Raw genomic sequence first — 108,550 nt, forward strand, 5'->3', positions numbered from 1 at the left:
AAATGGATTATAAAATGACTGCTTTATGCCCTGAGCCAAACTTCTGTGTTTGGGCAGCTCCACTGATCTGCTGCCTGAGGATAGGTGGGTGTCTGTCACACTCAGGTAGGTTTCCACAAATGCATGGGAACACCTGCATTTTGCACATTGATATAATTCACATGGCAAGTTTTATACAAATAATAACAGAAGCTTTTATACACTGGCGGAAGAAAGACAGCCATAAACTGTTGCTTGAGAAATTACATTTTAGGAAATAGCGTTTTCCTTGGAGAAAACATCAAAATTAATGGCTTAGTAACTTTATCAAAATAATGCACTGAAGACAATATGGTGTCCTTAAGCCTAAAAAACCCATGCAGGTTGCAAACCCAGAGTCGATCATGGCTATTTAAATGGTATAGAAGTGGATTTTTAAAATGTGGAGAGGCAAATTTTACAATGTTACTGTGAATAGTCATACCAAGCCAAGAATTTAATATGCTTTCTTTTATAATGTTGCAGCTCCTTCCTAAAGGGATGTGATTCTATGCTCTCAAAAGGCATTGTTGAAAAACTCCCCCAGGGGCCAGACGCGACCCGGACACACTTCTCTTGTGATGGCTACCTAAGTAATTTACAAATTGATGTGATTCAATCATTCACAATGTATTCAATCAAAACATTTGCAGTTATTGACGAATCTCAGAACTTTGTTATCAGAAACAAAATAATTTGGGGCTATGAAAGAAAAGCTGGTTCAGGAAAAAACCTGCAAAATAAATTGGCCCAAGTCTGGGAAAGTTGGTAAATAAGATCCTAAGGGAAGGGCAAGGCTGCTCTGCTGACCTTCATAGGCCCCCACCAGAGTGGGGGGGGATAGCTCCGTAATAGAGCCTGTGCTCAGCATGCACAAGGTCCTGGGTTCAATCCCCAGTACCTCCATCAAAACAAACAAACAAACAAACAAACACAAAACCTTTAGGCACAGATCCCTTTTGGATACAGCTACATGGTCCACACAGGAATGGGGAGAAACTCGTCTCTGAGCCCCCAAATTACAAAGTCTTGATCAAAACCCATTCCGTTTGCTTTTTAAAAAAAATTTTTTTTATTGAATTGTAGTTGATTTACAGTATTAGTTTCAGGTGTATAGCAAAGTGATTCAGTTATACATATACATACATATATATTTTTTCAGATTCTTTTCCATTATAGGTTAATACAAGATACTGAATGTAGTTCCTTGTGCTATATAGTAGGTCCTTGTTGTTTATCTATTTTGAATATAGTAATGTGTGTCTGTTAATCCCCAACCCCTAATTTGCCCCCTCCCTACCCTTTCCACTCTGGTAACCACTGTTTGTTTTCTATGTCCATGAGTGTTTTTGGTTTGTAAATTGAATCTGTATCTTTTTTTTTTTTTGGTTCCACATATAAGTGATATCATGACATTTGTCTTTGTCTGACTTACTTCACTCAATATGATAATCTCTAGGTCCATCCATATTGCTGCAAATGGCATTAGTTCATTCTTTTTTATGGCTGAATAATATTCCAGTGTGTATATATACATATACACACATCTTCTTTATCCAGTCATCTTGTTGATGGACACTAAGTTTGCTTCCATGTCTAGGCTATTGTAAATAGTGCTGCCATGAACACTGGGGTGTATGTGCCTTTTCAAATTAGTTTTCTCTGAAAATGTCCCTTTTGCTTTTGACTTAGAACTCTACTTTCTGAAGGAGACCTCAGGGAGGGGCTGGGCTCCCCACATCCTCCCAGACTGTTCTCCTGGTTCCTTCCAAGCTTCTTCCCCAGGCCCCAAGCACCATCTCTTCCTTTCTCCTTTAACTCCAATGCCACCCTTTACAACTGTCTTATGAAAATGAATGCCTGGGTGGGGTGGAAGGAACCCCAGTCCCCCACCTCATCTGCACATGAGCTCCATTTGGACTCCCAGCTACAGTGAAGTGAAATATTTAGCACAATTCTTGGTATGGAGTAGCAGCTCAAAAAATAAATGAGGGCACACAGTGGACCAACGCTTGGGTTCCTTGCAAATTCACTCCCATGCCCTGCAATGCCTCACCCACATCTACAGCATAGGAGAGAACACGGCCCTCAGCGACAGGGAATGGTCTACATAACAATCTAGTTGGTAGGCTATGTCTGTCACCCTGCAGGTGTGAAATATGGCAGCTAAGACCCTGGGGTGCCTGTACAGGTCTGGATGGCCCGTGTGCGGAGTTCCTCTTGTCTGCTGTCAGGGTGCCTGGGCTCCCGGCCACGGGCACTGCTGACTCCTTCCCCAGAGTGGAGCTGCCTGGATGGGCTGAACGGACAGACCCTCAGCTGCTCCCTCTGCAGCTTTCCCCCTGCCGGGGAGACTTCTCCCTGTGCTTTTCTTTTCTTTTCTTTTCTACTTTCTTCCTCCTTATACCTTCTGTGTTTCTTACTCTCCTGAGAAGGGCTGGTTTTCCACAGGTACTCAACCAGCTAGACCACAGATTTCTACAAGAACTGAGCGTAATCTTTGGAGCCTTGGTTCTTCTCTGATTTTGTCTTTTGATGCTGAAGACCTGCTTCTTCCAGATTAAAATGACTTTTGGGGTGGAAGCTGGAGGTGGGGGTGTGTTATAGGTTGAATTATGTAACCCCAATTCATAGACTGGAGTCCCGATCCCCTAGTACCTCAGAGAGAGGCTGTTTTGGAGACAGGTTTTTACCAAGTTAAAATGAGGTCATTATGGCAGCCCTTCATTCAATATGACAAGTCCTTATAAAAAGGGGAAATTCGGAGACAGACTTGCTGATGGGGAGACATCCCGTGACCATGAAAAGAGCCATAGACAAGCCAAGGAGAGAGGCTGGACCAGATCTTTTCCTCACAGTCCTCACAGGGAATCAACCCTGCCAACACCCTGATTTCAGATCGTAGTCTCCAGAAAGATGAGACAACGCGTTTCTGCTAGTTAAGCTGCCCAGTCTGGGCTACTCTGTTATGGCAGCCCAAGAACAATAAAACGGGGTGACTAACAGACTCAGAGCTATTTAGGAAACCTCGTGTTCAAGGTACGTGTGATGGCAAGAAAGAGGGATGTCTATGTATGTATGTATATTTGCAGATACATACATTTGTATAGTCTCATTTTATTTATGTATTATGAATGGGGTATCCTTTAAAACAGGAAAATATGCAAACCCCTCAGTAGGTGTATTTGGCTGGGGGCTCACCCACCAGCATCTGTCCTTCAGGAAGGGTGGGTTCGACAGCAACATTCTGAGCAGCTTCTTCAGAATTTCAGCTTGGATAGCTGCCCAGAAGACCGAATAACTCATTAAAAATGATTTTTGTAAATTTTGATTGAGAACATCCTGTTTGCCAAACATGACTACGTCTGAGGCTTCTGATACTTCTGCCATAAAAGCTCATTTGACCCTTCAGATTCAGTAAAGACTGTCTCAAAGAAATCCTCACATCTTAAGAAGATACATACAGAATTGTTCACCGTGGTTGTCTCTGGGTAGCGATCATGGCATTTGGGGAACTTGGCGCAGCTCCAGAATCTTTGGATTATTCCACAGCGAGCGTGTGTACTTTTGATGTTTTTAGTGCAAGTGTGGGAAAAACCCTGTGCCGTTTCGCTTTCATTCCCAAATACCCCTTTTACATTCCAATGAAAATAGAAGTGGCTTCCTGCTTTTGATGTGCTTGTATTAGAAATTCTGAATATGCTCGCTCTTCGTGGCCACAAACTTCTCAACTTATTTTCTTGGCATCCCCTCGACTTGATCTCTTGCTAGTATACAACTTTCCCTCCTTCCTGGATTTTTTCCTTCTCTTTATTTTAAAGAAATGTTAACATTCAGCAATCTAACTCCAGACTCTGAAAAGGGATATTTACCCATAAGGAATAGAAACTTTGAAAAAATAAAATGATGAATTAGAACTCACGAGTAATACTAAAGGGAAAGGCACCTAGAGAAGACAGAAGGCTGCACAGGACGGTCTTTGAGCTCAGCTTTATGAAATAATGTACAAAGGATGAGGGGAGGTGCTCTGTATAAATGGAATAAAACTCTTTGGCAGGGACCTGTAAGGAGAAGGTCAGGTGACTGAGAAGTGTAAGACCTCAGTGAGGAAGATGTTCTCGCGCCCTAGGTAGAGGAAAGCCAATGGAATCACTCAATCTGTGGTCTTCCAAAGAAGGTCTTCTGGCTGGAAAGAGTGGGACAATATATAAAGGGAGGGAGACACAGGAGAGATGAAAAGATAGTCAGAAAATTAATCCAGCATTTCAATGACAATGGACGCTTCAGCTCCAGATCAGTCACATCCCAGAGTATTTCTCAGAGCTCCTACCGGGCACCTGTGAGAAGCCGCAGTCGTGGGCAGTGACGGGGTCCAGACGAGGGGAAAAACAGAGAGTCTCTGTGCTGTTGAACTTAAAGTCAGTTCCTGGGAAACAGGTGGCATCTGAACATTTACAAGAGGAAATAGCGACCACCCTGGATAAAGAGTCTTGATCCTCCCTGTCTTCTGTTGTTCAAATATGCATAAAAGCTGCCGTGAAACAGAAGGTGCAGAATCATTTAACATTTATGAGGCCCTTTCAACAGTGTTTATCTTCTCAGGCAACAGATGCCATCAGGTGGGGGGAACAGAGGATATTTGTTTTATTTAAAAAAAAAAAAAGCAAACATTTCTCTTACCTACTATGTGGGAATCCTTGAACTTGGTTTTCCACGTAAACCCTGGAAGACCTCAGCACCTTCACCTCAAGGGGTGCCTTCCACCCTCACGTTGACCCTGCTCTCAGGTGTGGAGACCTCACTGCCTTCCTGCCAGAAAAACACATGCTCCTTTTGTCAGAGCGGGCAGACAGCTAGATATGAGCAGAGAAAGGGGGACACAGACCAAATGGCAGGAATTGGGCAGAAAGGAGGGGCACAAGCCAAATGCAGGAAACCATACATCATGTAAGCACCTGGGGTCCCTGGGCAGAGAAAGAAAAGCGGGAGCCTTTGGGCTGATAAGTGGTCACCACTTTTGGGATGATGAATGGCCTGGAGATCGATAAAGAAAGGTAGGAATTCCCAGTGTCCGAATGTAACCTTTTGCTCATTATGCCCGCATTTCAATAAAGTTAGCCTTGTGAATTAGAAGTACCCATCATGCACCGTTGTCATGACACTTCCAATTGAGACTAAATAAGGACAAAAATCCCTCCTCCCTTTGGGAAGGTGGAGTTGGGATGATAATCTGGGAATGTGACCCCAAAACCTCCCCTCCCCAGTGAATATTCCGCCCATTCATTTTTATACCATATGTAACTAACTTGCCAAAGAAACACAGGGCAGCCACTTACCTGAGCCTGCCCACTCTCCCCTTGAGCGTGTACTGTCCATCCCTTAATAAATCCTCACTTTACTTTTTTTGATCACTATGTCTTGCCCCTGAATTCTTTCTGGGATGGGTCAAGAACCTGGAACACCTGTTACATCCATCGGCAACACTTTGGGTTTTAACTCTACATGCCATGGTTAATCTTCATGTGATGTTAGCTAGCAATAAAACATTTCAATAAAATTTTACCTTTTTTTTTTTTAATACTTTTTGCTCTGGATCTCAGCCCATCCTACACTCATTCATTCATTCACTGGCTCACTTGCTCACCTAGCACTTGCTGAAGGCCACTGTGGGCCAGGCCCCATTCTGATTGAGTCCACAGACAGCCCTGAGGTCTGACACCATCACAGTGGCTTGCCCAAGGTTAGGAGCTGGTACACGGAAGGGCCTTGCCTTAGATTCCTGGCATAAGGCTCTCTCATTTTATTGTACATATTTCTATTTAACTTCCTTTCTTTACTTGACAAATCTTTATCTAAATGGTTACTTGTTCCATATTTCCTGTACTTTATCAAAGGAGTTTTGCCTTTCTGTAACTCTTTTTTTGCTGGAGGCAATCTGGTCTGCTGTGAAGTCAGTCCAGGGACGAGGCAGATGGGGTCCCTGACAGTGTGGGGGACAGAAAGCTCAGGGTGGCTTCTAGCCCTGCCAGGGACACAGCTTAGGGTTGTCTCCAAGGACAGGGGCTCGAGTCCGAGCTGGAAGGATAAGTAGGCTTGGCCGCTGGGCAGCCTGGGTCTGTGTCTGAGAGAAGTGATTGGCTGAACACACTTGAAGCAGAATAGAGCTTCTGGCCCTCAGACCTGAGGGCCGTCCAGGGGGAGATGAGATTTGAGGGAAAATGGGTTCCAGAGGCTTTGCCAGCTCAGTCTGAGTTTATGCCTGGGGTCTCAGTGTCCTGCCCAATGAGCATTTGTGCTCTCTGTAAAGCAGCAGAATCTGAAAGATGACAGGTCAGTCTTCCTGACCTTTCTTGCCAATAAACGCAACCAGGCAGCTGGGCTGAGGGGCTGGGACTCACCTCCTGGGAGGTGCTGGCCGAGCTGTTGGCTGCTGCTGTCCCTGCTGGCCACTTCATGTACTAGCCAGTTGGCCAAGGTCCAGGCCAAGACCCGTGAACAGATGAACGGGACCCCTGCGCAAAAGCTGGAGAGACTCCGGGAATGTGGGATGTTTGTAAGTCAGATCCGAATGAGGGTGACAGTTTCTCTTGTCTACAGTTTTTATGAGAGTTAAATGGGAAAATGTACAAATTAGAGAATAAATAAATACCTAAACAAATAAACCACCAAGCTAAACCATCACAAACAGAGTTTATTATTTGCAGGTGGGAAAAGTGAGGGTTTTTTAGCTGCCAGAAAGGAGGCGTTCAGGTGGTTGGGGTGATTAGGCACTGAGAGCTGCCCTCTAGGTAGAGTGGGTCAAAAGAAGACCCATTGTTCATGGGGTAGGAAATAACAGTCAGTTTTGATAACTCCTAGACAAGCGAGGCTGTAAGTAGGTTGGATTCTTTATAATTTCCCCTCTTGGGCCCACTTCCTGAGTCGATGGGGTGACCACATAAAAGGAAGGCAAATGGTCACACTTTCAAATCTCCACTGTCATCTTGGTTTTGGTCTGTCATAGATTTAGGATGGTCAGAAAAGTTGGAAATAGAAACTTCATAACTAAACAATAGTGAACAAGTTAGATGTAAGTCTTATCTATTTGGAGTTATAATAATAATATCAGAATGAAAGAAAATTGTTTTCTTTAAGGCATAATGTATATAAATTTATAAGAATATTGTCAATAATTACCTTAAAGTAGGAACATTATTATAGACAGCAAGGGTATTGACAGATTCCCAGCTCTTTATCTTAAAATATAAAATGTGTTATAATTGTCCTTAACTGAAAGGTACTTAAATGTAGAAACAAAATCTTTCTTAAAAAAAAAAAAAAGCAGTGGGTAGGCGGTTAACATGTCAGCTTTTCTACATGAACATGACTCCTCAGCCTGAAAATTATGTAATCACTGACATAGCTTAATTAGCAACAAATTAATCCTATAAAATTAAGCTCAGGAAAATTAAATTTCTCTTTTAATTCGTTAGGTTTTTCTTATACACCAGGTTTGATAAACGAAAGAGCTCTCATGATAGTTTTGAATTAATTAAAGTCTGGAGAACACCAAACAAACTCAATTATTTTTGTTATTTCTTGTTTTATAAAGTGAAGGAGCCAATATTTATGTTTACTTAGAGGCTGTCCAGAAAACCCCAAAGATATTTTAGGTGTCAGAGACATCTTAACAGCTTCACGATTCTAAAATTGGTCTGAATTTGGGAGAATAATATTAAAATGACATGTTAGAAGAGATTGGTCACAGAACAAGAAACAGTCGTTGTCTTGGCATCCTCAGGAAGAGTGAAAAGACAGCATTTAAAATGAATACGACGGAAGCTAACATGACAGTAATTAAGAAGTAATATTAATATTAACCCTTACTAAGGGAGAATCTGTACTGCTTCATCTAAAATGGCCTGACACCACCTTCTGGGGCTGGACCATGGGGTAAGCTTTTCTCCACCGCAGATTGCAGCGGTGAACTCCTGACAAAAGGCAAAGCAGTTACCTAACGCCTCTGGAAAGTGAAACTAGCCAGCGGGTTCAGCAGAGGGGTCAAAGCTTGAAGAAGTGACCCACATGGGGTGAATTTTCTGTTCTGTTTAGTTTTTTTAGTTTGTGTGTGTGCTGGGGGGGAGTAATGGGGTTTATTTATTTACATTTTTTTAGAGGAGGGACTGGGGGGTGAGCCCAGGACCTCGCACGTGCTAACTAAGCATGTGCTCTACCACTTTGCATTATACCGTCCCCACTGTTTTTTTGTTTTTCTTTTATCTTTTCACCATTCAGCTCTGGCCTGTGGGTTGTCCTAGGTGTGGAACCGTGCACTGAGTGTCGGCAGCAAAAACTTGAAGAAAAGCCCCCCCCCCTTTTTTTTCCTGGCCAGAGTGCTGGGAAAAGAGGCCTCTGTAAACCTGACAGTGTGGTTGCAGGGACCTCCCCATATGGTTTCCCCTTTGACCATGTCCCACGTGGTGGTCCTAGTGTAGAGCTGTCTGAAGGTAACGCTGGTAGCTAACACTGTGGAAGAAACCCCATCTTCCTGGCAGACAGGAAAAGTTGGAGAAAGGGGCTCCTGTGTTCCAGAAAGTTATTTTTTCTCTCTCCTTTCTCTCACTGCTTTGCCCTAATAGAACTCCAGTTGCATAGAACTGCATGACAGCAATGCAGGCATCTAAAACTCTTATAGAAATGTATTTTTTTTTTTGAACAAAAAAACCAGGAAAGGGTTCACTGGAAGCTGGAGAATGTAGAGATAATTCTGACTTTGAAAACTGAACCAACATTGAGACCATTGCCATAGGTTGTGAGACAAAACTTGTAGTCTGAAATTAACCAGGCTGATTGACTGCTAAAATGATAGCAGCAGCAGCAACAACAACAACAACAACAACAACAACAACAACAACGTCAATCTTCTCCAGAAGATTTTAACATAACCCAGAGTCTCCACATAATATTCAAACTGTCTGGGAAGTAATGCATGTTTACTTAACATATAAAGAACCAGGAAAATGTGACCAATTCTCAAGGGAAAACGCAATCAACAGATGCCAGCCCCATGATGACCCAAATGTTGGAATTACTGGCAAAGATGTGAAAGCAGCTGTTGTAATCATACTCCATGAAGTAAAGGTAAACAATCTTGAAATGAATGAGAAGTTAGAAATTCTCGTCAGAGAAATAGAAAGTATAAAAAGTAATCTGAAAAGTTCAGAACTGAAAAATGTGACTATCTGAAATTAAAAAAAAATTACTGATGAACTCAATAAAGATGACATAAAAAAAGAGTGAGGGAACTTGAAGAAGGATATAAATAGTGGCCAAAAACTCATCAAATTTGGTAAGACATAACTGAATAGACTCAAAACACTCAGCAAACTTCAAATAGGATAAAATGAACAAAAAACATATCCAGACATGGAATAACAAAATTGCTAAGAACCAAAGAAAAAGAAAAAAAAATTTAAAGCAGCCACAGAACAATGAAAATTTACATATAGGGGAGTAACTGTTCAAATGACTTTAGATTTCTTATTTGAAACCTTGGAGGCCAGAAGACAGTGGAATAACATCTTTAACGTGTTGAAAGAAAAGAACTGTCAACTCAGACCTTCCCCCCATCCAAGTACTACCCAGGCCCAACCCTGCTTAGCTCTGGAGATCAGATGAGCTCAGGCACATTCAGGGTGGTTAGATTCCTACACCCAGTGAAAACATTCTTCAAGATTGATGGCAAACAGAAGATATTCTCAAATGACTGGAAACTGAGAGAGTTTGTCATCATCAGACCTGCTCTAGAAGAATTGCTAAAGGAAGTTCTTCAGGCCAAGGGAAAATGATACCAGAGGGATACTTAGAACAGGAGCAAAGGAAGGGTAGTAAAAAAGGTAAATATCTGGGTAAATGCAGTAGACTTTTCTTCTCTTCTTAGGTATTTAAAAATATGCATTGCTATTGAAATACAAGGTAATAAGATTGATTATACTGAGTAAGATTGAAGAGATAATCCATATGACAACTACAAAATAAAGTAAGTTTATAATATAGACCATTTATAACTGTACGGTTATAAATAATATACATTTTACTTAAAGCAGTAAAATATTAACTCTAGGTAGACTGTGAAATCTTTATATACATATATATATAAATTTATATTATAATACCTAGAGAAATCACTAAAACATACTATGCATATAAAATATAGCCCAAAAGCCTACAGATAAGTAAAATGGAAATGAAAAACCACTGGAATAATCCAAGAGAAGACTGAAAGGAGGAAAACTGGATCAATAAACAAAAGGATAAAAATAGTCAATAAAATGGCACTTAGCCATATTAATAATTATGTGAGATGTAAATGATCTAAAAAATCAATTAAAAGTCAGAGATTGTCAGATTGGCTAATAAAACAAAACCTAACTGTATGATGACTGCAAGAAACCAATTGTTAAATATAATGACATAGTTAGGTTAAAGAGATGTAAAAGATATATCATGAAAATCCGAATCAATAGAAATGCAGAGTGGCTTTATTAATATCACACAAAGTAGACTGCAGAGCAAAGAAACTTACTGACATTTTGCATTGATAATGGCCAATCACCAAGAAGAATAACAATCCCAATACGTATACAGTTAAACTTGAAAATACATGAAGCAAAACTGGACAGAATTAAAAGTAGAAGTAGTTAAATCCATACACTTGGGCACTTCAACACTCCTTTCTCAGCAGTTGAGAGAACAAATGACTCAGCAAGGACACAGAGGTTCTGAATAGCACTATGAACCAATTTGACATAAGTGACATTTATAGAACACTCCACGCACATATACATTGATTGCAAATGCACACAGAACACTGACCACGATAGACCATATTTTGGGTCACAGAACAAACATGAGCACGTTTAAAAGAATTAAAACCATTGGAAGTGTATTCTCTAATCATAATCGAATTATACTAGAAATCAATAGCAGAAAGTTACCTAGAAAACCCCCAAATACTTGGGAATTGCAAGTAATTACTTGAAGTTACTGACGTGACAAGGGAAATTAGAGTGTATTTTGAACTGAGTGAAAAGGAAAATATGGCTCATCAAAATTGGTGGAATTCAGCCAAAGCTCTGCAGAGAAGGGATTTTTCTGGAATGAAATAGTCTAGTACTAAATGCTTTTGATAGGAAGAAAGAGCTCTTATATCAACATTTTAAGCTTCCACCTTAAAAAACTAAACAAAGCTAAAAGTACATATAAAGGAAAAATAGATTATTCTAAAATTTATATAAAAAGGCAAAAGAACTAGAATAGCTATGACAATTCTGAAAAAGAATAAAATGGGAAGAGACAGTCTACTTGATTTCAAGATTTATTATATAGCCACAGTAATCAAAACAGTGTGGTACTGGCAGAGGGATGGACCCACAGATCAATAAAACAGAAGAGAAATCTAGAAATAGACCTGCATAAGTAGGCTCAACTGGTTTTTGACAAAAGTGGAGCATTCAGTGAGGAAAGGCAGACTTTTCAGGAAACGGTTCTGGAACAATTGGACATTCATAGGAAATTAAGCATAAATTAAGCACAAAAGTAAGCCTTGACATAAGTCTCACACTTTGTACAAAAATTAAGTCCAAATGGATCCTGAATGTAAATGTAAAACTACAAAAAATTTAAGAAAGAAATACAGAAGAAAAGCTTTGGGATCTAGGACTAGGCAAAGGGTTCTTAGACTTTGCATCAAAAGCAGAATCCATAAAAGGAAAGGCTGACAGACTGGACTTCACTGAAATGCAAAACTTTTGCTCCTTGAAAGACCCCATTAAGAGGATAAAACTACAGACAGAGAGAAAATATTTTCAAACCACACATCTGACAAAGGACTAATGTATATAAAGTAAAAATACTAGCAAATTATACACATATACATAGATGTACACATGTATAAAGAACTCTCAAAACTCAACTGTAATGTGAATGTCTTTAGACGTGATTAACATTTAAATCAGAAGGCTGTGAGTAAAGCAGATTTCCCTCAATACGTGGGTGGGCTTCGTCTAATCAGTTAGTGGACTGCCAGCCTACCTTGCAGATTTTGGATTTCCAGCCTTCACAATTGCATGAACCAATTCCTTAAAATCTCTGTCTCTTTCTTTTTCTGTTCACATCCTACTGGTCCTGTTTCTCTAGAAAACCCTGGCCAATACAAGTAGCTGCTTGAGGGGAAAATTCAGGGAGTTTTAAATTCCAGAAAGGGGAAGTTCATGAAAATCACGCTAATGAAGCACTGAATCTTGTCTTCTGGATAGGATGAGATGTTAGGTCTGTACACAGTTGGTCAAAAGAAGTCCCATTGTTCCTTGTTCAGGGAAGTGTCTTCAATTAAGTCCAGTGGGTTCTGACCCCCAGGTCCCTTCAGCTGGTCGAAGCCACTTGAGATGAAACATAACGTCTATTTTGATAAGTACTTGACAAGTGCTGCTGTGAAGTGGGGAGATTTTCTTTCTGTATGTTTGAAGCCCAGTGTCCAGCACACATTAGTTCTCAATAAAAGTTACGTTCAACTTTTCCCTTAAGATTCAAGCCATAAAATTGCCACATCAGGAAAAGAAGACTAGATCAAAAGGAAGGTAAGAAATAAACATGAAAGAAATTGAATAGGACCTTCCACTCTTTCCTCTTGATATGCTGATGTTAACCTTGGTCAGAAACCCTCGGAGTAGGAAGAGTTCAGATGACCTTTGGGCTTCATACTGTCGGAACCCTCAGCTCAGAAACCTGCGTGTTATGGTCTGAATTATGCCCCCTGCCCATTCTTATGTTGAAGCCCTACCCCGCAATGTGACTGTATTTGGGCCCACCAGGAGGTAATAAAGGTTAAATGAGTCCATAAGGGTGGGGCCCTAATCTAATGGGATTGACGTCCTTATCAGGAGAGGAAGAGAAACCAGAGAGCGCTCTCTCCAAGCATCCACGAGAAAAGGCCACGTGAGGACTTAGCAAGAAGGTGGCCTGGCTACAAGCTAGGAAGAGAGGCCTCTCCAGGAACTGACCCTGCTGGCACCTTGATCATGGACTTCTAACCTCCAGTTCCATCAGAAAATGAAGACCTGTTGTTAAGCCACCATTCTGTGGTACTCTGTATGGCAGCCCTAGCAGATGAGTATACTGAGATGACTTCCCCTTTGGACCAAGATCAGGGGAGCTAGACCTCTCCGGCCGGCCCACTAGTTAGGCTCCCGTGCACACAAGGCCAAAGATACATCTAATCCATCCTTCCACCATGTTTTACTTGAAAAATTCAAAGGTCCACCACTCCCTTGATTTAAGTCTTTCAGTGCTTTCTCAAAGGCTGCAAGATCACATGTTAAAAAAAGTTTCCTTAGTAAAAGATGTCATTTGCAGCAACATGGATGGCCCTGGAGATCGTCATACTAAGTGAAGTCAGCCAGAAAGAGAAAGAAAAATACCATATGATATAACTTATGTGTGGAATCTTAAAAAAACAAAAAGACACAAATGAACTTATTTACAAAACAGAAACAGACTCACAGACATAGAAAACAAACTTACAGTTACCAGGGGAAGCGGGTGGGAAGGGATAAATTGGGAGTTCGAGATTTGCAGACACTACTATATCTAAAACAAATGAACAAGTGTCTTCTGTACAGCACAGGGAACTATATTCAACACCTGGTAGGAACCTATAAGGAAAAGGCATATGAGAAGGAATATATGTCTGTACATGCATGACTGAAACATGAAGCTGTGCACCAGAAACTGACACCACATTGTAAACTGTCTATACTTCAATAATAATAAAAAATTTCCTTAGAAATCCTTTCAAAGGCCTCCACATGGTACCAGGTGCAGACCTTGGCCTGCACCCCTTCCACTCCATATACTCAGTCCCCCTGTGGGCGGATGCTGGGTGTGGTCAGCAGAGTCATGGTCCCCAGAGATGCCCACGCCCTCATCCCCCACACCAGTCGATACGCCACCTTTCATGGCAAGAGGGGCTTTGCAGGTACAATTCAGTCCACAGACCTTACGGTAGGGAGATTATTCTGGATCCTCAGGGTGGGAGCAGTCTAATCACACGGGCCCTTAAACGTGAAGGAGGAGGCAGAAAGGCCAGAGGGATGCTGAGAGAAGAGGCAGGAGAGGCTCAGAGAGGGACGGAGGCTTGACTGACTGATGCTGGCTGTGAAGACGAGGTGGGCCGCGAGCCGGGGCGGGAGGCAGCCTTCAGAAGCTGGGAACGTCCCTGGCCCCCAGCCAGCAAGCAAACAAGGCCTTCATTCCTATCACTCGATTCTGCCCACAGCCTGAGTGAGCCTGAGACTGGATTCTCCCCTAGAGCTCAGTCATGGCCACACCTTGATTTTTGCCTTGAGAGACTCCAACCAGCAGAGCCCACTGGACTTCTCCCCTCCAGAGCTGCAGGGAAAGAAATCTGTGTTATTCGAAACCACTAGGTTTGTGGGGGTTTGTTTCAGCCGCAGTAGAAAACCGCACCCTGTACATTTGGGTATCTGTGGGCCTTTGCTCTTGTTACATGACTGCCAGGAACACCTTTGATGTTTCTCCACTTCCTGTGACGTTCCACCTGCCCTGCAAGGTCCCCTGAGCAGCCCTTCCCTCGTCCCAGGGCCGGGCAGAATCAGTCACGCCCTGCTTTTTATGTCAGAAGTCCTCCTAGGTCTGCACGCGATCACTCATTTGCACAATGGCCGCTCCTTGCCCTCTCTGACCTTCAGTGGCTGGTGTCCTTACCCCCAGCCTAGTGCCTGACAATCTGTCAATCAAGTATTTATCGAGGGACTGTGTTGTGCAGGGCAGATGCATCTTGGGGGGTGGGGGGGGCGTGACACAGTGACCCTGGAATCAGACCTGAGTCCCGTCCCCGTGGACCTTACAGGCTACACAAGGCCAGTGCCCAGAAACATTTGCTGAGTTAATGGGAGCAGTATGTTCCAGGTCAGCAGGAAGCAGGCTGGCCAGGTGTGCCTGTCGGGCAGCCTTCCCCCGGGCGGCGCAGCGTCTGCGGGCTGTGGGACCGGGTGCTGACTGGCGGGCTTTGTAGAAGCTGCCCACCACGATTTGCCTGGCGCGTAGTGATCGGCGCGCTGCTTTCTTTCTTTTTTTGTTAAACTTCCTTTTTCATATGATGGCTGAAATGAGAATATTTAGTTTCCAAACGGCTTTTCCACATTAACCTTACCATTGAATTTTCACAGGGTTATACACATACAGCTGAGAAATCTGATCCTTGAGGAGAATTTCTGAATAGACCTGAAGGGTATTGTGCTACGGGAAATAAGTCAGAGAAAGACAGATATGGCATGTTATTACTTGTATGTGGAATCTAAAAAATAAAACAAACAAATGAACATAACAAAACAGAAACAGACTCACCAATGCAGAGAACACGCTAGGCTGCTTCCATGTCTTGGCTATTGTACATAGTGCTGCTGTGAACACGGGAGTGCATGTGTCTTTTCGAACTAGAGTTTGTCTTTTCCAGATATATGGCCAGAAGTGGGATTGCTGGATCATACGGTGAGTCTGTTTTTAGTTTTTTAAGGAATCTCCATAATGTTCCCCATAGTGGCTGTGCCAAATTACATTCCCAGTTGTCTTTACTTCTTCACTTGCGTTTGTTTTTGTTATTTTAATGGGCAACGGGAAGTTCTGACTTGAGTCCCGAGAAGTTCTGCCTCAGACATGGAGTCTGGCGGCCTTGCTGGGCACACGGCCTCTCCATCCCAGAAGCTCTGCTCCTTTCTGTTCGCGGTGAAGCCGGGGGAAGGGTTGAACACGCCATATCCAAGATAACAGCTTCTGACAACGTGGGAGCGTAGCTGGGAAAGTGTTTCCCTTCAGAGAGCAGCAAGCCAGCCCCACAGACAGTTCAGGAGGGTGAGGCCAGGGCCTCTCGTCTTTGTAGGGGTACACAGTTAGCCCTAGAGGGGCCGTGCCTCTCCTCAGCCATTGGTAACCTCCCAGGAGGAAAGATGTGGAAATCTGTACCCGAGGAAGGGCGTTCTGAGGTTATATTACATGGCTCTGTTTGTGGGAGCTGAGGGGGATTGCAGAGGATGCTCAACAAAGCCACGCTTGGCTCCAATGCTTTCAGGCCCTCTTGAGGCAGCTCCGGTGCAAAGACGGTGAGAACGTGGTTCCGCCCTTGCTTGTTCGGAGGAGCCCCATGGGGAGGAACCAGGCTGTGTAAGTAATTGAACAGCAACTTCTCTCACCGATGGGGAGCTCTGACCAATTTCAGAACGGCAATTATCATCACTAAAAACACAGAGGCAGTGAAATTTATAGTGCTCCCTTTAGAGACTGGATCATTTAGGCGTTAAGCACTGATGCCATTTTCTGACACTATAAATGAGATTAATGATGTATCCTTTTTATGATCTTTTTTCTAAGATCAAAACCTTTGATGTGTCCCTGTTTTAAGACCGGCTGAATTACTTTAACCTCTCTGTCCACCACAGACGCCCACGTCCACTGTGAACTCTACCCTTCTTTTGTTTAAGTAAATAAAACTGATTATTCAGTTTTTGAGGTTTTCTAACTTATTAACTCCAGTGGTTCGATTCATTCCAGAATTTTATTCACTAACAGCATGACACTGCACTTTCTTGCTTGAGGAAGTTCTTTCATTGTTGGCAATGATTCTATCACCAGGAATACATGAAAATATCTTATTTATAGTTTTATAGGTGGAACTTGGTTAACCTAAGGCGTCCTGATTTGTTTGTCTGTGGCTTCCCATAAGGTACACAGCTAAAATAAAAAGGTACACAATTTTACTGCTTTTGAGCAGATAAATAAAAACTGATAGTTCACAGGGTCAAATAACTGCACTATGACCAAGGCTTGAAGTACGTGGCAACATGAACAAAAGCATCATTCCTCAAATATTGACCATGATGAAGCAAGACATCCCTCCCAGGCCCCTGTCACTGGCATTCCCTCCCCTCCTGCTGTCCCAGCCAGCAGCCCCTGGCACTGCAGGGGCTTCACCAAGGCCAAGGCTGCCGTCTCTGGTGCAGCTCGGCACGGCCCAAGCCATCGCTTCCCACTGAAATGTACCTGCCTTGAGTCTCAACACACACCCTAATGTGCCACTCCTTCTGCAAATAACACTCTATTTTTCAACATAGCTCTTCCACATTTTAGCCTAAATGACTGACAGCTGGCTGTGTCCAGTGATGAAGGTGAGAAACCCAGAACACAAAGAAACGTTGCTGCCTCTTCCTCCTCTTCCGTCTGCATGATGCAGCAGCTGGGCTTCTGGGGGGTCACAGCAAGGCAGGCAGCCATTTCCACGTGACAACACCATGCGTGGTTTGGGGGCATGAAAACAAAGGACATGAGGTCTCTGTTCCCAAGTGATGAAGTGACGAACGTGTGAGCCAGCAGCCAGCAGCCCCAGCAGGGCAATGTGGGGAGTGCTGCCGCACAGGCAGCGACCGATGTGGCAGGAGGCTGAAATCACTAACTCTGAGCTGGGGAGAGAAGGGGGGCATTTGATGTGGGTTCTGATGGCTGAATAGGAGTTTTCTAGGGACCTAAGGAAGGAAAGACTGGGCATGAGAGCAATAAATAATGCCAGAGTGTTATGTCATCAACATGGTTGGGAAGAGGGGCTGGGCAGGGCCTGGTTGGTACTGAGGCTGAGTGAGCAACTGAGGCCAAATCATGGTCTGTCAGTGTGGGCATGCATCTGGTTAGAAGCAACCACGGTTTTCAAGCAAGGGCCTGATTTAATTAGGTCAGCTTCTTCTAACAGTGGAGCTCAGGGGGAGGCCAATCATGGGTCACTTGCAAAGCACCAGCTACAGATGGTGAGGCCTGGACTGGGGTGGAATCAAAACATATGTTTAGAGAGAACTGACTGGATTTTGTGAGCGAGAGAGAGGAGGGACCCCAGGCTTCCGACCCGAGTGTCAGGATGGACGATAACATTGTCGGTCCAGGAAGGGGGTCGTAGGTCCATCTGGCTGGTGGAGAAGCTTGTGAGCACAGTGATGGCGGCCGCTCCACTGGGGTCTCCCTCTGGGGCGGGAAGGCTCGCTAATGCATCTGTCAGCCCTCTCTGTCTCTCACCCCTTGCCCTGCCTACTTCACAGCCCTGTGCGCCTTGGCAATGTTAAAGAACAAAGAGATGATGGAAACTTGTGCAGAGGCAGAGCTGGGGTCCAAGCCCTCCCCAGCGTGCCCGGGCTCCAAAGAGATGCAGCGGGAGGAGGTGTGACATGGCCGGGAGAAGCCCACCCACAGACGTCTGTTCTGTCACGGATTTGGGCTTGGGCTGGCGTTTCCATGCCTGGGCATTCTATAACGGGAGCCAGTCCATTGGCTAGGACTGAGGCTCTTCCAAACAAATAGATCTGGCGTGTCCTGGTTTTCCACTTGCTTTTTCTAGGACAAAGCACATAAGAGCGCTATCCTTGCTTGGCTGAGTTAGAGGCGTGGAAAGGCAGAAAAGGCCGAGAAAACATGTGCTCCTGGTTGCAGGAAGAGAAGAATCCAGTACTGTGCACAATGTGCATAACCACTTGGCTTTTATAATATTTAACTTTGTTTCCAAGTGTGGCCATTATTTTCTGCCCTGTGGACTTTGGTGACAGTGTCATCCACCTGTGAATGTCAAAAACCAGGTTCACATCTCCGAGAGCCTCAACAAGTTTCCTTTTGTCTGTGCTTATGAACTTAAATGTCATGCTGTCAGACACAGTGGAAATGACAGGCATATCACACTATGATTCATTTCCCTTTGAGTGATTTTGCTTTAGAACACCATTCCGCAAAGCGAGGGCTTCAGAACATCCATCCTGCAACTGGTTCTTTGAACAATGAGTTGCATTATTAGATAGGTCTGGAAAAGCTGCATTCCTTATGCCCCACTTGAACATTCACAACTTACAATAAAGGCTCTGAGAAGTCCTGCACTGAAAAACTGCATAGACCGGCTCTCCCAGAGTTGTCAGTACACAAGACCCTAGACTTTGTTTTTAAATTTTTTTAAATACAATTTTAATGCCGAGGGGACAGACTTTTGTAAATGCTGCCCTTACACACAAACCAGGCAAACCTTAAGAGTCGTGTTCTTAAGTCCATCAAAGAGGAAGACAAGAGGCAAAACCATGGGTAAGGGACACCAGGGCTGTCCCCAGACTTCTAGAGAGCACCTTACCCTTTTCTGCATGGCTCTTCTTTTCCTATTTTTACCCTGACTCTAATCAGCTGTTCTTACTGCTCTTCCACCTATTCCTCAATATTCCTTTCCTGAATGTTTTGTCTCAGAGGAAAATAGGGTAACTGGTTTCTTATCTCTTTGTCAAAGGCATCTTAGCCAGCCTCCAGCCCGGAGGCCAACTATGGCGCTAGGGATTTCTTCCTGGAACAAATCTCAGCTAACTTCTGCCAGCTTCCCATTCACTTCAGGCTAAAATGTGAGAAGTCATGTACATACATTACGACTTTAGGTTCTTTCTGGTTGGCCAGAGACTGCTTTCCAGGGGCCGACTGTTTGATTTCTCTGTAGCTTAGTTTCCTCATCTGTAAAATGGGAATGGAACAGCATCTGCCTCACACAACTGTAGTGAACAGAAACGAGTTAAGGCTTGTAAAACATTTAGAGTCATGACTGACCCAGAGATGTAATAATAATAAATAATAATTTTACTCCTAGAAAAGAAAAGTGAGTGATGAGTTAGCCAGTCAATACCTACATTGACAATGAGTAATTCTTTGCCCAGGATTTACTCAATAAAACCAATAATGCAAAGTCCTGGATCATAGAGCCTTCCCATTACAGTGTCCTTCAATTATCCGGCAATAAAGGAATGCTAGCAGTTTTCACTTGATTTTGAAGATCAGAAGCGCTTCTCTGGGGACTCAAACAACCACACAAAGGACCCTGGAATAGCAGAGCTAGGGAAGGGGCACAAGGGGGGACTCAGAGGTCTGGGTCCCAGTCCTCAGCCCCCCACTTCCTAGAGACGTGCTGCCTGCCGGGTCAGGTACCCAGCCATCGGAGCAGCCGTGTGCGGAGGGCTCACGAGGTGCCGGGCAGAGTTCAGAACACGTCTCCTGCATCTCCTTTATGGGCACAGGACACGGAGGTGACAAGAGGCCACGGGGCTGGAAAGCGGCCTTGGGGCCCGTGACCTCAGCCACCACCGGGTCTCAGCTGCACCTGAAAAGCAGAAACACGTCCCGTGCACTCCAGCGGGTGGGATTATCCGCGGCCCGAACGAGCCGCCTCACAGGCACGGCGCATAGGAGGCGGGAGGGGCGCGGGAGCGTGAGAGACCCTCCCAGCCGAACGGAGCTGTTGGTTTTAGTGCGATTCCACCCCGCGGAAGGGAGCTGACAAGAGGTGCCCTGCCGATTAGTATTCCATTTCCTTGCCTTGCCCCGGCAGCCTCACCCAGGCGCTAAAGGGAAGGAATTGTCTAAAAAGTCGAAAACGGAGGGGAACTGGAGGGCCCCGCATATATTTTCGGAAGCAGCCGGTGCTCCGATTTCCCTTAGCCTCCTCCTCGTTCCGTACTTCGGTCCCTTAACCAGCGTGATAGAACCGGAAGGAGACGCCCTTGTCCTCGGATCTAGAGGTGCTGAGGCTCGTAGGCCGTAGTCCCAGGGGCATTAACCTGGTGTCTCTGGCATGATGGAAGGAAGAGGGGTGTTGAGTGGGCTGGGGTCACCCCCAACCCTCCAGCAGAACAACTCTGACCTAGCTTGTTTTGGGAAATTTGAAAAAGGAGTTTCTTTTTTAAAAAAATTTTTAATTGAAGTAGTCAGTCACACTGTGTCAATTTCTGGTGTACAGCACAGTGTCTCAGTCATGTATGTACATATTTGTATTTGTTTTCATGTTCTTTTTCATTAAAGGTTGTTACAGGGTATTGAACATAGTTCCCTGTACTATACAGAAGAAAATTTTAAAAAATCTATTTTTATATATAGTGGCTAACATTTGCAAATCTGAAACTCCCAAATTTATCCCTTCCCAACCCTTTTCCCCGGTAGCCATAAGATTCTTTACTATGTCTGTGAGTTTGTTCCTGTTTGAAAAAGGAGTTTCTAATGCTTAAAAAAAAAAAAAAAAGGGAAAACACCTACTGTATAGTACAGAGAATTATATTCAATTTCTTATAATAACATATGATGGAAAAGAATCTGAAAAGAAAAATATATGTGTGTATGTTTATGCATAGCTGAATCACTTTGCTGTACTCCTGAAACTAACATTGTAAATCTACTACACTTCAATAAAAATTTTTTTAAAGATGGAAAACAACGATGAAGTCCAACCCCCATTTATAACCAAATGGCTCTTCCTCGTTCTCCCACCCCATTTTGTTAAGCTTCTGTTAACATTCATGTCCAGATCCAGCTCCTAAAATCATCAGTTATTGATAAGTTGATCTCTCTTCTGCCACTGGGTGTCCCTGAAGGAGAAAGATGCTCACTTTTATCTTTTATTATGCCCTCCTCAAAGGACGATCGATGTATTAAGCCAATATTCCAGAATTTATACGCTTGGAATGAGTGTCCTCTCTTGCAAAGGGTCCCTGAGACTTGACCCTTTCTTCGGTGCCTCTCTGGTAGCTGTGAGCAGAGCTCAGGGTACGTGAAACTCTCCTCAATCGTAAAAGAATCTTTGAGTGTGAAGTCGATTTCAACACCTCAAAAAAATCATTTCGTACTAGGTAGTTAGCTTTTCTGACCAGGATGGTGGGTACCTCTAAAGATGGGGGCGGTAAATTCTTCTGAGGACAATGTTGAGGTAAGTGTCGGTTGTACTATCTTATGTAACCCTTGTGACGACTGTTCAGATGCCCACTGTTCAGATGAGGAAGCTGCAGGAGCCACCTTCCAGAGCCAGAAGCTAGGAGGACCAGGACAGCTACGTGCTTTGTGGCCCCACCTCTCTGTCGCCTCCCTGGCCTGGAACCTCTGTCCTTAAGATACAGGATAAACACAATTTTTTTAGACTTTAGAATCTGGTGAGGTTTAGATGCTCCGGCCGTAACTGGAGGTGTCCATGAAAGCATATCCCCGCATGAATGATGGTGCACTATGCTAAGAATTTCGCACAAATAACCATCCCAACAGCTGAAAATCGTGGTCATTCTCTAAGAGTCCTTGGGTTTTCCATGTGTCATACAATTGCTTTATTCTGGAATAATCCTGAAATGAAATAAAATACTTATATTAAAGTACGAAATACAGAACTTCCTGATGCAAGCTTATATGCTGTTTACTACACTTGGGTGGTGGCCTGACGGCTGAAGGGCTCTGTTTTTTCAGAGGTGGCTGGGGTCATCTGAACTCAGCCTTCCTCCCTAACCTGACCCTCTTTAAATCAGTGTAGACCACCCTTTCTGGTCCCACTGAGTGTGATCCTTTCATGGCCTGGGAAGGTGTGGTCCCATTGACTTATAGGAATGAGGGACCACGCTCATCCTAACCTGCGGGCGTGACTGGCCACAGTCTTGTGTTATGACCATCCTGGCTCCGGCCAGTATTCTCTCCATGGGGCACATATTCTGGACCCTGAGCCACTTCTCTGAGCTCGGAATCTCAGTTTTCACAGTCCTTCATCTTGGACCGTGAGAGCTTTGTTTAACGCTTTAGAAAGCTGCTGTGGGCCCAAAAAACCTCTCTGGCACAGCGATTCTAATTAGGAGAGTGGCTACCCTGGGAGCACCATTTCCCAGGCCTGGAACCTCTGATGGGTTTTCTAAATTTGCGTGAGGGTCCCTGGGGCTGTCTCAGCCACGGATGATGGTTCCACCAGGTTCTTTAATCAGAAGCGCAGGATTTCTGCTGGCCGCAGCTCTAAGCTCTCTGAGATGAGTGCGAAGTATGGAAACCTCCACCTCCTGTGATCATCAGATGAGACAAGGAGGGAAAAGTTCTTTCCCCACCCCCCACAATACCCGAGACACAACCCAACAGCATAAATGGGGCTGGCTCCACTCCTTCCGGCTCCTACACGCATCCCTGCCGTTTGTCCATCCTCCCACTGCTCTATCCAACAAGTACTGTTCAAGCATGCACTCTGTGCCAGGCTGAGCTTCTGCCGAGTCCCTCACTCGGTGGCGTCAGGGGGCAGAGCAGGGTCAAGTAGGGGGACACAATAGGGGTGGTGAGAGTAGGAGGATGTGGGCATCAGACTCGGTTCAGGGAAGGCCTGTCTGGGAGGCAGCATCTGAGCAGAGATCTGAGTGAAGCCGGGGAGAGCCCAGTGGTTATCTGGGAGAATAACATTCCAGACAGAGAGGAGGTGCATAGCCTGATGAGCTCAACCAGTTTAAGGAGCACAGGAGGCAAGTGTGACTGGAAGGAGTGGACTTCAGCCAGGGGCCCTGTTATGGAGGGAAGCCTTCCAATCTGAGAAACAGCCCTTTTTCATGGGGCCATCACTGTAGCTATTGGCAGGCTGCTGGGGCCCAATCCTCCCTTTTAGAGCAGTGCTTCTCAATTGGGGGCAACTTTGCTCCCCGTGGGACATGTGGCCACGTCAGGAGACAGTCACTTGTGTGTGTGCGCTCCTGACGTCTAGTGGGAAGAGGCCAGGATCCTGCTAAACATCCTACAACACACGGGAGTCCCCACAACAAAGAGTTTGCTGATCCGAAACGTCAATTGTGTCTGGGCTGGGAACCCCTGGTCTGGGTCTCAGCAGCCTGGGAAGCCTGTCTGTTTAGACTGGCAGTCACGTGTGCCCTGCTCCAGAAAGGGAATGGGTGGGGGTGGGGGATGTATGGGCAGAGGTGCCTCTGCTTGCGCAAAAACCCTTTGCTCAGGGGGAGCAGTTTGCAAGATTCCCGGGTGAGACCCACCCTGAGCTGGAGGGGCGACAGCAGCCACTGCCTGGGCTTTTCCGGAAACTTAGCAGCACCAGCCAGCGGCCGAGCCTTAGACGGAGAGCTCTGGGTTGGGAGACTGTGCTTGCATTTTCCTACCTAACAGTGGTGCCCACGCTACACGATTTGTGCACACTGACCTCAGGGTCACCACCCAGTAATACTGAGTCCCGGGCAGGCAAATTGCAGCCTCAGGCTTCACTCTGCCAAGACGGCTTTTCATCTTTCCAGTCTCAGGGGACACTGGCTCCCCCACCCCTTGGTCCCCTTGTCCCCGGGTCCTCTTCTCTAGAACCTGCACCTTCCTTACTCCTCTCATAGCGATTAAAAGACACCTGGCCTGTGTCCCAGTCCCTGGGGAAGCCAGAAGCAGGCCGGTGAGCCCTCTGTGCTAAGGTGCCTGTGGCTGACAGAGGCTCGGCTCCGTACCACCGCGGAACAGAGGCGGCGCTAGGAAAAAAAGGCGGGATTGGGAGGGGCTTGAGGAGGGCTAGGGCTGGGGTGGGAGGCGAGGCTGGGCTTCAGCTCCCTCACCCTCTGGACACGGCCAGCCCCACCTAAGGGCTGCGGTGGCTGCATGCATCTGGCTATGCTGGCTAAAAAACGCTCAGCTGGGAGGCCCTTTCGGTGACTCCAGGAAACGTGCTGTACAAACCGAGTGCAGTGCAGAAGCGCGGGGGAGGCCGATCACCCCAGGCTCGGGATGGTGCTGCCCTGCCATTAGTGCTGATGACGTTCTGATCAGCCTCTTCCCGGGGCGGGTGCCCACCCTGCCACCCACAGCTCCGCCCACTTGATCTCCTACCCGGCCTCTTCCTTCCTCTCCAACGCTGCAATGGTTCTGCACCTTTCAGGCGCTGGTGCGGCGGTGCACTAAATCTTTGGGGGGTCTCCTTCCTCCCTCTCCCCCACAATAGCTCACTTCATCTTCGCGCAGGAAGGATCACATGTTTTCCCAGGCAATTTTACTGTGCAGCCAGGATTGACAACCATTGAATTAGATAATTAACGCTATGTCAACTCCTAAAAAAATACATGTATATATTTGTACACGAATCTCCCTCCCTCCCTCTTTCCCCCTTTTTCCCTGCCAGACAGAGCTGAGGTCTCATTGGCACTTTCTCGTCCGACTCACTGCTCATCCTCCACCCCTTTAAAGCTCCTTAACTTCCCTGTGCCTCAGTTTGCTCATCTGTGAAGTGGGGAGAGGAATAGTGCATACGTCATCAGGCGGTCCTAAGGATTAAACACCCCCTATAACTCCTCATTCCGTTATCTGACCTTGACTTTGCTCAGAACCAAACTGTTTGCTATGAAAACAGCATCTCTCAGCTGACAGGGGGAAGGGCCTTCATTCTAGGGGCATCTGGGGTTTGGGAAGCTCGGGACCGCGCGCCTTCCTGCACCGAGAGCGTTTTCAATGTTAACTTTGGGACCGTTTCCCAGGAGGGCAGGACGGTCAACTCAAAGCCTCGGCCTAAGGGGACCTGAGCAGACTCCACCATCGTGAACGTCTGGTGCTCCGTGAAAGATGCTCTTCCCTCGCGGGCGATGAAAGCGGAACACGGCAGACAGCGTCTGTCGCCTTCCCCCACCACCCGCGAGCGCTCCCGGCGATCGGCGCGTGGGTCCTGCCACTTTCCCGAGCCCTGCGTGGGGCGCTGACGCGGATTCGGGGCGCCCCGCCACCCTCAGCCGCTGCGCCCCGCGTCCCCGCCCGCCCGCCGCCTCGTCACCTATCAGATTTCCTGTGCGCACCGCGCACCGCTCCTCCCACCTCCTAAATGCTGTGCGGAGGGGACCGCAGTGCTCCGCCGGGACCCAGCTCCTCCGGGGACGGCGGGGATGCGGCTCTGAGGTCGCCGGAGTGCGGGGCGCACGGTGAGGGCCGGCGGGGCCGGGGGGTGCGGGGGCGCGGGAGGCGCGGCCCGGGGGGCCCGGACCCGGACCCGCGCGCGGGGGCCCGCCAGCGCACGCCGGAGGACCGCGGACTGCGGGCTTGACGTCTTTTCTTTCTGTTTTAAATTAAGGAAAAGGAAATGGTTACAGACAAAATTACAGGTCTAACGGTGTATATTCGTATTTAAAATGTATCTTTTGTCATTGTTGTTGAGAACATTTAAGTTAGACTCTCTTTGGCAAGTTTCAGTTACACAACAGTGTTACCAACTCTAGTCACCTTGTTATATGTTAGATTCAGAACCTCCCCCTACTTCCCCCACCCCTCTAGCCTCTGGCAACCATTTTTTCTACTCTGTTTCTATGATTTCCACTTTTTAGAAAAGACTCCAGGTATGATTGATGCCGTTCAGTACTTGTTTTTCTCCCTATGGCTTATTTCACTAGGCGTAATGCCCCCGAGGGTTTGCATTTCCCAGACGGTTGGTGATGTTGAGCACATTTTTCATGTACCTGTTGGCCATTTTATGCCTTCTTCGGGAAAAAAAAAAAAGTCTGTTCAAGTTTCTTGCCCGTTTTTGAATTGGTTGATTTGCTTATTTCTTGCTATTGATAACAGTGTGTTTGTTTTGGAAGTGTTATCCCTAGCGACACTGCGCACCCAGGACGTTGTGTTACTGGGTGGGCACGGTGTGCTCGTAAGACTAGGGAATTAACTTGGATAGGGACGTCTCACAGTTAAAATGAATAACCCAATCTGAAAAAAAAAAAAAAAAACCCCCAAACCCACTCCTTAGCACTCTGCACAGACAGCTCCCGGCAGCGTGGGCGTTTTGGAGGGTCTGACAGGCAATATGGTGAAAAGAGGCCTTTACACTGAATGTCTGTGGAGCTTTGACTTTGCGGAGGGGGCAAGGGACTCGCTTTGGGTCATTCCTAAATGCAGGGAGGTGCCTTACAATTTTATAACTGACATTTTTGCAATATCTCTGCCAGCTGTGTATGTGTGTGTGTGTGAGAGAGAGATATGAATGGAAAATAGTGCATCTAAAATTTTAAAAAAAATCCTGTTTCTGTTTCACTTTGTTTGTTTAGTTTTCTGACTTGTTAGGGATAAATACAGCTTCCAAGAATAGAAGACCCTTTCCAAATCAGCAGCAATCAGATATGGTGAAGTTACTTTTCATTCTTCCTTTATATTAGTATGACAAACTTCAAAATAATTTTATGTATTTACCTTGTGTAAATATTAACATCACCTCTTATCTCCGTGTCTCTGTCGTTTACTGTTTCTGCTTTTGATTCAGGAGATGGAGGAGTAGAATTTAATGAAGATGAAGATCTGAGAAAGTGTCACATTCCAGTGAGCGCTGGGTTGGGGGTGGGGAGGGGTGGGGAATGGCTGCTGTGGATTTAATAGACAGGAAGTTCCTAGAGTCACATTTGTAGGTACAATGCATGCTGATTCTGCCCATCCTTACATGTCATAAAATGTTTCAGTTTAAGTTATACAGTCTTGTAGCTGCCTCATCTTTTATGGCGTTGCCTTTTAAACCCCTACATGTAATAGGCAGTTTGTTTCAATTTAGAGACAGCATTGAATATCTTCCTTTGAGAGAAAGAAATCAGAGAAAAATACTGTATGATCTCACTTATATGTGGAATCTAAAACAAACAAAAAACCAAAAAAAATGAACTCATAGAGAACAGACTGGTGGTTGGCAGAGGCTTGGGGTGGGGGTGGGGGGTGGGGGTGGGGCAGAGTCAGGGTGGGCAAAATGGGTGAAAGGGCTCAAAAGGTATAGATTTCCAGTTACGAGAAGTAAATCCTGGGGATGTAATGTACAACATGGTTAAAAAAAAAATCTATCTACCTCTCTCTCTTCTTTTAAAGGAATAGCTGCATATCTATTAAAGTCCTATTTTCTCCATCCTTTCATTTTTTTCCTTCTCAAATCAGTTCATCTTATATAGTTCCTTTGTTAGGTAAATTTAAAAATAATTAAGCTCTGATATGTGCAGAGAGCGTTTCAGTGTGAGGTCCACTGCTGTTTACCTCCTGGAAATGCAACTCAGAGTGTAAAGATATTTCACAACCTGTTACCTCAAAAAATTGACAGGGACAGGGCCATCTTTGCAAAGTTTCTTCCAGACACGGGCACGCTTTCTTTTGTAGGGTTTCTAAGTAGGTGTTATGAGTAAACAAAGACCACAATTCATGTCTGGTTTCATGACCAGGTACATGCCTGGCCAGGCGTCCTTGCATGGGTGACAGTCTCCATCCTTTCACTGGGGACACCAGTGCACAGCCCTCCTTCCTCAGACTCAGACTCAGGTCAGTTCAGACCAGTCCTGGAAGAGGGTCAGGGGCTCCATCGCGTCCTACCTGGGCAGCCAGGCACTGGTGTCCCAGGGACCCCCCTCCTCCCCTACCATGCTTGTCCCTTTGATCAGGCTTCTGATCACATTTTTACTTGGTTCTCTGCCAGAACTAGATCCTCATCCAGGAACCTGGTTCCGGTGGTCAAAAATGCTGCTTGGCCCTGGTCAGCCTCTCCCCAGCTGCCTGGGATGCTAAGATGAACCTGGCAGTCTTTGAACCACCACAGCCCTCTCCCCCTGAATATAACTGTCAACAGTTCGTTGCTCACAGCTTTATTCCTGTCCACCCTCCCACTGGTGGTCTTGGGTGACCCAAGTTTGTAACTTCCTGTGGTGTCCTGTTGACCTTTCTCCTCTGCTGCCCCTCCCTGCCCCCCAGGAAAGTCCCTTGAATGGGCGAGGACTCCTTCCAACCCTCTCAATTCCAGACTTTTCTCCTTTGCCCTTGGCCTGAGGCTCCTTCCAGCTTGGTGGCTGGCCTCCTGTGGGTTTTGACAAGACTTCTCCTTGCTTACAGAGGGAGTGAGGGTTAACCTGAACCTGGGTTGGAAAAGGTGAGGTGAAGCAGTGGGTGAGGTGATGCATAGAGATTTTGACAACTAACGTGGCCTTCACTGAAAACCAGAATTAAGAGATAGGGTTATCATGGAGTGAGACTCATTCAATTAGAATTTTCATATCTAGTTTTGAACATTTTCCCTGGAGCCTCAATAGAAGAAAAAGAGCCATAAATCGTTTGAAATCAAGTTGTGCAAAGGAAGTAGCTGATGGTCTGTTCATGCGTTCATGGAGAGAGAGAGTTTGGGCTCTGAAGCCAGACATCTGGGTTCCCATCCCAGCTCCGTTGGGTACTTTTATGTGACCTTGGGCAAGTTACTTAATTTCTCTATGCCCCAATTTCCTCAATTGAAATCAAAGATAGTAATAGTATTTATTTCATCAGGGGTGTTACGAGGATTAAATGGTTACATTTATATTTCATTTGCTTATTATATGTCAAGCACTTAACCCTGTGGTATAAAATTGTTTTGGATCAAGAAAGAGGTGTGGGAGGGGAGGGTGTAGCTCAATTGGTAGAGTGCATGTTTAACATGCATGAGGTCCTGGGTTCAATTCCCAGTACCTCCATTAAGTAAGTAAATAAATAAATCAAATTACCTCCCTTCTCAAAAAAAAAAAAAATAATAAAAAAGAATGAGGTGTGAAAATAAAGTAACAAAACTAGTTTTCTTTCACTGAATTAAAAACCAAACCAAACCAAAAAAACCCCTTGTTTTAAAAGCAATTGCAAAAAAAAAAAAAAAGAAAAGAAAAAAAAAGTGCCCAAACTGTTTGAGCAACAGCAGAATTCCTGGAATAAAATTATTAATGTCAGGGGGCACCATGTTTAATTTGTTGTCTCAGTTTTGGTCCCTTTTATTTAACTTCTGACTGGGTAACTATTTGAAGCCATTCCTGAGTGTTACTGTTTAAGTTTTCAGCCCTGTCTTTTCTGTTTCTTCCTATTTCTAGTTCATCTATGGGTTTTGTGGAGGTGTTCCGCTCTCAGAGTGTTTCCTGAACTCTGGAGGTTACTTTTTAATCTCATTCCTTCCCCTTATCATCTCATGTTTCCTTACTTGTTTTGCTGATTTTATGTTTTTAGTTTCTTGGAGCAGCAGATCATTTACCATAAAAAAAAATTTTTTTTTGTAGCTTAAGGTGTGGTCAATATTTTTAAAGCGTTAAGTGCGTGGTATTCCACAGACAGCTTTAAAAGTCATTGTTTTGAAGTAGTAATCCAGCTTCTAATGAAATATTCCAAGTTCATCTCAAGGCAAAAAATGATCCATCTAGAAGTGGGAGCAGGGATGATGAAATATCCATCCAGAGATACTTCTCTTGTGTTCGCTGAGCATCGCCAGGACCTGGGTGAGAACTCCCCACCCACTGCTGGGAGTGTATTTCCTTCCGCCCTGGCTCCTGCACTCTGCTTTCCCCTTTTCTTCTGTTGTTAGTACGTGTATACTCTCTACCAGCTCTTTTTATGCCAAGTATACTTAACAAGGGTAGGTTCACCTGCGCCTTCAGACATAATTTGAGTGGTGTGTCCTTGATTGCTTCTGTCCTTCTGTGAAATGTGCTTTCTTCCCAGGGCTTCCATTTGTGGGTATCAGGTTTTTCGCTGCCTTTTCGTTGCCTGATGAGTTGAAGGAGGAGCTGGAGATGGAATTGTGGATAATTACGATTTTATGGCTGGTGGACTTAGTCTCTTTGTTTTTCCTGTAATTTTATTCAAAGTTGCTCGGAAAGTTCTTGGAAATTCACAACATGACAGCAGCATTCTTGTATGCTTGTGTCACTTTTTGCACACATGTGTGAGTTTCCTTTAGAGTGCATTTCTAGAAAAGAGTACTTGGGTGAAAGGCCGTGTTATTTCCATTCCTGGATACCAAAGAATGCTTTCCAAGGTGGTTGTAATACTTTAAACCCCCACCTACTGTATAACTCATAGCTTAGTTTCTGTTTCTCATCAAAACTTAGAATTATTGGGCTTTGAATTTTTTGTTCATTTGACGGGTTTGAAATAGTATCTGTTTTAATGTGCACTTGCCTGATTCTAGTAAAGCATCTGTTCATACATATGTATATATAATAATAAAAATACACATATATATATCAAATAATCATTCTTCTGTAAACGGTCTATTTCCCCCCTTTAAGGTTTTAATTTTTTACTTTATTTATTGAGGTACAGTCAGTTTACAATGTTGTGTCAATTTCTGGTGTATAGCTCAATACTTCGGTCATTCATGAATATACATATATCCTCATTTTCATATTCTTTTTCACCATAAGCTACTACAAGATATTGAATATATTTCCCTGTGCTATAGGGTATAAACTTGTTTATATATTTTATATATACCAGTCAGTATCTGCAAATCTTGAACTCCCAGTTTATCCCTTCCCACTCGCCTCCCCTCGACAAGCACAAGTCTGAATTCTCTGTCTGTGAGTCTGTTTCTGTTTTATATATAAATTCATCCTTTCAAATTTTAAAGATAGTCTTGTCTATTTTGTTCTAAAAGCTTTCAAGTCCTGCTATTTATGTTTAGATTTTTGATCCTCCTTGGATTTATTTTTGATATGTAGTGAGCTAGGGATTCAAATTTAGTTTTTCCTTATGAATAGTCAGCAGTCCCAGCTCATTCATTCACAGGCAGTCCTTTCCCTGGTGACGTGTGATACCATTTCTGTGCACAGACGTGTGGATTTCTGGGCTATCTATTCTGTTTTATTGGTTGTCTTGACCTGCTCAGGCTGCCTTAGCAAAATGCTATGGACTGGGTGGTTTAAACCACAGAAATTAATTTTCTTACAGCTTCTGGAGGCTGGAAGTGGGAGAGCAGGGTGTCAGCAGGGCTGGGTTCTCATGAGATTTCTCTTGCTGGCTTGCGGATGGCAGCCTTCTGGCTGTGTCCTCATGTGAAAGAGTGAGGTCCTTCTCTCTTCCTATTCTTATAAGGCCATCATGTTGGGTTAGAACCCCATCCTTGATCTCACTTATCTTTAATTACCTCCCAAAAGCCCTGTGTTCAAATACAGTCACACTGGGCTTAGAGCTTTTTTGGGGGGGAAAATGCCATCCATAACTTTGGTCTATTTCTCTATAGCTCACAAATACCTCACTAACTTCATTAGGTTAGACTTACACTAAGTCACAATATATTAAGCAAAATTTCCCACTTGGTTTATCTTTATAGCGTATTTAGTTATTTTAGGTCTTTTATTCCACATATGGATTTTAGGTTCATTTGTCCTAAGTTTAAAAATTTGTGGGTCAGTTTCTGAGACTTCTATTCTGTTTGTCATGGTTTTGTGGTTTGCCTTGTCTCTGTGCCAGTACCACAGTGCTTTCTTTGTATGTCTTGCTCAGATAGGGTAAGTTTCCCCTGCTTGTTCTGGATTCTTTAGCTGTGGGGAGAAGTGACAGCATAGTTATGACGTTGCATCTTCCATCTATACCTATGGTATGCCTACACATACTTCAAGTCTTTTTGTTATGTTTGTTATTTATTGTATCGCTACTTGTTACATTGTTCATTGAGTGTCCCTTAATAACATTTTATAAGAGAGCAGTCTTGCACATCTTTAGTTAGATTTAGTCCTTGATACCTTTCTTATAGTTTCTGATGCCCTTGTGAGTGAGATTTTTGTTGATAATGTATGCTGCTTTGAAAACTCTTTATTTTGAAATAATTCTGGACTTACAGGAAAGTTGCAAAACTTGCACAGAGAGTTCCTATGTATCTTTTGTCCAGCTTCCCCCTTACATGGTTATGCAAGATATTAACATTAATAGTTCAGTTATTGAGATCTGGAAATTAACATTGACACTGTACTCTTAATTAATCTTCCGACATTTCAATTTTGCCATTTTCCTTGCTAATGTCATTTTTCTGTTCTGGGATCCCAGCCAAAATCCCGTATTGCATTTGGTTGGCATGCCTTCTTAACCATCTTCAATCTGTAATAGTCCCTTAGTCCTTTTTCATCTTTCATAAACTTGACATTTTGGAAGAGTTCAGGGCAGTGACTTTGTAGCATGTTCCTCAGTTTGGATTTGCCTGACATTTTCTTAGGATTAGATTGAAGTTTCGTGTTTTTAATAATAATAACATAGAGGTTTGATAAATTTGATAAATTTTCTTATTGGTTATAATAATTTATATGTAGTCTTTATACCTGAGATTTTGGGGTGGTTTGTTAATGCGGCATAACCTAGACTATTGGGTTTGATACAGTATTTTCTGTAAATAATAGCTTAGTGTCTTTTCTTCTGATTCTTGTATCTCATTTCTTTTTCTGGTCTTATTGCATTGGCTAGGACCTTGAGTACAATATTTAATAAAAGCAGTGATAGTAGACATTCTTGTCTTGATCTTGACCTTAATGTGAATTCTCTCAAGTTTCACTACTAAGTATGACGTTCATGTTAGGAGTTTGATAAATACCCTTTTGTCAAATTAAGAAATTTCCCTCCTTTACTATGAATTAGTGTTGAATTTTATTGATTGTATGTATTTTTGGTTGCATCCTTAAAGACAATCATGTATTTTTTCCTTCTTTTAATTTATTTATATAGTATATTACTAAAAATCTAATATATTATTTAGGAACTTTCCTAATTATCTTTGAAGGAGATATTGATCATAATTTTCGTTTCCTTTACTTTCCGTATCTGAAGTTGAGATTTTTTCCCCCCTATTTCTCTGATGGAGCTTATACAAAAGAAGGATTTTTTTTGGGTTCCATTAAAATTTAGTAAAGTTTACCTCTGAGTCTTTTTGGATTTTGTCTTTCTTTTTGTCTAAGTCTTTCAGGGTGGGGTGAGGTAGAATTTTGATTACAGGTACAATATCTTTAATTGTTATTTATTGATTCAGGTTCTATTTCTTCTTCGAGTGAAAGTGCTGAAATTTATTACGTAAAGCTGTTCATAACATTCCATTATGATTTTTTAAATGTTTCTTTCTTTGTGGTTGTGACTTTTCCCATTTTCAGTCTGATTTATTTGTGCCCCCTTTCTCTTTTCTGGTTAAATATTTCTAGAACTTTACTTATTAGTGTTTCTAATAAACAGTTTTTGAATATGTAGATATCTTCTCTGTTTGTTTTATTCTGTATTTCATTCCTTGCTACTTATTTCCTCATTTCCCCTAGTTTTTGCCTTTTTAATGTTTATTGTCTTTTCTCTACCTTCTGGAATTATATGCTTAATTTATTTTATTTTTTATTTTTAAAATTTATTTTAAATCTTTCTTTTTCAACCTATAAATTTATTCCTAAGTGATTTTTAGTTGCATTCCATGGATTTTCATAGTTTATTCTTTCATTGTTATTTGGTTTAAAATAGCCATTGTGAAGTCCTCTTTAAGCCATAAATTATTTCATGTATACACTGAAAGGTTTCAAAACATACATTTTTTTCCATTATGCTTTTGTGTAGATTTTTAGTTCCTATAAATGGTACAAGTACAATTAAAAAGAATGTTTATTGTTTATTTCTCTATATAACTATTAAATGAAGTTTGTTTTCTTCATTAAATCATTATTATTACTGTCTGGTTTGCCTGTCATACTTTCTAAGAGGAATGTGTACAAATACAATTTATCCTTGTAATACTGTCAGTTTTGGAGTTATATATTTTGAGACTATGTTGTGAAAGGCTTACAGGTTTAGCCAGGATCCGTCTTATAAGATTAAATGGCGTACTGCTGTGTTGAGTTGCTGCTTTTGACTTGAATTCTCTACTGTGTCAAATAGCTGCGCTGGGCATCTCCCCCATCCCATCTCGCTGCCTGGTACTGCAGCTATCTGCCCCATCTCTTTTTGTACCTTTACTTTGGATGTGTTGTTTAGACCTACATATAGATGTGTTTCCCCCCAATCTAATAAATTCTGTTTTTGGATAAGTGCGTTTAATCCATTTATAATATGTATGATTTGTGAGGTTCTGGAATTTAATTCTATTATCTCATGTGTTTTTTCTTTACCAGCTTTTTTCCTTAGTTCTCTTTTCTTCATTTTTATACCTCCCATTGAATTGATAAAGTTGCCTATGTTTCCGTTTTTCTCCCTTTGCTGGTTTGCAAGCCACAGACTGTACTTGCATTATTTTAGTGATTAGCTATAATTTTGAGTCATGCTTTTTTAACCATATGTAGTTTAAAGTTTTTCAGTCTTTCTATCATTTTCCCTTTCATGACAAGGACCTTAGTACACTTTTAATTATCAAACAACCTCTTTCTTTTATTTTGTAACTGTTTCTAGAGTTTGGCTTTAACTTTTTGAACACGAAAAATTTGTTCTTTATATGAGACATAAATTGATTCAATCACATATTTGGTTAATTTCTATGCCATTGTGTTCTGTATCCCGTGACATAGGTCTGAGTTTGTACATCTTGCTGAAGCGTATCCATTAATAACTATTTTAGTGATGCTACATGGGTCATAAACTTTCTTACTATTTGTGTGTTTGAAAAATGCCTGCATGTTAGTTTAAGTATAAAACTCTAGATTGGCAATTATTTCCTTCCAGCATTTTGAAATTAAGACTCTGTTATTATATTATCAGTCATGAGAAATTTCTGTCAATCTAATCATCAGGATTTTGTGGACACTTTGCCTTTCTCTCTGATAGCTTTTGAGACTTTCTCCCTATCCTCCTTGTTCTGCAGTTCCCCGTGATGTGCTGTGGTGCAGATTTATCTTTATTTATCATGCGGGGTACTTAGGGTGCAGTTTTGATTTGAGGACTTGTATCTTCAATTCTGGAAAAGTTTCAGCTCATGTTTCTTCTCTGCTATTCCCTCAGTTCTTTCCTTCTGGAACTCTTGCAAGATTGCGCCGACCCTCTCAGCTTCTCTGGAACATCTCCTCTGGTTTTCTGAGAAGTTCTGATTGTTGCTAGAGGTATCCCTGGGGGAAGATGCTGCTTCTCCTTGCAGTGGGGATCTCCCTTTCCCTGTGGAAAGCGAGAAGGCAAGTCTGGAGGCTTAATCTCATTTTACTCTAGAGGACCGTTTCCCGCAGGTTTCGCACTTCCTCCTCTGTTCACTGTTCTACAGCCTGGCGAGGGAGGCAAGTAAGACTTTGATGAATTTCAGTTCCTGACCTTTTCTCATGTTCACCTCCCCGTTAAAGGTACACATAAAATTCTGGTGTTTTCAGCATTTTTCCCTGACCACTGCTTTCGAAGGTTATGCTGAGGGTTGTGTTCCTTCATTTGAGTGTTGCTTATATATTTTAGGCCCATTTGAACTTACTGTTTGCTTCATTTCAGTAGGTATAAAGTGCGGAAAGAAGTATCTCGCTGCCCTATCACGCAGTTAAGCAATAAGAGTTGCTAATATTATTCCACCCATCAGCAGTGGGTCAGAGTGGGTGTTCAAAGACTGCTTTGTATGCAGTCTGGCACCATACCAAGGTGATTGGAATCTTTGGAAAGACACAATGACCCATTATAATTGGACGTGAATTAAGGAATTGAGAAATTCGAATGAGGCAAATAAATCGTAGAGAGATGGCTTTACTAAGGGGGAGGTGAGTACGGAAGGATGGTGTTTGACATTCCGTAGATACAGCCTGCCACAAATGCTCCACAGCTAACTCTCAGAGTTTTCTGGAGAACCCATACATAACTGAAACTGGATTTTTTGATACCCTTATTTGGCTTTCTCAAGAACAAAATGCCCAGATGCCCTCTTCACTAGTTAGTAACCAAGCAAGTTATCCCCTGAAAAAGTACAAGGAAGATTCATTATTCCAAGACTGAAGTTTTTTCTCTCTATCCTCACTCTCTTATAGATATTGTTCTTGCTCCTGCTCTAAAAGTCAGTTTACCAGCTGACTCCTGTGTGAGAAAATCATTTATAAGAAAGATAACTAAACTGCAAGGAAAATACGCAGTGTTCTCTGAGCTGCTCTTTGACAGACCTACACCTGCCATTTTAGACACGGTGTTGCACTTAGGTCCATCATCGCACACGCACTTTTTCAGTGTCTTGTTTTGCTGACTTCTAACGTACTCTTACCACTTGCCTTCAACTGAAGCTCCGTCTTGGATCATCTGTACCGTGGCCGAGCATTCTGCACTTGCTGTTCCATCAGGTTAAGCAGAGGAGCTTTTTCAGGCCGGCAAAAATCTACAGCGCCCAACACCATGTGGGAGATTTGAATAGTTAGAGAAGAAGACTGCTGAGGTTGGAAAGGCATTTTTCACGTGGTTGGCTACTCAGATTCATAGGGCCTGGCGGCTCTCACTCTCGCTGACCCCAGTCAGTCAGTCTTTTCTTTATCTGTTTGATTTCTTCATTAGTCTGTGGGATACGTTTCTCACACACTGTTTGAAGATCAAAGAAACTTGGGCAACCCTACCTCTGAATCCTCTTTTGAGATTCACTCTGCATGTGAATTTTGTTAAGTTTCCAAAAAGTTTTGCAGTAAAGAAACCTGTTTAATTTTGTTCAATCTAGTGGTTCCCCAACTTGAAGTTCCACCTCCCTCCCACCCCCCACCCCACTGCCCTCAAACACACCCAGGTTGGCATGATGTCTAGGGGTGCACAGTGTGGGAAAACCTGCCTTACTCTGTCAGAAAGGACTCTGTATTCCTTCTTACTCTGATTTTGGGCTTCTTTTCAATCTTTGATTCTTTCCTTTCTTTTTTATGAATAGTTTTATTGGAGTATAATATCCATAGCATATATTTTATCCATGGAGTTTACAATTCCACAACAGTTGGTACATTCACAGTGTTTTGCAACCATCCCCACTGTCCAGTTGCAGAACGTTTTCATCACCCCAAAGGAAACACTGGAACCACTGTCAGTCACTTCTTCACATAGTCCCCACCTTCTGGCAACCACCATTCTGCCTTCTGTCTTTATGGATTTGACCATTCCAGGGACCTCATATAAGTGGAATCACACAGTATTTGTCCTTGTGTGACTGGCTTATTTCACTCAGCATAATGTCTTCAAGTTTCATCCATGTTGTAGCGTGTGTCAGAATTTCTTTCCTTTTCAAGGCTGAATACTATTCCATTGTATGTATATGTTGTTTATCCATTCATCCATCAATGGAGACCTAGATTTCTTTCATGTTTTGGTTATTGTGAATAACCCTGTTATGAACGTGGGTGTTCAAATATTTGTTTCAGTCTCTGCTTTCATTTATTTTGGGTATATACTCAGAATTGGAATTACTGGATCATATGGTAATTTTATGTTTTGTTTTGTTTTGTTTTGTTTTAGAAATTGCTACCCTGTTTTTCACAGTGCTGCACCATTTTACATTCCCACCAGCAGTGCACAGGGTGGGGTCCAGTTTCTTTACATATTTGCCAAAACTTGTTAATTTTAAAGAAGATGTATTTGTTTTTGTAATAACCTTCCTGGTGAGTGCAAAGTAGTATCTCACTGTGGCTTTGATTTGCATTTCCCTAATGATTAGTGATGCTAAGCACTTTTTCATCAGTTTATTGGACGCCTGATATCTTCTGTGGAGAAATGTCTATTCAAGTCTTTTGCCCATTTTTTTTAACACTTTTTATTGATTTATAATCATTTTACAATGTTGTGTCAAATTCCAGTGTAGAGCACAATTTTTCAGTTATACATGAACATATATATATTCATTGTCACATTTTTTTCTCTGTGAGCTACCATAAGATCTTGTATCTATTTCCCTGTGCTATACAGTATAATCTTGTTTATCTAGCCAACAATTTTGAAATCCCAGTCTATCTCTTCCCACCCCCTGCCCCCTTTTGCCCATTTTCAGATCAAGTTGTTTGTTTTTTTGTTGTTGTGGATGAGCCCCTGCTATTAACAGGTAAGATACTCTTACTGTCATGAATTTTATTTCTGGGAAAGATGTTTATTGGCATTTATTTCTTTTCTGCTTTTATCTCTCCATCATAGTTCCCCATCAGTTATCATGTTTTACTGTCCTAGTTTGTCCTGTCCTTAGGCTTGACCAGCAGATCTGTTCCTTCTCTCCCTTTTCCACACCCCATGTTTTGAATCTTTGTCTTTTAAACTGTTGGTTCTTTGTGTGGAAAGTTTTATTTAAGCCAACTTCTCCCTACCACCTTCTTTTTCTTCCTTAGGATTGTCATCTGCTGTCTGATTTTAGCCACAGTTCCTCCACTGAAGCTGCAATAGCTCTGGCTCCACATTTTTTTGTGCATTGATGATGACTCCTTCCTTCTTTAGTCTCCTTTGGTCCCTGGAACACTTCTCAGTGATGCCGAGGTGGGGAGTGAGCAGTGGGGTTTAGGACTGTGGACCTCTGCCTGGCTGTAGATGCTAATTTTGACCATTAATTCACTCTAGGACCCCGGCTGGTGACTTCACTCTGTGGAATTCCCCTTGGTGAAGGAGGACATTAGTGCCCACCTTGTAGGTGTGTGGCGAAGACTGAATGAGTAAGCACATGAAATGTGCTTAGCACAGTAGCTTGTACACGGGAAGTGTTATGGTCAGACTTACAGTTACAGTTACGTTACAGCTTGCCCTCTGTATCTGTGGGTTTTGCATCCTTGAATTCAACTGACCATGGAGAGAAGACATTTGGGGGGAGAAGTTACAGAAAATATCAAAAAGCAAAACTTGGAGTTTACATAGCATTTACATTGTATTTACAACTATTGACATAGCACTTAAAGTGTGTTAAGTATTATAAGTTATCTAGAGATGATTTAAAGTAAACCAGAGGATGTTCCCAGGTTATGTGCAAATACTATGCCATTTTATATAAGAGACTTGAGCATCCTTGGATTCTGGTAGTCACGGGGATCCTGGACCCAATCCCTGGGGGACACCAAGGGACAACTCTAATCTGGCTTTTCTCATATGTGTCCAGTTGATCCCTTTCCACCTCCATTTGTCTTCCCACCCAACTCTTGTTCTAAATTCTTTTCTTTGCTCTTCATTATTTTCTTCCTAGATATTGTCTTACTCTTGACATTTCAATGTCTGCCTTTATGCCTGCAGATTTTAACCAGGTCAGCTCTCTACATTTTAGTAGGAAGCTTCTTGTAGCATGAAACCGTGCTGTATGGACATAGTTTTTGGAGGACATTTTGACTTTAGTCAGATCAGTCCATGTTGGCTGCACCCTCACCAGCTTATGCACAGCCATGTCAGTTCCATTTCAGACTTGGAAGAATCTGACCTTTCACTAATTTCTATGAATTGCATTATCTTGAAGATGAAATTACAAGTGTCACCCTGCACAGTGGACCTAGCAGGGCCACACTAAGTGAGTATATCCTGAGCAGACGCAAGAAGGGATGGTAGGGCTTTACAGATCAAATGAACTAACGTCATGGGAGTCTTAGAATGATCTAGAATAATGCCTGAGAGCTTACTGGTTCCTGGATACTGTGAAGTACTGATCTGACTTTCACAAAAACCTTAGGAGGTAATCAGTATTATTTTCCATTTTACAAGTTTTCCATTTCTCATTTATAGAGAAACCTGAGTCTTAAGAAAGTAAATATGCTCAAGTCTCATAACCAGCAGGTGGCTGACTTAAGATTTGACTCAGTTCCCTTGGGTCCCAAACACAGAACTCTTAACATCTAGATTGTCTTCTCTATGTTATCATTTCCCATTTTTCCATTTCTCATTTTGTTTTTTCCTGTCCCTTCTTCTATACTGGATACGCTAGAGCTTAGTCCATTTCAAAGAGAGACTATATATGTACTTATTAATAATATCTTGTTTTAATGTTTAGATTAATTCAATCCTGCTTTTAGTTTTCTTATTCTTGCTCTTTTCTGTAATTTTTGTCTATTTTCTAAATTCTTTGAGAGCTTAGTCCTCTTCTTTCTTTTCTTTAATAATGGAAATACTTAAGGCTATGCATTGGCCTCTGAAAACAACTTTGAACACATTCTAAAGAATCTTATCTAGTGTTCTTTTTTGTTTTGTTTTATTTTATAAGTGATCTGTTATTGTGCGTTTAATTTCCCCCCTTCCCTTATTTGTAAGTGGATGGGATTTTTGATGATCTTGTTAAACTTAATGTTAATCCGTGGCTTTCTTGCTCTATTGCCAGGACGATGGCCTGTTGTTTTCCTCTTGAGTCTACATACAGCGACCATATACAGTTGCTATTCAGGAGTACATGTAGTTATAATAATGGAAATGCTGGTTTAAAGTGAAAATGACTAAGAATTGAAAATGATGCTTATAACTCACTTATTTTAGTATACATTTGAGTTCTTGTTTCTCCAACTGGTATGTTTTGCTTCTTTTATTATTGAAATAAAAATACATATTCTCTGTAAAATCCTTAGGGCACATTTCCAGCTTTGGTTTTTATAGGAAAATGGTCCCAGCCTGTTCTGTAACAACCAGCACTCAGTGCCAGAGACCAGTGAAAAAATGAAGGGGTGTCATTAAGTGGAACAGTAGGCCTTGCTAACAAACCCATCAATGTTCAACAATTTTAATGAGCTTTTAAAAAGTGTCATATTTTCACTGTGAATCATTTCACATTAAAATCTGTGGCTTTCCTGCCAAAGTTATCTTTAATGAAATCTGTGTGATTTCACGCAGATTTGGAGTGAAGTGAATGTGAGTGAGCAGGAAGCAGAATCCATAAGAAACCCACGTGTCTGAGGGGAAATTTCCTGAGCATCTGGGCCTTAGTTCTGTTCACTCCCTCTGGCAACCTCAGCCCCATTCTCCCGACACCCCATGTCAGGAACTCATTCAGGACTTCTTGAGAATTGGTGACTTAGGTCAGTGAACTGTCTCTCTCACACATTTCTGGCTCCTTCTGCTGCAGGAAAATGAGGGGCATGAGAGGACAGTCATGTCCCAGGTCTTGGGAGAGTCCCTGGGATGTGCCTTGTCAAGTGAGGGTCCTTGGCTTCTCATAGGAAAGAATTTGAGAGTAAGTCATAGTAAAGTGAAAGCAAGTTTGTTTAGAGAGATACACATTCCAAAGACAGAGTGCGGGCTGTCTCAGGAGACAAGAGAGGCGGCCTCAGGGCATGGGGTCATCTCAGGAAGTGAGAACAGCTTAGAAGATACACGTTCCATGGGCAGAATGCAGGCCATCTCAAGTGGCAAGAGGCCTTGGGGTGCAGGGGTGATTAGTTTTATGAGCTTAGTACAGGTGGGAGGATTTTTCCAACTATTTTGGGCGTGGGACAGGGATTTCCCAGAACTGGTCCACTGCCCACATTTTGATCTTTTATAGTCAGCCTCAGAACTGTCATGGAACCTGTGGGTGTGTCATTTAGCAGCTAATGTGTTACAGTGGGCATATAAGGAGACTCAAGGTCCACTGGAAGTCAAATCCTCCGCCATCTTGGGCTGAGCTGGTTCTAACCAGTTTATGTTGCATCCTCAATTGCTGAGTCATTCCTTCCATGCTTGTGACCTACCTCCTCCCCTCCTGTCTCACAACCATCAGTGGATTCTGTGCTGGGTTTTCTGTGCAGTGAAAGGCACAGGAGGTGACTGGCATCTGACTAGGAGATGATGTTTGTAGGTTAGTACTCTTTTTTTTTTTCCCATTTCAGGAAAAGTGGTTTCTGTAGATTCACTGAAAAGCTGTGGTTACCTAGAGGTGGCCAGAGGAGACAGGGCAGTCCCTGGGAGGTAAGAAGAGGCAGAAAAAAACAGAGGAAGGATGGGACACAGAGGAATGAAAATAACCCCCAGCTGTTTTCGAGTCTTGAATGTTGTAACCCTTTGTCTACTTTTTGGAAACAGTTCCTGCCTATAGAGCTTTCTTTAAACAGAAATAAGAATCTAGTGGGGAAAATGTTTGGAAAACTTTGGAAAAACACTTTTCCTGTCAAAATATGCACAGAGAGAGGAGGAAGCATGTTCTGACAGATCTAAATGCAACGTTGCTTGTGGGCGGAATTCTGCCTAATACCGCTATTGTGTTTGCTGCTCAGCAAAGCTCGCACAAAGCCCGATGCAGATACTCAGATAATAACCACTTGAATAACTTTATTCATCTATTTACTTAGTAAGTGTATAGGTGTTCTAGGACTCACAGAACAAAGCACCACAGCGTGAATGGCCTGTCTCGCAGCTTTGGAGGCTGCAAGTCTGAGATCAAGGTGTCAGCAAGTTCTGAGGCTTTGAGGGAGAATCTGCTCCAGGCCCCTCCTCTAGCTGCATGATTTGATGACAAATTTTGATGTTCCTTGACTTGTAGAAGCACCACCCCGTCTTCATCTTCATGTGGTGTTCTCCCTGTGTGCGTGGCGTGTCCAGATTTCCCCCTTTTATAAGGACACCAGTCATACTGGATTAAGGGCCCATGCTATTCTGGTATGACCTCATCTTAACTAATTACATATGCAATGTCCCTATTTCTAAATAAGATCACATTGAGGTCCTGAGGGTTAGGACTTCAGCATTTGGATTTGAGGGGAACACAATTCCACCCATAACAGGAAATATTTACTTATGCACCCAGTAAATGTTTAATGAGCATCTCTTATGTGAAAAGTACTTTATGAGGTATTGAGATTTAAGTAAATATGGATAAAATATTTCCTGTCCCAAGCCGCTTACAGCAGAGTAGGAGAGAGGCATATAAACATATAACTATAATCGGTGGTGGCATGGTAAAGGTACGTACAAGGGATTGTGGTGGATGGAAGGGGATGATTAAACCTACTTGTTGGAGGAGATGTCAGGGAAGCTTCACTGATGGGGCAAAGTTTGAGCTGGATCCAAAAGGATTAAAAAATCAGTCGGTAGACCATGGGCATTCTGGCCAGGGAGAGCAGCATGATGATCTGAAAGAAAATGATGCACTCTGGGACTTTAAACCGTCTTGTGGCAGGAGTGTCTGGGCACTGTGGAAGTGATGGGCTGTCACTGGAAAGCTTTAAGTGTTGGAATGACACTCGTGGACTCGTGGTTTTGAAAAATTCTGATTGACAGCACAGAGGCTGGAGTGGAGGTGGTTAAGTCTAAATTTGGGAGATAGAACAGTGGAAATGGGCACGAATCTGGTACTTGTGTCACTGAGTGGATCCTAATTTCCTTCAGCCTGAAGGGGGGAGTGAGGATGGTCCCTATTGCCTAACTCCAGATCCGAATGCCAAACCCTCCCTCATCAGTGCGTTCCTTGGTCAGGGGTCACGGTGTCTACATTTTGTCCAGAGCTTGGAGACAGGGATCTACTTCTGGCCAGGCCAAGGGATCTAGAACCCAATGGGCAGAAGTAATGAGATTTTCTCTATTTCTACTAGAAAAAAAAAACTCATTTCCTAGTCATGTGTCATCAGTAGCATCCTCCCACTTTCTTAAAGACAATCAACAAGTAGTGACAAGCTGGAGGAAGCTATGTGATTACTGTATAGGAAAAAATGAGAGGCATAAGGAAATAGTCCACCACCTCGAGGTAGAAATCACCCACTCGTTACAAGATCATCCGCCGTGAAGTCAGAATGTTTCACCACACCTCCTGCAAGGGGACTGAGGGCCTGAAATAACCCACGGGCCAAAGGACATTCCAGCAGAAGAGAAACGATAGTGATTGCAGCGACCGCCGACAGCCTCAAGAGTAAGCCTGCCAGGGTGAGCGAGGGTGACGATGTGTGATTCAGCTTTTTTGCTTGTTTGTAGGTTTTTGTGGCTGCCTCCTGTCGGGCTTCAGAGGTAGCTGTGGGTGATGAACGCCATGGAGAGGAAGTGCTCCCACAGCTAGAGGAAGTGGCAGCTGCAGGGCGGTCTACGTGCGCCCCGGAGAATGCAGGTCTGCGCGCCGGGAGGCGGCTCTGCCGAGGCTGCACTGCTTCTGGGCCACTCCTGCTGTGCTGACAAATCAGGTAGGCTTTTGAATTTTGTGTTTGGACAGCCATGGTTTATTATTGGATGTGCACTATTTTCTGAACCAAGATTATCTTCCATCCTCTTAATCATCGTAAGCCTACCTCCTGGAGCCAGAGGGCAGAGGCTGCAACTTGTACCGTGGGGACCATTAGCTCCCCATCTTTCTTCTCTGCACGGCTTTTTGTTCCCCTTCATGCTAAAGCATCCTGACAGAGGTTTCTGAGCGTTACCCAAACACCCCACGCTTTGCCTCTAGTAGCCCATCAGCCTCCCCCGTGTGAACGGTGGCGGGTGAAAGCCTTAATGTCACTTCTTCCTCTTCCATTGAAATAAGCCAGGTTCTACTTCTTCTGAGCAGTAAATGAAGTTGTTTGAAAGGCACATAAAGCCGAAATACCTAACGTGCTGAAAAATTTTGCAAACCTGTTTCATCCTCAGGAGAGGCCGCAGAAACCAAGCGCTCGTTTTCAGGTCAGGAACTGTATCCCAGTTACAAAGAAGCACCGTTTAGCTTTTGGAGACCTGGGCAACTTCTCTGTTGGTTCATTCACATCTTTCCTTTGGGCTTCTTTGTGTCAAATACTACGAGTCAGCAGCTGCGACAACGGTGGAAAACACAGAAAGTGGCCCCTGCTGTGTCTTTTTGGAGTTACTGACCAGTGGGAAGGGTGGGCGGTCGCCCAAGGTTTGCACAAAGAAATGATAAAATCCCATGGATAAAACTGATAACATAGCATCCGGTGAGTGGCATGGGGAGTGAAGGATCCCGGCTGCAAGGGGGACGCAGCAGGAGTGGGGTGCGGGGGGAGGGGGAGGGGAAACGCGCACAAAGCAGGACATTTGTACAGGAGGGAAGGAGAGAGTCTATTTAAGGATCTGAAAGGGAACAAGTGTGGCCTGAGAGCAGAAGCAGAAGGGAAGTCAGCCAGAACAGAGACTACACGACGTGGGCTGATGGATGAGGAACTCGTGGACGGGTGGATGGTCCTGTTGAAGATCGGCTGAGCTCGTTTGTCAAGAAATGAAAGTTCAAGCCATAGGGAGTTAGGGTGCGTTACAGACAGCACTGCCCCACCTGAATGCTCCCTGCTGTTCCCACGGCCTCTCGTTCAGGGCAGGTCCTAGAAACTGAAGGCTGGACAGGCCATGTTTCCGGAGTGATCACCCTCCTTTATTTTAATTATTTTTCTTCCCTGCTGGTGGTTTGCATGCTGAATTCCTGTCACTCTCAGATTCTGTCTTGAGACCTGACTCAAGCACCCAAGCTTCTGTGGCCCTGTCACTTAGACCGCCAGCGCCCAGAATAATCAGGGAGAAGGGGTTCTTAGGGAGGAACCGCTTGTGCTTGTTTTCAAAGTGACTTCTATGGGGCTAAAAAACGTTATCTTTCCTTTATGTCACCAGCCCAGACAATCAAAGAGTTTTCCCCAAACTTTCAGGTTTTTCTAACCTGGTTTTTACACAGAATAATCAGCAACCGTGTTTGTGACGATCTGCTCTATGCTTTTCTGGTCTATTATTAATTTGTTTTGTTCCATTTTTGGCTAGAAAAAAAGCCCCAATTCTTGGCTTATTGAAGTAGTCAGAAGCTTATTATTTTTAAGCCCATGGTAGACTGGCCTTCTTAAGTCTATGAGCACAAGTTTTTGTTCCTTTTGACACTGTGGATGAAACTGTTTAGTAAAGTTGAAATTGTTCAGTGCTATTTGGGCTATTCAGGAAAGAATGCTTCAGAGGTTTAAAAGAATCTGGTTTCAAAATACTTTGAGTTGCGCTCTTGGTTTCTTAAGAATTGGGAGCTGCACGTAAAGACACTTTTTTGGGTTTTTGTTTGTGTTTTTGTAAACAAGGCTTCAGCAGAGGGTAGATTGCAGAGCAAGGGTCCGGAAGCTGAACAGAGCACAGACCCCCTCCACTCCCATCTCTGTCTTACTGTCGGAGTTCGAATCTTGAGGTCCGGTGGGGCGCTCTTCTCCATCTCTGGGACAGAAGAAGAGACAGACGGCCCAGAAATAGAGCTTCGCAGGGAGAAGCACACCGATGGCCTGGAAAAGGGCGGTGCTTCCCTCTGCGCAGCAGTTTACGTGACTGAGGGAAATCCAAGGAGACCCCGGGAACATTCACAGTGACCAGTACTGCCTATCAGAGAGTCGGTGCCCTGGCAATGTTGGGAGGTGGTCCCTGCTGTGGACTGAATTTTGTCCCCCCCCAACCCATATGTATTTGATAGTGTGTGGAGTTGGGCCTTTTGTGGGGTAATTGGATTTAGATTTAATGCACTCGCCCTGCCTCTGTCTCTCTGTCTCTCTCTCCCCCTCTCTCCCCCCATCTCTTCACCCCTGCCGGACGAGGGCTCTCGCCAGAACCCTGGCAGCCTGGTTTCTGACTCCCAGCCTCCAGAACTGTGAGAAAGTAAATGTCGGTGGTTTAAGCCTCTTTGTCTATGGCATTTTGTTATGACAGCCTGACGTGCTTCAATGTCAACCCCTAGAATGCCTTCCTAAAGCTCAGAAGTCATTGATTCTGAGATTGATGGTCACTGGTATGAATCTCTGGGCTCTGCTTCCCCAGTGCTTGGTTTAATGGGAGCTACCATACTCAAAGTCAGCAGGAGGCTTCTCTGTTGTATTAGGGATGGAGGAAAGAGGCCCCCTTGGGCCCCAGACTTAGCAGTCCCTAAAGCCTAGACCCCTGCGGACCGACCACTGATGTCCTCATAAAAGCCAGGCTCCTCCCATGCTCCTCCAGGCCACGCCGAGCTGCCCTGCCGGCCTCCAGCCTCACTTCCAAGCTTCCCCCCAACGCCTGCTGCCTGTTTCTGGAACCCACCAGGCTTTTTTAGATTCCTGCCTCTGCCCGTGTGCCTCCCCAGGGCAGCCACCCTGAACATCCTCAGGGGGACCTCTGTTCTCTCTTCCACCCTGTCTGAGTAAAGCCAGAGCTGGACCACAGCTACAGTGGCAGAAGCAGATTTTACTCCAGTACTATCAGGGGAATTGAGACCTCGGTGTAGAGCTGGGCTCAGCTCTGAATACAGCCCAGACACGGGGTATTTGTAGCCAAGGGCCAGGTTGGGGGATCAGCGGATGGGAAATCACTGGGAAGAGACATCAGGGGTTGGGGGATTCTGGCTAAACTGAACTTGACGAGATTCTGGCTGAAGGCAGCCCAGGGTGATCAGACACCAAGCCTGGGGGGATGAGGCGTTTGATCAGATATCATGGGTGGGGGGTTCTGGCGAGACCCACTTCACAGGGTTCTTGCTGAAATTGGCTGATGCATAGATGACATGGGAGCCCAAGGCTGAGGCTTCGCCGAGAAGGGGGTTCAGAGGAGCCTGACTGAGGTTTGCTCAGGGAGGGTCTGCCAGGATCACACACCTCCTTGCTGGGTTGTGCCACAGCTCGTCCTGCGGGCTGCAAACCCCTCCAAAGTTTGTCTCCTTCATCCTTGGACTGCGGGCACCTGGACCCCGGCCTGCCACAGAGGAGGTGCCCAGAAGAGGTTTTCCGGGGCCGGAAAAGGGTCTGGGATGAGGGCGCAGTGCTCTCTCCCCACTGACAGCCAGGGCCCGTTACGAAAGCTCTCCCAGTGCGACGTGCTCCTGTCTTAGCTGGTCAGCCTCCAAAGACGGGCGCAGGCTGCCCCCGAGACCATGCCAGTGGGGACACTTCCCCAGCATAATTTCCTCCGGCCTTCGGCAGCATGAAAGCTACATGATGAATGGGATTTTTGTCCACGGTTCTGGCCTGAGCTGATGAGGTGATGGGAGAGGCAGTGAAAGCCACTATTCCTCATGTGGCTGGGAATTTCAAATTCCCTCCTGACGAAAGAGGAGGTCGCAGGTGCCCTCTAAACGCCTCTGTGTGCAGACCTCGGCCACTGGCTCGGTGACGACCCACAGAGTCAAAGGCAGGTGGTGTGAATGGTCACAGCCCAAGGATACTGCCTGGGGGGCTCAGCTGGGCGGCCACAGGAGCCAGGCTAGACGGCTTAGAACATGTTTTAAACAGGAGAGGGGTTGACAGAGTGGACGGTTTATTTCAGTAAGTAGGAATATTAAAAAAAAAAAAGAAAAAACACCTGTCAGCTACCATCACCACTTTTTTTCCCATAAAATTGAAAAACATATTTTAGAAAAAAAATGTGGTGAAAATGTGCAGCTCACAAAGGTTCCAGTCCACCTCAGCCCTGACTCCCAGGCCCCAGAGGGGAAGTCGGATAAAAGCAACAGCAAAAACCTTAAAGCGCCTGCAAATGGGACGGTGATCTCACCCATGGCCTCAGACATCCACGATGCCATCTTCCCTCTCCTGGAGTCACTGTCGCTAGTTTTGAGGTGTGACCATCCCTCGGCTCAGGTGTGTGAGCCCGTCTGCAGGTAAGCAGGTGACCCCGAGCACCAGAGCAGGACTAGTACTGTGAGGGCTGGCATCTCGGATGGGAAAAGAATTACGTTATTGTTTCCATGAGCCTTTAACTGAAATGCAGTGCTTTCTTCCATCATGAATATGGGCGCTGTGTTAATTTCCTGGGGCTGTGGTAGCAGAGGACCACAGGCTGAGGCCTTCCGACCAGACGCGACCCAGATCCGGCAGTGTGGCCGTAGACAGACAACAGATGTTTATTCCCTCACAGTCTAGAGGCCAGAAGTTGGAGGTCACGGTGTGCGCAGGGCCGGTTCCTTCTGAGGCTGCGAGGGAGAGTCTGTCGCAGGCTCTCCCCCAGCTTCTGGGGGCTGCTGGCATCCTTGAGGCTCCTCGGCCTGTGGAAGCATCACCCCGACCTCTGCCTCCGTCTCCACGTGGCGTTCTCCCTGTGTGCTCATTTGTGTCCAAATGCCCTCTTTTAATGAGAACACCAGTCACAACTCGATTAGGGCCCCCTCTAAGTGACCTCCTTGTAACTTAGTAAAGACACTCTCTCCAAATAAGGTCATATTCCTCGGTACTGGGGGTCAGGACTCCAACGTTTGAATTTGGAGGGTGGGGGCACAATTTACCCCCTAAAAGGCACTGACCCGCTCGGGAGAAGAGCCTGTGATCTTGTCTCCAAGAAGATTCATTGGTATTTTCACAACATAATAGTCATTGTGGACACTCTCAAATATGGGCGAAACTCATGCTGCCTTCAAAATTAAGATAATTATTCAACATGAAGCTAGAAATTATTATCAGATACAGAGCTGAATAAGGGCATTCTGGCACAGAATATTGCTCGGGCACACTATAAAAAATATTTTGATGAATTTATGTCAGCATAGTTGATTTCCCCTGGACTCCCATATGTTTGGGTTTATGAACTGTGTTGGAAGCAGTCGTGGTCTAAAAATGTTTGTGGAGGGTTTGTAGCTCTTCCCCAGCTTCCACAGAGAACTGCAGCATCTTAAGCTGATTCGTGATGGAAACTGGAGCAGGTCCTGATTTAACAATCAGTGAAATACTGAAGCACCCTTACAGCAACCTCACCCTGTGACCAAGGAGCCCGCCTTCCGTATCTGGCCAGCTGATGTTTTAAATAAGCCAATACTGTTTTAGAGTTTACGGAATAAGCCAACCCTGGACTTTACTTCCTGGGGTGATACTAATCCTATTTTTAATTTTCTGTATATTATGATGTTTTGACATCTTAAAAAACCTTTCTGGCTGGGGAGAAGAGCTAGCCAGTTCTTAGAGATAACAAAGTGCCCAGCCGGAAGCAGGGCTTTACGCACATGGGAACCCATCTGAAGCCACCCTTCCTCTCTGTGGCCCTGGGGCCCCAGGAGAATATTCCTCTGTCTCAATCTTCCCAGGGCCAGGTGCCAGGCAACTAAGGGCACCTCTTTAGTTCAAGGCCCGCCAAAATTATTCAGATTAGCCAGTCCTAAAGAGTTCACTCCGCCTTATCTGGAAGGGCCCCAGGCCTTTGTCCCTGTGAGATCTGGGATCTGCTGCCCCCACGGCACGGGTCACCATCCTCAAAGAGAATGACCCCAGCGTGTCCTGTTTCAAAGGCAGGTCTCCTTGTGGTCACTTACTTTGCTGTTGTCCTCCATCCCACCCTTGGAGACCTGTGACTCAATACTTAGTAAGAAATAAACAAGGAGCAGTTGATCCCACCCGCTAAAGCCCCAGGGAGGCTTCTCAGCTCAGTTTTGACCACACGTCTCCCAGCTCACATCCTCAGGCACTTTTAGGTGTGGTGACCTACCAGCCCGCTCAATCTCCTCCTTAAACCAAATAGCCACAAGATCAGGATCCTGCCCACCGCAGGGACCACTTGGGACTGTGAAGAGCTTATCAGGTCAACATGCAAAAGGAGAAAAAAACAGACAAATGATGGCTGGGGATGGACAGGAGATGCAAAAGGAAAAGAAAATGAAAAAAGAAAAGTTAAGTGGCCTAGAGATACCAGCCAACCCGCCATTCTGAAAGATTTTGAGGGAAAAATAAAAGGGGAAGGGCTCATCCTAGGGCAAGGTCCCTGCAGACACGGGGCCTCCCTGCTGTCTTCTGATCCGCCTGAGAGAGGAACGGAAGACACGACTTCAGGTGGCTAAAACCTGAAACAGAAGACAAACCAGCCCGCCTCAAATACAGCTTTAGGAGGCTACAAGCCCAAGAGAGAGAAAAGAGAGAACTTGAAACTTCATTTACTGAACAAATGCCTGGTCTGACCAACATTACTCAAGCCCTAGGTTACTTAATGATTTCAAAACATACTGCTAGATGCAGAGGGAGAAATCAAGAGGCAATCAAATAAATTATAGATACACAGAATACTTTAATATAAATGTATGTTATGTAACCATGAAAGCAAGTTTATGATTAAAATGTTTACTATATTAATGAATGTTGACATTGAACAGATTTTTTATTATTTATAATATTAAATATTTAATTAATAATATAATAAAAGTGATTATCTATCATTATATTATTAAATTAAATCAAAGCTTTTATATAAATAGGTACTAAGTTATAAAGAATTATGCAATGAAACAATGTTTCATAAACTGATCCAATTAAAAACCCAACATTTATATAATTAAAAAAATTGTATGACAAAAAAAAGACACTGGTTGGCTTTTGTGACTGGCTTTTTGTGCTCTCTCTGGCCTCAGAGTGGATCATTGCTGTCCGCTCCAGATCTTTCCCTTCAGATCCGGGAAGCCACCCCCACCAACCCTCTTGAACTTAACTTTCCAGACCTTCCCCCTCTGGCTTTCCAGCCCTCGGGGATGTGGACTTCGGGATGCCTTTGTCTCCAGGCCTTATAACCGTAGGTCCTTTAGCAGAAGCTGGAGTCCCTGGTCCTGTGTCACAGCATATAGACTCAGTCAAAGATGCAAATGCTTTGTAGTGGGGATTCCCAGGTACCAGCTGCGGAGAGTGTTTCTTGGTCACTGCACGGTAGGTAGGAAATTTGTTCCAACCGCACATGAAAGCGAGCGGCCCCAGGGAGCTCTGGCCAGTCTGGCCGCGGGGCGTGGTGCTTGCTCGGCCTCCTGCATGCCGTTTGGCGCCCGGCTAGAGACCAGAGCCGTGGCTGAGCCGAGCATCCCCTCCTGGGGACTGAGATTCATTCATGCGAAGGATCCCAGGAAGAGGCACAGGAGAGGGGATGAGAGCCAAGCTTTACTGCTGAGCCAGCTGCTGAGGGAGAGCCAACTCATCCAGGGAAGGAAGCAAAATAGAACAGAGAAATAATTGCATCTTTTTTCTGCGTTGGCTCTTAAGTTTCTCTCGCAAATGTATTGTGGGAAAAAATGCAGTTTGGTTCCCTTTACCCCTGCCCCCTGCCCCTGCTTCCCCTCCTCCCCACCGCCAAGATACACCACGCATCTGAGCCCTTCAGTAAACAAGCTCGCAAAGAAAGGGGTAGAATTCTTGGCACCCTGCAGGCTAAGACGCACCCTCAAAGTCCCTTTGCTTATGGCGGTGATTCCTCTGAAGTTGGTGGGGGCTCCAGCTGGTCAGGCATCCCACGGGGCGCCCAGAACAGGAGCTGGCCTGAGTCAGCCTCCAGAGAGTCGGCTAGTTCTGCAAAGCTCCATCCTTGTTCCATTTCTCTTGTGGGGAATGAATTTGGAACAGTTTTCCACTTGGTGAAATTTCGAGGTCCTCTTTTGCCATCAAAGTAACCAACCCTTTCTTCATTTCACTTGGCCACTTTCTTTTCGTGCTGGCCCCTCTGTCCTCTCGCTCAGGGTAACATTCTGAAAACGGACACTGAGTTGAGAATTGATGGGTTTCTTTCCTGTGTTAGGTTCTTTAAGCATCAGCTACAGACTCTGTTATGTAGAGAAGCTAAGTTATCAATATGAGAAGTTGGACTGTGATTGACTTATGATTACAGGTCTCCTTAAAAAGCTCTGGGTGTTGTCCTAACCCATTAGGCCAAAGAGATTCTCAGATATTCTCATGCTGTTATTATTATTGTTGACAGGTGAACCATGTGGTGGGGTTTGTCTTGATCATACCCATTTTACAGATAAGAAAAGTGAGGCTGAGATTCAACTTCTCATAGGTACGTAGGGCATTGGTCCTACAGCAAATGCTTCAGCCCAACAAATGGTGAAGAGCTGCTGGTGAGGCATGAGTGACTGGAGCAACACTATTCTTTTTTGTTTTTCCTTATAGGGTTTCCTGAGGAAGAGAATCATCTTTTTTTTTTTTTTTGGTAAACAAACCAAGCCCAGAAGCTGATAGTTCCGGACATCGTACGCTGACAGCTCTTTGGAAGGAATTTCCTCTTGGAATCTACCCTTTGGCTTAGTTTTCAAAACAGAGGTTCATCTCACCCAAGAAAGAGTGAGTTATTTGCTTTCTTAATGTTATAAGGCTGATGTGGATGATCCTGGATTTGTCGAGAATAAAAGAGATGGGTGAGCAGAAGATGAAAGAATCAGGAGATTATAAAAAGAAACCTAAAAACCAAACCAAAACAAAAAACAGCCACTGCCAGCAGGAATGGAATTCAAAGGCAGTTGTGGCGCATCTGAAAACTGGTCTTGCATCTCTCTGGGAGTGATGAAATGGTGCTTAAATCAATTAGAGAAGATTGCCAATGGCCCATCCTTTAGAGCTAGAAAGCCTGGTTTCCAGCCTTGCAGGCTCTCCAGCTGGATGCCATTGTGGAGTCAGTCCAGGCAGCACTGGCAGAACTTAGTGATGTGCTTCCGTATCCTTCTAGATTAGGAATCTGACGCTCCCATGGGTGAAGGCTGGCTAGCTCTGGAACCAGGACCAGTGCCCAGTTCCCTGTAGTCCTGATCTCCCACCGTGGAGGGAAAGATGCTGCCTCAGTGTGGGACCACAGCACTCCACTTCTGGGTGCAGTGAGATTCCAGAGTTTTCAAAACATGAGCCGTGAAACATGGATCTCTTTCCCCATCTCAGCCTCCCCGGGGAAAGCTAAACTTACCCTCCTGCTTTCGAGGTCTGACTGTTTGACTTTGTTCCTTTCAGATGGCTTGTGTGAAGATGAGGTGGATTTATGTTTCCCTGGTGGTCCTGGGAGTCCTTTGTCTGTATCTTAGCCCGTACACTCTGAATCCTTTTGAAGAAGATTCATTTGTTTTCAAGAAAGAAAGTGGGAACTTCCTTCAGCTCCCAGATACAGACTGCAGGCAGGATCCCCCCTTCCTTGTCCTGCTGGTGACTTCGTCCCCCGAACAGGCATATGCTCGCATGATCATCCGGGACACATGGGGAAGAGAACAGACCGTGATGGGAAAACAAATAAAAACATTCTTCCTCTTGGGAACCACGCCCGATAAGGACATCTCGAAAAAAGTGGCCCAGGAGATCCAGCAGCACCGCGATGTTGTCCAGAAGGACTTCTTGGACGTTTATTTCAATCTGACTCTGAAGACCATGATGGGCTTAGAGTGGGTCCATCGCCTCTGTCCCCAGGCCGCTTTCGTGATGAAAACAGACACCGACATGTTTATTAACGTCTACTATCTGACCGAGCTGCTTCTCAAGAGAAACAGGACAAGTCGGTTTTTCACTGGCTACTTAAAACTGAACGAATTTCCCATTAGGAGTAGGTACAGTAAGTGGTTTGTGAGTAAACAGGAATATCCGTGGGACAAGTACCCACCCTTTTGCTCCGGCACCGGCTACGTCTTCTCCAGCGACGTGGCGAGTCAGGTGTACAATGTGGCTGAGAGCGTCCCGTTCATTAAGCTCGAAGATGTCTTTGTGGGGCTCTGCCTGGAAAAACTGAAAATCAAACTGGAGGAACTTCATTCTGAGCAGACTTTCTTCCCCAATGGGTTACCCTTCACCACGTGCCGTTATAAGAGGATCGTGGCCTGTCATCATATCAAGCCTCAAGATATCCTGAAGTATTGGCAGGCTCTGGAAAGTTCCTGGGAAGAAGAATGTCCACATAGCTGAGGGGAGCCCCAGGCACATATGGACACACTTCGGACAACTCCTGGTGATGGTTTTTGAAAGATCTTGGGTGGTGTTGCTAAGACTCCTCAGGGGGCAGGGAGGGAGTGAGGAAGGAGGAGGCAGAAGAAGAGGGGGCCGGAGCGGAAGCCTGAACCACACGGCTGAGGAACCCCCACTTGGCGCCCTGAGCGATAACAGACAGCACCTCTTGAGTACCTACCTGTTGCACTGTGTCTGGTGGACACCTGCGTGGTTTCCTTTCAGGGGTCAGCATCCTCCAGAGGTGGCAGGTGGTACCATCCCCATATTACCCAGAAGGAAACAGCAGCTTCGAGAGGAACCGGAACCTGTGCCAAGGCGTAGGACCGACAGACACTGGAGCAGGGACGAGAATCCAGTGCTGTCAGCATCCAGGCAGCAGCCGCCAACTCAGCCCTCTCTGCCCCGGTGCTGCCTCCCTGGGAGAGGATGGTGGTGAGGAAGGCTGAGGGCAGCCTAGTTGCTGGCATCCATCAGGCCCTTTCTAGGGTCCCCTCCGCCTCAACTCCCATCCCTGTGCTTTTAGTATGGACACTGGGGTGGACAGATGCACCGCCAACTGCCTTCATTCACTTCGATGGGTCCAGTTAACCTGAGAGCCTGTTGGCAGCCTGGCACTCCACTCCTTGCAAAGCGCATCCTGGAAGATACCCCTACAGTGGCTGCAGCTCATCCCCGAAGAAACACCCAGCTCTAGACAGAAATCAGTTTTTATAGTTTTGGCTCAGAAATTACTATGAGGCTTGGCCCATGGTACAGACTTCTTGGTCCCTCTGCTGAGACCCCAAGAGTGTGGCATCTCCCCCCAGCCATCTTGGCAGCCCCGCCTGTTTGCCTGTTCACTCCACATGCCCTTGGTCTGCACTCCAGGTCTCCAAGTGTGGACTGAGGGGCAGTTGTCACCATATGTGAAGGATTCTGGGAGCTTTTTTGGGAATTCAGGTGGATTCAAATCAAGATACGCTCAAGAACCCCCTGGGACACTGAAAACTGAATGAGGTCTGGTCCCGGAGGGAGTCTCCCTGTGTCCATACCCCAAACCTCATCCCAGCTCAGCTTCTTTGAATTTCTCAGATGGCCAGGAAACAGCTGAGTTTTGTGGTGTGGAGTTTACCCTTTGATACTCGTCTCCAGAGGTTTGTACTAGCTTGTTCTACAGGGTGGTGTAGAAAGGAGGCACCTCTGCCCGTCAGCCACTGTCATGTGATGTGCAAAGCCATCTTGCTCCCGGTCATTGGATGACCGGTTCTTACTTTTCACTTTACAGGACTGGACTTTACCAGCACTCCAAGCCAGGACCTCATGTGGCTTGTAAGTGCTGGACGAAGCCCTTACCCAAACTCAGGAAGAGATGTTTGCTGCAAAATGTTCATGGCGATGTTGAACTGCAAAACGAGGTCTGGCACCCTAGTTTGCAGGGTATTTCTTGAGTCTGGATGGAGCTGCTTCTTGGGAGATGTGTTTCCTTATCCTGGCTGCTGTGAACATGCTCGGGTCATGTTCAGAAAAGCCACCTTCTCAGGTGGGAAAATCAGGGTGTAAGTTTCTCTTTTGAAGCCAGATATTGCCAGTGCCACACCCCTCGTAGGACTGGCTGCCTCGGATTTTGGAGACAATGATGGGTCTTGAGAGTGAAAGGTTTGTCTGGCAGTAGGGCTGGGTCGTGCGTTTATGTCCACCTTGTCTGGTATGCTTGTCCATGTGGCCACTGGGATGGGTAGTTGAGATGTGGCTAGCTCAGGGTCTGTCTTTTCAGCATCCGTCCAAACCCCACAGCCATAGGGAGCCCTGAGCACAGGCTCAGTTTCCCCCACAACCTCTATATGTTCTTAAAGGGTTTTCTGCAAAACACGTTTTTTCCCCTTCTAGTCTCTTTATGTAATGAAGATTTTTTTTTTTCCCTTTAGGGAAAAATTACCTTGTGACTACAGAACTTGAAGGGGTCTTTGAGCTCCTGCCATCCTGCCTTTACATAGGGTGAAAAAAAAGCTCAAAGAGACCCAGAGACTTGCCCAGGACCTCACTACTTATTTGTCATGGACTGCAGGTTCCAGAGGGAGTCGTCTTCCAGGACACAGTCTTGCCTGTGTGTGGGAGCAAGAAACTGGGGAGGCGTGAATTAGGAGGCAAAGCTTTTCCGGTAACACCCAACGTGAGTTTCGGAGTGGGAGAGGAGAGGAGTTGGCTGGTGGCGCAGTGGCTTGTCTCATAGGCCTCCAGGGAGGAGTGCTGCTGAGAGACGGTGCTGTTGGCCAGGCCCTGAGATAGGGCTTTCCCAGCGTTACCTCCTTCAGTACTCACGACGGCTCCACCGGGGAGGTGACGACCACTTTCCCTGCTTTACAGGCGAGGAACCCGAGGTAGAGGAAGCGAGCAAGAACGGCTTGCCCAACGTTATGTAGCTGAAAAGTAGCAGGAATAGGATGTGAAGACAAGCTGGGGGGCACCGTGTGCGGTGGGCGCACGCAGGGCTGCGGCCCCTGGCCCTGAGCTGGCTCGAGGGGCGCAGGGAGCGTCCACAGGGATGCAAGCGCCCACTGCCTTGGCACGTAGGCTGCACATCTGGCCCTTCCTCAGTCTCCCACCGCCACGCTTGCCCACCCTCCAGCATCTGAACCTCCCCCTCCTGTAGGAAGGGACCACTGGGGCTCCTATGGCACCAGCCCCTCCGCTTTGGGGCTTCGTCCCCAGCTCATCTTACCTCTGCGAGAGCAAGACTCCTGCCCGGGCCTCGCTCTCGCCCTCGCCGTCCATCTCCCCTCGGCTGGACACCCCGCGTGCGCATAGGCGGGCCGTCGCTTTCCACCTTCCAAACCGTCTTAAGAATCCTTTCCCGCACTGCCCTGCTTCTGCTCCCTTTGCTTTGTTTGCCCCACAAGAGGATTTTCCATATTTGTCGGCCCAAATTTGTCTCCTGGTCTGTCTGCAACCCCCCCTCATCAGTTTCTGGTGCTTGAGTCCCCCAGACGGGTCTCACTGAGGGCACTGAGGACCCGCGACGCCCCGCCCCCATCTTAGCGCTCTGGTCCCCGGTTCCAGGACACCTGGTGCTCTTGGTCCTTCCACTTGCAGGCCGCTCCTTTGCTTGTTCCACCGCCTCGCTCTGCATCCAAGAACGGGGCGCCCAGCGCTTGGCCTTGACCGCCTGCTTCCCTGGTTTACTCTGGTGGTCTCATCCAGCCCCAAGGTTTAAAATACCCTCTGCCCTGCTGATGGTGCCCGGCTATCTCCAGCCCAGGGCTCTCTCTTTCTCTTCAATCTCGTGTACTCCACAGCCTGCCTGACACCACGCAGTGAGCAAACTCAAACCTGAACTTGGGCTGACCCTCCCCCCGACTCTTCCTGGGACACCCCAGGCATGCTCTGCCCGCCTCAGGGCCTTTGCATGGACTGTTCCCTCTGCTAGGGTCGCCCTATTTCTCAGTCTCATGGCCCACTCCTTTGCCTCTTCAAGTCTTTGGTCAGCTCTCTCCTTCTTGATGAGACCAACCCTGATCACCTTCTGTGGAATCGCATCGCCCAACCCTGTGTCCTCTTGCCCTGTGATCATTGCACTCATCACTTTCCAACAGAGTATACAATGTCTATTTATTGTAATGTGTCTGTTTCATTGACTGTTTATAGTTCATCTCACTTGAACAAAAGCTTGTGCAGGAATGGGGCTCTATTGTCTTCTTGATTTACTCAAATTCTTAGCACAGTTCCTGGCACACGATAGATGCTCAGTAAAGATCTGTTGAATGCAACTGAAGTGACCTCTATGGAAGGTGGTTTTAGAGGGGAAGAGGTGAACTGTGGCAGAAAGGGGAAGGATATTTAAAACGCAGCCAACACTGTGGTTACAACATACACTTCCTCTACAAATCAGTAAGTGGGATCCTGAAATCCCCCTTCTGCTGAAAACTGGGACCTGAAACCCTAGCACTGCTGTATGGCAGGGCTTCTTGACCCACTCCCCCTTTTTCTAGAATGGAAAACCTCACGCACTGAGAAATGGATAGACCCCTATAATGTGCCTGTCCTCCAACCCCCACACGGCTGACCTCCTCCCACCCACCACGTCCGTCTGTTTTCATGATTCTTGACACCTGCCTCTTTTCCTCAACCATATCCAGCTTTTAGTCCCAGGAGAATGACAGCAATAAACCATGTTGTCCAGAAGTAGATCAGGATCATGAGAATGACTTCAGTCCAGTTGTCTTCTGGGTAGAAGTAACTCCATACGTATGCATCCTTGGGACGTGAAAAACCACGCCATGCCAATATTCGAGGTTATTTTTTAAAACTGGAGCTACGGAGCAATGCCAGCTTTCTTGAGCTGTGCAAGTGAATTCTGGACTTGGGGGCCACTGCTTGGTGTCCCGGGATCTGGGCAGCCTGAGTGTCAGGAGTGTGGATGGTCCATGGTTACCCAGGAAGGGTGTCACCTTATGGGTCTATTTTGACCTCACTGAAGGGATTTAGCAGCTGAAAGCTGGGCCCTGGTTTAGGAGGCAATTTCCCTGATAAACAAGCCTTCAAGGACTATGTTTAATAATAGAAAAGTAAAGTTTAGTTGAACATGTCCTTGTTGACCTAAGAAACTGTATATACAGTGGCATGGAATAAACTGCTTGAATGTGGCAGCAAATTGCCCAACATTTTAACTTTACAAACTGCAGTCCTTGCCTTTTGTTTAATAACTGGACAGTGTTACCCTGCCGTCCAGTCTCAAAGACACCTAAGGGGAGTCACATCAGTCGTTTGGGTGGAGACCCTAGTGTCACAGCGCCTCTTTGGAGGTTGCATTTTGCACACAGGTCTGATGGAATTATCCTAAAACTCCGGCCCCTTTCCTGCAAGCCCAGTCATTGAACTCTTTTGCAGAAGCCTTAGGTGCCCTGAAACGTCCTGCACACATTATATTCTTAAAAACATCTCTTCACATAGAATGCAAAGTCAGTCTGCCCTTACTTCCTGTTATGCTCTGAGGTTAACCACTTTCTCTGATACGGGTTCTTACCTTGACCCCAGGACTGGGGTTCTCCTTCTGACCCCACAGACCAGAGTTCTCAGCCTCATCCCATGTCCCAAGGTTCTCAGCCTGACCTCATGGACTGAGGGTCTCACCCCAAAAATGACGGGCCCTGGAAACCCCAAGACCCTCTCACTCTTCTTTTCCTGCTGCCAAGGTGTGTCTGGCCCGGGGTCACGGTCCTCATTTCTGTAGATGAGGACAGCTGGAATGAAAGGTGAGAAAACAGGTTCAGATGAAGGGAGAATTGCTGTGTTTCTGAACGTACAGGGGTTTTAGGGCTCTGGTCCCACCCCTTTCGTTTCGGCATGAAAACCAGAACTGGCAGAGTTCAAGCTTCAGCCCAGCACTCGGAGCGGCTCCTGGCCCTTGGCCTGATGCTACATCCATGGGGCAGAACTGCCTTTTCCTTAGTCTTGTTTTGAGCTAAATGTACTTACTTCCTATTTGTCTTCAAACACACCGTTGTGACCATGTAGCGCTCTGTAAAAAGGCAGGAAGGAAACACACAAACCAGCAAAACCTGTCAGGCCCCCTTTCCTACACTTGAGCTCCGTGTCTCGAGCCAGCAGCCCGAGTAGCCTCTGTTCCTGGAACCCCAACAGGTGCGTGTCTGAAATGCGCAGCTGGAACCAGACTCAGCTCCTCCTGCCCCCAAGCCCGGTCTCCCCTGGGGCTTCCGGTCTCAGGAAGCACTGTCACTGTCAGTCCCTTCAGCTCTGTGACTTCCCTCTGCCTTGCTTCGGTGCTGCCTTGCCTGACGGTTGCTGATTCCTGTGGGTTTGGCCCCTTTCCTCCGTGGCCAGCATTGTCACCTCGGTCCAGGCCACCACCTAGGCTCAGCTGGCCTCAGGCCACATACTCCTAATTGGCCTCACAGATCGGGTCATGTCACCTTCCAACCTGTCCTCCACTTTACCTCCGGAGTAATTTTTTTTTTTTTAAAGCAGACCTGATTAGGAAACTCAGAGACCCAGAGAAGCTGGGTGATCGCCCCAGGGGACTCTGTCCTCCTGTCCATAAGCTGTGGGCTGTTTCAGAGGTCAGACCAGGGACCCCAGCTTCTGCTGGGCACCCCAGCACAGCTCCAATTACCCCTAAAGGCTAGCATCATATACTTTTAAAACACAGTGAATGAATTTTCATGAGAGTTCTTTGATCCTACTGAGTGTGGTTACTCTGTTGTTGGGCTGCCAGGGTTTGAATTCTACCTTCCTCCCTCCCTCTATAAGCAAATTACCTTTCCCTCAGTTGTTTCATCTGAAAAATGGGACCATAGTCATTCCCACCTCACAGGGTTATTGTGTGGTTTGAGACAATGTGTGTAAATTGCTTGATAATGTGAGTGCGTCCTGATGATTGGCGAGGTTTGGTCTGTGAATTGTGGTGCTCACTGTAGTGGCATGTTTATAGTGATCTGCAGGCAAATCAAGAGATCTTTGGGGTGAGTCTTTAAGACTTCATTTCAGCTCCTGCTCCGTTATCTTCTTGTAATCTTCCCTGGCACTCTAGCAGAAGTTATTACCTTCATGGCCTTCAAAATCTCAGATCCCAGTGTTTCTAGACTCGGTTAATTCAGTAAGTGTGACGAACTGAACAGGTTAAAAAAACAAATGGAGCTGGAGGTGCCTTAGAGATTTTCTGCACTTTAAAAAGCAGCCTCCTTTCTCCAGGTGAGAAAACCCAGGCTCAGGCTCAGGAAAATGGAGTCACTTTGCCAAGTCCTTCCATTAGCGGCTTCTCCAGGATTGGAAACCAGCATCAGAAAGCTCGTGTCAGCCATTCATTCTCTTATTTATTCATTTACTGGGCAAATATGCTCAATCCGTTTTATAGGGCGTCAGGAATGAGGGTCAAGCTGAGGTTCACGGCCATTGAGTTCTGCAGACACACCTTGTCAAGAAGAGGATGTGTTGACAACTGAAAGAAGTGTTTGTTCAGAGCCTTCTCTGTTGACAAACACCGTAGACCATTTCCACACCTGATGTGCCCTTGAGTCCTCAAAATAGCTCCTCTCATTATAATTAACCTCCTAGTTTTGAGTTGAGAAATCTGACGTTCAGAGTGACTCACTGTCTGACCAGGGAGGCTCAGATGTGGCAGAGACCACCCCCAACCCTGGACCTTCAATGCCTTGCCCTTCACCAGGGTGTGGTTGGTGAGTCCTCCCATGGCGCTTAGGGACTCCAAAGCCTCCTGGGTTCCCCACCGGAAGCTCAGGGCTGGCCCTGCCCAGCCGCCCACGGGGTCTGCCATCTTGTCTTTCTCCCACTTGCCATCACTTGTTTCCCAAGTGTTGACCGCATCTCTATCTGCTCCTTCCCTGTCCTCTTTGACCCTCTGAGACTTGACCCTTTGTCATCTGTGAAGTCCCCCAGAACCTCCTGTTTAGCTGGGTCCTCCAACTTGTCCTGACCAGCCCCATCTTGAATTCATTCAAGTTCTCCATCTGACAGCTCCAACAAGTTCCTGGCTTCAGAATGCCAACTGAAATAAAATGTACAACCTGGAAATTGAGAGTTATGTTTTATTTGGCCGACATTTCTCAGGACTTAAGACTTAAGCCCAGGATGACAGCCTCTCAGATTGCTTTGAGGGACTGTTCCGAAAGAGGTAGGGGAGGAGCCAGGATATATAGGCATTTTTATAACAAAGACCAGGCAGTCAGAACATCAAAAGATTCCTGTTAATTAAACCAGACATCTCAAGTTAAATAGTTTAGCGCTTTTCTATGTATGAGAAGGTGCAAAGTTCTGAGCTCATTGAAATCACCCCTTTGATGTGCACCTTAGCTGCCCAGGGCCAGTGTCCTGTTCGTCCACACCCTGCGTCCCCTCAGGGGGCACTGCTGGGGGTGGCAGCAGAGGCGGGGCTGCCTGCTTGTCTGCATCCTGAGTTCCTTCTGCTCACTGCTGAGGGGGGATGGTAGTGGCTGATGACTTGATGGCCGCGGCATCTTTTGTTTACTGATACGTCTGGCAACATTTTCTGTTCACAGGAACATGAGCCCCTCCCGTCCAGTCCAGCCCACTTTCCACCTCTCTCTACCTAAAGCCCTTGCAAGACAAGCCATTTCTCGAAAGACTGTGGGTTTAACACTCCAGGCATTGGCTTCTATCAGTGTGTGTGTGTGTGTGTGTGTGTGTGTGTGTGTGTGTGTGTGTGTGTGTGTGAAGGTGTGATCCACGGCTCTACACAGAGGCACCACACTCGGGGAGAGCCGGTTTCTCTATGTTACCTGCCCTCCCCCGGAGTCCAGGAAGGGCAGTGAGGAGATCAAGGTGACTTTGCTCACGTGGGTTGTGAAGAGCAGGTGCCCTGGGGCTCTCAGCCTTCGGGGCAGCAGGGTGGAGCCTGAGAGGTCTCACCTGCCGCCTGTTACACAGCAAGCATGGGCCGTGCACTGTGCCTGGTGAGGCGGGAACACGGGTTGCGGGAATGGACCGCCGTCGCCTTGTTCCGAGATGTTCCTGAACTCCAACTTTCAGGCAGGAAGTTTAGAAAGAGTGAAATAAAGTGAAAGAGATCGGACAGCTTACTGGATATGGATGTACTTCTCAGAAACCAGGCCATGCTCACGCTGCTGTTGAGAGCGGTCTGCACCGCGCCCGCGTCGCGCCCCGGCTGACCGGGGAAAGGCCAGCGTGGTGGCGCCCGGCCGCTCTCCCCGTGGACAGCGGGTGGCTCTGTAACAGGGCCAATAATTAACAAGCCTGCTTGACTGTAACGGCTGCCGTGCGCCTCGTTTTCAACATGGATGAGATGTTTACCTTTTCTGTGTGCGTCCCATTTGAAAGTATTTGTTTTCTCATTATTTTTTTAAGAAGAATTTTAGCATTTGTCTTATCAGGACTGACATTTCAGCAATTTCCTGATTGCTAACTTCTCCGGGGCGTCTCCGCCCTCCGCCCAGGCGCCTGGCGTGTGTCTGGCGGGGAGCGGGTGCTTGGTGATCAGCTGCCAGGTTAGGTATTCGGGCCTAGTGCTGGGCTGTCTGACTAAGCAGAGGATTAAGTGAACTGCGGGTCCCTTCAAACATTAGTTCCTGAAGTCTCTCTTATCGATTATTATTACCACTTATTTTTATTTCTGTTGATTCTACCTGATCCAAAAATCTCTATGTGAACTTGAGCTGAGGTGTCTTGGAAACAAACTCTCAATTCTGTGTCTGGGGATAGGAAACGTGCTCACATTTCTCTGTTTTGAATTTGATGGAAGGATTTGTAGCTTGTGGGAACTTAGGGGTTCCTCCATCTTCCTGGTTTGAAAGTATGACCATCAGGAAAAGAGGCTTTGTTCCCAGATTTGCCCTGAAACTGAGCCATGAAGCTGCCTGCCCTCTCCCCCTCCCTCCCCCTCCCCCCTCCCCCAACCACCCTTTTGGGGCAAAGAGCCATGAAGGCTGGGCGGGCACAGGGGATGGGGGAGAAGCCTTGTGTCTTCGTGCCTGCCAATTGGAAAAGGGACAGACAAAAAATTTTTTTTTAATTAATTAAAAAAAATGAATTCCTTTCTTACCAGGCACAGTCAACCTTAAATACAAGCAGAAACAAGAGCCAAAGGTAGTGCTTGCTGCACCAGTGCTCTGCTTCGTCTGTCCACTCTGCTACCTCCACCCTCTGGTTTAAGAAGCCCGTGCCCACGCGGGCAGGTCCAGGTGGCCAGGGTGACGGCCCCCCAGCCTGGCCGTGGGCTCGTGCCTCGCATGCTAGCGGGAAGTCAGCGCAAGGTCTTCAAGGGCCCAGTGCTTTAGTTCCCAGACAAAGAGACAAACCAAAGAAGTAGTGATACTCTTAGTTAATTTGGGACTATATCAGATGGGGAGAATTGATTTATTTTCCACCTGGTCAAATGAGACAACAAGACAAATCTGGCTGTCTGGATTTCCATCTTCATGACTGGAAACTACTTAATGCCAACCGAGGACACTCTGTTTTCCTAAAAGAAAAGAAATAAACTACAGAATGACATTTGAAAACATTGTGTCCTTGTGTTTTAGGGGAATTTACTAGATTCTAATGTCATATTTTGGGAGTAGGCATATGTTTTTATTTATAATTTATTAATAATGGTATTTATCTTTAATCAAAATTAAATTATTACCGTAGCATAATGCACTTAATTACGTTTAATTCTAAGTTGTAGATAGAGCTGGTAAACGGGCTCTTCTTGAAAAGTCGGCAATGTAAGGTGGTAAACTGGACAATCTTTTTTTTTTTTTTATCCCACATTGATGTTTTCTGTATTTATTTTGAGTTTGGGAAAATATTTTTTAAATTTGACTTTGATTGTATATGCTTAGAAAAATATGCTGACATGCTTATCTTTGTAAGAGATGGAGAGCTCCTGTTTCCTTTGAGTTTCAGAAGCACAGAAATGCTGACCCTGGCAGGGTGTTTGGTGGGGAGAGCCCGGGTGAGTGGGGCCGGTGAGGCCTCCCGTCAGGCACCAAGCTCAGGTGTTAGGAGGCAGGTGCCCTGTGGAATTGTCTTTCTCTCAGGTATATTTATATTTTTCAAAAGCTCTCATTTAAGTTTAAGAAATCAAGCCCCATGAATTGATGTAATTGTACCTTTAGAATCTTTGTGGTAACTCATCTCAAAGGCTTGGATTCGTGATCTTTCAAAGTGTCATTTCAATGGAAATAAAGTGATTGAAATGGATGTGTCTTTCTCTGACTTGAGTGTGTGGCTGCCACAATTCCTGTGCTGTTACGGGCCTGAAGTCACCGTTCACCCCCGGTCCCTGTGGGCTGCATCCTGGCCCGTCTCAGACCCAGAACAGAGGTGGGAGGGTCAGGGAGGGGCTGCAGGGCTGTGTGTCGGGGGCGTGGATGCCTGGCGGTGGGCAGAGCAGGGGACATCTTCTAAGGGTGGATGACCCTCCAGCCAGGCCTTGCCTTCCCTGCAATGACAACGTGGGGCTTTCCCTGGTTCCCTCAAAGGCCGGTCCTTTCCCACCTGCCACTCCTCTCCCAGACCCCACTCCCAGCATCGTCCCTTCCCCTACATCTGCAGCTCCAGTCACCCCCTCCTTTCTAGAACATTCTCACTGCACACAAACATGTTTTCATCTCCCACTCAAAGACGACTTTCTGGACCTCCCTCCTTTTCCAGTCCTGTCCCTTTTCTCTACTTTCCCTTAGTATGAAAACGTCTCCAAAGAACAGCTTTCCTCGCCTCACCCATCCTCACCTGGCCTCCACATCGACAGTTCTGGTGGAGGCCCGCGTCCTCCATCCGGCAGGCACCTGCGATTGGCTGGAGCCCTCAGGGCCATCTGACATCGCTGAGCCCGCTGTCCTCCCTCGGGCTCCCCTCCCGAGGCTTCCAGGACAGCACACTCGGCTGCATTCCCTCTCCTCACCTCACCTCTTGGCCTCTCCATCCTAGACTCCTTTGCTGATTTCACTTCTTCTTCCCAACCTTGCCAGCCAGCATTTGGAGCATCCCCGGGCCCAGACCTCAGACCTCAGACCTCTGCTCCATTGCTGCTTGCTCTGTCTGAGTCAAATGACCTCTTTCCATGTGTCCTAGTCTGCTCGGCTGTAGGAACCAAACACCACAGACTAGACAACTTAAACCACGGAAATGTATTTGCTCTCCATTCTGGATGCTTAAAGTTCTAGATCAAGGTGTTGGCAACCTTGGTTCCTTCTCAGGCCTCTTGGCTTGTAGATGGTCATCTTCTCCCTGTGTCCTAATCTTTGTAAGGACACCTGCCATACTGGATTAGGGCTCATGCTGACAAACTCATTTTACCTTAAAGACCCAGTCTCCAGCTAGCAGATAACCTTGTTGGGTCCTGCTGAATCATGCCCTCTGCCCGTGACAGGCATGGACGCTGGGGGCCACAGCCCACAGAAGGAGGGAACGTCTTTCCTAGCTTTGGTGGTTCAGTCCCTGCAGAGCCCTCTGACTGTCTTCTTTGGCCACAGGCCACGCCTGGGGCCAATCCGTGTTGCTGGGGAGGGGGGCGGAGGAGTTAGGAGGGGCCATGCCTGACCTGCGGCCCGTCCTTGTGGCCTTGAGGGGTTATAGACAGTGGCTGATACTGTCTCATCAGAACCACAGGGACTAGAGAGTGGGCTGCCTTGCCCTAAGGAAAGACCGCTACCTAGGCCAAGTAGGAGAGGCTGTCCACCACGGAGACCGTCAGGCAAAGGGCAGAAGCCAAAGGGGTAACGTTGTAGTAGAGAAACGGCAGAGCGCCTGGTGTGGGTCTGTCTTTGGGAGGAGATTGTCTCTTGCTCTTACCTCTTAAAAATTACTTCTTAAGTAGCCTCTACCTCTTCTGCCCATGAGTCCACGTCCTGAACAGCTTAAACGGTCCACTAATCACAAGCATTCTCTACATGTTAGTAATTGACTTAACACATACTGTTTCATTTAATGCCTATTTGAAACGCTACTAGAATTACCCCACTTTACAACAGACAAAGTGACCTGCATTAGATTATTAAGAAGCCAAAGGAGAAGTGGACTGTGACAGCAGTAATTCCCTTCACACTGGCCTGAGTTTCTCTGTCCACATAGAGCAGTGACTGAACTCAGGAATGTCCCTGGCTGTGACGAAGGCCTCACACAGCTGTACTGTTCCATGACGCAGAGCTGTGAGGTAGGTGCAGGGAGTCGGCTAGGCAGAAAACCACAGAGGCGACACACCCAGTGCGGCCCTTAAGGTTCTAGGTGGTGCCAGTCTGCATGTTCGTGCCTCAGGGCTGATGTCCATGAACCACGACAAAACACTCTTCTCATTAGGAGCCTGCGGCCACTCCCAGCTCTGGGGGGACAGATGTTTCTATTTGTTCTCTTGTTGTTTGAACAGCATCGTGGCCTTGAAGATTTTGGGGGAGGGTGCTGTCCTTTGTCAGTAGAGATGAAGATCGGAACTTAACAATTAGATTCCTGTTCAGGGATGAGAACCAGGCTGCATCTACATTAAGACAGTCTTTTAATTGGTGCTTTTAGCAGTAATGCCTTTAGTAATGCTGCTCATCTCGGGTAAGAAGTCAAGAGTATCAGACAGGAGAGGGAACTTGGCGCTCCACAGGTCCAGCTTCCTTATTGTAGAGATGATGAAACTGAGTCAGGATCTGATGTCTACAGGAGACAACACCAGAACAAGGATTTCCTACTCATTTCACATTAAACCATAGCATGTAAGATCAAATATCAGATCCTGTAATGTGTAAGCAAAGACCACAAAGTTAAAACCATCCAACTCAGAGGCTCAGAAACTTTAAATAATTTGCCCAAGGCTGTCCTTGCTCAGGTTTCTGTAGCAAAAATACCATAGACTGGGTGACTTAAACAAGAGAAATTTATAGCTCACAGCTCTGGTGGCTGGGATGTCCAAGATCAAGGTGCTGGCAGATTGAGCTCCTGGTGAGGCATGCTTCCTGGTTCTATCTTCACATGGTGGAGAGAGACAGAGAGGGCTTCAAAAGAAGAATCCGGGGGAAGGGGGCACAAACATTCAGTCCATAGCAAAGCTGGAAACTGATCCTGGAGTTCTAACTCCAACTGTAAAGCCTAGAATTCAAATTAGAGCCAGAGGTACACATTTTTAAAGCAAGTATATGCTTTGATTTCCAGCAGTTTACGACTGACAGTTGCTCCACATTAATTCATCAGATTTTTGTCTAATACTTACTGTGGGCCAGGGTTCCTGCCCTCTTGGAACTCCCTTTTTATTAAAGAAAATGGTTTGGAGACAGGCATTCCCAGTGCAGAGTGATAAGGGCTTTGGTGAGCTTCATGCTGGGTGCAGTGGGTGCACGGAGATGGGGTACCTGACATATTCTTGAGGGACCAGGAACGCTCTCCAGGGAAAGTGAAATCTAACCTGAGACTTGTGTAAGACCCAGCCTCATGGGAGGAGCAGGAGGGCTTCAGAGAGAAAAGCTATTGTGTGGAAAGGCTGGATGTGAGCAGGAGCGTGATGAATTGGGGAAAGAAATATTGTTCAACCCAGTAGAAGCAGAGTCCAAAGGGGTAAGACTGGCTGTGGACTGAATGGTTGTCCCCCCCAACCTCCTGCCCAAATTCACAAGTCAAATCCCTAGTCCCCAACATGATGACATTTCGAGTTGGGACCTTTGGGAGGTGACTAGGTTGTGAGGGTGGAGCCCTCCTGATGCGATTAGTGCCTTTATCTGAAGAGACATAAGAGAGATCATCTCTCTCCACCATGTGAGGATACAGCAAGAAGCCCAAGAAGGCATTTGTCTGAAAAGCAGGAAAGAGAATCTCTCACCAGGAACCGAATCTGCTGCTGCTTTGATTTTGGACTTCAGCCCCCAAAACCGTGAGAAACACATCTGTTCTTTAAGCCACCCAGGCTGTGGTATGGTTATGGGAGCTCAAGCTGACGAAGACAAGGCTAGGTCATTTGGAGCCAGATGATGAATAACTTCACAAGATGTGGTGGGACACAATCCACAATGGTCCTCCAGGACCTCCCACCCAAATCTCCAGGACTGTGAATATGATGAGACAGTACATCCATGATTATGTTACATTACATGGAAAAAGGGGTTTTGCAGACACAGTTAAGGTTACTAATCATTGGCTTTGAGTTAATGAAAAGGGAGATTATCTGGGTGAGTCCAGTCTAATCAGACGAGCCCTTTAAAAGCAGAGAGTTTTTCCTGGCTGGTGGCAGAAGGAGATGTCAGAATGATGCCAAGATTGAGGGCAATACAACGTGCTGCTACTGGCTTAAGGATGGAGGCAGCCACTGTCAGGGAAGGTGGGCATCTTCAGCAAATGGCCAGAGTGGAAGTGGGACTTCGGTCCTACAGCTCTGAGGAACAGGACATGCCAACAACCTGGATGAACCTGGAAGTGGATTCTTTCCCAAAACTTTCAGATAAGGGCCCAGCCTGGCTGGCACCTTCACAATGATGTGAGGTCCTTAGCAGACCCCTGTCCAGCACATTCAGACTTCTTGCCTGCAGAGCTGTGAGATAATAAGTAGTGTGAGGTGATTTGTTACACAGCAACAGAGAACTCCTATTCAAGCCAAGTTAAAAACAGTTAGACATTATCTGAAAAAGATGAAGACAGTATCTTTTAAAAGTCCAGAGAGGGGGCCAGGATGGAGTGGCAGACTGGATAATAAAGCAAGAACCTTCAATAGGCTGCATACAAGAGACCCACTTTAGGGAGAAGGACACATATAGACTGAGAGGGAAAGGATGGAAAAGGATACTCCATGCAATTGAAAAGCCAAAAAAGCAGGTGTTGCAGTACTGATTTCAGACAAAATAGACTTTATAACAAAGGCCATAAAGAAAGGTAAAGAAGGACATTTTATAATGATTAAAGGAGTAATACAAGATGAGGATATTGCACTCGTTAACATACATGCACCCAATATAGGAGCACCTAAATACATAAAACAATTACTAACAGAGATAAAGGGGGATATTGATGGGAATACAATCATAGCTGGAGATTTTAACACCACATTAACATCACTACACAGATCTTCCAGATAGAAGATAAATGAGGCAACAGAGAATCTAAATAATACAATAGAAAAATTAGATTTGGTGGGTATTTTCAGAGCATTACACCCCCCCAAAATAGGATATACATTCTTTTCAAGTGCACATGGAACATTTTCTAGGGTTGATCATGTACTTGGGCACAAAAGAAACCTCAACAATTTTAAGAAGATAGAAATGATCTCAAGCATCTTTACTGACCACAATGCCATAAAACTAGAAGTCAACTACAGAGATACAAAAGATAAAAAAAGGAAAGCATGGAGATTAAACAACATGTTATTAAAAAAAAAAACCAATGGGTCAATGATGAAATCAAAGTCAAAATTAAAAAATACCTTGAGACAAATGAAAATGAAAACACAACCACAAAAAGGTTATGGGACGCAGCAAAGGCAGTGCTACGAGGGAAGTTTATAGCGATTCAGGCCTTCCTCAAAAAAGAACAACCTCAAATCAGCAATCTAACCCACCAGCTAAAAGAATTAGAAAAAGAAGAGCAAAAACCCCAAAAAGCAGCAGAAGGAAGGAAATAATAAAGATCAAGGAGGAAATAAATAAAATAGAGATTTAAAAAACAATAGAAAAAAATCAATCAAACCAAAAGACAGTTTTTTGAAAGAGTAAATAAAATCGACAAACCTCCGGCCAAACTCACAAGGAAGAAAAAAGAGAGAGAGCACAAGTAAGCAAAATAAGAAAGAAAAATGGAGAAAGTACAACAAATAACATAGAAATACAAAATATCATATGAGAATATTACGAAAAACTTTATGGAACCAAAATGGATAACCTAGAGGAGATGGACAAGTTTTTGGAAACATACAGTCCATCAAGACTGAACCAAGAAGAAACTGACCACTTAAACAAACCAATCACTAGAAATCAAATCAAATTAGCAATAAAAAAAACCTCCATACAAATAAAAGTCCAGGACCGGACGGCTTCACCGGGGAATTCTACCAAACTTACAAAGAACAACCCATAACAGTCCTTCTCAAACTCTTCCAGAAGATTGAAAAGGAGGGAATACTCCCAAACTCATTCTATGAAGCCACCATCACCCTGATACCAAAACCAGGCAAAGACCCTACAAAAAAAGAGAATTATAGGTCAATTATCACTGATGAACATAGATGCAAAAATCCTCACCAAAATATTAGCAAATAGAGTCCAACAGCACATAAAGAGATTATACATCATGATCAAGTGGGGTTCATCCCAGGGACACAAGGGTGGTTAAACATACAGAAATCAGTCAGTGTAATACATCACATCAACAAGAGGGAGGATAAAACCACATGATCATCTCAATAGATGCAGAAAAAGCATTAGATAAAATTCAACACCCATTTATGATAAAAACTCTCACCAAAGTGGGTATAGAGGGACCACATCTCAACCTAATAAAAGCTATATATGACAAACCTACAGCCAGCATAGTACTCAATGGTGAAAAACTCAAAAGCTTCCCACTAAAATCTGGGACAAGACAAGGCTGCCCTCTATCACCACTCTTATTCAACATAGTCTTGGAAGTCCTAGCCATAGCAATCAGGCAAGAGAGAGAAATAAAAGGGATTCAAACTGGAAAAGAAGAGGTAAAAGTGTCACTATATGCCGATGACATGTTACTGTATATAGAAAACCCTAAAAGGTCCACACAAAAGCTACTAGAGCTGATTGAAGAATTCAGCAAGGTAGCAGGTTACAAGATTAATGTTCAAAAATCAGTTGCATTTCTTTACACTAATGATGAATCAACAGAAAAAGAAAGTAAAGAAACAATCCCCTTTAAAATAGCACCTGAAGTAATAAGATACCTAGGAATAAATCTAACCAAGGAGGTGAAAGAATTACATACAGAAAACTATAAACCATTGATGAAGGAAATTAAAGAAGACTTTAAAAAATGGAAAGCTATCCCATGCTCCTGGATTGGAAGAATCAATATTGTTAAAATGGTCACACTGCCCAAGGCAATCTACAAATTTAATGCAATCCCTATCAAATTACCCAGGACATATTTCACAGAACTAGAACAAAGCATTATAAAATTTATATGGAACCACAAAAGACTTAAAATTGCCAAAGCATTACTGAAGGAAAAGAAAGAGGCTGGAGGAATAACTCTCCCAGACTTCAGACAATACTATAGAGCTACAGTCATCAAGACAGCATGGTATTGGTACAAAAACAGACATATAGACCAACGGAACAGAATAGAGAGTCCAGAAATGAACCCACAAACTTCTGGTCAACTAATCTTCAACAAAAGAGGCAAGAATATACAATGGAATAAAGACAATCTCTTCAGCAAATGCTGTTGGGAAAACTGGGCAGGAGAATGTAAATCAGTGAAGCTAGTACACTGCCTTACACCATACACAAAAATAAACTCAAAATGGATCAAAGGCTTAAACATAAGACAAGATACAATAAACCTCTTAGAAGAAAATATAGGCAAAACATTATCTGACATACATCTCAAAAATGCTCTTCTAGGACAGTCTACCCAAGCAATAGAAATAAAGGCAAGAATAAACAAATAGGACCTAATTAAACTTACAAGCTTCTGCACAGCAAAGAAAACCATAAGTAAAATAAAACGACAACCTACGGAATGGGAGGACATTTTTGCAAATGAAACCGACAAATTCTTGATCTCCAGAATATACAAGCAGCTCATACGACTTAATAAGAAAAAACAAACAACCCAATCCAAAAACGGGCAGAAGATCTAAACAAGCAATTCTCCCAGGAATAAATACAAATGATCAATAGGCACATGAAAAAAAGCTCAATATCACTAATTATCAGAGAAATGCAAATCAAAACTACAATGAGGTATCACCTCACACCAGTCAGAATGGCCATCATTCAAAAATCCACAAATGACAAATGCTGGAGAGGCTGTGGAGAAAGGGGAGCCCTCCTTCACTGCTGGTGGGGATGCAGTTTGGTACAGCCACTGTGGAAAACAGTAGGGAGATACCTCAAAAGACTAGGAATAGACTTACCATATGACCCAGGAATCCCGCTCCTGGGCATATATCCAGAAGGAACCCTACTTCAAAATGACACCTGCACCCCAATGTTCACAGCAGCACTATTTACAATAGTCAAGACATGGAAACAGCCTAGATGTCCATCAACAGATGACTGGATAAAGAAGAAGTGGTATAATTATACAATGGAATACGATTCAGCCATAAAAACTGACAACATAACGCCATTTGCAGCAGCATGGATGTTCCAGGAGAATGTCATTCTAAGTGAAGTAAGCCAGAAAGAGAAAGAAAAATACCTTATGGGATCGCTCATATGTGGAATCTAAAAAACAAAACAAAACAAAACATAAATACAAAACAGAAACAGACTCATAGACATAGAATACGAACTTGTGGTTGCCAAGGGGGCGGAGGGTTGGAAGGGATAGACTGGGATTTCAAAATGTAGAATAGATAAACAAGATGATACTGTATAGCACAGGGAAATACATACAAGATCTTATGGTAGCTCACGGAGGAAAAAAATGTGACAGTGAATATATGTATGTTCGTGTATAACTGAAAAATTGTGCTCTACACTAGAATTTGACACAACATTGTAAAATGACTAAACTCAATTAAAAAAGTTAAAAAAAAAAGTCCAAATGTATCCAACAAGAATTTCAGGAGGACTGAGAGAATGGAGGCGGGGCAGTATGAGTATTCTCAGAGAGAGGAAGAAACAAAAGAAGGAGATGATTATTTTGCTAAAACAAGGCCTCTGTACCCCACTTACTGAGTTGAGACTAAAGGACAGGGTTTTGGATGAGTCAGAAAAGGCAGCTTTGTTTCTCTGCCATGCAAAAGAGGTCACAGTGGGCTAATGCTTCTAAGACTGTGAGCCTGCTGGGGAGAGAAGGCAGGGATTTTTACAGTAAAAGTGAAGAGTTCAAGGGTGGAGCTGGTTTCCATAGAGACCGCATACAGGGTAACAAATTACTGCAAAGTTGTTTCTGTTTTTGCAGATGCCAACTTTCCCTTCCCTCTGCTGGGTATTAAGTTCAGTTCTGGCTTTAGGAGTCTCTTAATAGCCTTGTTTCTAGAACAAAGGATTCATAGGAAGGGACTCTGTGGAAAAGAGCTCTAGAGAGAAACTTGTGCAATTTAAAGTCAGGCTGATAAATGCTTTCAGCCTTTTAAGCAGGCTGAGGCCTGTAACCTCCTGCGGCAGGCTGAGGCCTACAGCTCCAACAATAGGATATAAGGAAACCACAAGGGGTTAGGAGCAGGGCACTGGAGTCAGAAGCAGGGCACTGAGCATGATCCTTGCACACAGCACCACAAGAGGGTTAGGTCGATGACAGAAACCCTTTAAACCAGTACACAGTTAAGCAGTTACAAAACCAGATTCTACAGGCCCTGCAAGCACTCAGCACACAGGGTGACGATCGAGCCCCACCAGCCACTGGGAGACACCAGCCACCAGGGTGTGTTTGAACACTCGGACAAAGAGAAGATCTCCAAAGCTCTGGAGAGAAAAAGAACACGTGTCAGAATTGTGCTGAATTTCTCAGTTTTACTCTCAGGGATTATTTCCAACCTAGACATTTTTACTTAGCCAAACTATCCATGGGGCGTAAAAGTAGAACGAACACATTTTTGAACATATATGGGTGAAAGAAAGGACTTTTTGTGTTAAAAATTGAGATTTTACTACTAATAGAAGTAAAGAATCACTGCATGATGGACTTCAGGAAGAAGCCTAGAAAAGCACACACAATTAATAACTCATGCTGGTTGACATCTCTCAATCCCTACACAGATAAAGGGAGAAATAAGTGTCTCTTCTCCCTCTCGCACAGGAAGAACACTGATAAATACCGCCCTGCCTCAGGCTATGGGGTAAATCTTAACAAATGCCTGAAGAGTGACTATCATGGGGACTGTATTTTCTGACCCCGGTGCAATATAAAAAAATGCCAAAAAGCCAGCCCCAAACCCCTCTTCCTTCCTCGCCATCACGTGTTTAGAAGCTGAAAAACATATCTCTAAAGAATTCATGTGCCAAAGGGGCCAAAACAGACATCACAAATGTAGAGGACTAAACACAAACTTACTTACCTACCACACTTTCGGGCCATGACTTGGGCTGCAGTTAGACGGTTGTGAAGCTCATTCAGAGCATGAGGGCGCCGGAGAGGGGGTCGGGACACTAAAAATCTGTGGAGCTGAGTGGCATACTCCCAGAGGAAGGGCTTTTTTTTCTGTTACAAATAAGAGCGCCAGCCACTTGCCAAGCTGTGCCCCCAGGAAGCAGAGAGGCACCTTTAAAAGTCTGCACAAAGGGGCCCTAAGGGCTAGTGGAGCCCTGAATGAGGCTGGCATGGTACAGGGAAGCCAAGTTGTAACCCTGGAAGTGTTTGCTTAAAAAGAGAGTTTGGAAAGGCTCTAAACAGTCAGTACAAAAAAAATGCAATGAAATAATTGCAAAAAAAAAAAAAAAAAGTAATGATAAGAAAATAATAAGAGCAGAAACCTATAAAACGGAAATTAAACAATCAAATACGAAACAGAGATTTAAAAGCCTCAAACTGGTTCTTTGAAAGTACTTTCAAAAAGCGGTATTTTTTTTGTTGTGTTTTTTTTGGGGGGGGTAATTAGGCTTATTTATTATTGTTATTTTTTAATGGAGGTCCTGGGGATTGAACCAGGACCTAATGCCAAGTAACACTCTACCACTGAGCTATACTATTCCAGCCAAAGAGGTATATTTTTGGTATGAGGAATTAAGAAAAAAGGAGAGAAGCAACAGACAATATTAGGAGTTTTAAAGAGGAAATCCAATTATAGATTGAGTAGAAAGTGGAAAATTATAAGGGAGAGTATGAGCCAAAATATTGGAAAACATCTAAGAGCTGAGACAATTTTCTAGAAAAGCAATGACCAAAACTGGCCCAAGAAGAAACAGAACTACATCCACATGTAAGCACAACTTCATTATAAACACTGGATCGGTGGTCAATAAAAAGCTCAGGCATTTACAGGACATATTTTATCTTCCAAGATTCAATAACACCCATTGTATGCAAATTGTCCTAGAAAATAGAAAAAAGGACATCATTTTTCAATGAATATTATGAGGCTTGTGTGACATCAATACTAAAACCAGGCAGGCCCAGTACAAGAGAGGGAAATTTTGGACCAATCTCACCTACAAAAATAGATGTAAAGATCACGAATAATCTACTACTGAAATGAATGTTGCAGTATCTTAAAAAATATGATAGTATTGTTTAAGATGAGAAATGGTAGGTGTAATTTACAGTAACAGGATGTATTAGGGTGTAAGTTTGGCTCCTGGAACAGAGAGATCTAAAATAACAGCAACTTTAATAAGATAGAATTTCATGTCTTGAACAAAACTCTGGACAGGTGGTCTAGAGGCAGGGTGGTGACTTGTGATCAACAGTGACATAGACTCTGTTATTGCCTTGCCGCCTTGAACATGTGGCTGCCATCGTGTGGTCCATATGGCCACTCCAGCCCCTGCCTTCGTGATATACTCTACGTAGAAAGAAGGGAGAATGGGCAAGCAGAGATCGTGCCTGCCTATCCCCTGGCCGCCCCCGCAACCCTGAAGGGCAAGAAGTGGAAATCACCCACACTTCTTCAAATCACAGCTCATAAGCCAGAACTAATTCATGTGGCCATGTCTACCTGCAAGGGATTTGGGGAAAGCATTGAGTAGGCATGTGTCCCCCTGAAATTTTACCACTGTGGAAGAAAAAAAGAACAGATAATAAGGGAAATCTAGCTGTCTCTGCCCCAAAGAGAGGAAAAAAAAGATTCTCTTATTGAATGCAGAGAAAACATTTAACAAAATTAAATCCCTTTTGTTATCAGTCAGTGTTCTCCAGATACGCAGAAAAAGTATATATTTCTACTCAAGTTTATATATTAACAGAGTGCATGTGTGTGTATGTGTGTATATACATACACACACAAACAGATTTATTTCAAGCAGTTGGCTTAGGTGATTGTGGAGGCTGGCAAGTCTGAAATCTGTAGGCAGGTCAGCAGACTGGAAACTCTCAGACAAGAGCTGACGTTGCAGTCTTGAGGCAGAAATTCTTTTCTAGGAAACTTCAGTATGCTCTTAAAGTCTTCAACTGATTAGATGAGGCCCACCCTCATCCAATTGGCGAGTACTTCATTGCGGTGTAATCTGCTTTACTTAAAGTCAACTGATTGTAGAGGCTGACCACATCTACAAAATATCTCCACTGCCACATCTCAATTAGTGTTTGACTGGATAACTGGGGACTCCAGCCTAGCTGAGTTGACTTTTACCAAACTAACCATCATACCACTCATGCAAAAAAAAAAAAAAAAGGAAAAAGCAAGTAAATTAGGCTTTGAAAGTATTTCCTTAACCTGATAAAGGCAAATGCAGCCCATATTGGTTATGTTTTACATCTCAATATTTGTGCATATTTTTAGGCTGCCCAGCATCTGCATCTCCTTGGTACATTTGGGAATCCACCTTTCCGTGAATGTCAGTGAGAGTCTAGCCCCATTTACTACTCTAGAAACCCAAAAGGCCAGATCCCACCCCAACTCCTCCCCAGCCACTCTGTCTTTAAGTCTTGCTGATTGGATGGTCTACCAGTGACCTTGATCTGGAATGGGTTCCACAAAGAAGCAGCGCTAGCTAGGGACTGTCTCTGGTGGCAGCGGCAGAAGCATCTGGCCAGTGTCCTCACCAGGCTGCTCTTGGAAATTTCCCTGGGCCCTGGGTTTCCACCTGGCTTCTTTGGTTCATGCTTGTTCCCTAAGTCTGCTTTTTTCCTGCCTTCTTATTGATTCTGTCAGAAGCATGATACCTCTTTGTCGCTGTGGCTTTTGTGATCAGTTTAGCCTGAGTCAGTTTCTGCTGTTTGTAACCATAGACTCTAATTGGTATACACAGAAAGCTTACGGCGGAAATCAAACTTAATGGTGAAATGTTAGAACATCTTTTAGAGTGGTGTTTCTGGACTGGAACAGAGGCAATATTGCTTCCTGGGGGACACTTGGCAATGGCTGGAGGTTTTTCTTGTCCCAGCCTGGAGGAGCAGTGTGCAGGTGGCGGGGAGGGCTCTGTCCCAGGGCATCCAGCATCCGGTGGGTGGAGGCCAGGGGTGGTGCTGCACGTCCTGCAGAGTCAACAGTGCTGAGAGGGAGAAACTCTGCTTTACAGTAAGAACCAAGACAGGGAGCTTTGCTTTCAGTGTTTCTATTCAGTGTCATATTGGAGAATGTAGAAAGCAAAGTAAAATAAGTGAAAAAGAGATAGAAGGACTGCAAAGGGAAAAATGTTTATCTGCTGATGATATGATCTAATACCTGAAGATAACATCAGAAACTAGCAAAACCATAAACAGCTCATCACTGCTGCTGGATATAAGATCGACACGTGTAAGTCAATAACATGCCAACAACAACCACTTAAAAAGGAATAATAGTACTTCTCTGGGCTAGTTTGCAACTTCTTGTGAATATACAGTTATATCAAAATAAAAAGTTTTGAAAGCTAATTTCAAAAATTCCTTTAGTAACAGCAACAAGAAGTATATGATATTTCAGATTAATTTAGCAAAAGTATGTAAGAAGTTTATGAAGAAAATTACATATCTTAAATGAGGAACAAAATAAGAATTAAATAAGAGACATATCATATTCATATTTGGAAAAATCCAATGGGGGAGGATGTCATTTCTTTAAAAATTCCTCTATACATTCAATGCAGTGCCAACAAAAACCCCAGCAAGGTTTTTTTTTCTATAGAACTTGACACACTGACCATATGGAAGAGCAAAGGGCCAAATATGTAAACTCTGGGTTGTGTGTGCCTAGGTGTGTGCCAATTTAAAAAAGTTACAAGCAGAATCTTGCTCTGGCTTTCTCACATGGGTTGGGTTAAAAGCAGGTAGAACTGGAAGCAAGGAAATCCATGCTGCTAATCCAGGCAAGAGGAAATGACCAAAGCCAGGTGGGAATTGCATGGAAATATTTACGGAGTGAGATGTACAGATTGTGGCGATTAATTAAATATGCGGAACAAGAGAAGGAGGAGAATAGGATGATACCAAGGGTTTCAGATTTGCCAACTTGGTAGACAGTGATTCCATTTCCTGGCTTAGAAAACACAAAAGGAGGACTGGTTTTTGGGAGAGAAAATATTGACTGAGTGTAGGTTCTGTCGACGAAAATTCAATTAACTATCAAGTTAAGAGAAAAAAAGCAGGTGCATAACATAAATATATTTTTAAAACGTGGAATTAATATCAAAGAGCATAAAAATGATCCAACTGCATTAACATCTTTTAAAATACAGTCCCTTTCTAATAATAGTTAAGCAGTTTTGTAGCTTTAACACACGACCCAAAGCACAGGAAAGACTATGATGGCTCAGCACCACCCAATTTATCATTTCACTTACCAAGTAAAACTTCTTGTGTTATTCCTTAATTATTATTATTATTTACAAAATTCTTTAGCGAGTGCTGCTTTCAATTCATGTAGTTTCAAAGTGGGGAACCAAAAGATTAAGTAATGTACTTTAAAAAGAAAAAAAAGAAAGCGAATTTTATTTGAGCCAAACTGAGGATTATAAGCCAGGAAGCAGATTCCCGGAAAGCTCTCAGAACAGTTCCTCCTTAAGAAGTCGAAAGTGTATCCATTTTCAAGACAAAAGATCGTACATCAAAATGACATAATTGATACTAATATTTTACAGAAAGTTCACAAAGGATGTGTAATCCAGGTAAGAGCATACAAAGCAAGAGCAGGTCACCAAGACCCCCTACAGAGGTGGGAAAGAACATTATTCTTTCAAGAAGTTACATTGCCAGTATCAGAAGAAAGGGAAAAATAATTGATCTTTATGCCCGAGCAGGCACTGCCATCTTTGAGGAGCTCTGGTTAATGTGTACTGAATATGCTCACTGCGTGCTAGGGAGGGAGAAGCCCCAGACAAACACACAGAGAGGATTTTATGTTTAATTTTTTCTTGTCCTGCCTTAAAATATAAGTTTTATTTTATCAGTTTGGGCAGAGAGAATTTGCACCGGGTGTGGCCATCCAAGTGGACGTGTCTGGGAGGTAGCTGACTGTACAGGCCTGAGAGCCCCAGAGAAAAATCTGGACTGGAGACCTAAGTCTAGGACACCAGGTCATAATAGAAGCAGTAAAAATGAATGAAGATCACCAAAAACAGTCATTAGATAAGAAGAGGGTGTGATTAAGAACCCCGAGGAACAGGCAGAACAAGAAGGAAAAGAGAGTGAGGAGCACTCAGGGGGAGGAGGAAAGCAGAGGGCCCTCTGTCGCCGCGGCCAGGAGGAGACGTGGCGTGCGGGTGAGGCCAGCAGAGGCCCGTGGCCCAGGTTCACGGAGAAGAGGGCCTGCGATTGGGCACCTGGGTCCAGCAGCCGGGGCGTCATGGGAAACTTGGCAAGAGCCCTTTCAGAAGCACGGGAGGAGAGGAAGCCCGGATGGAGTGGATGGTGTGCACCAAAGGCGAGGAAGTGGGGACAGTGGCGTTTCTTTTCTCTCTTAACCAGTTTGGGTAACTGTGTGTGTGGAGTGGAGGTCAAGGACTGGCTGGTTATGAATGAGAGGCTTGGGAGCTAGGCCGAAGCTGAGGGCGCTGCAGTTCAGTCTCATTCTAGGTGCTGAAGAGGTGCGGAGACAGGGAATTTCAGCTTTCTTTATCCTGGGTCTGTCTGATGAGAATCAGTGATGAATTACAGAAGGCGGAAGCCATCTAGTTGTCCATCAGAAGACTCCCTTGCATAAAGCTGGACGCGTCCACACAGTGGATCACGCTGGAGAAGTGCAAAGGAACGGAGAAGGTTTCTCTATACAGATACGGGCTGATCTCCAGGCCATACTCGGTGAAACATGCAAGGTGCAGAGCCGTGTTCATGGTGTGCTGTTCCTCGTGTGAATGCATGTATTTGCTTATATTTTCAAGAAGAAAGCCTGGAAGGATACATAAAACTAATAGTGATGGTTATCCAAAGACAGGTGTGGAGGGAAGACGTCCATGAGTATATTTATTATATAGTCTTTCAAAAAAAATACCTTTTGGGGGTGAGATAATTAGGTTTACCCATTTATATATTACTTTTGGTGGAGGTACTGGGGATTGAACCCGGGACCTCATGCCTGCGAGGCATGCACTCTACCACTGAGCTAGACCCTCCCCACTTTACATTTTAATATAGAGTGCCATCTTGGAACCATGCATATGTTTTATGTAGTTTAATACATTAAATCAAAGTAAGATAAAAAGCAATTTCTAAAAACTGGAAACAGTTGATCCTACCCCTATCAAGTTGTCACAGAACCGCACAGAAAAGAGATTTCCTTGGTGACTTTAAACACATTGTTTTGAATCTACATATCTAGGAAAAGGTGTTCTAAGGCTCAAAAGAAGAGTAAATACATCTTAAACTCCGTCAGTACTCTTACTGACAGTAGTAATAGTAATTCTGTTAATATGAGACTATTTCATGTTATTAATGTAAAGCAAATATGTAATTGTTGGACTGTCATTAGAAACCAAGATTTCTAGTATAAAAGAGATACAAGCATAAAGTCAAAGAATTTAAATAAAAACCTTCCAATACTAAATTTGAATGGGATATATCAAAATGGTCTTATGATTTTTTTTCCTCTTAGAAAATATTTCCAAGCTCTGTCCATCAAAAAGTCCAAGAAGCAATGACACCCAGACTGTGGTTTCTAATACAATTTCCCCGTGAAAGAAATCAGTTTTTTTTGTGGGGGGGGAAGAAAAGGACTGACTCGTGGTCTGAGAAAGAAAATGGACAAGGTGAGGCTCATCTTGTGTCAGAAAGCAAGGATGCTGTTCAAGGGGTACCACAGTGAGGACAATCAGGTGTCACAGGGCAGAGGAAGGACATACACCTAGGAATTTAGGTGGCAAATGGCTTATTAAAAAAATCCAGACTGGAACCTGGCTTCTGGCTCCCTAGCTCTGGATTTTGCCATCCCGTAAGACTTTTGTATAAAATAGAAAACTGCCCTGTCCTCCTGGCCGCTTAGCTAGGTGACCTTGGGAAGATCATCTCCTGCATAAACTTAGGTGATGGCTGTATTAGTTAGCTAACACTATGTAACAAATTTCCACCACAGCAGCTTAAACCAACAACATCTGTTATCTCACAGTTTCTCTAAGAATCCAGGTATAGCTTAGCTGAGTGTCTCTGGCTCAGGGTCTCTTATAAGGCTGCAATCAAGGTGGCGGCTTATGTCTCATCCGAAGGCTTGACTGGGTGTGGACCCATGTCCAAACTCACTCAGCGGTTGTTGGCTGGATTCAGATCTGTATAATTTAGGGATCTACCAGAAAACAGAACCAGTAGGATATGTCTATGCCTATGTCCACATGCACATCTATGTCCAAATCCACACCAGCACCCACATCCACTTCAGCATCTGGACCCGCACCCACACCCACACCCACATCTACATCTCATCTCATCTCTGTCTATCTAGATCTATAAGTTGCAAGGAATTGGCTTAGTAATTGTGGTGGCTGGCTAGGTAAATCCGAAATCCAGAGGGTAGGCTGTCAGGAAGGCAGGTGAAATCTTTGGGCAGGAGCTGATGCTACAATCCACATCCTCAGGGAAACCTCAGTTCTGTGTTTAAGGGGTTTCAATTCATTGAATCAGACTCAGGCTATCCAGGAAAATCTCCTTTGCATAAAGTCAGCTGATTCTAGATGTTAATCACATCTATGAAATACCTTCACAACAACACCTGGATTAGTGTGTAATTGAATAGTTGGGTACTGCAGCCTGGCCAGGTTGACACATAAAACTGACCATCACAAATCCCACCCAGCCGGTGGGTGCTCTCAGTTCCCTGCCATGAGAGCTTCTCTATGGGGCAGCTCACAACACAGCAGCTGGCTTCCTCGGAGCAAGGGAGTGAGGAAGTCCAAGCTGGACAGAAGCTGTAGTTCTTTGTAACCTGATCTCTGGAGTGATGCCTCATCACTTTCATTGTGTTCTTTTCATCAGAAGCAAATCTGTGGGTTCGGCCCACCCTCAAGGGGAGGAGATTACCCAAGGGCATGAGTAGGAGTCTGCAACCTCAGGGGCCCTACTCAGTAAATCCTGGAAGAGTGAGATAACGCGTGTGAAATATTTGAGTAAACCAGTAAGTAAATATTAGCTAGAATCACACAAAATTGCTGATATTAGATTGCTCATTTTTGAACTTACAGACATGTAAATGATTTCAGTAAAATAGGAAATAATAGGGCGTGAAACAACTTCAAAGGTTTTTTGAGGGGCCAGGTGTGAATGGAACCTTGGATAAATGGCAGAAGTGAGAGCGAGAAAAACATAGTGTCAATCGCATTAGGTTTGCGTTTGGCTTGTCTTCCTATCTAACTACCTACCTACCTACCTACCTACCTACCTACCATCTATCTACGTATCATCTATCAATCAATCATTTACCCATACCTGTCATTTACCTGTCTATCAGTCATTTATCTATTTCTGTCTATCAATAATCCTTATCTATTGACAGATCTATCTATCTATCTATCACCTATTTATTGTGTATTTTGACTGGTCAGCTACTGGGATTTGGGCATATTTAAAATGCAACCCAAGGCCAGTGCTTTGCAAATGTTTTGTCTGCACCTAGAGAAATGAGTTTCTTGTAAACTACAGAAGGACCCCCTTTTGCGGCATCTGTCCACGCTGGGAACAGTTTACCAGGGCACTTCCCTTTTCTGACTTCTGCTTCTTCTGAAGACAGACTCTGGACAGATCAGGGTGATCTATCACGGGACCCAGCCCTCTTGAATTTTCATTGTATTAATCCATTGTATTATCACTGTATCCCCCAGCAACCTGCAAACAGGGCTCTAACTAGTGTCCCCTTCATTTTGCAGGTGAGAATTAAGAGGTTTAAACTCAGCTGAGGGCACCCAGTCAGCAGGTGGCAGAGGTGGGAACTGAATACAGGCTATCTCAGTCCAGAAACTCCATAAACCACAATGACCATCTATAGCAACACACTTCTCCTTTCTCTAGGTGGGAAATGGGGTGCTTGGCCATGTGCATCTGAGCAAACAGTCAAAGGGAGGAGCTTGACAGGAAGCTGAGGGGGCCCAGAGCAAGCTGGAACCCACCAGCACATCTGTGTCTGTCACTGTACCTGGCCACGATGCTGCTCCGTCGTACCCTTCCAAACTTTGTTCAAACACCAATTCTGCCAACTCCACCCAGAACCCTACTATTAATGGGGATAATGGGAAACAAGAGTGTAATTTCACCAAGTTGGCCCCAGGAAACTACCGCAGGTTCTTTTGTGAAAGCTCCCGCTTTAGAGAAGGCCTGTGAGGGGCAGTTTGGCAGTCTCTACCGAAACCACAAATGCATCTGTCCTTTGACCAAGACATTCCAGTTCTGGGGATCTCTCCCAAAGCTACCTGGGCAAAAATACAAAGTGACTAATTCCTGGAGCACTGTTTGTTGCTCGGTGAAGAAAGTTTTGTTGGGGCACAACCACTCCTGCCTGTTTCGGGGTTGCTGGGGTGGCTTTCCTGCTGCAGCAGCAGAGCTGAGCAGCTCAGCAGAGACGTGTGGACCCCAGAGCTGACAGTGCTTACCACCTGGCCCCAGGGGAGGCTGACTGCATGTTCGCTGAGCGAAAGTTTCTTTTAACCGCTGTACTGAAGATCGTAAATAAAGGGAACATAGAACGGGAATGTTGCCATTTTGCAGCCCATAATTTACAAATGATAGAACCAAGCAATAATTATAAATGACTACTTATTGCAGAGAAAAGAAAGATAACTCAACATTATGGACCTTCTGATAGAATTGAACAATACTATCCATGAAGTATTCTTAAAACAAAACAAAACAAAACAAAACACAACTACCAGTGGGCAGGAAACACAGGGGACAGAAGAACCTGTGTGACAACACAGCACACAGCCAGTAAAGTCCCAGATGGTGGGAAACTCTATGGGACACACAACCCAGTCTCTGCCCGAAATACATTGTAAAGAGGAGAAAAGATGGTGATGTGGGGAGGATGCAATGAATTAAGAGAGAATGAAGCAGCATTTTGAACAACTGCAATTTATGGCCTGTTTTGGAGGGGAGTTCTTCTGATTCAAACACATAAAGTCTAATAAAACATTTCCAAGATAACCACGGAAATAGGAATCCATACTGGCTATTCGATGATGTTACAGGATTACTATTAAATTAGAGCTGCGACAGTCGTGCCACGGTTGTCTTTAAGAGTGGTTGTCTTTCACAGACATTTACTGGAACATTTAAGAATTGAAGGATAATGTCTGAGATTTGCTTCAAAATTATTTGGTGTGATTGAGAGGAAGTCGATGGGTGTGTCAATGAAGCAAGACGAGTGGGTAATTATTGAAGTTGGCCAATGGGTACAAGGGTTCTTATGCTGTTCTCTCTACTTTCATTTATGTGTTAGTTTTCTGAGTATTGTAAGAAATAACCAGAAAATTAATGACTTAAAACAACTTAAATTTATGATCTTACAGTTCAGCAGAACTCTGAGGTCTGGCATGGGCCTCTCTGGGGTAAGATCACGGTGCCAACAGGGAAGAGCTGCCTTCTTCCCCGGAGGCTGGAGGCGGGAGTCTGTTTCTTGCCCTTTCATCCTCTAGAAACTGTGTGTATTCCTAGGCTGCGACTCTCCTTCTTCCTTCATCTTCAAATCCTCCAAGGCAGGTTGAGTCCTTCTCACACTGCCATCACTCTGGTTCTCAGCAGCCAGGAAAGGCTTTCTGCTTTTAAGGACCCTTGTGATTCCATCGGGCCCCCCAGGTTTATCCAGGATAATCTCCCATCTTAAGGACAGCTGATGAGCAGCCTCGATTCCATCTGCAGCCTTAATCCCCCTGTGCTGCCTAACCTAACATATTCAGAGGTTCCAGGCATTCAGACGTAGACATCTTGGCAGGGGCATTCATTTGCCTACCCCCGTGTATATCAGGCATTTTCCAAAATAAAAAGTAAAAACAGACAAAAAAAAAATGCCAAAAAACATTTGTGAAAAACTACCCTCCTTGTATTCTTTAGACTGTTATTTGTAAGTCAATGGCACAACCATCTAGGCTTGGAGCAAAAACAAAACTTCCAGTTGAGTGTGGCCCATGCATGTGAGGATTCTATTTTTGCCCAATACATTGCACCAAGGAGGGAAAATGTGGGTGTTGTAATCTCATCACTAAGTTCACTGCCTCTAAAGCATGAAACAGAAAGAGGAACCAACATAAGGTGATGTCACTGGTAAAATTTGGTTTGCCTAGTTTATTTCTTATTTTCAAAGCAAACTGTAACATGGTGCATTATATAAAAAGAAGCTAAAATTGGTAAAAACAACAACAACAAAAAAACCCCAACAACAACAACAAAACCCCCCATCAATTAAAAGGAGCACTTTACCACCACAAAACACTTTCACGTACAATCTCATTTGACTTCACGACAGCCTTTGATTTGGGCAGAACGAGTGTATTTTCTCCTTTTTTTTGCAGCTGAAGAACTTATTTGAGACGCAGCAGGACCCTGACTGTCTTTAACTTTTGCTAGTTAATTGGCAGGATGGGGAACGGGACCACCCTTGTTTTACTCTGATGCCCTAAGCTGCCTTTGTAACCCCCAGAAAAAAAGCTAAATAGTGCCCAGAATACAGACACGCCCCGTGTTACGGTGCTTCACTTGATTGTGCGTTGTAGATATTGTGGTTTCTACAGACTGAAGACTTGTGACAACTCTGTGATGTCAAACGATGGGTAACATTTTTTAGCAATGAGGTATTCTTCAGTAGGTATGTGCCTTTTTAAAGACAATGCCATTGCACACCGAACAGCCTGCAGCGCAGTGTAAACAGCACTTCGATGTGCACCGCGAAGCCAAAGGTCTGTGCGCCTCGCTTCATTGTGACACTTGCTTTGTTGTGGCCTGGAGGTGAGTGGCCCGGTATTTCCGGCTTGCCTGCACTCTGTTTATTAAGGCAAAGACAAGTGGAAATCCACCTTGTTTCCAGAGACACTTGATACAGCAGGTGTGAACGTCAAGGAATCTCCTTACAGTCGTTTGCTTTGAAGCCCTTCCTGCTGAGTTCCTGTGTCAGCCGATGAGCTCTGTGAGTTCCCAGTGAGCCTTTGTGTTTGTCTGTTAAGAGAGCCACAGTGTCACCAAATTCCATTTGTTTCCTCTTCCTGGTATGACAGAAGATGGCGTGACCTCTGCTGCCAGGTCGAGGTCAAATGACCAGTTCTAACCAGTATCCTGCCAGGTGTGGCTTCTGGACTGAAGCATAAAAGAGCAGGTGTGATTTCTTCAGCCTTCTTCTTTGCCTTTGGTAGTGAGTTTGGGGGCCACTGCTGAGACGGTAGCACTCCAGTTGGGAAGTGGCTCACATCTCAGTGAACCACGAAAGTCTATTTGATGGTAGTATTGAGGGGCACATTTAAGGAAACTGAGTAGGAAACAGTGTGTGTCTTTCTTCCACAAAATCTTGGATGATCACAGTGAGCCAGGGTGTATATCCAATTGAATATTTTTTCTACAGTCTGTCATCAATATATCTTACTTTCTTATTAGAGATTCTTACCGCCATTAAAGAAAAAAAAGACTCGGCAAAGACTAAAATATATAGAGGTTAAGCAGTATTTGTAACTTTTGAGAATTACGAAGATGGGACAGAAAAATAATATAACTGGATTAGGAAGATAAGTATGCTAGAGATTTAAGTTAGTGGTGTAATTGACAATTATATTTAGAAGAAACCTGGTGGTTGGAGGTACAGCTCAGTGGTAGAGCATGTGCTTAGCATGCGTGAGGTCCTGGGTTCAATCCCCAGTGCCTCCACTAAAAAAAAATTAAGGAAGCCTTGCTCACGGATGAGAATGAGGACTTGTGGGCTTACTTTACTGAGGACGGCAGCGTGCCTTCTGACCCCAACAGGAGCAGATGGCAAAAGATGAGGCAGGCGACCCACAACCGTTTTGTTTTTTTTTTTTTTTCCAGTCAGCTATTCAATTCACAAACCTTAGTTAAGACCTTTAAAAACAAAATGAATGATAAGGAAAACTTCTCCCAGCAATAACACGATAAAGAGATAGTAAACATGTTTATAGACTGATTTGGCAAAGAGCACAGATGTCCACCTACCGATAATTTAAGAGCCTGCGTTTGTGTGCTGTTAATCATTTACAAAACCCATTTTCCTAGCACGTCTCAGGCCGACCCCGGGAAGCGGGCAGAGGGGCTAGAACCCCATTTCCTGAGGGCGCAGGTAAAATTCCAACACCTGACCCCTCCTCACTTTCCTTAGCCGTCCCCTTGCCTCTCCTGTCTGTTCCTTTGCAGACCCTGCTCTTCGGGGCTGTGCTGCCAGCTGAGCGTGTAAGTGCTTGCCTAGTAGTCTGTGAGCTCTTGTCAGCTTCCCAGCCTCCCTTGCAATGACTTTGGGGACAACACCCCTGGCCAACGACCCAAGATGGAAGCCAGTTAAGAGATGATGTGCCTTATTCATTCTACTCTTCTCGGCAGAGGTGACCTTGGCGGTGACATGTTCCAGTTGACAGCGCCGTCCACAGCCTCCATCACACGTCCCACGAGTGAGCAGTAAGCCTTGACTGTGTGAGGTCTCTGACTCTCAGAGTTTATTTTGTTGTTTCCCCAGAATGTGTCCTGTCCCGGTTCACAGAAGTACCCCCCTGCCCTTCCAAGTGTGTGATTAAGACCTGTGCCCTGAAGAATCCAGAGAAGTCGGTTGCTCTGCGGTTGGGGTGCTGAACCACTTTAGAAGATTAGTAGTGTCGTTTCTACTTTTAAATTTATATGAATTTTCTGTAGGCACAATTTAAAAAAGTAATAGTGTTTATCAAGACAATACAGGTACATAGTGTAAAAGGCCACTGGTGCGGTAAGGCTTCAAGTAGTGAAAACCGCAGTCCTCTGCTTTCCACTCCCTTCCTCAGCCGGACCCCTCTGCTGTTTCTTCCAGCATTTATCCTGTATTTCTAGGTAACATGCTTACCGCTATGTATTGTCACGTCACTTCAGACATTTTCTATTGACTTCCTATGACTGCAGATGAAGATTCAGCCACCTCATACCTCCCACCCCTCCTTTACCTCCCTCGTTTTCTCATTATAGCCCCATCTTTGCTTCCTATTTATTGTTTATGACCATGTAAATATCATTAACTGCTAGGAAAAGCAGTGCGTTGTGGTTATACCTTTTGTTCTGTGAAAGTTCCTCCCACCCTGCTGGAATGAATGTTTACCTCATTTTCTTTTGCTTAGTTTACATACATAACCATCAACAATTCCTCCCTCTTCAACCAACTGCTTGTCAAGTCTATCTTCCACATGCCCGAAGGCAGTGGGAGTCTCCCTGTTGTAACTTGCCCTGCAGCCCTCTCTCTCAGAGCCCTTCTCACCCTGGTTGGATCTGGCTTGGTGGCTCTGTTACCAAAACTTGGGTCCAGCTGCTTGCTGCTTGAAAGCCAATACTCGAGAGGCACATATTTGTGGCAAGGAAAGTTTGCTGTATTCCGGAGGCCAGAAACCAGTGACGGGGCGGGAAGGGGTGGGAAGAGGGAGGGGAGGGGGGACAGGAAGGTGGACTCATGTCTAGAGGCCAACACCCCCCTTGGATAAGAGCTTTTAAAGGAGAATTTCAGGGGGTGTACAGGTGGAGGGAGGGGGCTACATGCAGAACATCGTATTCAGCTCTGACAGTCACCTTGAAGTTAGTCATGCTGTGGTCTGATCAGCGTCATCCTGATTTTTTAGGTACAGTTAATCTTCCGTTCCAGAGTCAGTTTGTTTCCATTCATTTGAGGCCAGTTCTTGGAATTGTGGCAGCTTATGTCATGACTACAGTCTGGTCATTGTATAGTTAACATCTTCCATGTGGTGGGGGTTTCAGTAGCTAGAAGACTGCTCAAAGGACGTGGCTCAGAATATTATCTGTAGCCCTTGGGGAGGAACTAAAGGTCCCTGACTTTGTTTAATGACTCAGTGATTATTTTTTGTTTTGCTTGACCATTTCCCTTTGTTTCTGTATTTTTAAAATTTCTCCAATTAGATTTATTCTTTGACTAACCTTTTTTTCAGATGTACAATTTGATGAATTTTGATAGATGTATATGCCTATGAAACCACCATCACAATCAAGATACCTAACATTTCCATCACTCCCCAAGAGGTGCAAATTTCAAACTCCCAATTTATCCCCCATCCCCATAACCATAAGTTTGTTCTCTATGTCTGTGAGCCTGTTTCTCTTTTGTAAATAAGTTCATTTTTGTCTTTTTTTTTTTTTAGATTCCACATATAAGCAATATCATATGGCATTTTTCTTTCTCTGTCTGGCTTACTTCACTTAGAATGATGATCTCCAGATCCATCCATGTTGCTGCAAATGGTATTATTTTATTCTTTTTATGGCTGAGTAGTATTCCATTGTATGTATGTACCACAACTTCTTTCTCCATTCATTTGTTGATGGACATTTAGATTGTTTCTATGTCCTGGCTATTGTAAATAATGCTGCTATGAACATTGGGGTGCATGTGTCTTTTCAAATTAGATTTTTCTCCAGATATATGCCCAGGAGTGCAATTGCTAGATCGTATGGTAAGTTTATCTTTAGATTTTTAAGGAACCTTTATACTGTCCTCCATAGTGGCTGCACCGATTTACATTCCCACCAACAGTGTAGGAGTCCTTTCTCTCCACATCCTCTCCAGTATTTATTGTTTGTGGAATTTTTAGTGATGGCCAATCTGACTGGTGTGAAGCGGTACCTTGTTGTAGTTTTGATTTGCATTTCTCTGACAATTAGCGATGCTGAGCATCTTTTCATGTGTCTGTTAGCCATTTGGATGTCTTCTTTAGAGAAATGTCTGTTTAGGTCTTCTGCCCATGTTTTGATTGGGTTGGGTTGCTTGTTTTTTTCTGTTTGTTTGTTTTGTTTTTTGTTTTTGTTTTTTGATATTAAGCTGTATAAGCTGTTTGTACATTTTGGAAATTAGTTCCTTGTTGATTGCATCATTTGCAAATATTTTCTCCCATTCTGTAGGTTGTCTTTTCGTTTTGTTATGGTATCCTTAGCTGTGCAAAAGCTTTTAAGTTTAATTTTGTCTCATTTGTTAATTTTTATTTTTATTTCCATTGCTCTAGGAGCTGGTTTGAGAAAAGATGCTGTGATTTAGGTCAAAGAGTGTTCTGCCTGTGTTTTCCTTTAGGAGTTTTATATTATCCAGTCTTACATTTAGAGGTAGCTGTCCGGTTTTCCCAGCATCATTTATTGAAGAGATTGTCTTTTCACCATTGTGTATTCTTACCCACTTTGTTGTAGATTAATTGGCCATAAGTATGTAGGTTTATTTCTGGACTTTCTGTCCTGTTCCATTGATCTATGTATCTGCTTTTGTGCCAATACCATACTGTTTTGATTACTGTAGCTTTGTAGTATAGTCTGAAGTCAGGGAGTGTGATTCCCTTAGCTTCGTTCTCCCTTTTCAGCATCGTTTGGCTATTCAGAATCTTTTATGTTTCCATACAAATTTTAATATTTTTTTTTCCAACTCTGTGAAAAATGTCATTGGTAATTTCATAGGGATCACATTAAATCTGTATAATGCCTTGGCCATTTTAACAATATTGATTCTTCCAAACCAAGAACACGGCATATCTTTCCATCCGTTTATGTCATCTTTAATTTCTTTCATCAGTGTCTTATAGTTTTCAGAGTACAGGTCCTTTGCCTCCTTGGGTATGTTTATTCCTAGGTATTTTATTCTTTTTGGTGTGATGGTAAATGGGATTGTTTCCTTAATTTCTTTTTCTACTATTCCATTGTTAGTGTATAGAAATGCAACTGATTTCTGTATATTAATTTTGTATCCTGCAACTTTACTATGTTTATTGATGAGCCCTAGTAGTTTTCTGGCTGTGTCTTTAGGATTTTGTATGTATAGTACCATGTCATCTGCAAACAGTGACAGTTTTACTTCTTTTCCAACTTGAATTGCATTTATTTCTTTTTCTGCTCTGATTGCTATGGCTAGGACTTCCAAAACTATGTTGAATAAAAGTGGTGAGAGGGGGCATCTTTGTTGTGCTCCTAATCTTAGAGCAAATGCTTTCAGCTTTTCACCATTAAGTATGATGTTAGCTGTGGGTTTGTGATAGATGGCCTTTGTTATGTTGAGGTATGTTCCCTCTATGCCCACTTCCTAGAGAGTTTTTATCATAAATGGATATAAATGAAACTGGTAATTGTTTTCTTTCAATACACTGAAGATTTCATTCCAACCACTTTTGATTTTCACTGTTGCTCCTGAGAAAGCAGCTACCAGTCTGTTAATTTTTTGCTTTAAGATTTTTTTTGTCTGGTATTGTGCAGTTTCCTGTAGATGTGGATTTACTTTTCTCTCTCCTTTTTGGAATCATTGGACTTCCTGAGTTTGTGAATTGGTGTCTTTCATAAATTTCTGGATCATTATTAGCCAATATCCTTTAATATATCATTTCTGCTGGTTTTTCTCTCTGCTCTCCTTCTTAAACAACTGTTACATGGTCTCACACTACTCTTCTTTTTAATGTGTTTTTCATCTTTTTGTCTTTGTATAGAATTCCAGATAATTTCTTATATAATACAGCTTCTAGATCATGAATTCTCTCTTCTGATAGCTTACTATGCTGTCAAATTCATCTGTTTAGTTTAAATTTGGTTACTGTAGTTAAATTTGGTTCTTGTTATATAATGTATTAGTTCTTTTTGGCCACCGATTTTTGGTTTTCTGTTTGCTAATGATATTTCTAAGGTTGTCTTTCATTATTTGAACTTAGGAAACATGGATGTTTTATAATCTGATAATGCCAATATCTAAAGCCTATGCATGTCTGTTCAGCTGTTATGTTTGATATATCATTATGTCTGTTATATTGTGCTCTTGTGTGGTTGACTTTCTTTGATTACATGCTGCTCATTGTCTTTAAAATTATCTGTGAGATTCCTTGAGGTTTAGGATTAATATGTCTTCCTCTAGTGGGAGTTTGGCACGTAGGTTCACTACCATTTTGGTGTATGTCAGCTTCACAACCCAAGGTTCCTTGTCTACTCCAGTGTTGTAAATTTGGGATTCAAATCTGCCAAACACCCACACATTTTGTGACAGATTTTTTTTATTTTCTTGTCTTTTCCTTTCTTTCCTTTCATCCCCTTTTCTTCTTTTATGTTTCCTTTTTTCTGACCCATGAAGCACCAACGGTTATAGTCTTCCCAGCCCTTTGTGGATGAAAGAAAAAGAGCAAGTCCATTCCAATGCTAAGGGTGTAACTTTTCATATGATAAACTACAGTTTGCTTGTCATCTTGAGTGATGACCCCTCAACAGCACACAAGCCCTGTACTTAGCCTTATCAAGAGAAACATATATATATTATTTCTCTATTTTTACACTATTCTACAGATGGAAATATTTAGCTAAAGAAATTAAAAAAAAATAAGCAAAGAAACAAAAATGCGCATGGAGTAACTTTCCACTTGGCAGGTGCTCCCCCCGCATCCAGCGCAGGCCGGGGGGTGTGCGTAGGAGGAGGACCATGTGCTTGGCGTGAGCATCCCCCCCACTACTAGTCCTCTCCGGGATCACATTCCTGCAGTGATAGGAAAACACCTTGAGGACAGGGCTCTTATTTCACATGTGTTTGTGCCATTCTTCAGAATTAAGCTTTGGGCCGATAAGCCACAGGTGCACAGTGAGTATTTTTCTGGCTAAAATAATTCTGGTGCCATGGTCTCATAATTATTAAAAACTGGAAGTGTCAGAGTGATCACTTCCTTCCTGTTCCAGAGGATTACGTGCTTGCCAGTACAGCACTGTCTTTGGCTGCCAGCACAAGTCTCCCTCCCTGTTTCTCTGCAAACACTCCCCTCTGCTGACAGATGGGGGTGGGGGGACACATGACCCAGTACTGGCCAATCAGAGAGCGTCCTCTGCCCAGAATGGTTCATGGATGGGACTATCGGGCAAGCTGGACTCCCCCGAGTCCTTTGAGAATGTTCTTGCTGGAATTTTGACAGAACTTCTGATGCTTTTGTCTGGGAGCTGGAAGGATGGGTTCCAGGCTGTTTTCTTCCATATTTCTTGGCATCTGGAGGAGAGGACACCAAGCAAACAAAAGACATGAGAGACAGAAAAGGGTCCTGTGGTACCAGCTCCCCTTTCCCTGTCTCTGGGTTCCCTGGAGATGTCTTGGCTCCTAAGCCTTTCCTTTAATTCTCTGACCTACCCAAGGCTCCTTTGAACAAATTTCTCTTCCATTATCAATTCTCTTGAATTGTTTTTCTGCCATTCATAGCTGACACTTCTTTCCTAAATTGTATTTTAAAAACAAGAAAGGAGTGGGCATAGTCAGAGGAAAGAAAGTTCACACCAGCTTTGATATAAGGTAGGGCAGGTAAACACACTTTTACCCATTTTCTTTGAGTGCAATTCTCTTGTCCCTCTGTTTCTTCTGTAGTTTTTCTTGGTCATTATCCTCAGATTCACATACCAGCCATGCTTTCTTACCATCCAAGATGGGCTGTGTTACTAATGGAAGAGAATGTTACCAGCAATGTGGGCTTTTTAAAACAACTTTGAGGGAACAGAAAATAACGCCACATGGTATCCAGAAATCCCAAATGTTATGCCCTGCCCACACCAAGAAAAAATCAATTTCATGGCACCAAATCCCTCTGGCTTACAGGATGACACTGAGGTTACACACCTGCTGTCCCCAACTCCTTCCCACTCAACCCCACCCCAATGCGGCCCGAGGGGGAGAAGTGTGAAGTTAAGTGAAGAGAAGGTATGTGTAGGAAACTGAGGTTTTCCTTTTCTTTTTTCTCCTTTAGTTGTTCTCATTCCCCCAAGACTTGCTCCTCCCCTTAATCCTTCTGTCTGCAAATAAAATATTGTCTTCTAAACCTGAATACAAGAAATATGATTAAGATTCAGGAATCGACTTCACCTATAGCAGGCACAGGTAAGTGCAGGGCAGCACTGTTCATTCTAGCCCCAGATGGGAAACAATCCAAATGGTATGATGGATCATACTGATGTGTTCATGTGGTGGAATACTATACAGCAAAGAAAACGAATGAACCAGCTCTACAGGCAACAATGTGGGTGAATCTCACAAACATGATATTGAGTGAAAATTACACAAAGGCAAAAGAAGAAAATGCATTTACAAAAATTCCCCAAACAGGCAAGACTAATCAGTGCTGTTGGAAGTCTGGACAGCGGTAACCTCTGAGAAGAAGGAGGAGGAGAGCAGCTGGGTAGGGGGTCTGAGAGGGGCCTCTGGGTGCTGACAACATTCTTTTGCTTTTATGACTTGGGTGTTCACACAGGTGTGGTCACTTTGTAAGAATTTATTGATTTGTGTACATACAGCTGGTGAACTTTTCTACATGTGACTTATACAGATAAAAAAGTTTAAAATAAAACCAGTACACTAATGGGAGAAAAACGTCATAAAGGAAGTAGCACACTTTGGAAAAGCTCCCCATAAATGCTCAGAAGTTGGCTGAGGGGAAAGCCAAGGAAAATTGGGTGGGATCAGGGTTGAGCAGATGTGATAGGAGAGAAATTGAATTCAGAGAATGAGTTCTTTCCCTGGACTCCCTTGGAGCTCTGATATAAGTGGAATTTGGGCAGAAAGATTGCTTTGCAATCCAAACTGAAGTCCTTGAAAGATTTCCAAATAACTCAGCCTATTGCCAAACTTAAAAAGAGAACAATTAATCAGCTCATCAACTTTTAGAGAGTGTGAAATCCAAAATCTGTACATAGTTCCAAAATGGTTCAGTGAAACTAAGCAAATCAGAGCCAAGGGCACATCATAACACTCAAAGAACACGGCCATCAGTCTAGCAGCTGGGCCTCAGGCCAGAGCAGGAACACAGGGCTGGGTTTGTCATTGTTCTGACACCAAATGCAAAATAGTGGTATCTGTTGAGACCTGAGCCACCACGAAAGTACTTCCAAAAAGGTCTTCACCTCATTAAAGTGCAAACCCAGTGGGTCCTGCAGGACTGAGGCTGGAAGGGATATTTTCTTGCCTTCCTTGTCCTTCAGGGTCTCCTTTGTCTGTCCTTGATGGAGACTAGACCAACAGGAGAGGAGCTTCTCAGCCCCTTCTCCGCCCGGCCCTCCGCCCTGACCCGCACTGCCTTCCCTCCAGCAGCCGCTCCTCTTCTTCGTTAGGACCCCCATCTGAGGGCGTCGCCTCCTCAACACTCATGGAATCGACCCCGGAGCTCACTTTCAGCCCCTCCCTCTCCCATCCAACGGGTCAGCAAACTCAGTGGCTTGCCCCTTCCCCCATCTCTGGAGCCGTGGTTTTCAACCTGAGCACACGCTGCAGTCACCTGCAGAGCTCGCTTTCAAGCACAGAGCCCTGGCCCTCACCCCTGGGGATTCTGATTCAGTTGGTCTGCAGGCCGAGCAGGGGCATCTGCACTTGGGAAGCCCCCTGAGTCTAACCTGCAGCCCAGGCTAAGAGCCTCGGCTCCAGGCCGGCCTCTTCCTCTCCGTCGTGGCACCGCCTTCCCTTGTTCTCAGCCTCAGTCTCTCTTCTTCCACTATTGCAACAGCCTCCTAACTGCTTTGCCAATGTCTGGTCTTCTTAATCATTTACCGTGTTCCGTTGGTGTCCTAGCCCAACATTCAAAGTCTGCCAAAAGTCACTCTTATCTATTTTTTAACCTTCTGTTACCCCACCCACCCGTCCCTGCCTCTCTAAGTACACAGGTGCGCTCCCTACCTGTCAGTGTACCCGTACTTTCCTGGTACCTGCTGAGGCTGGGTTGCCCATGCCTGCCCCTGAGAGATAAAGGGTCCTTGCCTTGCTTTATCTTGTGTTTATTTCAAAACACCAGTATTTGTCAGAGATGTTTTATAGCTGTGCTTCAAGAGATATGCAGTGGTTAACACTGTGAACCAGCTCTGACTGGGCCACAGATGCACAGATGAGATCTGGAGACGTCCGAAAGTTATGCTTTCTGCCTGAGGAGTGGGAGGGGAGACTGGCACTCTGCTAGGCACAAATCGTGCAGAGTGCAAAGATGCCCGGAAGACTGAGCATGGCCCAGCTGCCCACAGGAATGTCCCCTCCTTTCCTAGAGCCCTGATGACATGCCTGCATCCTACCCCTTAAAATTCCTTTACTTCTCTCTCCTCCAGGAGAAGGTGTTTTTAGAGCGCAAGCCCTCACTTCTCCATTCCTTGATCAATGAATAAAGTTTCTGCTTTGTTGTACAGAACCTGGTTTTGTTTGGTTGGCATTTACAACTCTGGACAAAGTACCCATTGCGGGGTCTTTGGGGATCACAACACCCAGCTGGATCTCCATTCCTCTTGAAACCTTCCTAGGTCTTTCCATCGTTTAATGGCTCTCTTTCTTTTCCATTTTCTCCCAGTACATTGTTTATACCCAGGAGATACTCAGAGTCTGCCCAGTGTCCCCATGTATGAGTGGATTTTCTATTCCAATGAGATTGAGAGATTCTAGTAGACAAGGCCCCTCCATTGCAGGTGATGAGTGACCTGATCTCCTCTGCATCTCGGATGATGTGAGTAGAATTCCATCCAAGGGAGGGTTGAGCAATAGCCACTCAAATCATTCTCTGTGCTCTGTGGTTGGTCCCCAGCTGAGAAAGACCTTAAAAGTGGACGTTCTGTAAACTCGAAATACATGAGATTCTGAATCTGAATTCCAGAGACAATGGGATTGGAATCTGTGTTGGATCAATCATTCCACACCCTTTCCCCTCTTTCTTGCTCTACTCTCTACTCTAGAGGCCACCAAATAAAAATATTTAATTTTACAGGCTCCTTTGCAGCGAGGGTGGCTTTTTACAGAATTCTAGCTCAGGCAGAAGTCCCTGGGAGAGGCCTCTCTTGTGCTTACCCTCTTCTGTCTGCCTGGAATACAGATGTAATAGCTGGAGCAACAGCAGCCATTTTTTAACCCCTAGAGTCATGTGGTAGTAATGATGAAGCCAGAAGACACAGGATGACGTTGTTTGTGTCGGCCTTAGCCTATTGATAATGATGCTGTTGGCTAGGAATGCCTGGAGGCACCCACCTGAGCTCCTGCGGGAGTCCCCACAGACATTTCCCTGACCTGAGCCTATGCTGAGGCTGGGACTGGCCCTTGTGGTTCTTATTATGATTGCAAGATGCACCTCAGCATTAACCACTGAAAAAGCCAGGTTTATTACTTGTGGGTTCCGGAGGGCACACACCACACCTGAGGGTGCACAGTCGCAGGTGAGTGAGTGTGCACTCTCTTTGCTGGAGTTGAGGATGGGGTGCGTAGGGTGTGGCAGGCTCACTCTTTATTGGCAAATTTACATGAGTCAGGAATTCAAGTGCAGGAAGGGAAACACAAGGTCACTCCAGTGGTCAGTTCTCTAGGTCACCCAGGGCTTTCTGAAAGGAGAACTTCATGGGTGCGACAGCCTGGTTCTTTACTTAGTTGTGTAGCTGGTAACGCATTTATTTGAGATGGAGTTCTTGGCAATCAAAAGCTCCATGTCAGCACTTAGAGTGCCCTCAGAAAGGCTAGTGGTCAGGCGTCCTCACTGCAAGTATCCTCGAGCGCTGGCATTGGCCTCGGACTGTTTACCACGAAACTTCACATTACATGAGAAAAGTAAATCTCTTTACTTGTTTAAGCTATTCTGTGTCAAGTTTTCTGGTTTTGCCACACGCACACACACATACACAAGTGCCTGATATCTTTAACAGAGGAGTGAGAAAATTCTCTTCTTCCCTTCTAAGTTCCTTGGCTGGTTTAATAATTAAATCTACACAATACAGAGTACAGAGAAAATTTAATTACATACACATGTACGAGAATCCAATAAAAAGGTAAGACTCGAGAAGTGATCAGAGCAGGAAGCTTTTATATCTTTTGTACAAAGAAAATAAATTTGTGAAGAATTGACAAGCCAAAGGGGTTTAGGGGCTTGTGGTAGTAGATTGTGAAATAATAAGGTTTGTTTATACGATTTTCTCTGCCCTAAATTCCCAGGCGCTGGTGATAAGGGTGACTTCTACCCTCCTGGTACAGGGAGGGCACCTTCACATGGGAGATTTCTCTCTTGCTTTCAGGGAGACAGAGGATCAGAGTGTTCTTGTGACAGCTGTTTCTCATATATCTTTAATTCAAAATAATCAATACACCAAAGCGGCATATTTTGGGGTGGCATGTTCTGCTCTCCTTTGCTGGTCTTCGCAAAATCCTTCCCCCACGCTTCTGGTTAATTAAAGGAGAAGGTTCTTAAACTCGCCTGCTTTAAGCTAACACCTTAAGAGCAAGGTAGGCACATCCAACAGCAATAAGGTACTTGGCAAGTATTTTCTGCAGCACGTTTTCCTTTAGCCTCTGATAAGCCTCCTACACTTACTGAGAGATTTCTGAGCACTTGCTCTCAGCCGCACTCTGGCTATGGAGTGGTCAGAAAGCCACATAGCGTCGCTGGCTGTGCTGTGCTGGTAAGTGGGCATGGGTGGACCTCTTCTGCGCATTTCCCGTTTCTGTGGTGTAAATACTGCCATCAGGTGGTTTCCAGCTTCCGACTGAGAAGCACACAACTGGCCCTGGGGGTCTGAACGCCGTCAGCAGCATGCCCCTGGGACTCAGTGCTCCCAAAGGTAGCACCATGGCTTTGCAAAAATTTCCTTAAGGGTGAGTCTTAAAACACACTTCTTCAGATAAAAGGCTCCCCATGACAAGATCCAAGCCCAGGGGGCTGAATGGCTTTGGCCTTGGCCAGTGGCTTTCCCAAAAGTCTTGTCAAGAGCTTCACAAACTTCCCACTCCCTTTCTTTCGTGTCATGCAGGTTATGAAACACCCCATCCTCACTCTCACTTCTTTTGGGGGAGGAATTTAATAGACCTATTCTTCTTTTAAAAAATTTTTTTATTTTTAAAATTTATTTTTTTATTGAAGCATAGTCAATTTACAATGTTGAGTCAATTTCTGGTGTACAGCATGTTTCAGTCATACAAATACATACATCTATTCATTTTCACATTCTTTTTCATTATAGGTTACTACCAGATATTGAATATAGTTCCCTGTGCTGTACAGAAGAAATTTGTTGCTCATCTATTATATATATAGTAGTAAATATCTGCAAATCTCGAACTCCCAATTTATCCCTTCCTGCTCCCTTTCCCCTCTGGTAACCATAAGTTTATTTTCTATGTCTGTGAGTCTGTTTCTGTTTTGTAAATAAGTTCGTTTGTGTCTTTTTGTTTTCTTTTTAGAATCCACATGTAAGTGATACCATATGGTGTTTTTCTTTCTCTTTCTGGCTGACTTCACTTAGAATGATGATCTCCAGGTCCATCCATGTTGCTGCAAATGGCATTGTTTTATTATTTTTTATGGCTGAGTAGCATTCCATTGTATAAATATACCACAGCTTCTTTATCCAGTCATCTGTCGATGGACTTTTAGGCTGTTTCCATGTCTTATTTCTTTCCCTTTTTTTTTTTTTAACTTTTTTTATTGAGTTATAGTCATTTTACAATGTTGTGTCAAATTCCAGCGTAGAGCACAATTTTTCAGTTATACATGAACATACGTATATTCATTGTCACTTTTTTTTTTGCTGTGAGTGACCACAAGATCTTGTATATACTTCCCTGTGCTGTACAGTATAATCTTGCTTATCTATTCTGCATATGCCTGTCAGTATCTACAAATTTTGTCTTAATAGGCCCATTTTTCTGACAGTTACGTTTGCTCATCTGTTCCAGGCTAATCTGATGTGTTCAAAATTGCTATGAATTATTTCTGTCTTTGGTTATTAAACATACTATTTCTTTATGCTGAAGTTTGTGGAAGGAATTCTCCCACGAGGAGGCATATGCACCAAACGGGGCTGGCCCCACAGTGTTGCCACCTGACTGTCGGTGATGTGGGGAGGGCGCCTCCCCTCTATGGAGCCTCAGCTGCCCCAGTACCACCTGCTCGCTTGGACTTAGGAACTTGCCCTTCCTCTTGGGCTGAGCTGGTAAGATCCCGATTATGTCACCTGAAGTTGTACGATTTCATTAATTGGACCTCATGACCTAGGGATTTGTGGTAAGTCTCTGGGTTTAGCTCCTGTTCCTGTTGTACTCTCGCACCGCACATCTGTTAGAATAGCTGTCATCCAAAACAGTAACAAACAAGGTAACAAATGCTGATAAGGATGCAGAGAAAAGGCTACGACCCTGCCCTGTCGGTGGGAAGTGTTTGCTAAGCAAATTAACAGTGTAATTGGGATCCCAGGGGGACTGTTTAAGTGACTGTCAAAGGCACATTACAATGGAGGATAATTACTGTTTAAATAAATACCTCAGAGTCTTTTCCTAGAAACATCTTGTGAGGCAAATGATCTTTGTTACCTTATACACCGAGAAACCATAAAAGCAGGCTTTTTTTTTTAAAAAAAACATTCTTCTGTAAATGCAGATTGATGTGACTTTACTCTAAATTGTCAAATGAGAACTTCTAGTACACTCCGAAGAAGGTTTACAGAAACACTAATTATATTCTACAAGGATTGTATTATTTTTAGCTCTAAACAAGATGTACAATGTTTCCATGTGACTCCAACTTCAGTGCAGAAAACTTGTTAGTCAATTCACTTCTATTGCTCGGTTTTCTCAGATTTAAAAATAGCATTTGTCTGCCCACACTGACCAGGACGTGAATGTTCGTGGCAGTTTTTATTTAGAGCAGCCCAAACTAGCAACAACCCAAATGGCCACCAACAGAAAAATGGATAAATAGGTTTTGATACATTCACACAATATAAATACTACTCAACCGTAAAAAGGAAATACTCACTATTTAGCCGACCGCAGTCTGCCCTCAGGCTCCCAAACAGTTGTGCCCATCCCACGTGCAAATTAGCCACCCCATGCCAGAGTCCCCGAGATTCTCAAATCTTTACAGCATCAACTCAAGTCCGTAATCTCATCTGTCTTATCGGCTCAGAAGTCCCAGATCTCATTATCTAAATCATGAAGTCAGGTATGGGTGAGACTCTGGGTATGACCCACATCCTGGGGCGAAATTCCTCTCCAACTGTGGGCGTGTAAAATTAGAAGACAAGCTGTCGGCTCCCAAAGTACCACAGTGGGGCAGGCGTAGGATGATGTTATAGACGTGCCTACGCAAAGGAGAAAATTAATAGGAAGAGGGACTAACCGGTCCCAAGCAATTAGAAATCCAGCAGGAGAAACTCCACTAGGTTACAGGGCTGAAGGATAAGCCTTTGGGGAAATCATAAAACTCCTAGAAGAAAACGTAAGCAGGAAGCTCCTTGACATCGGTCTTGGCCATGATGTTTTTGGATCTGGCGTCCAAAGCAAAGGCAACAGAGGCAAAAATAAGCAAACGGGACTATCTCAAATTTTAAAAGCTCTTCACCGCAAAAAACCATCAACAGAATGAAAAGGCAACGTACTGAATGGGAGAAAGTATCTGCCAATCACATATCTGTCAAGGGGTTCATATCCAAAATATGTAAAGAGCTCATACAACTCAATAGCAAAACCCCAAACAATCCACTTAAAAAATAGGCAGAATATCTGTATAGATATTCATACAAAGAAGACACACAGATGGCCAACAGGTACATGAAAAGATGCTCAACATCACTCATCAGCAAATCAAAGCCACAATGAGCTATCATCTCGCACCTACCAGAATGGCTATCATCCAAAACAGAACAAATAAGATAACAAATGCTGATAAGGATGTGGAGAAAAGGCCATGACCCGGCGCTGTTGGTGGGAATGTAAATTGGTGCAGTCACTGTGGAAAACAGTATGGAGGTTCTTCAAAAAATTAAAAATAGGACTACCACATGATCCAGCAGTCCCACTTCTGGGCATTTATCTGAAGAAAATGAAAACACTGACTAGAAAAGACGTATGCACGAGCCTCTGTGTTCATGGCAGCGCTGTTACAACAGCCAAGATACGGAAGCAACCTAAATGCCCATTGACAGATAAATGGATAAAGAAAATTTGGCATATATATGTGTGTGTATATAACATTATTCAGCAAATGAAAAAGAATAAAATCCTACCATTTGCAGCAACATGGATGAAACTTGCGGACATTATGGTAAGTGAAGTAAGACAGAGAAAAACAAATACTATATGATCTCACTTACATGTGGAATTGGAAACAAACGAACAAAAAACCATGTTCAAAGATACAGAGAACAGATTGGTGGTTGCCAGAAGCTGGGGGTGGAAGGTGGGTCAAATGGATGAAGAGGGTCAAAAGGTACAAACCTCCAGTTATATCATAAGGAAGTCACGGAGCTGTAAGTTACCGCGTGGTGACTATGGTTAATAATGCTGTATTGCATGTTTGAAAGCTGCTAAGAGAGTAGATCTTAAAAGTTCTCATCACAAGAAAAAAATCTAACTATGTATGAAGGATGTTAACCAGACTCACTGTGGTGATCATTTTGTAATATATACAAATACCAAACCATCGCGTTGCACGTTAGACCTCCATCAAAATAAGTTCAAAGGAAAAAGAATGTTTGGGGACTTGAGGCTCCACTCTCTGAGTCCACAGCTCCACCTCTGGGGATGGCCATCTGTTGTAGCCTGAGTCAGGACGTCTCCCATATAACGTAACAGACCGCCAGGTTCTAGGGACTAGGACACACACACACACGTGGGGGCGTTATTATTCAGTTTATCACAGGTGGTTATACAAGTAAATCTGTTAAAATGCATCAGAATAGGTGCATTTTATCATGTGTAAATTATACCTCAATAACATTGCTTTTTTTTTTTTTAAAAAATAGGGTTGATTCTCCCTTGCCGTATTGTCACTAAGGATGTTTTTAGAGGTAAATGGCTTCAACACCACAAAGAAAGCTGCCATGGAATACGCAGGCCCCATGTGTAATCGTTATCGTAACTTACTGTAATTGTAAGACCGTACCTCTTATTTCAAAGTGGACTTCAGGTAGCAAGAGGCTCCTTAAAATGGGCGAACATTTTGGAAGGATTCTTTCCTGCGACCTAAGATGCCAAACGCGGTAAGGTTAGGAGAGCGTCTGAACTTTGGCGCTTAGACCTGTCTGGGCAGCTCAGCCTCGAGACTGAACTGGGAGGGGTCGCGAGCAGGGTGTTGGGCTTTGCTCAAGGTTCCGTTATCCTTGCACGTGTGGTTCACCCGGCTCTCTGAAGGGAGTGAAGCCCTTGCTCATGGTGCTGTGTTTCTGGAGGCTCAGTCACCAAAGAGCGTGGGACTTGGAGCTGAGAACAGGTGTTGTTAACCCCAGTGAGCCACATGTCATTTTCATCCTGGAGTTCGCAGCTCCACCAGCGGCTTCTCTGCGGGGTCACCTGCCCCGGAATCCCCTCGGGGTGCACCAGAACTCCCCTGAACTGGTTGAAATGCACACTCCCCAGCCCCATGAAGATCTGTGAAACTGCAGTTTCCACGCAGTGGAGGCCTGGATTCTGCCTTTCCTAAGCTGCCCAGGTGAGCCTCTGCTCACCAAAGCCTGAGAACCACTAGACAGAAGAGGCTGAGAAAAAGTCGTCAGAGAGAGGAAGGACAAAGGCAGAAACATCCTAGAAACTAACAGCAGAGCTTTAGGAGGGGAATTGTGACACGATACTGTCCTGTGATGCTGGGAGGTGGAGTCAAATGTCACTGATGACCAGGAGGTCACGGGGGACTTCACTGGCGTGAGAGAGGGCAGGCGAGGGTCAGCGGGGAGCGAGGAGAACGGCTCTATTAAATGAAAGTGGACAAACTTTCTGGGTCCTGCCACCCCAGCTCTTGGTGGCTGCCCTGGCATTACATAACATATTTGCTCATGTGCACAGGTGGATGTGCAGCGATGTTCCACTGAAAAATCATTTTTTGAAGAAAAATTTTAAAAAACTTTATTGTGGTACAATTACTGTACAGTAAATTACACATACTTCAGATGTACAGTTTGATGAATTTTGATAGATGTGTACAGCCATGAAACCACCACCACAGTCAAGATAGCTAACATTTCCATCGCTCCCCAAGAAGTGCAAATCTCAGGCTCCCAATTTATCCCTTCCCACCCTTGTCCCCTGCTGGTAACCGAAAGTTTGTTCTCAATGTCTGTGAGTCTGTTTCTGTTTTGTAAATAAGTTCATTTGTGTCTTTTTTAAAAATTCCACCTATAAGCCATATCATGTGGCATTTTTCATTCTCTTTGTGGCTCAGAATGATGATCTCCAGGTCCATTCATGTTTTGCAAATAACATTATTTCACTCTTTTTTATGGCCGAGTAGTATTCCACTGTATGTATGTATATGTGTGTGTGTGTGTGTGTGTGTATATATACTACAACTTCTGTACCTCTCCATTTACTGTCAAAACTGGACAGAGGAGCACTAACAGACACCTGAGTGGTGATGGGAATGGTGGAAACATTCTTCCTTCTATGTCACAGCATCCTCTTTGTGCTTAGGGTCAATTACTCCTGCCATAATGGTGATACTTTTCCTTGCCTGTGGGTCATACAACACCAAAAGCCTAAAATACCCAGGAGGCAGTTGTAGCTTAAAGTTCAATGAGACTCTTATTGTGTCTTTGAATGGAAAGAGTCCCCCTTTGGGAAGCAGGACCTCTTCCTGCAGGGTCCAGAGTTTCAGTGATGGGAAGAAAAATTCCCCAAGTGTGTCCTTGGAAGACGGTAAGTAGGACCACTGTTCCTTCCACACTTGATTCCCATGCTTGGATGTAATACTGACTGGGGACACAGTATCATGTTTGCTTGTTGATTTAGAGGGGGTACTACATCCTGGAGGGTGACAGCCACCCTCGTGGGGTACCACCTCCAAGCTGATGCTTTACCTGTGCCTTCCAAGGATTATTCCACTGTGCTATCAGGTCAGAGCCTCAGCGTGGTGCAGCAGGTGACTGGACCCGTGAATCTGTGGTCGTTTGCCCACTGTTAAACTTTTTTGCTCTAATGTGAGTCCTTAAGCCCAGTGAGATGTGTGGGATTTATATTGGTGCGTCAAATATTCTGTAAACCTCCTGAAGCCCTGTAGACGGGAAAGGCAAACTCACACAGGAATATGAGGTAATGCCTGTCACGTTGCCTCACTCCCTTCCAGGGTGGCTGGTTGGTCTCTGAATGATGGTACCATATTGAAAGTTCAGGGTGAGACCCCGTTGCTTGCAGCTGGACATTCGGCTGGACATAGTAGCAGCTGGATCAGTCTTGGTGAGTCGGAGCCCACGCTCTCGAGCTCTTGAATAGCCTCCTTCCTGTCACCATGGCTGCTCTGTTCTTGTATCCATTTTGCAAACACTGGTGTGGTCAATGGATGAGGAGGGCTGCCCTCAGTTGGCTGGGGCATTTTATCTGCTTGGTTGTTTAATGTCTCTTCCATGGTGAACGCTCTCTGGTGGATGCTGGCATAGAACGCAAAGATTTTTACACTTACCGCCCACTCCTGCAGGATCATCACAGGCCTCCTTGTCCCTAATCCTCAGATCTTCCTTCCCCCAGGCCACTGAAGCCAAGCCCACCGCCCATGAGTCCATACGTGTTCTAGCTTCAGGCCCCTTTTTCTGCTCCAAATGGATGACAGACGTCTGACGCTCTTCCCTCTGGGAGGATTCCATCCCCGTGACTTCCAGGGCCATCCATTCAGCGGCTGCAGTGCATCAGTAGCCCATTTTCAGGGAGTGCAGTGCAGCAAGCTGACTCATCGAGGAGCTAAAACTTAGCCTTTTACCTCCTCTTTCCCAGGTAATAAACGCACCCTCACCCATGTGGCCACAGGTGTGAGCTGCAGGAGAAACGCTGGTGCAACAGCAGTCAGTGACACGGGACTCTAGGCCACCTGCTGGTGCAACTTGCATGTCCTTTCCGGCCCTGCTGGTGCCTCGTGTCTGTAGGTTCCACTTTCATTGTAAGAATTATTTGCCTGTTGCTTGCCTGACCTCATGAGTGTGTGGGTCCTGACAGACCCCGAGTCATGATGGGCAGTTATGGCTTCATTGGCCACTTGGTGTCTATAGCTAGGAACTCGGTCTCAATTAAGACCCAGTAGCAGGACAAACGCTTTTTTTTTTTTTTTTTCAAATAGTGTCTGTTTCTCTGCTGCAGTTGGCATGGTCTTGCTCTGGGATCCTAGAGGTCTACTCTGTGATTCTCCTGCTGGGGTTTGTCGTAAGTGACACCTGGCGTAGTACCTTCCCACCCTAGATATACAGGGTCTCCCAGGCTGCAGGCGCTGAGCTGCGGGCACACTGGCACCACAGCCTGCAGCGCCCTGTTCCCCGCTGGGCATCCCTGAGACCCGGCACCTCCATGTCACGTGGTAAATGTGTTAAGCAATATTCCCGCGTTAGAAACATGCTACTTCCAGAGCTGGGCTCCCTCCTCAGAGATGAGAGGTACAAGATGCAGTAATTCACCCTTTACTTTAGAGGGAAAGTCCCAGCAAGCCATTGACCCCTTAAAGTTTCCTAAATACCCCGCCCCCCCGAATCTTTATGGCATTTTCTCCCACGTCCTGGAGCACTTGTATCTTTCAGAAACTTCCAGCATCCTTGCCCCTTTTGTTTATTCAGTCTACTTAACATGTCATCTGGATGGTGGACCAATGTGATGCTCTGAGGAAGGTCCAGATGGTCCAGGTCTTTTCGGATTAAATTGTGATGCAGGGCAGGAGAATTAACACAGCCCTGGGGCAGAGCTATAAATAAATACTGATCTCCATCTCACGTGACTGTAAACTGCTTCTAATCTGCCTTCCTGAGAGAGGTGGAAATAATGCACTCATCAAATCAATGGCTGCGCATCAAATCCATGCTAATTGGCTCTAGAAAAGAGACCG

The 108,550-nt window shown here is 44.5% G+C and overlaps 1 protein-coding gene and 2 non-coding genes across 10 annotated transcripts; 2 read left to right on the plus strand and 1 right to left on the minus strand.

The window, feature by feature from the left end:
* Positions 1-25,505: 25,505 nt before the first annotated feature.
* On the plus strand, positions 25,506-65,663 carry B3GALT5 (beta-1,3-galactosyltransferase 5). 8 transcript variants are annotated; one of them, XR_010376721.1, is made up of 5 exons: positions 25,506-25,787; positions 44,353-44,555; positions 53,184-53,354; positions 54,012-56,508; positions 56,894-65,663. XR_010376721.1 is itself a non-coding variant. In XM_031459790.2 (4 exons), the coding sequence occupies exon 4, from the start codon at positions 54,012-54,014 to the stop codon at positions 54,945-54,947; it is 936 nt and encodes a 311-aa protein (XP_031315650.1). In that variant the 5' UTR covers positions 25,506-25,787; positions 44,353-44,555; positions 53,184-53,354; the 3' UTR covers positions 54,948-65,663. The 8 variants fall into 8 exon arrangements, 4 of the variants coding, with proteins under 4 accessions (XP_031315650.1, XP_031315654.1, XP_064332100.1 ...); XR_010376726.1 differs by having other exon boundaries at positions 54,012-56,383; XR_004139210.2 differs by having other exon boundaries at positions 54,012-56,122; positions 56,254-65,663.
* TRNAV-AAC (transfer RNA valine (anticodon AAC)) lies at positions 29,242-29,315 on the plus strand. The gene has a single exon. It is a non-coding gene; the product is annotated as a tRNA-Val (tRNA).
* A 16,016-nt stretch (positions 65,664-81,679) lies between the features above and the next one.
* Positions 81,680-81,752, minus strand: TRNAA-CGC (transfer RNA alanine (anticodon CGC)). Its single transcript has one exon. It is a non-coding gene; the product is annotated as a tRNA-Ala (tRNA).
* Between the last annotated feature and the right edge of the window lie 26,798 nt (positions 81,753-108,550).

Source organism: Camelus dromedarius, chromosome 2 (assembly GCF_036321535.1).
Source record: "Camelus dromedarius isolate mCamDro1 chromosome 2, mCamDro1.pat, whole genome shotgun sequence".
Taxonomy (NCBI): Eukaryota; Metazoa; Chordata; class Mammalia; order Artiodactyla; family Camelidae; genus Camelus; species Camelus dromedarius.

Bases quoted from the DNA above. Each gene is read 5' to 3' on its own strand.
- B3GALT5 (XM_031459790.2), top strand. From the start codon at position 54,012: ATGGCTTGTGTGAAGATGAGGTGGATTTATGTTTCCCTGGTGGTCCTG.